This window comes from Carassius carassius, chromosome 21 (assembly GCF_963082965.1).
Source record: "Carassius carassius chromosome 21, fCarCar2.1, whole genome shotgun sequence".
NCBI classification, from domain to species: Eukaryota; Metazoa; Chordata; class Actinopteri; order Cypriniformes; family Cyprinidae; genus Carassius; species Carassius carassius.
Window position 1 is genome coordinate 19,459,330 of NC_081775.1, and position 121,910 is coordinate 19,581,239.

The 121,910-nt window shown below is 38.1% G+C and overlaps 4 protein-coding genes across 7 annotated transcripts; 3 read left to right on the forward strand and 1 right to left on the reverse strand.

The window, feature by feature from the left end:
* Positions 1 to 9,962: 9,962 nt before the first annotated feature.
* On the forward strand, positions 9,963 to 43,552 carry ahcyl1 (adenosylhomocysteinase-like 1). 4 transcript variants are annotated; one of them, XM_059503665.1, is made up of 17 exons: positions 9,963 to 10,150; positions 28,190 to 28,307; positions 29,318 to 29,461; positions 36,102 to 36,202; positions 37,314 to 37,416; positions 37,517 to 37,611; positions 37,999 to 38,105; positions 38,418 to 38,534; positions 38,706 to 38,769; positions 38,917 to 39,005; positions 39,569 to 39,639; positions 39,994 to 40,088; positions 40,418 to 40,516; positions 41,580 to 41,648; positions 41,825 to 41,903; positions 41,985 to 42,105; positions 42,531 to 43,552. In XM_059503665.1, the coding sequence occupies exons 1-17, from the start codon at positions 9,980 to 9,982 to the stop codon at positions 42,535 to 42,537; spliced, it is 1,650 nt and encodes a 549-aa protein (XP_059359648.1). In that variant the 5' UTR covers positions 9,963 to 9,979; the 3' UTR covers positions 42,538 to 43,552. The 4 variants fall into 4 exon arrangements, with proteins under 4 accessions (XP_059359648.1, XP_059359649.1, XP_059359650.1 ...); XM_059503666.1 differs by having other exon boundaries at positions 28,193 to 28,307; XM_059503667.1 differs by lacking the exon at positions 9,963 to 10,150 and adding an exon at positions 24,214 to 24,363.
* A 547-nt stretch (positions 43,553 to 44,099) lies between these two features.
* LOC132097755 (heat shock 70 kDa protein 1-like) lies at positions 44,100 to 46,795 on the forward strand. Its single transcript, XM_059503669.1, has 2 exons — positions 44,100 to 44,322; positions 44,601 to 46,795. Exon 2 carries the CDS (start codon positions 44,626 to 44,628, stop codon positions 46,540 to 46,542), a length of 1,917 nt encoding a protein of 638 aa, XP_059359652.1. The 5' UTR covers positions 44,100 to 44,322; positions 44,601 to 44,625; the 3' UTR covers positions 46,543 to 46,795.
* Positions 46,796 to 47,429: 634 nt separating this feature from the next.
* LOC132097756 (potassium voltage-gated channel subfamily C member 4-like) lies at positions 47,430 to 73,820 on the forward strand. The gene is made up of 4 exons (XM_059503670.1): positions 47,430 to 48,787; positions 68,967 to 69,909; positions 70,272 to 70,466; positions 73,146 to 73,820. The coding sequence occupies exons 1-4, from the start codon at positions 48,170 to 48,172 to the stop codon at positions 73,211 to 73,213; spliced, it is 1,824 nt and encodes a 607-aa protein (XP_059359653.1). The 5' UTR covers positions 47,430 to 48,169; the 3' UTR covers positions 73,214 to 73,820.
* Positions 73,821 to 89,515: 15,695 nt separating this feature from the next.
* Positions 89,516 to 110,158, reverse strand: LOC132097757 (sodium-dependent neutral amino acid transporter SLC6A17-like). The gene is made up of 12 exons (XM_059503671.1): positions 109,801 to 110,158; positions 105,881 to 106,297; positions 98,755 to 98,912; positions 96,728 to 96,854; positions 95,070 to 95,251; positions 94,281 to 94,391; positions 93,704 to 93,945; positions 93,338 to 93,530; positions 92,506 to 92,698; positions 92,233 to 92,392; positions 91,872 to 92,034; positions 89,516 to 91,060 (listed from the first exon to the last, which is right to left on the reverse strand). The coding sequence occupies exons 2-12, from the start codon at positions 106,173 to 106,175 to the stop codon at positions 90,692 to 90,694; spliced, it is 2,193 nt and encodes a 730-aa protein (XP_059359654.1). The 5' UTR covers positions 106,176 to 106,297; positions 109,801 to 110,158; the 3' UTR covers positions 89,516 to 90,691.
* Between the last annotated feature and the right edge of the window lie 11,752 nt (positions 110,159 to 121,910).

The following is a 121,910-nucleotide window of genomic DNA, read 5'->3' on the forward strand; positions in this document are numbered from 1 at the left end:
AGTAGAAATCTAATTCCTGATATCAAGAATCAACATTTTAACTAGTGAAAATTATGGAAAGCCGTTTTAACATTTAAAAGCTAGACTGGATGTGTGTTGCAGATATCTGTATTTCAGTTTTGCCTCGTCAAAAAGAACATTTCAGATATCCGCAACTACATTCTTCCTATCCACAATTGTAATTTCAGATATCCACAAAGACATTCTTCCTAGGACAAATGACATCACTTTTGCCATTCATTTGTATGGGGTTTATCATTACAGATATCTACAATTCAGTTGAAGATATCCACTTTGTGAATTACGGATATCTGTAACTGAATTGTAGATATCTGTAATTCCAGTTTGAGATATCTACAATTTGATTCTGACTAGTCATAACTCCAGTTCAAGATATCTTTAATTCAACTCAATTCAAGATATCTACATGTTCCTTTTCAGATATCTTAAATTAAGTTCTGACTAGGCAAAATGACGTTGTAGATATCTGTAACTGGATTTATGACTAGTCAAAATGGCATTGTAGATATCTCAAACTGGAGTTAGGGATAGTCATAATGTAATTGTAGATATCTATTATCAAGTTATAGATATCTTGAAATGAATTTTGATTAGAGATATCTGAAATTATAGATATCTGTAATTTTCATTCAGCCTAGTCGAAATGTAATTACAGATATCCTGAATTAGAGTTTTGACTAGGCGAAATGATGTTGCAGATATCTTTATGCAAATTAGGCCCGCATCGCACTTTAGGCGGGAGCAGTGCGTGTTGTTCTAATCTAGTCATAATGACGTTTGAGATATCTTTAACTTTCATTCTGCCTAGGCAAAACTGAATTGCAGATATCTGCAATTGTCATTTAAGATGTGTGACAAGTTGAATGTCGTTTTCAATGACGTCATTGCAGATATCTGTAATTCAGTTTTGCCTAGTCATGTCAGGATAGTCTAGTCAGGATAGTCAAACTTAACTTTTAAATGTTAAAATGGCTTGCGATAGTAAATCGAATTGTTGATATCAAGAATTAACATTGTTACTAGTGACAATTAAATTGTTGATATCAAGAATTAAATTGTTGACATCAAGAATCGATGTCTGTACTAGTAACCACGTGATTACTGATATCAAATATAAAAGAGATCATGATTTTCCGACACCCCTCGTTCAAGCGTCAGCATTGGCCAAAGATGGCAGAAGAACGTCCACGTGCAGAAACGGCTCCTAGGTAGGTGGACTTGAATAGCTTGTGCCAAAATAAAAAAATAAAATAATTATTAAAAATAGCCTACAGGAGCGTTTTATTTTCACGAGAGGGCAATCGAATGTGCCCATTCTCTGTTGGACTCTTTATTTTGTCATCTATCCTCCATAAACATTCATAAAGGGTTGGACTCGTCATTAAATTATGAACATATCCAAAAAGGGGTTCATTGATATGCACATATCCAAAAAGGAATTAATGATATCTTAAATTACAATTTTTACTAGTGAAAATGCTATTTTAACATGTAAGAATTAAGTTACTGATATCAAGAATTATGTGTATTACTAGTTGTAATTTCATTGTTGATATGATAAACTTATTTCTGCGAGTGATGACGTCATTGTTGATATCAAGAATATGCGTCGTTACTAGTGGAAATGTAATTGTTGATATCAAGAATTCAATTGTTGATATCAACAATTCATATGTTTAAATGTTAAAACGGCGCCAGAACTATTACAGATATCAAAATGCATTTGTTACTAGTTACAATTCCAAATGCACATATCAGCTTTGTATTTCTTACTAGTAGAAATATAATTTTTGATATCAACAATGACATTTTTACTAGTAAAAATGTCAATTCTTGATATCAACAATTTAGTTGTTACTAGTTAAAATGTTAATTCTTGATATCAAAAATGTAATTGTTACTAGGGACAATGTTCATTTCTGATCTCTGAAAATGTATTTCTGATATCAACAATTGGGAGGGTAATTTCTGATATCTAAAATGGCTTTCTTACTAGTAACTATTACATTCATGATATCAGAAATGAACATTGTCACTAGCAGAGCTGGGTAGATTACTTATGAATTGTAATCAGTTACTGATTACAGATTACATGAAAAAATTTGTAGTCAGTAATATAATCTCTTAGATTACACATTTTTGGTAACGTAATCTGATTACTTTTGGATTACATTTAGATTACATTTGTGCTAACCCTTATTTGATATCACATATATTCAGTTTGCCTAATCTTGTACTTTTTAAAAAATATATATAAAAAAAAAATTATATATATATATATAACCAAAAAAAGCCACAATATTTTTCCAAGTGCAATGTATGGACAGTTAATACTTACAAAACACTAACACTAATGTACCTTGCTGTTAGTGTTTGCTAGTAACACTGAATAAAACAAAATCACATCTTATGATTTTAAAGCATATTTACTCATTATAAAGTTAATTTAGAAAACCAATATTAAAAAACATGAAATTCACAGCAATATTACTACTACGTAGAATATTTAATCTAAAAAAAACACTAGAAGTGTATATGACTGTATCAATGAAAAACATCAAACAATAGCTACATTGCAAACATGAATTTTGAAAAAGACTAAACTCACACAGCGGTGACATTTCTATCCATCCCAAACCATTTTAAGTGCATAGTAACAATGAGGAAAAGACAATCAATAACAACATTACAAAAATGAATATTAAAGAGGATGAAACTCACAACAATAAAATTGCTAATACAGGGCTCGACAGTAAGCTTTTGCATGAACTTGTTTTTTTTGTTTTTCGTTTTTTGGCACAAATGTAATTTATTCTGAAACATTCTCATCAGTGCTCTGTTACACTTTTTAACTTTATGAAGGAACATATTTTTCTAAACTGATTAAATGTAGATGTCTACATTTACGTTGAATTCTTACATGTGATCAATACATTAAATTAGAATATTAAGATATTATGGTTGTTATTATTAAAAGGAAATCAGTATCAACAAACTCCATCTGTCCAAATGCATAAATAATGTTATTAGATTAATGTTTTACTTTTTTGACATACAAAATATGAAATGTTGGGAAACATCTCGGTTCCGTATGTAACCTTGGTTCCCTGAATAGGGAACGAGATGCTGCAGTGACGTCACCACGTATGGGAACACCTTCGGTGTGACGAATGTCTGAAGCCCTATACCATCCCGCCAATCCTATTGGCCAAATAGCGCGTGGCACCGCCCAGCATGCGTAGGCATATATATACCTGGTGCCGCGCGCCATTTACCTCAGATTTCATGACGAGAAGAGAAGAAAGCTATCAAGGTACGGCACGGCCAGAACCGCAGCATCTCGTTCCCTATTCAGGGAACCAAGGTTACATACGTAACCGAGATGTTCCCTTTCATAGGTCACTTCGATGCTGCGGTGACGTCACCACGTATGGGAACGCTATACCATCACGCCTGACGTACCTGATAGCTTGGATCCAAGGAAGCATCTGCTCAAGCGGAGAGAACCCGGGAGCCAGGAGCCATCCTCACATCCAGACTGTAAGACCTGATAAAAGTGCTCGGTGAGGACCAGCCTGCCGCAGCACAGATATCATCCATAGAAGATCCACTGAGAAGTGGCTTGAGAAGAAGCCACTGCTCTCGTGGAATGACCTTTTACTCCTAAGGGCGAAGCGAGCCCGCGCGCCTCATAGGCCAAGGAAATAGCCTCCACCAGCCAATGGGACATGCGCTGTTTCGTAACTGCATGGCCCTTATTCTTATGTCCAAAACAGACAAACAGCTGGTCAGACTCACGCCATGGGGCAGTGCGATCCACATAAGTCTTCAACGCCCTCACAGGGCAAAGACTTAGATCTCCAGACTCTGTCGCAGCAGGAGAAAAGGCCTCCAGGACCACCTGCTGAAAATGAAAAGGATTAGACGCGACCTTAGGAACATAATTAGGCCTAGGTCGCAACAACACTTTCACAGAGCCTGGTGCAAACTCCATGCACGAGGGTGAGACAGAGAGAGCCTGTAAATCCCCAACTCTTTTAAGGGAGGATAAAGCCATGAGAAGAAGTGTCTTCAGAGACAGGAGCTTATCCGATACAGTTTCCAGGGGCTCAAACGGATGCCCTGACAAACCCAGTAACACAATGGATAAATCCCATGAAGGAACTCACACAGGGCGGAAAGGCCTCAACCGTCGCGCACCCTGTATAAAGCGAGAAACCAGTGGATGACGACCCACTGAAACACCACCTATATGCTCATGGTGAGCTGAGATAGCTGCCACATAAACCTTCAGGGTGGCTGGTGTCAATCCCTCCGAAAAACGGTCTTGAAGAAACTCCAGTACTGAAGCCACAGGGCAGTAAACTGGATCCACATCATGAGTTTCACACCATGTCATAAACAGTTTCCACTTGAAAGCATATAAGCGTCTCGTAGAAACTGCTCTAGAGTTCAGTATAGTCTCGGTAGTTTCAGCAGAAAGACCGGGACATATCAACTCACTCCGCTCAGATGCCACGCCCACAGGTTCCACAGATCTGGCCTCGGATGCCAGATCCGTCCCTGTGCTTGCGATAATAAATCCCGTCTGAGGGGAATCTCCACCGGAGAGCCCGCTAACAGATTGATGAGATCCGCAAACCACGGCTGTGTGTGCCATCGCGGAGCCACCAGCAACAGCTGTCCCACTCTGTCCCGCCGTATTCTGCATAATACCGCTGGGACCAGCCGAATCGGAGGAAACGCATACAAGCTGGTCCTGGGCCAGCTGTGAGCTAGCGCATCCAGACCCAGGGGTGATGGAGGGCTTAGGGAGAACCATAGCGGGCAATGCGTAGTCGTGCTCGACGCGAATAAATCCACTTCTGCTTCCCCGAAAATATGCCATAGGTGATTCACCGTTTGGGGTTGTAATCTCCATTCCCCTTGTTCCAGAGTCTGCCTGGATAATAAATCCGCTCCGAAGTTCAGTCGTCCGGGGATGTGAACAGCCCGGATCGACAGAAATTTGTCGTGAGACCAAAGAAGAATCCGCCTCGCCAGTCTGCACAGAGGGCGAGAACGTAATCCTCCCTGATGGTTCAGATAAGCCACGACCGCAGTGTTGTCCGTTCTGAGAAGCACATGACGGCCGGTCAGTAGACTCGAAAAATACTGGAGAGCCAGAAAAACCGCCAGTAATTCCAATTTGTTTATGTGCCAGCTGCGTTGTGCCGCTGTCCACACTCCGTGGGCTGGGCGCCCCTGACAAACAGCTCCCCACCCGGTCAAAGACGCGTCTGTCGTGACAGTCTCTCGGGAAGCACAAATTCCCAGCCGAACCCCGGTGAGGAGAAATTCGGCTGATGTCCATTGTTTTAACGACATCACACACCTCCGCGTCACCGAGATCGTTCGATGCGGAGAACAACGGGGTGAAATATTCTGTCGTTTCGTCCACCACTGAAACGGGCGCATGTAAAGCAAACCCAGATGAATCACGGGAAGCGCCGCCATTAGACCTAGTAGTCTGAGGCACAGTCTCACTGTCACTGTGTGACCCGCCCTGAAGTGCTGAACGCATGACGTAATCGACTGAGCGCGCGGGACAGAAAGCTTTGCTGTCATCGCGCGAGAGTCCAAATCTACTCCCAGAAAGGTAATCCGTTGAGAGGGGATTAATACACTTTTCTGGAAGTTTGTGCGTAAACCCAGGCTGTGTAAATGATTTAGCACAATATCTCGATGAGAGTGTGCTTGAGTCTGAGATTGCGCTAACACCAGCCAGTCGTCCAGATAGTTTAACACACGGACGCCCCGGAGCCGCAACGGGGCCAGAGCTGCGTCCATGCATTTTGAGAATGTACGGGGAGCTAGCGCTAAGCCAAAGGGAAGAACGCGGTACTGATACGCTTTGCCCTCCAAAGCGAATCTGAGGAACTTCCGGTGTCTCTCGATGATCTGAATATGAAAATAAGCATCCTTCAGATCGATCGTGACAAACCAGTCGTTTGGTTGAATCTGAGACAAAATAGATTTTACCGTCAACATCTTGAATTTGCTCGACCTGAGTGCAAGATTTAGACGGCGTAAATCCAGAATGGGTCGTAATCCGCCGTCCTTTTTTGGTACCACAAAATAACGGCTGTAAAACCCTGACTCCATCTGAGAGGGTTGTACTTCTTCTATAGCCCCTTTGCTCAGTAGAGCTAACATTTCCTGTCTCAGCACCGCCATGTCCATCGGTTTCATCACCGTGGAGAGAATTCCGCGGAAAGGGGGCGGGCCTTTCCGAAACTGAATGGTGTATCCGTGACAAATTGTGCGTAACACCCATTGAGAAATGCCGGGCAAGCGTTCCCACGCGGCCCGAAACAATATTAGCGGTTTCAACATGTTCGTTTCCTGCAACGCTGTTGCACACATAGAAATGTCCGGGCACGAAAGACTCACGGTGTTCGTGCACAGGGGAAGTATATGCAGAGCAGGCGTTGTATCTCGTTGTACGTAATCCTGAAACGTGTCCACGGCAGGAATTAGGCCAACAGATTGAGCATCGGGCTCTGCCGCTAGCGAAACAGCGGCGGCTGAGCGAGCCGTCATGACGGGCCGTTCGATGAAGACCCTTTGAAGCGCTCCTCGAGCTCTGAAAACTGGATCGTGCATAGTGTCTGAGGAAGCGATTGGTGTTACAGTTCGCTCCAATGCTGTTCGAGGCGCTGTTTGCGGCGAAACAGTCAGGGTTTGAGCGTGGGGACTGCAATGAGAGTGTTGGATGCGCGAAAGCGGTCCAACAGCGCTCTCTAGCGGAGGGCACAGTCCCTGGCAGGCAGCGAAAAAATCAGGAGCTGCTGTTATGTGCCCGAGAACGAGAGGCCTTGGCCGTCGAACTCAGGTTCAACCTTTTTCGCTGGCGTTGTTGAGCCGGTGGAACAACCCTAGGGCCCCAGTCCTTGCGAGGGGGCGCCATAGGTGAAGGCTCTTCCCGAGAGGGCACTCGCTGGCGGTGAGAGGAGGTTGAGCGAGAACGCGCGGGCGCCTGACGGCGTTCAACCTCTCTGGGTCTGCGGGGAATCAGCTGGCGGAAAGCGGCTGATTGTTGTTTCGCTGCTGTGAACTTCTCCACCACTGAAGTGACCGCCTCTCCAAATAAACCGTCCTTAGACACAGGGGCATCCATGAGGAAAGATTTATCCTTTTCCTTTATATCGGTGAGATTAAGCCAGAGGTGGCGCTCAACCGTAATTAATCCAGCCATGGAACGGCCCACTGCTCGAGCAGTATGTTTGGTAGCACAAAGCGCCAAATCAGTTGCTCGCCGTAGTTCCTTGACCGCCTCAGGTGTAATGCCGTCCCCCTCGTCCAATCCTTTTAACAGCTCCGCTTGGTAGGCCTGAAGGACCGCCATGGAATGAAGCGAAGCAGCCGCTTGACCAGCGGCCATATAGGATTTTCCCACTAAACTAGACGTGACTCGACACGCCTTCGAGGGGAGGAGGGGGCGGGACTTCCACGCCGCGGCCGAATTAGGCGCAAGATGTTCGGCGAGAGTCTCCTCCATCGGCGGTATCGCTGTATAGCCGTGACTCGCCATGCCCGAAATGGTGGCGAAATCCGCGGCCGCAGCGTTCGTGATGCGCGCCGCAAACGGCTGTTTCCAGGACCTCGAAACCTCCTGGTGGAGGTCCGGAAAAAAGGGTAAAGGCCTCCGGGGCTGCGCAGGTGTCCGACTAGTTAGAAAACGGTCGTCCAGCTTCGAAGAAGGCTGGGCCTCGGCCTTCTCAACCTCCCATTCCAGCCCCAATGTACCCACTGCACGGGAAACCACATCCAACAGCTCACTGTAGGAGGGGGAAACACGCCTCTCCTGTCCACTAGGAGGGAGAGGGCTCGTGTCGGCCGCGAAGTCCTCGGACCCCGAGGCCGCAGTGGAAAGAACGTCGTCATCATGGCGGTCACAACCGAAGGAGATGGCACTACATGCCCCCGGTGTGGGCCGTAAATCCTCACAGGAAAAGACGACAGGTTCAAAAGTTTTCCTGTGTATTAGGGTAGGGGAGAGCGAGCGATGTGGAGAGTAATTTTCCATCGCTGAACTGTCCTCGAGCTCCATGTCACACGTGTCACCCCAAGCTATCACCTCGTGCGGTGCCTCGGCAGTCGCAGAAGTGGTGTGGCGGGGGTTAGACACGGCGACATCGGAGAACACATCTACCCTCGAGCGAAGGACCCTGAGTCGCAGGCCATCGCAATGGGGGCATGAAGAAAGGCCGCTAAGCGCCTCCTGTGCGTGGTGTAAGCCTAGGCAGACTACGCACCTGTCATGAGTGTCCCCCTGAACGATGTACCTGGTACACGGGTCCTTGCACTTCTTGAAACTCATCGCGTCCGCGGAGAGGAGTATACTGCTCGTGACGATCGCTGAGAACGCGAGACAATAGGGCACAGAAGATTCGCTTCGTACTGAAGGAATGAAAATCTGAGGTAAAATGGCGCGCGGCACCAGGTATATATATGCCTACGCATGCTGGGCGGTGCCACGCGCTATTTGGCCAATAGGATTGGCGGGATGGTATAGGGCTTCAGACATTCGTCACACCGAAGGTGTTCCCATACGTGGTGACGTCACCGCAGCATCGAAGTGACCTATGAAAGGGAAATGCAATGATACTTTTAAATATGACATTAAACCACCAGTAGGTGGTGGCAAGTCACTGTCTTAATGAGTGAATCATTGAGTCAACCGATTCGTTCAAACGGCTGATTCAGTCAATAAATGAAGCAAGTAACCGTTTTTTTAAATGGCTCACTGAATCATTAAATTCAATTCAAGTTTAAAATCATTGACTCGTTCAAAAAAGAATCATTTAGTAACGAAAGGCTTGTGTGTTGCTCTGAGATGCGCGACTGTTCTGCTGCAGTTTTGCTTAGAACTATTTTTTGTTTGAAATGGAGCAAAAACAATCCACAATGTCTCTAAAATGTAAGTCAGTTAACATTACTTGTATATTTAACTGAAGATGTATAAAATCAGTATCGCATTTGCAATTGAGCTGAAAGTCGGGAAAACATCACTCCTGGTCGTGTGATGTTGCACATATTATACAAAATATGTAGATTTTTTTTTTTTACAAAAATTTATTTAAGAACATGAAATTCCCAGCAATTACTTTGCTAAATCAAAGATTTCCTTGGACAGCAAATTAATCCGTGGTAGGCAGAGTTTACACTGAACAGTGACATTTTCCCATGTTTTTCTTTAAAAACTTAAATCACTGTACATCCAGTAATTAAAGGCTGTGTTCCCCTCCATTGTCAATTACCTTGTTGCTGATTTCTTCTGAGTATGTTTCTGGCAATTGTATTTCTGATATGTGAAATCGGAATTTGAACTAGTAAGAAAGTAATTCTTGATATCAACAATTAAATTTGAATGGAAGCCTATGGTGACATTTAACTAGTGAAAATACAATTCCTGATATCAAGAATTAACATTGTTACTAGTGGAAATTGAATTGTCGATATCAAAAATAGCAATTGTTACTAGTAGAAATATAATTCCTGATATCAAGAATTAACATTGTTACTAGTTGAAATATAATTCCTGATATCAAGAATTAACATTGTTATAGTGAAAATTGAATTGTTGATATCAAGAATACATATCCTGCGAATGAATAAAAGTTAATTCGGCTTGCCATACCTCTGCGTGCAGGTGCTTGCCTTTAAGCCCCGCCCACCGCTGATGCTGCTGCTGGCAGTTAACCGGACAGTCAAATATAATAATCTGCGCTCCACTGAGGCTTGAGTGATATTACATTCTAATAAACTAGCATCTGTTTTCTGTCCGCATTCGACAGTTTGTTCCTCTCCTGCAGACGTTTTTGCGCAATCACCCCTTCCGCCTTTGAGCTTTTGAAGCGCTCCAGCAACATAAGGACGAATCGAAAGGTTACAGTAAACTTAGATATAGATTGCCATGACAGACTGTGGCGGGGATTTGAAGCTGGAGGTGAAACAGGCCAGCAAAGAGTTTAAAGAGAGCGAAAACGTTGCCGAGAAATACTCCGCGATGACGGGCACGAACATGAACGTCGGCGAGCTGTCCGCCGCATTCACTGCGGTCCCGACACACAAATCCATGAAAAAGGTAAGAGAGACGTGTCTTTTCTCCAGCTAGCTGTTTATGGGTCAAACACACATTATGTGTGTCCCGAAAACATCGCACTTGGGACATGTTGCCCAGTTTACCGTGATCATTAGGAAAGATTATCCCCGGCGAGAGTTGACCTAGAGGTGTGCTGGAGCCTATTAGAGTCACGTGACGCATTTTCCAAGCGTTTCTTTAGTTCTTTTCTCGCCGTATCCAGTTATTTAATCTGAGCTGCTCTGACTGTCATCGACCTTTGTCCACTGCAGTTCACAAACTGTCAAACGCTGGAATCTAACATATAACCTAAAAGAAAAGCGAAATATCTTTTCAGCCTATAAATGTCTTTAGATTGCCTAGAAAGGGGAAAAATGACCTAGAATTGCATGTAGGACAACTGACAGTGACAGAGCACTTCATTGCGAAGACCAGAGTGAAGATGCAGGATAGATAGATAGATAGATAGATAGATAGATAGATAGATAGATAGATAGATAGATAGATATATGATTTACTCTGGAAAGGAAAGATGACCCAGTCCAGATTGTGAAAATGTATTCAGTCTGGCCCTCTGAATTGTGTGTGTATGTGTGTGTGTGTGTGTGTGTGTGTGTGTGTGTGTGAGTGGGTGGGTGGTAAAAGAGGCACACTACTCTGCCCACTTGCTCATCAAGTTGTCAGCTGGTTATACAACAGAGCCAAGGGGTGTTCTTCTGCTTCTCTTCAGCTGCATTACACTCAGCGCCAAATCTAATTTAGTGTTGACATTCACATTTACTCTTTAATATTTAAGAAATTGGATTTTTGGAAAGTGTGTAATTAAGTATTCATATAAATCTATCAATAGCAACATTTTGCACTTGTGCACGTTTTTTGAAAAAAAAAAAAAAAAGTACTGAATGCAGTACTGAAAAAAATGGGTGTAGGACTTAGGCTACTTTAAAACAATTCTCCCTAGTATATACACAGATGCTTATAAAGAACTGTCAAGAAACATATACAGTCAAACATCAATTTTTTTAAGTAGAAAGACTGAAATGGTATTTTCTTGTAAAACCTTCTCCAATAAAATGTGAAATAATTTTTAATCATTTAATCATTCTTTGTGTTTATCTGGTATAACCAGCCTAACATAATGTGTTCACCTCACAAATTGCCTCATAAGAGCTGGAGTCTCTTGAGACATGTTTAGTGGTTGAGTACAGCATGCATTCATCTATTTCCCCCTCTGATCTTGTATATTCCCTCTTTTGAATGTGCTGGCAGTGCTTCTCCCTAGTAATCACAGTTTTTGTGTAATCGTATCCTTTTCTCATCACAGTTTTAGGGTGTGAGAAAGTTTCTCCTTCTACCTCTTCTAGCTTTGTCCCTCTGTGAGCAGGAGGCTCTGATAACATTGTGAAAGTAAGTTGCATTGAGCTGAGAAATATGACACATGTACTGAGTCACTCAGTAAACATTTTCTCCTTTTTCTCGGGCCAAAATTGGCATGGGGCCGCGATCCAGCCCTACCTGCTGAGAGCCCTCACTGACCTTGAGCTCTCCTTATTGTGATTGTTCTGTGTTTTCTCATCAAACATTCAGCCTGTCATTTAGTTTTAGTAGGAGATTAGTTTCTTAGATCTTAGATCTATTCCTCTTATGTGTACTTTGACTCACAACGTCTCTTTATGGTACATCCGTCATAATGAAATGACTCCTTTTGTTTCTGATTTCTTGCTTGTTATGCATAATGGACATAGTTATGGAGATAAGATCCAATTTCTGGAAATGTTCAGGGAAGTCATTGGTTGCAGGTCCAGTTCTACTGAATGGATGCTTTGAGAGTTTGAACCGATGTTCCTGCTTCAGTGCTTGAGTTGCCATTAGGGTCTCTTTACCCTGAGCAGTCATTCGAGAGAGCTTAGATCACGTTTCATTTATTCACTTCAGATCCCAGTTATTTAATTCTCTCAAGTGGTCTGAGCAGAGCGATTATTTTTGACTTGGTTGAATAGATTTCTGTTATGTCTTTAAACAGTTTTTCAGAAGTTTCACATTCTCAGCCAAATCATGTTAGGCCAATTGTTAATAATCAGCCTTGTTAATAATAAAACTCTGTCACAGTCTGGTCATCATTAGACTATGACACTGTGAGTTGTGAATAATATCAGGACTTTTTGGTACACGGTTTTGTAGGGTTGTTCATTAAGTGTTTTTTTTTTTTTTTTATCACATTTTAAAAATTTAATGATTAATGGTAATTTATCATGCAGCCTGTGTAAAATTCTTCAAAAAGTATATATTTTTTTGCCATCAGAGTAATGGTCAAATCTTTAGTATGCTGCTGTATATATAGTAGGGCTGTCAGTCGATAAATTTTTTTATTAAGCACAAAATAAATTTGGCTGTGAAAATACCCAAGAATATTTTAAAAAATGTTGTGTTAAATGAAAAAGTATCAAGCAGACATTACAAATCGTAGCTTTAAAAATAAATATTTGATTTGATTTAACCAAATTGATTATACATATACTTTTAGGCTACGGCGAAACATAAACTATGGAACATGAAAGAAGATCATCTGAGAAACGTCTCAGTATTTTTTATTCATTCAATAAAAGTCTTTGATTGGTATTTTTTTATGAAATTATACTTTAAATATGAAACTAAATCTGCCAGCAGGTGGCAGTACATGTCTTCATGTACTTTTGTTCAAACGGCTGATTATTTAAGGAATAAAGTAAATGGCTGTCTTTATGAATCTGGCTTTGAATCATTGGTTCACATGATTCATTCAAAACGCAGATTCATTCAGAAACTAAACATCGCTGTGTTGCTCGGAGACATGCAACTATTCTGCTATGGCTTTAAAGGTAATATGTTCTCTGCAAAATTGAGCAAAAACATCATATTTTATTTAAAATATAACAATATCAACTTCTTATTTTCTGTTTAACTGTTGTATAAAATCACATTTAAACACGTTAAAGAAACAGCACTTGTGTGATTTTGCTTTGTTTTTATATTCATAGCAAAAGCATTACTTGGCTCTTTAGATACAGTTTACTACAGTTTTGCTATATCCCATGTAGAGCTGAAACAACGAATCGATTTAATCGATTAAAATCGATTATTAAAATAGTTGTCAACTAATTTAGTCATCGATTCGTTGCTAAATAAATTTTATTTGCCGTAAGCGGCTCATTTCGTGCATATTTCAAATCTGCGGTGACCAAAGTGTGGCAGTAAAGAGCCACCGGAGGTTTTACTCAGCCAGTACAGCAGGAGAAGTAGCGAATAGCCAATAGCTGGCCTTGTTTTATGTCACGTGCTTCCCGAACAGCGTCTCTGCAGCCATAGACATCATATGATGGAAAAAAGGAGAAAGCGGCGCGCCTAGCGTTTTCCACGCGTTTTTAGGCGCGATTTGTGAACGGCCCCTAAGACTTTCATTTGTGCAGATTCTCCAGTACAATGTTGTTTGCAAATGTTTAGTCGTAAAAGCTGATAACATTGCTTTTTAACAGTTAACATTTAAAGCTTTACAAACATGTTCTGTGATCAGTTTGTCGTTTACCAGTTCAAAATTCAGTCGTGCAGCCTAATTATGACTGAATGAGAGAGATAAATGTAGATATTTGAAATGCACTTTTTTTTCTAAGTATTATTCACTGCTCTTTTTCACACAGCAGGTTTTTTGTGTGTGTCCTATTTTTTTTTCTGGACAACCTTCTGATGGATTTTACTTTCAATTGTGAGTTCCATTCAGGTTTCATGCCATTGGCACTTTTTTTGAAGGATTGTTTACAATTTCACAGCAAAAGCTATAAAGCTTTTTCCAAGTATATAATAAAATACAATGCACTGCAATTTTATTCTGTTTTTTCCTTATTCTTCGTGAAAATATGTTCTGAAAGATTCCTTAATAAGCTTTGTTTCGGGATGTTAAACTACTTTAGGAGCTCTAAGGACTGCCATGGTGAAAACATTATTTGAAATCTCCTTGTGAAATTTCATAGAGTATGGGTCAGTGTTCTGATTGCAGAAGAGTTCGACAAAGGATTACTAACACAATAAAACAACTCCAGGTATATTTTTGATGAGGATATGACAGTGCAAAATGGTTAAAATCTCTTAAATCTATGCTGAATGATAAAGACCATTTATTAATAATTTACTTGGGGAAAAAATGGAAAAAACTAAAATATAAGTACATAAACCGATTAATCGATTAATCGTAAAAATAATCGACAGATTAATCGATTATCAAAATAATCGTTAGTTGCAGCCCTAATCCCATGCACTGCTCATTAAATTTGAATGATAGTAGAATACTGTCAAGTCATAAAATTTTAACATTTTGTTCTCCTATTAATATTTTGTTAAATAAAAGATTACTCAATTTGACTGTATTGATTATTTGGTAATTAAAACAATATTTTTATTTAATAAAAAAGAAGAGTTTGTCCATGTCCCTTGAATGGTTGTTCACCCTGTCATATTGGTGAATCCGCCCCTTTAAGAAAAGGCCATCCCCTTTAGTGACATCAAGACAACAGATTTTTTTGTTTTTTTTGTTTGCTTACTTGCTTTGGCAAAGCTTAAAGGGTTAGTTCACCCAGATAACAAAATAATGTAATTAATAACTTACCCTCATGTTGTTCCAAACAAGAAAAACATCATCAAAGTAGTCCATGTGACATCAGAGGGTCGGTTAGAATTTTTTGAAGCATCGAAAATACATTTTGGTCCAAAAATAGCAAAAACTACGACTTTATTCAGCATTGTCTTCTCTTCCGTGTCTGTTGTGAGAGAGAGTTCAAAACAAAGCAGTCTGGATATCCGGTTCGTGGACGAATCATTCGATGTAACCGGATCTTTTTGAACCAGTTCACCAAATCGAACTGAATCATTTTAAACAGTTCGCGTCTCCAATATGCATTAATCCACAAATAACTTAAGCTGTTAACTTTTTTAATGTGGCCGACAATCCCTCTGAGTTCAAATAAACCAATATCCCGGAGTAATTCATTTAATCAAACAGTACACTGAGTGAACTGCTGTGTAGAGAGAACTGAAGATGAACGCCGAGCCGAGCCAGATAACGAACAACAGACTGACTCGTTCTCGAGTCAAGCAATGTCCGATCTGCCCCAAACTTCACATGTTTGATAGGTGTTCTGTCCTGAACAAACACCCCTGCCCAATTTCAGTTATAGTCATAACGCCACCTGTTGGCAACATGAAGTGACATGTTTATCATTGTTATGGACTCCTAGGAACATATTACAACCTGAATTCCGGAAAAGTTGGGACGTTTTTTACATTTTAATAAAATGAAAACTAAAAGACTTTCAAATCACATGAGCCAATATTTTATTCACAATAGAACATAGATAACATAGCAAATGTTTAAACTGAGAAAGTTTACAATTTTATGCACAAAATGAGCTCATTTCAATTTTGATTTCTGCTACAGGTCTCAAAATAGTTGGGACGGGGCATGTTTACCATGGTGTAGCATCTCCTTTTCTTTTCAAAACAGTTTGAAGACGTCTGGGCATTGAGGCTATGAGTTGCTGGAGTTTTGCTGTTGGAATTTGGTCCCATTCTTGCCTTATATAGATTTCCAGCTGCTGAAGAGTTCGTGGTCGTCTTTGACGTATTTTTCGTTTAATGATGCGCCAAATGTTCTCTATAGGTGAAAGATCTGGACTGCAGGCAGGCCAGGTTAGCACCCGGACTCTTCTACGACGAAGCCATGCTGTTGTTATAGCTGCAGTATGTGGTTTTGCATTGTCCTGCTGAAATAAACAAGGCCTTCCCTGAAATAGACGTTGTTTGGAGGGAAGCATATGTTGCTCTAAAACCTTTATATACCTTTCAGCATTCACAGAGCCTTCCAAAACATGCAAGCTGCCCATACCGTATGCACTTATGCACCCCCATACCATCAGAGATGCTGGCTTTTGAACTGAACGCTGATAACATGCTGGAAGGTCTCCCTCCTCTTTAGCCCGGAGGACACTGCGTCCGTAATTTCCAACAAGAATGTCAAATTTGGACTCGTCTGACCATAAAACACTATTCCACTTTGAAATAGTCCATTTTAAATGACCCTTGGCCCACAGGACACGACGGCGCTTCTGGACCATGTTCACATATGGCTTCCTTTTTGCATGATAGAGCTTTAGTTGGCATCTGCTGATGGCACGGCGGATTGTGTTTACCGACAGTGGTTTCTGAAAGTATTCCTGGGCCCATTTAGTAATGTCATTGACACAATCATGCCGATGAGTGATGCAGTGTCGTCTGAGAGCCCGAAGACCACGGGCATCCAATAAAGGTCTCCGGCCTTGTCCCTTACGCACAGAGATTTCTCCAGTTTCTCTGAATCTTTTGATGATGTTATGCACTGTAGATGATGAGATTTGCAAAGCCTTTGCAATTTGACGTTGAGGAACATTGTTTTTAAAGTTTTCCACAATTTTTTTACGCAGTCTTTCACAGATTGGAGAGCCTCTGCCCATCTTTACTTCTGAGAGACTCTGCTTCTCTAAGACAAAGCTTTTATAGCTAATCATGTTACAGACCTGATATCAATTAACTTAATTAATCACTAGATGTTCTCCCAGCTGAATCTTTTCAAAACTGCTTGCTTTTTTAGCCATTTGTTGCCCCCGTGCCAACTTTTTTGAGACCTGTAGCAGGCATTAAATTTTAAATGAGCTAATTAAGTGGATAAAAGTGTAAAATTTCTCAGTTTAAACATTTGCTACGTTATCTATGTTCTAATGTGAATAAAATATTGGCTCATGTGATTTGAAATTCCTTTAGTTTTCATTTTATTAAAATTTAAAAAACGTCCCAACTTTTCCGGAATTCGGGTTGTAAAAAGCTTCAACAAGTGTTAAATAGGCTGGCAACATTCTAGAAGGATGCTAAAACATGCTTGCAACACTTAGCTAATTGTTAAAGCATGCTATTAATGCAGTGAAACAGAACATTACTGTAACTAGGGATGGGCGTTTTCCGCAAATATCACATTCGAATATTTGAGCTCACAAAAAACGAATATTCGTTTATTTAAATTAAGTTTAATGAGACGGGCATTATTTTTCCACAACATTTATTGTTTCCGTCATTTTGAACAAGCTTACACACAATAAGCTTGAACATTACACATCGTGTTTTGTAGCTGAAAACCTTTAACAATGTGTGCAAACAAACAAAAGTACAGATTAAAAGCAAAAAAGAAAGTGAACAAAGAAAAAAAAAAGTAAACAAAGAAAAAACCTAAAGCAGCCTGCAGCAATTAGGCTAGAAAGTAGCCTACACTTAACTTTTAAACTGTCAGCAAATCTTTTTTGCTTTTTTTCTACTGTTTTACATGTTCTTGTTAAGAATTACGGGCATGTAAACATGATCGGGGGAAAGTCTGCTCCTTAGTCTGTTAACAATAAGGCCGGCCGCAGAGAAAATGCGCTCTGGCGGCACATACGTTATCGGGACTCACAAATAACGGTGTGCTAAGCGAATAAGTTATGTGAAGCGCTTCGTGTTTTCGTTTCACCACTGAATGGGATCCTCATCTGGTGGAATACATGGCTCCAGCAAGAACTGTTCCCACTCGTCTCGGCTGGACTCTCTGTAATCATCGCTGAAGAACTGGCTCAGCCTTTTCCGATGAGTGGGCATTGCATCCTCTTCATCGTTGGTGACGGCGGCTGCATCCGCTCCACTCACATCAAGGAAAATGTTCTGATAATGTTCAAAAAGTTTTTGTTTCTTACTTCTCTCATGTTTTCATCGAGAAACCTGAGATGTTTGTGCCGAGGGTCTAGGGCGGACGCGAGAAGAGGGAGTTTTCACTGCATTCTCAGAAGTTAGCGGTGTTTATTAGTTGCTTGAGAGATGCAACAATGTTCTTGAATTCGGTCACTTTCTGTGATTCTCCACGGCATATTTGAAGTACTGTAGAAGACCGCAGTTCTTAGGGGCCGTTCACATATCGCGTCTTTTGCACGCTCAAGTTTGTTATTTCCAATGTAGGAGTGCGGTATGCGCGCTCATAATGGAAGCGATCGAGATGTGCACGGGGTGCGACGCTCCCGTTTTTTCCAGGCAAGTCTGCACCGCTTTCCGCGTCTTCATGGAGAGAGTGTGTCATTGTTGCTTAGCAACGGCAGATGCCTCAGGAGCGCTTATGCCCGAGCGATTTGGAAAGAAGGAGAAAGCGGCGCGCCTAACGTTTTCCACCCGTTTTTAGGCGCGATATGTGAATGGCCCCTTATTCCTTCATTAACTATTTTTTGCTTGCATACATTTTCAAATATGCTGTGGAGAATCACAGAAAGTGACCAAATTATGTTTTATTGTGAACTTTTTTTTTTTTGCGAAATTCAAATATCATTTTTATTTATCGAATAATTAGAGCAGAAAAAATATTCGAATGTTCGACTATCCGTGTTCACAACCCTAACTGTAACTAGTGCATACAATTTCCAGTTAGCTTCAAACTTCACATTTGATTAGATTCCTGGCCTGAATCTACATCTACATGCTCATATTTGGTTATAGTTATAGCGCCACCTACTGGCAACAGGAAGTGACATGTCTCACACTGTTAATCACTAATAGCAACACAGTAAAATATGCCATTGTGTGCTAAACATGCTAGAAATATTCTCAAACATGCTAGCAACACTTACTTAGTGCTAATGCATGCTATTAATACTATGAAACAGGATGTTGTTGTAACTCATGCATACAATGCCCAATCTGCACCAAACACACGTTTTATAAGAGTCCTGGCCTGAACACATCTAAAGGCCAATATTCAATTATAATTATAGCGCCACTGCTGGCAACAGAGAATTACTTGTTTTACACTAACTTAAACATGCAATGTCTGATCTGCCCTGAACTTCACATGTTTTATAAGGGTGCTTTCATATCTCTAATTCGGTTCATTTGGTCCGAACCAAGGGCAAACAATTATACATTGTAGCATTTTTCAGCTTTTTTGGTTCCTTTTCACACCACACTGATTGCTTTGGTCCGAACCAGTTGAAACGAACCAAAATGCAGTCACATGACAACGTCCACATCACTCATTGGCCATGATAGATTCCAAGATGGCGCCGCACATGGCTGCTTCAGTGCTTGGCTCTCCAGTGTTTGTACTGTTTTTGTTCGTTTTTCCTGTTTTTTGTTTAACAAACACGATCAGTTTCACCAGGGATGAACTGCTGAACATTCGGCAGAACACACCACATGATATTTTTCCGGATTTCTATTATACAGACGTTTTACTGAACATTGTTATCGGAGGAGCAGCGGCACTGATCAAGCGCTTCAGGACGCGCAGGCGGGGAAAGCGAGCGGGAGCGCTCGTCAGACTCAGGAAGCGCGGATTTCGAACGCCGTTGCCTAGCATCCATCTCGCAAATCTCCGCTCTCTACCCAACAAAACGGACGAACTCCTTCTGCTCTCTCGGACAAATAAGGATTTCTCTCACTCTGCTGCTCTGTGTTTCACGGAAACCTGGCTGAATGACGCCATACCGGACAGCGCGCTCCATCTGCCGGGCTTTCAGCTGTTCAGAGCGGACCGAAGCAGAATCAACGGGGAAATCGCGCGGCGGCGGGACATGCTTTTACATCAATGAACGGTGGTGTACAGATGTAACTGTATTAAAGAAGATGTGCTGTCCTGATCTAGAAACGCAGTTTATCAACTGCAAGCCGTTCTATTCGCCGCGGGAGTTTCACTCGTTCATTCTGGTTAGTGTTTACATTCCTCCTCAAGCGCATGTGAGCTCAGCTTTACAGAAACTCGCTGATCAGATCACAGACACAGAACAACAACACCCGGACTCTGTTTTAATCATTCTTGGGGACTTTAATAAAGCCAATCTCTCCCGTGAACTGCCAAAATACAGACAGCATGTTACCTGTCCCACCAGAGACAGTAATATACTGGATCACTGTTACACCACAATAAAGGATGCATATCACTCTGTTCCACGAGCAGCTTTGGGATGTTCTGATCACTGTCTGGTTCATCTTATACCGACCTACAAGCAGAAACTTAAATCTGCTAAACCTGTAGTAAAGACTGTGAAGAGATGGACCAGCGAAACAGAGCAGGACTTACAATCTTGTTTTGACATCACAGACTGGAGCGTTTTTGAAGCTGCTACCACTGATCTGGACGAGCTCACAGAGACTGTAACATCCTATATTAGTTTCTGTGAGGATATATGCATTCCTACCAGGACTTATTTAACATTCAACAATGATAAGCCATGGTTTACAGTAAAACTCAGACACCTTCGTCAGGCCAAAGAGGATGCCTACAGAAATGGGGACAGGGTCTTGTACAATCAGTCCAGGAACACACTGAACAAAGAGATTAGAGCGGCTAAAAAGACCTACGCTAAAAAGTTGGTAGACCAGTTTACTTCCAACGACTCTACTTCAGTTTGGAGAGGACTGAGAGCCATCACAAACTACAAGACACCATCCCCTTGCACTGAGGCTAATCAACGACTTGCTAACGACCTGAATGAGTTTTATTGTAGATTTGAAACCCCCAACACCCACTCTGACCATCTCCCTACACAACCATTAACACCTCCTGCAATCCCCTTCTCCATACCTCCTGCTCTTCAAATCTGTGAAGATGATGTGCACCAGGTCTTCAAGAAAAACAAAAAAAGAAAAGCACCAGGCCCAGATGGCGTTACACCAGCCTGTCTGAAAATCTGTGCTGACCAGCTGGCCCCCATCTTTTCACAGATCTTCAACAGATCTCTGGAGTTGTGTGAAGTGCCTTCCTGCTTCAAACGCTCCACCATAATCCCCATTCCAAAGAAACCCAAGATAACAGGACTTAACGACTACAGACCTGTGGCTCTAACGTCTGTCGTCATGAAGTCGTTTGAAAAACTGGTTCTGGCTTATCTGAAGGACATCACTGGACCCTTACTGGACCCCCTGCAGTTTGCGTACCGAGCAAACAGGTCCGTGCCGTGGATGATGCAATCAACATGGGATTGCACTTCATCCTGCAACATCTGGACAAAACAGGGACTTATGTGAGGATCCTGTTTGTGGACTTTAGTTCGGCTTTCAACACCATCATCCCAACAACCCTCCAGACCAAACTGACCCAGCTCTCTGTTCCTAGCTCTATCTGTCAGTGGATCACCAGCTTTCTGACAGATAGGCAACAGTTAGTGAGACTGGGGAAATTCATGTCAAACAGCTGCTCCACCAACACTGGTGCCCCTCAGGGATGTGTTCTCTCCCATCTGCTCTTCTCCCTGTACACCAACGACTGCACCTCTAAAGACCCCTCTGTCAAGCTCCTGAAGTTTGCAGACGACACTACAGTTATCGGCCTCATCCAGGACGGTGACGAGTCTGCTTACAGACAAGAGGTTGAGCAGCTGGCTGTCTGGTGCAGTCTTAACAACCTGGAGCTGAACACGCTCAAAACAGTGGAGATGATTGTGGACTTTAGGAGAAACCCCCCTGCACTTTCCCCACTCACCATCATGAACAGCACTGTGGCTGCAGGGGAGTCATTCAGATTCCTGGGAACCACCATCTCTCAGGACCTGAAGTGGGACAATCACATTGGCTCCATTGTGAAAAAAGCCCAACAAAGGTTGTACTTCCTTCGCCAGCTGAGGAAGTTTAACCTGCCGGTTTGGTTCAGCTACAAAATCCTGAAAGGATTATTGGTGCTCCCCTGCCCACCCTCCAAGAACTGTACACATCCAGAGTGAGGAAAAGGACTCAGAAAATCACTCTGGATCCCTCACATCCAAGTCACCCCATCTTTGAACTTTTGCCATCTGGCCGGCGCCTCAGAGCCGCAAATATAAGAACAGCAAGGCACAAGAATAGTTTCTTCCCCCAGGCAATCTGTGTGTTGTTGTCTCTGTGTACTGGAAGCTTATGTCACTAAAACAAATTCCTTGTTTGTGCAAGCATACTTGGCAATAAAGCTCTTTCTGATTCTGATTTCTGATTCTGATTCTGATGACGTATTTTCTAAACTGCTTTTCGATTGGTCAGAATTTACGTGCGGGAAAATTCCAACATAAGAGGGAAAGCCAGCAAACAACACGGAGACAACACAACTATGGAGAGACGACGGCACGGGCTGGTTTTGTCCCTGGACATAATCTATTACATTGTTTGTATACACCACAATATGCAAACAATACATTTCTATAATGAAGCACGGATATGGCTTGAAAACAACATTCTAATGCACTGCAAACGGCGAGCGGGCATCGCTCGTAACTTCAAGTGGCGGCGTGCATTAATTATTCTTAACTCTGACATGCTCATGGTCATCAGACCAAATTTCTATGAGGCTCCGCACCTCCTCACTACTCCAAGTTTGTCCACGAGCTGCCATGCTAAAGTGCAAACTGTCAACGAACACTTCCTCATCCCATAATGCACAGCGCAGCTGACTACGGCAGCTGGTTTAGTCCAAAAATGATCAGTACTTTTTGCAGTTGGGTCTGTTCGAGGTCGGATAACGTTCTCACCACAAACGGACCGCTCCAGAGTTCGTTTGAAAGTTGTTTGGTCCGCTTTTGGTGCGCACCGAGTGCGATTGCTGCTTTCAAACCTGCCCAAACGAACCGCACCAAAGGGAGAAACAAACTCTGGTACGATTCAACCGGACTAAATGAGGCAGGTGTGAATGCACCCTAAGAGTTCTGGCATTAACAGATCTTAATGATTTATAGTCATAGCTATGATTTATAGTCATAGTGCCACCTGCTGGCAACAGGAAATTACTTGTTTTACACTAACTTAAACATGCAATGTCTGATCTGCCCTAAACTTCACATTTGGACTCGACTGCCTCCCAAACTAGGGTCAGTTCAGCACTGGATTTGCTACTGAAAGAGGGATCGATACCAATGCTTCAGAATGATCGTGAATAGCAATGTGGTAGTTAAAAATTGCATTTGGAAGCAATATGTGAGGTCAGATACATGGTCACCGTAACACGCAAGCATGAGCTCTTGAAGCTCCGTCCTCTTCTTAGATGGGAGCAGGGTTGCCATGTTTTCGCAACAAAACCCTCCTGCAGACATGAAAAGCGACCCTCGGCAACAGTGTTATAGTAGCCCAATTTCGCAAGAAAACCGCAGACTTGTCAAGTGTCAACACTGGAAGGGAGGCAGGAGCACCAGCTCATTTTCATTTAAAGGGGACATGCATATAAAAAGAGCGTTTTGGCTCATACCCTAAAAGTAGCAATTTCAAGAAGCTTTAAAAAAATTATCTGTGGGGTATTTTGAGAAAAAAAACATTATATACACACTCTGGGGACATCAGAGAACAATTTAAAATATTGTATCAACGCATTTAAGGTGCCTTTAAATGAAAAACCCAATCCCTTGTGGAGTGCAGTAGAGTTCTTTGTTTTTGTTGACAAGTATGTGGAGTGTAGTGTATACTGTGTGACCTCGGCCTGGGATTAGAGACTGTGGCTGAAAGCCAGACTGGTTACATTAGGACTACAGCAGGAATTGGCAGAGTCATGGTAAACGGCTCAACAGCATCTGCTGGCCCAGTACTACCTGTCTGTTGCCACCATGATGGATCACTGTGAGCTCAGCTGTAAAGCGGAACAGTCAATGAACTGGATGGATTTCTTTTTCTTCTATTCTTAGTCAGATCTCGGAATAGAGTTAACCGACGTGACCTATAGTGGATTCTTTAGGGGTTTACAGAAACATGGTTTAATTACCTCCAGATCCCTGTTTTATTAGCCGCCCTGAATGAACTCTGCAGGAGAGTCTGTTTCTGAAGGCACTGGGAGAACCAGTTGGATTAAAACACGCCGGGGCAACAAATACACCCTTCCTTTAGTATTCCTGAAACATTTAGTCACCACAAACAGACGGGCTGACGGCCATTATGGTGGTTGCAAGAAACGGTAGATTACAGAAAGAGAGGGAGAGCAAAAGTAGGCTGGCCGGGTTTGTGAGTGGTTGATTTATTGGTTCCATTGTCACCTCCCATACCCTCATGTCCGCTGTAAGAACTCCACGCAGAAACTCCCCTCTACACCCACCCGTGTGTAAAACTACACTGGTGAAACCCCAGTGGTCACAATACACAGGCACACAGGCCAGAGGCAGCCGGCACAGACAGGGACCATGAACCATGGCTATGACTTTCCCAGGGTAAGTGCCACATTACTCTCTCTTCCATCCTCTACAGCAGGCACACAGCAAAAAGAGCTCTGATTTTTGTTGGTGACTTTTGACTGACTGTATATATGTTTATTTACATAAAGTCTATATATTGAGAGACAGAAAGAACTGTACTTGTGAAAAAAAATTTAACTATACTTCTGAAATTAAATATATCAATATAATAATACAAAATGTAAAAAAAAAAAAAAATTAAGAGAAAAGTATAGATTTTTCCCTATGTATACTATATATCAATATAAGTTAAATTATAAATATATATTTGTTTTTAGAAAAAAAATTATGTATAAATATTTTAAAGTTTATAATATTATTCAATATTTATAAATGTTATTTTATAATGTTCTATTATATTATAGATTACATAACATAAATAGAAACAAAAATAATAAAAAATGTTGGGGCGGGGGGCAGCGATGATTATATTTTCATCCTATATAGATCGATTTACATGTATATTCCTTGCCATGTATGTATACATATATTCTACATTTTTGTTTATATTTTGAATTGACCTTAAAAAGGTCATTCTCTGTGATCAAGTCAACTGATCAAAATCATTTACATCTGTGGAGGTAGCGCTCACAATGTGTCAGTGGACTTAAAGAATCTAAGAAATGTTTGAAGTTCTCTGTTCTTCCTCTTGAGTAGGAAGTTTTGAGACATCATGTGCTGGTTTTTCAGGGACTTATAGACTAAAATAGACTTGAGAAATATTACTCAAATAGGAAGGTGAAGTCATAAGTCTGACTCTGTCAAGCAGGGATATATACATCTGCCACAGTCAAACGTATTCAGTTAAAGTCAGTTATGTCTTTTGACACTTACATTGGACTTTCCTGCTAACACTGGCTGGGGCAGTTAAAGCTGTGGTTTAACAAAATCCACAGCCTTCTAGATTATTACAGCACATTGCCAGAGTGTTAAAAAAAATAATATAGTATGATTTAATAATTTAAGCGACAGTGTAATCAGCGAAATGAGCTGGAAGTGATGTTACTGCTTATAAGGCTTCATCACAGTCCATAGCTTTCTTTTTGTCTCTGTCTCTCAACTGAAGAATTATACTCTACTCTCTGATCGAAACTGTCCAGTTCTTTCAAGCACTTTATAAGTTCAAAGCTTTGCCTCGGGGTCACAATACTGCCTCACAATGGCATTTTATTATCACTCCAATTTCCTTGAAACGTCAGCTGTGTGTTTTGTCAACTTCACTGGCATGTCCTGCAGTTTTGTGTGCAAACATACCTAACTCAGGACTTGGATGCTGTCTGGCAAATCACAAGTTAGATAACAGATAAACTGATGGTGTTAAAGCAGTGCTACAGGAGAAGCTGGGCATTTTCTGGGACTGGAAAGTAGATTGTTGACGGTTTTGAGTAAAGCAAGTGTGTCGTGGATCACTGCTTATAAAACTGAAATATGAAGACATGTGAAGTTAAGTATATGGAGCAGTTTTGGAAAACCTCCCCAAATGGAAAGATCTCAACAGAACATTTTATATAATATTTCTATTCAGCCAGGATACGTTAAATTGATTAAACGTAACAGTAAAGACATTGATAATTTGTGATAAATTCATAAATGTTTCTTGAGCAGAAAATCAGCATATTAGAATGATTTCTGAAGGCTAATGTGACTCTGATGACTGAAGTAATAATTGGAGAAAATTCAGCTTTGCCTTCACATGAATAATTTTTTAATATATTAAAATACAAAACAGACTTCTTAAAAAAATTAAATAATAATAATACAATATATTTTCATATTATGACCCCAAACTTAGTAGTGTATTTAAATAATATTATATATATTTTATAATTTAAAACTAAAAGAAATTTCAAATACATCCCCTGAGCTGTGAAAGAGCAGCTAAAAAGTTTCTTCTGTGTCTTTTCACGTTGTCTATATTTCACAGTAGGAATTGTGATGGCAGCTGTGTTTTGTAAGGGTGAGGGATCCGCTGTTTTGCTTGGAAAACGTATCAGATTCATGAGTGCTATTGAAATGTCCAGAATCCTTTCCTAAAGATTGGCAGATTGACTGTCATCAGATGCATTAAAGGAAATCTCCTGTTTTCATATACCACACAGACAGAGGTTCTGTCCTCTCTATCTGTCTGTGGTGCATTTAGACAGTAAATATAATTAGATGATTGGATTATTTGATTGCTTATAACCGCACACAAACACACACACACACACACACACACACACACACACACACACACACACACACACACAAGCATAATCAGATAAATATCACTTGTTAAGGTCACTGGTTAGAGGTTACTTATTTTTCTTTGGTCATGTCGTGCAATAAGATGATGTAGTGATTCTAGAGTGACAGCAAGCATTTTGTTTGCTTGTGCCAGATGAAAATGTGTACATCTTGTGGTTACATATCAAACCAAGTGTTTTGTTTGCTAAAGCACAGTCATATTGCATTTCAGAGTGAATCTGGGTCTGCAGATGCTTTGTAGCTGAGCCGCTGGTGATCTGTGTCTGTAGATGAGAAATCTGTTTATGAAAGAAACATAAATGAGCTCTATAAAAGGAGTTCACTCAGGACCAGAGCTCTGTTTCTGTGATTTACCTGCACATTATTGTGTAAAGCTAATAGTGTACCACAAAACCCATCCCAGAAAAACCTGACCATCCTCCCTTCCTTTTCAGACATATGATCACTCCTATATGAAGTGTTATGTGACACAGTGATGAATCTGTCTTCATTAGGTATTTTTATACTGAGGTTTAAATGTTCATCTTTTATTTCTCTGCTTAATCAATTTAATGACCCCATAAAATTAAAACTGAAATGAATTTAGTCCATGTGCTAGCTTTGAGATTTACTTATATGCTAATGTATTCCCGACTTAATTTATAAATGTCAATTAATTTTCATCGCAGTCAAAAAATATTTGCTTGGTTATATCAAACACTCTGTTTAATTTGTTCTAGATTATTAGTCGTGATGTTCTGGAGCCTTTGAAGTCAGTTTCCTTAAAAGGTGGATTTCTACATTAAACACTGACTGGGCAAAATGCTTTTGGCGAAATATGACAACAACGCAAATAAAATTGCATTTGTTTCAGTGCTAACTCGAGTTTACTGCAGAAAATAACAGTCACAATCCCCCATGTCACTTGTACTTCCATAGTGCCTTTCGCCTTGTGATCTTTGTGCTCAAGCTATACTCAAACTATAATTTAACAGTCAGGTTAATCTGCATTCTCCACAAAACACGATCACACACACAGCACACACATCAAAAGCAGCAGCACACAGTCTTCATCAGCCTGCAAGCATATACCCCATGAATATTTAAAGTTTTGCATTATTAAAATGACTGAAAGGGAACTGAAATCCCCTGATGAGATCCGTTCCCTCATCTGCTATGTAATTGTAAAATATTTCAATACAGCAGTGAGCAGATGCCTTTTGGGCTATGTTAAGACTCTACATGTTTGAAGCTGTGCTGTTCCTTAAGAGTATTTTAGTGTATTTAATCTTCAGTAGTGATGTTTTAAAGCTATATCCACATAGTTTGTTAGATTTAATTTTTAATTATTTGAAATCAAGCCTTAAAGTTCTGAAATGACAAATATAAGGAGATACTGATGCTGTTTGCATTTTTAAGGTATAAATGTATTTTAAATGGAACCTGAGGGGCTTCAATCCACAATTTTTATTTTGGCTGAACTATTCCTTCGACTACATGCAAATGTGCTGCTCACATGTTCATGTCTCTGTCTCTCCCACATCCTCTCTTTTTCCATACCTCCATCTTACTGTAGCAGATTCAGTTTGCCAACCAAGAGGAAAAACAGGAGTTCAGCAAGTTCCCTACAAAAACCGGCCGTCGCTCCCTGTCCCGCTCTATCTCTCAGTCCTCCACGGACAGCTACAGCTCAGGTCAGACCCTCATCCACCCTTACTGCAAGCCAAGCACTGACACGTCAATGAAGTTCTGTAGTTCAGAAGAACAAAAACACAAATGGTGTGAAGCATTAAATGCACAGAACAGATCTAGCAGTACATTACTTGCTCACCAATGGCTCCCCTGCAGTGAATGGGTGCCGTCAGAATGAGAATCTAAACAGCTGATAAAAACATCACAATAATCAACAAGTAATCCCCATGACTCCTGTCCATCAGTTAATATCTTGTGAGGTGAAAAGCTATGTGTTTGTAAGAAATGAGTCCATAATTAAGAATTTAACTTTACATTGTAAATATGAGTGAAAATGTCGAGGAGAGAAATATGCAATCAGGCATCGTTTACAGGTGAAAACAAGCATTATTATGGATTATAGACTCTATTTTGCCCAGAAGTAACAAGTAAAAGCTCTTTTAAAAACAAACATGCAACTTTTCACTTAACAAGACTTTAATTGATGATCTGAAGTTGTGTGCAGTGATTTTAGATTATTGTGATGATTTTATCAGCTGTTTGAACTCTTGACTCTCAATTCTGATGGCACCCATTCACTTCAGTGGATCCATGGATGAGCAAGTGAGTTATTGCATGATTTCCAAATCTGTTCCCATTAAGAAATAAACCCATCTATATCTTGGATTGCCTGAGGGTGAGTACATTTTCATTTTTGGATGAACTTTTCCTGTAAGAATTCAGTGTGGCCCAAAATTGCTTATTTCTTGTTCATGCTAGTGTTGTGTGTTGTGTAATATAATCCTAGGTTATCTTAAAGTGAGAACTATAGACTTTTGGTAGCACTGGCACTGGATCAGACAAATTCACATTCCTAAATCACTCGTAACACCAACAAAAGTGAGGGATAAACATTCCTGAAACAGAATTGCAAAATAAGTTAATTAAGATCAGGTTTTTTTTTTTTTACAAACATGAATTAATGCATGCATTCGTGTTAACTCCACTAAAATGTGCATCTGTGCTCTTGTAGCGGCCTCGTACACTGACAGTTCGGATGATGAGACGTCTCCTCGTGAGAAAAGCCAGGTCAACTCAAAGGGCAGCAGTGACTTCTGCATCAAAAACATCAAGCAGGCTGAGTTTGGACGGCGGGAGATCGAGATCGCTGAGCAAGGTTAGCAGACTCAGCTTTTATGCTTAGTAGTCTGTAACGGGTTATCTTCACACCTGTGCTTAGTGGGAACTTTCTTTTTTCTGTTTGATAGGTAAAGATGGTTTGCGTACATAACAATTACAGCATTGATTCTCAACGGGTTTGTCCTGTTTTGTCAAGTTTTAATAATTAATGTTATTGGTTTAGTAAAGAATTGTTGGCTCAGGATATCTGTTGAACACAATTTTAGGTGTGTGTACAATACAGTAAGTGCTGTCAAATGAACAAGGTTTGGTAACAGCTGCTGCTGTCAGGAACAGTCATCGTTCTCCATTTAATTGAATGGTTTCATCTTTTTAATTATGTTAAGATCTCAATGCCAGCTACACAATACATATATACTTAAAGGAATAGTGCACTCAGTAAGGAAAAGCATATCATCATCATTTAGTTATTTCAAGTCCATATGACTTTCTTCTGCAGAACACAAAACCAGACATTTTAGACAGCTTTTGAATGTAAGTAAAAAGAATGGGAAATAAGTCTCCTGAAGCTTTGTTTTAAAAAGACAGAAATGTCTTGAGCTCAACTCACTGACTCAGTGATCCAGAAATAATCAGTTAATAAGAGCAAAGCTTCTTGGAATATTGTGCGTGATTCATATAGACTATTTTAGTGATGCTTTTGTGTGCATTTTGGAAGCATGAAAACTTAACTTAATTCTACATTAAATACAAAGTTCTGTCTTGAGACATCAAATGGTGCGGACGATAGGTTCTAATTCAGTCTGATATAATCACATCATTATTTACATACCACAGCTGATTGGTTTCTTTTCACATCAGCAGCCAATGAGATTGAAGATTCAGATACTTGGATAGTGCTTGCTGTAGCAGTTGCAGCATGCTTCAGAAACCCTCCACCTTCCCCAGCTCCACCTGTATAGATCTGCTATGGGATAGTTTCGTACATGTTATGCGTGCAGCAGCAGTATTTCCGACATGCTCTCAGCTGCATGTCTTTGGATGTATTGACAGTAGAAAGACTCTGTACTTGCTCTGCCACAGCAGTGTAGCAGATCTAATCCTCCAATACAAAATGCATCCACACTGCCATATTACCCTGCTAAACTCTCTGTGACGCTAACAATGGAGGACAGGAGGCAGATGCAAGTAAATGTAGTTTATTGACAGGAGTAGTGATGGATGAATGCTGGTGAGTGACGCAGGAACCACGATGGCAGCACAGACAGGTGGGTAGGTGATTTGAGTGCGTTGGTAGCGATGGCGGTGATGGTAGATCGGTGATCGGCGGTGATAATCCGTGAGTGACTGTGAATATCCAATGAAGACTGAAGCAGGAAACTGAGCAAGGACAGGAACACAGGAGCATGAACAGACATCGACACGAGGACCTCAAACAACGATCTGACAAACGGGAGACGAAAGACAGGGCGTTAAATAGGCGGTTGGAATGAGATGCACCTGCCGCTGATCAGGCGATCAGTGGCAACACCCACATGAACCAATCAACATGACATAACATGACTACAGCTGGAGACGGTGCATTCACGAACCGTGACAGTACCCCTCCTCCTAAGGACGCCTCCTGGCGTCCCCAGAATCTCTTACCTGTCGATTGTAATCATCGATAAGGGAGTGATCCAGGATGTCCCTAGCAGGTACCCAACTTCTCTCCTCCGGACCGTAGCCCTCCCAGTCCACCAAGTACTGAAATCCACGTCCCCTCCTTCTAGAGTCCTGAATACGATTTACCAAATAGGTGGTCTCCCCATCTACGAGACGCGGCGGGGGAGGGACCAGGGTAGGCGGATTAATGGGAGAATGAAATACGGGCTTGATTTTGGACACATGAAAGGCGGGATGAATTCTCCTGTACGTAGGAGGGAGTTTAAGGCGGACTGCCACCGGACTAATGATCTTGGTGACAGTAAACGGGCCAATAAATTTGGGAGCCAATTTATTAGATACGGACCGGAGAGGAATATTCTTGGTTGAAAGCCACACCTTTTGACCCACGACGTATACGGGAGGCCTAGACCGGTGGCGATCGGTCTTGGCCTTGGTGCGCGCCCCCACTTGGAGTAGAGTCTCACGGGCTCTGGTCCAAGTGCGGTGGCACCTCTGGACGAAGGCGTGAGCGGAGGGGACCGCAACTTCGGATTCCATACTGGGAAAAATAGGTGGCTGGTAACCTACACTACACTCAAAAGGAGATAGGCCCGTAGCTGATACTGGTAAGGTATTGTGGGCGTACTCCACCATAGACAATTGTTGGCTCCAGGAGGAAGGATTCTTGGAGACCAAACATCGCAACACCCTTTCCAAATCTTGGTTGGCTCTCTCGGTTTGACCATTGCTCTGGGGGTGAAACCCTGAGGACAGACTTACAGTCGCTCCCAGTAGTCTACAGAATTCTTGCCAAAATTTAGCCACAAATTGGGGTCCCCTGTCGGAAACCACATCTATCGGGAGGCCATGTAAACGAAAGACGTGGTCTACGACGGTCAACGCTGTCTCCTTGGCTTAGGGTAATTTGGGCAAGGGAATAAAGTGGGCCGCCTTCGAGAACCGGTCCACCACGGTTAAAACTACCGTGTTGCCCTGGGAGGGCGGGAGGGCGGTAATAAAATCTAGAGCGATGTGGGACCAGGGTCTCGAAGGAACCGGCAGCGGTTGGAGTAACCCATCAGGGGGCCGATTGGAAGTCTTACCAGTGGCACAAACCGAGCAAGCCAAAACAAAACTGTGAATGTCGCGAGCCATAAGTGGCCACCAGAATCGTTGCTTGACTAAAAATCTAGTACGGTTAACCCCTGGATGGCAAGCTACATTCGAGCAATGTCCCCACTGGATAACGTTGGACCTTAATCCCTCCGGCACAAATAAACGGTTCGGTGGGCACCCGGGCGGAGGCGTTACCCCTTCTAAGGCCGTTCTGACCTTCGATTCGATCTCCCATGTGAGAGTGGAGACCACTAATGTCTCAGGAAAAATACACTCGGGAGTGGACGGGCGTTCGGAATGGTCAAAAATACGCGACAAAGAATCGGGTTTGATATTCTTGGAACCCGGGCGGTACGAGATAGTAAAGTCAAAACATCCGAAAAAAAGTGCCCACCGAGTCTGCCTGGAGTTCAACCTCTTGGCGGTGCTAATGTACTCTAAATTCTTGTGGTCAGTCCATACTATAAAAGGAACCCCCGATCCCTCTAACCAGTGTCGCCATTCCTCCAATGCCATCTTAACTGCCAACAATTCTCGGTTACCAATATCGTAATTTCGTTCTGCCGGAGATAAACGATATGAAAAATACGCGCAAGGGTGGACCTTGTCGTCTAAGGGAGAACGTTGAGATAACACCGCTCCTACCCCCACCTCTGATGCGTCGACCTCCACCACGAACTGACGTGTAGGGTCAGGGGTAATCAGAATAGGGGCTGAAATGAAACGGCTCTTCAGTTTGGCAAACACAGCCTCAGCTGTGTCCGACCACCTGAACGCAGTCTTGGCGGAGGTCAAGGTGGTCAGAGGTGCGGCTAGTTGGCTGAAGTTGCGAATAAAACGCCGGTAGAAGTTAGCGAACCCCAGAAACCTCTGTAGGGCCTTACGGGAATCTGGGCTTGGCCATTCTACCACAGCCTTAACCTTCTCGGGATCCATGCGTATTCCCTCAGTCGACACGATATACCCCAAAAATGGAATTGACTGTGCATGAAATTCGCATTTCTCCGCCTTGACAAAAAGCCCATTCTCTAGCAACCTCTGAAGCACTCGTTGGACGTGCTGCACATGTTCCTGGAGAGAAGAAGAAAAAATCAATATGTCGTCCACGTAGACATAAATGAACTGATCGATCATATCTCGCAGCACGTCGTTGACGAGTGCCTGGAAGACCGCTGGGGAGTTGGAGAGCCCAAAGGGCATAACCAAGTATTCAAAGTGCCCTCTGGGGGTGTTAAAAGCGGTCTTCCATTCATCCCCCTCCCTGATCCGAACCAAATGATACGCATTGCGTAAGTCCAGTTTTGTGAAAATTGACGCTCCCTGCAACCTCTCGAAGGCCGAAGACATCAACGGCAAAGGATAAGTATTCTTTACCGTGATGTTGTTCAGTCCCCGGTAATCAATACAAGGTCGCAGAGATCCGTCCTTCTTTCCCACAAAAAAGAACCCCTCCCCCGCAGGAGAAGAGGAAGGGCGGATGAATTTAGAAGCTAGAGAATCAGAAATATATTTCTCCATAGCCTCCCTCTCTGGAACAGAAAGTGAATAAAGTTTGCCCTTAGGCGGAGACCTACCTGATAGTAAATCTATGGCACAGTCGTAAGGACGATGCGGAGGAAGAGAAGCAGCCCGAGACTTACTGAACACTTCCTTCAGATGGAGGTACTCAGCGGGCACGTTAGACAAATCCACCGCCTCCTCCTGCAACACAGACACAGACACAGACGGACAGGCAGACACTAGACAAGACTCATGACACCTTTTACACCAAGACAAAACGGAGTTAGAGAGCCAGTCAATGCTAGGGTTGTGGAGGAGGAGCCAAGGGTGTCCGAGGACAATGGGTGCCAGGGGAGAGTCAAGGATGTGAAAAGAGATGGTTTCGGAGTGATTGCCAGAGGTGATGAGTGTAATGTCTTCAGTGATGTATGATATGGTGGGAAGTTGCTGACCAGTGAGGGCGTGGACCGTGATGTGGTGCGGAAGATGTCTGAGGGGAATGTGGAGCTTGTGGGCTAATGTGCTGTCCATGAAGTTACCTTCCGCCCCGGAATCCAGTAGTGCCTGACAGTGATGTGTCTGTGCTGACCACCGCAGCCATACCGGGAGGAGCGTAGAAGATGATGGTGATGATGATGATGATGATGAGGTCTTCTCGGCGGAGATCCCACCCGATAGTAGCCTCATACGTACTACCGGGCCTGGCCTTTTACCGGACAGGCGTGGGCTTGATGTCCGGCTCCCCCGCAATAAAGGCAAAGGCCCAGGGACCTCCGCCTCTCCTTCTCCTCCCGGGAAAGCCGAGCTCACCCTACCTGCATGGGCTCGTGATCGTAGACGGGGCAGGCCACGTCCCCGCCGCTGAACCGCACGTCTGCCGGTCCCCTGGATGGGGTGTTGAGTAGCCCCCTCCTCTCCATCCGTGCCAGACGTGCATCGACCCGAAGGGCCAGCTCAATAAGTCCATTGAACGACGGGGGAAGGTCCAGGGCGTAGATCTCCCTCTGGACGCGGTCAGCCAGCCCATGCAGGAACATGTCCCACTGCGCCTCCTCGTTTCAATGGCACTCCGCCGCCAGGGTCCGGAACTCGATGGAATAGTCCGAGACGGATCTCTCGTGCTGGCATGCTCCGCCAGCCTCATGGCCGCCTCCCGTCCTGCGGCGGCCCGATCAAAGACCCGTCTCATCTCGGTGGAGAGCGCCTGGAACGAGGCGCAGCATGGGTCCTGGTTCTCCCACACCGCTGTTCCCCACAATGCCGCCCTCCCAGAGAGCAGGGTCAGGACGAAGGCCACCTTGGCCCTCTCACTGGCGAACGTTCTAGGCTGGAGGGCAAAATGCATATCACAACGGTTAAGGAAAGCCCTACAATAGTCGGGCTCACCTGAGTACGCTTCCGGAATCGGGAGGCGTGGTTCCGGCTGGGAGGGGGCCTCCGATGGTGCTGGTGGAACAGGCGGTGTGAGTGGCGCAGTGGGAGCTCGTAATAGCTGGAACTGTTGGGTGAGCTCGGACACCTGCGTCACTAAAGCCTGAACCGCGCGACCAGTGTCGTTAAGAGTCCGCTCCTGGGAGTCCATCCTCCGAACACTGGCGCTGAGGAAAGCTTCGAGGGAGGAGGGTTGATTACTCGCTGCCTCCATGTTGGTCAGATCGTTCTGTGACGCTAACAATGGAGGACAGGAGGCAGATGCAAGTAAATGTAGTTTATTGACAGGAGTAGTGATGGATGAATGCTGGTGAGTGACGCAGGAACCACGATGGCAGCACAGACAGGTGGGTAGGTGATTTGAGTGCGTTGGTAGCGATGGCGGTGATGGTAGATCGGTGATCGGCGGTGATAATCCGTGAGTGACTGTGAATATCCAATGAAGACTGAAGCAGGAAACTGAGCAAGGACAGGAACACAGGAGCACGAACAGACATCGACACGAGGACCTCAAACAACGATCTGACAAACAGGAGACGAAAGACAGGGCGTTAAATAGGCGGTTGGAATGAGATGCACCTGCCGCTGATCAGGCGATCAGTGGCAACACCCACATGAACCAATCAACATGACATAACATGACTACAGCTGGAGACGGTGCATTCACGAACCGTGACACTCTCAGGGAGTTGTCATCATGACAGAACTGTATTTGCATTGAGTTTTCGGAATCATAAAGATCTCAAACAACATGAGTGTTAACAAATGCTAACAGAAGTTTAATTTGTGGCTGAACTATTCCTTTATTATTACTATTCCTTCCTTTTTTTCACTTTCACTTTAAATGTTTCCCCATTTTTCATCCAATAAGGTTTGTGACTGTTTTCCAGGACTTGGTTTGATCGTTTCAGACTCTAGACTCTGCCTTCCATAATTAAAGAAGCTGTCTCATCTCCAAACTGTTGTCTCTGTCACATCCACAGATATGTCTGCACTTATTTCCCTGCGGAAGCGAGCTCAGGGGGAGAAACCCCTTGCTGGGGCTAAAGTGGTTGGATGCACTCACATCACTGCACAGACTGCAGTAGGTTCTACTCAGGGCTTCACTAATTCAAACACGCATACTTCTACAGCTAGTCTTTAACTCTAACACAAAATATTTACACATTTCTATGGTTTGTTTGGATGAACAATAAAGTTAGCTTACTTAAATACTAAAATTACGGTCTGTGACGATAGCCTTGTGGTTAGTGCACTTGACGTACTGCACAACTGTGTTAACCATGACCCGCAGAAAAAATACTGAATCTAACAGCTGACAAGACCAGTATATTGACCAGGGCTGCGTTTCCCAAAGCATCATAAGCTAAAGTACATAGAAGACCCACTGAAACCAATGGAGCTACAATCAACTTAGGCTTACGATGCTTTTGGGAAATGCAGCCCAGGGTAATATATTGAATAAGTGAATTTTGAGTAAATATGATTTAAAATCAATGTTAATTTAAATTTAGTGTATATCTTAACTGCTTTTAATAAATTGTGTTCTATATTGTCTATTAATTGGATACCCTACTCCCTATAGGTATGTATTGTTAGGAGTTCAGTGTTGTCACTGTTAACTAAAACTATTCTAAATATTTGTATTAATTTAAAAAGCTGAAAGAAAAAACATAGGTGCGTTATAATTTAAAAATAAGATTAAAACATAACTTAAAAAACCTTAAAGGAAGATGTTGCTTTGTAAAATTAAATTAAATAAGTTAAAGCACTAAAGTTATTGTGCCTAAAACGTAAATAAAATAATGTTAAATAGTAGAAAAATTGTAAAATGTAAAACAAAAATACAAAAAAGGGCATAACAAAATTACTAAAACAAACACTAAACAAAAATTCAAATGAAAACAACTAAATACAAAATATTAAAATAAGAGTTCAAATATTAATAAATGCTATAAAATTATATGAAAAATACTAAAATAGCCTGTACCGGCTTTGTCACCAAAAGACCCAGCTAATTAATTTTTTTTTTATATCAATAACCTTAGTTACTTTTAGTACAACAGAGTTTTTTATTTTCAATGTGTATTTGCTTACGTGTGCTCATATCTTAGTATGAATAAATGTAAATACACACTTTATTACTCTTAGTTTGCTTTCCCAACTTTTTGATATGCTGTGCTGCTTTCTTTCAGGTCCTGATCGAGACACTTGTGGCACTGGGAGCTCAGTGTCGCTGGACTGCCTGTAACATTTACTCCACTCAGAATGAAGTGGCTGCAGCTTTGGCAGAGAGCGGTAAACAGCCCTCTAAACAACTTACTGTTGTCTGAACTACCAATTCCAACCTAGCCTGATATTCTGGACTCACTTTTCATTTATTTTGTGCCCTTTAAAGGTGTTTCGGTTTTTGCCTGGAAAGGTGAATCAGAAGATGACTTCTGGTGGTGCATTGATCGCTGTGTCAACATGGAAGGCTGGCAGGCAAACATGGTATATATAATGTTCTGCACTAAATATCTAGTGATATTAAAGCTGACTCAGTGGGCAGTGTCTGTTTACACTGAGTGCAAATAATCAACATTGCTGGCAAAGATTAATTTCACTAACTGTACCCAACATTTACCCATTATACAAACTGCATATTTCTTGTGTTTACACTTTATGCAAAGAGCATAATTATATTGCTGGTTTGTACTTAGTGTAAGCAAGATGCTAACTGTTGCTGTTTACACTTTGTGAAAAAATATCTACCACTATTTACAGAATTTCTTTTGAACTTCATTTGCCGCTGCCAAATCAGTATTTATTAATCTTCAAAACAATTTTCAGGACCTTTGTATGTTTGCAGACTAGTAATCATCATACATTTTCTCACAGATCCTAGATGATGGGGGCGATCTGACCCACTGGGTGTATAAGAAGTATCCAAGTGTCTTTAAGAAAGTACGTGGGATCGTGGAGGAGAGCGTTACAGGTGTACACAGGTAAGGGACAACTCTAGGACTTTTTTTAATGTGTATCTTGAATGCAGGTTTGCTTTAGAAAAAACATCTGCCAAGTGCATACATTTTATTTGTATCTTATTCCTATATTTTGTTATCCACACCAAAAACCTAACACAATGACACAAATCTTTGTTGTCATGTATATTCTATTATTAAACTGTATATGATTTAAATAATTAGATTAATCAAAACTTTATATTTTAATTAACTGAAAACCCTGTTGATCGACATATCAACATTTGACATATCCACATTTGAACCAAATGTGTCTGTTTTTATTCATTCTGTTAGGCTGTACCAACTCTCTAAAGCTGGCAAGCTTTGCGTCCCCGCTATGAATGTCAATGATTCTGTCACCAAGCAGAAGTTTGATAATCTGTACTGCTGCAGGGAGTCCATCCTGGATGGGTAAGACACCTGCAATGCTGAGATATGCCTTTTTTAATATATGTATATACAGTATATATATATATATATATATACTGTATATAGTATATCTTCCTCTGACCTCTTACCAAGTATAAATAAAGCTCATCTAAGGATGAGTATAATCACGGTTGTCTTCCTCTTTCTTCTTAGTCTGAAGAGGACGACAGATGTGATGTTTGGTGGGAAGCAGGTGGTGGTTTGTGGTTATGGAGAGGTAAATCCACATCTGCGCTTTTGCCATAGATAATCTGCATAATGCAAAAAATAATCTCTAAATTGCCAGACTTTATTTACTACAAGCACAGACATTTTCTGAACATTTCTGTTTTTTATTTTCATTCTTATATTGATTCTGACGTAGGTGGGAAAAGGTTGTTGTTCAGCTCTGAAAGCGCTTGGAGCCATTGTGTGTGTGACAGAGATTGACCCTATATGTGCTCTTCAAGCTTGGTAAGGTAAACACACCCACAAAAATGAGCTCAATTTCAACCAAACACCATGTGCTGTATATTAGTACTATATATATAATATTATAGTATTTAATAATATTTTGAATTGGCTTTAATTTTATATTTTTAGTTTAGGTTTGAGCATTTTTGTTGTGATTTTTGTCATTTTTATTTGTTTTATAAAATGTATTTTAATGTCAGTTAAATGCAAGAGGATGAGCCCATCTGATTGGATAAAATCTTTATAGTGGAAGATAAGTCATCAATATTGTGGCCTAATTTCCTTGAAGAGAGACTGTACTTTTTAAATGTGTTTATTTTATATTTTATTTTAAGTCCATTTATATATATATATATATATATATATATATATAGCTGTAACGTTTCCTTAGTATTAACATGCAGTTTTGTAGCAAACAGTTTGTGTAAACTAGTCTCTCAGAGGTTTCCACAAATAATACAATCTCCCCTTATTAGCCAAACACATGGCCGTGGGAAGTATTTACACAGGACGTCTGTGAACAAGCTGATGTGTTTATTCATTTGTTTCTATCTCCCTCATAGTATGGATGGCTTCAGAGTGGTGAAGCTAAATGAGGTGGTTCGCCAAATGGACATGGTTATCACCTGCACGGGTTCGTCTGTTTACAGTTGGCTCGCTTCCACTTTCAAATCCATTTCCTCTATTCCATGCGGCTCTTAGCAGCACAACACATCCTCCCAGATGCCCTTGCATTGAGTTGCTGTGAAACGGTTCACCCTTTGACAGCTGCAGTAGTCTGTACTCTGTAGTCTGGGAAATATAAGTATTGCTCAGCAAAAGATAAAGTATTTGTTTAAAACACAGTAAAGAGATATTGAGGTTTAGATCAGTTATGCATGGTCTCTGCTAGTCAAAGGCACAGCTTTGTAATAAATATAAGTGTAAGTGTTGTTTTTATTAATATGCACAAATAATGTGTATTGAGGTTTCCTGTCTGTTTCTATAGGGAACAAAAATGTGGTGACCAGGGAGCACTTGGATCGAATGAAGAACGGCTGTATTGTGTGTAACATGGGCCATTCCAACACTGAGATTGATGTGGTGAGTGAGTCTCAATCTTTAACGGGTGAAAATATTTTTGTGTTATTTATGAGGAGGTGCCATTTGCTCCTGCTGTAGTGTACTTTATTGGTGAATGTAGTCCAGGGAAAATTCTTCATAGATTAAGGGACACTTAATTAACCTGAAAGCCTCTTAGCAGCATGCTTCCGATGACAAAGTGAAGTGCGCTGATGGTGTTCTTAGTGAAGGCATTTGCGTGTGTGTGTGTGTGGTGTAACATTGCAGGTTTATCAGTCTGTACTGTACAGAAGTGAAAGCGAGTGTTAGTTTGTGTGCGCTCATGTGTGTCTGTTGTTTCTCTGTTCCAGGCGAGTCTGAGGACTCCAGAGCTCACCTGGGAAAGGGTGCGCTCACAGGTCGACCACGTAATCTGGCCTGACGGGAAACGAGTGATTTTACTGGCAGAGGTCTTTCCTTCTTCTCTTTTTTTCATGAATGAGTGCCAGTTATAGGACGGATGGAGTCTACTTTTTATACAACAGAAGACATATTTGTCACATTTGTATGGCAATCTGAGTTTAAGACTGCTTAATGTTATTATGTTATAATGTTATCTTTAACACAAAGAATCAAAACAGTGCAGGATGTGTCCTGAACAAGTCGAGACGAGCAAGTTGTTAGGCACAATACAATGCCGAATTTAGTTGTTTCACTGTTATCGAGCAATGCCACAAATTGATGCATTAATATACATGATCATATATGTGTGCATAATATATGTATAATTTTTTGTTTTTTATCATGTATATTAAAAAATACACAGTCAAATAATATATAGTTATATTTTATGTAATAACATTTACAAGTTTGGTGTCAGTAAGATTTTTTTTAAAGAAATCTGTATTTATATTCAGCAATTATACATTACATTGATCAAAATTTACTCTAAAGAAGTTTATAATGTTACAATATATATATATTTTTTTGCAAAAATATTAAGCAGCAATACTGTTTTCAACAGTGTTAATAAGAAGTGTTTTTTGAGCGCCGAATCAGCATTAAATGAATAAAATGATTTTTGAATGATCATGTGACAATTAATCCTGGAGTAATGGCTGATAAAAATTCAGCTTTGCCAGTACAGGAATTTTTTAATAATATTCCACAATATTACAGTTTTTACAGTAATTTTGATCAAATAAATGCAGTTTTGCTGAGCTCTAGAGATGTCCTTTTTCAAAAACATAAAAAAATCCTACTGTCCCTAAATTTTGAACAGGAGTATATGTTTTTTAAAAAATATAATATTAGTTTTTTTTTCCCTTTTTTTTTACGCAGCTTATGCAGGTGTTTCCATGTGAATATATAATATCTAAAAGATGTTCTTCTGTCAATCAAACCCATACTTTTATATATATATATATATATATTGTGATTCATGAAATCAAGTTTTTCCTAACAGATGTTTGTCGTTCGTGTGCTCTCCTGGTGGATCACAGTAAATCTCAGTCATTTGTGTGCTGTTTTTAGGGCCGGCTCTTGAACCTGAGCTGCTCAACAGTCCCCTCATTTGTGCTATCAATCACAGCCACAACCCAGGTAATTTAACCTGTCACGATTTGAGTTTTAGCTGAAGTGCGTCTGTACCCTTTGTACAGATGAAATTTTATCCAGTTATGTAAGTAGTTCTGAGTACTGTTGCACAGCTGTATGATTTTTATGCCTGATTTAACATCTCTAATCGCAGGCTGTTGTGCGCTTTATTTTAATGTTAGGCTTTGGCCCTGATAGAGCTGTATAATGCACCAGAAAGTCGCTACAAACAGGATGTCTACCTGCTTCCCAAGAAGATGGGTAAGAACCAATCACTACTGCAACTCAAATAAAGTAGTTATGTGCATTAACTGTGATAAATCATGTTCGTGTGTGTTTCAGATGAATATGTGGCCAGCTTGCACCTACCCAATTTCGATGCACATCTTACAGAGCTGTCAGATGAACAGGCCAAATATATGGGCCTGAATAAGAATGGACCCTTTAAACCAAATTACTACAGGTATGCGAGAGGCTTTAAAGCACCCCATATTAATTATGACTGATAGTTTATGTACAATGTACATATTTGAACTGTTATGTAGGAAAGTCTAGCTTCTCATCAAATACCCAAGAAAAAAATGTTTGGTCACTTACTACCCTCTGCTGGATGTCAATAAAGACTCACAAAACTCATTTTTCAGAAATCTTTGCTTAATAGAAAGTTCAAAATTGAAATCTTTGGTAACATTATGATGTCTTTACTGTCATTTTGATCATTTTAATGGATGCTTACTGAATAAAAAAATCTTAATGACACCAGATTTTTGAATGGTAGTGTAACTCATAACAATCAATGAAAACAAACAATTTCATATTATGAACATTCTTCATACCAGACTGAACAGTTATGACAAAAATAACATTTTTCTGTTGTTCTACTTACAGATATTAGTGTGACTGAATGGATTAAGCCTTCATCAAAGATGGAGAGACCTGCATTAACCAGTGAAGCATAAGATTTATTTTCTATTAATATACATTTCTTAAAACAAAACTTGATTTTACTGAATGTTATTCTTATTTAATAGTGTTACTAATGTTCAGTGACAAAATATACATTCATGTCACTTTTAGACTTATGTGCATTGTTAGAATTCATGTAATATAGCATTTGTTGTAAATCATAATTTAAACTAAAATATGAAAAGGACCACTGTATATGGTTTTAGAAATGTGCCAAATATTGGTTATAGTTACTGATCAAATAAGATAATTGATGATTATTACTATGCTTTGTTTTTACATGGTTATTCTATTCACCCAAGGTTATGCTACACTCAATTGTTCATGACAAAAAAAAAAGTTTTTTGTGGCTTTTTAATATTAAAATGTTAGCCTCAGCATAATATTCCTGATAGCTCTTGCATAAGAAAATATAAAAGCTTTTTTTGACTGAATGTACTGTGTGTATTACTTACTGCTAAAAAGCTAGATTGTTCTGGCAATATGATACACATAACTGTGTGCAGAAACTTCCGTGACCAGGCAGCACATGCTGCTAAATATACCCCGCTTGAGGGATTTTATGGATTCTTTTCCCTTTCACGTTCTCACACTTCCATCATCTCTGTGGCCTTTTACAAATTCTGCTATTAAAATAACGTAGATCATTATATGTTATTTAGGCCAGGCTTTGAAGAAAATAAATGTAACCACAGTTGAAAATAGATGTTGGGATATTCTGTGAGACTTTTGCAGAATATTATTGACCCTCAACATACCCACAAAAAGCACACATATCTATATTACCATCTCTAGGGGACTGCAAATGTCTTAAGCAAATATCACTGTGAATGCGGTCATTTGAATATTTGCCTCATCTGCACTTTGTGATTTACCTTTGCATACATCATTTGTCAGATATGTGATGTCATCGATTCCCTGCATTAAAGATCTTGCTGTCACAATATGCTTTTTGACTCATATTTATGCTATTTATCACAAACGTTTTACTACCATTGTGTAGGAAGCTTATTACATTTTATGTTAACACCAATGCAACAATATTGCTTTTTACGATAAGAGATTAGCCACAAAGGAATCTGGGCGGGAAAATGTAAGAAATTAATGTTTTATACAAGACAAAAAGTGAGCATCTGGTCGCCCAAAAAAAGACAATTCGTTCTCGAGCCTATTCAATTGGCATATTTTAAACTGTAGGCTAAAATGTAAAATCATTCAAATATATAAAAAATAATCCCAAACTACTATGATTAGTCCGTCATGGCCACCTCTGAGAAATGTAACAGAAATCAAACGACAAACAAGGCTTTAACATTAACAGAACGCTTTAAAGAATATACTTCCGATTATAAACACCGTAATGAGCAGTTTTAAAAGCAGTTAAAAAAAATAAAAAGTAAATTATCATTTTAAACATTGTCTAGCCCCACCCACCTGTTGCATAGTAATCATGGTTCTACCAGCTCATTCCGTTTTTATATTTGGAGCGCTGACGTTTCTTAGTGCGCGCCTGGAAACTTCAGGACTCAGTCAGCCTCTAAAGTTACCGCCAGAGTCGAGAGAAGTCTAGTCTTTCTAGAAGCAGCATGGGAGGTATAAAACAGTCTGTGTCGCTCAGGCCGAGGCAGTCGAAACAAGACAACTCGATCAACCTAAAGCAAAGCAGAGCTGAAGACTCCGCTCTCTGAAGCGCTAAAAGAAACTCACAAGACCTGTAAGTGACTCTTTGAGTTAACTTTTACATCTCTTTTTATGTATATTATTATTTATATATGTTGTATATTTTCTATACAAATTAAAAGTATAGCTATCAACTTTAAGTAGACTTTTTGCATTATTCAGCAAGTTGTTTATAATACTTTGAGATGACAGTCAATAATATTTTATATTTATTAATAAATATATTTAATTAATAATTTAAATTGTTGGATTAATACTATTAATTGTTATTATTAAATAGCTCAAGATAGATATGCCCCCTTTGTATTGCAGGTGATATTTACTATTGATAATCAAGATGTCTAAAGGTGTGTCCATTGGCATTGATCTGGGAACCACTTACTCCTGTGTGGGGATGTTCCAGCATGGCAAGGTGGAAATCATTGCTAATGATCAAGGAAACAGAACCACTCCAAGCTACGTTGCCTTCACAGACACAGAAAGACTCATCGGAGATGCTGCCAAGAACCAGGTCGCCATGAACCCCAACAACACAGTATTTGATGCCAAACGACTGATCGGAAGGAAGTTCGATGATCCAGTGGTCCAGTCGGACATGAAGCTTTGGCCCTTCAAGGTCATCTCTGAAGACGACAAACCAAAAGTTGAAGTTGAGTACAAAGGAAAAACCAAGACATTCTACCCTGAGGAGATCTCATCCATGGTCCTAGTCAAAATGAGAGAGATCGCCGAGGCCTACCTGGGTCAGAGGGTCAATAACGCTGTCATCACGGTCCCAGCATACTTTAACGACTCTCAGAGGCAAGCGACCAAAGACGCGGGGGTGATCGCCGGATTGAACGTGCTGCGAATTATCAATGAGCCCACAGCGGCTGCAATCGCCTATGGGCTTGACAAGGGCAGGAGAGGAGAGAGGAACGTCCTGATCTTCGACCTGGGTGGAGGCACCTTTGATGTGTCCATCCTGACGATTGAGGACGGGATCTTTGAAGTGAAAGCCACAGCAGGAGACACTCACCTGGGTGGGGAGGACTTTGACAACCGAATGGTGAAGCACTTTGTTGAAGAGTTTAAGAGAAAGCACAAGAAGGACATCAGTCAGAATAAGAGAGCAGTGAGAAGGCTTCGCACAGCCTGCGAAAGAGCTAAAAGGACCCTCTCCTCTAGCACTCAGGCCAGCATCGAGATCGATTCCCTGTTTGAAGGCATTGATTTCTATACTTCCATCACTAGGGCTCGCTTTGAAGAGCTTAACGCTGAGCTCTTCAGAGGCACGCTGGAACCAGTCGAGAAGGCTTTGAGAGATGCTAAAATGGACAAGTCCCAGATCCATGATATTGTTCTGGTTGGCGGCTCCACCAGGATCCCCAAGATCCAGAAGCTTTTGCAGGATTTCTTCAATGGCAGGGATCTCAACAAGAGCATCAACCCAGATGAGGCGGTGGCATATGGAGCAGCAGTGCAGGCCGCCATCCTGATGGGCGACACCTCGGAAAACGTTCAGGACTTGTTGCTTCTGGACGTGGCTCCTTTATCCTTGGGTATCGAGACAGCAGGAGGAGTCATGACTGCTCTCATCAAACGCAACACCACCATCCCCACCAAGCAGACACAGATCTTCTCCACATATTCTGATAACCAGCCAGGTGTCCTGATCCAGGTGTTTGAAGGTGAGAGGGCCATGACCAAAGATAACAATTTGCTCGGCAAGTTTGAACTCACTGGTATCCCACCAGCGCCACGAGGCGTACCCCAAATTGAGGTGACCTTTGACATCGATGCCAATGGCATACTAAACGTATCAGCAGTGGACAAGAGCACAGGGAAAGAGAACAAAATCACCATAACCAACGACAAAGGGCGACTGAGCAAAGAGGAAATCGAGCGGATGGTGCAGGAGGCGGAAAAGTACAAAGCTGAGGATGAGGTGCAGAGAGAGAAGGTTGCAGCAAAGAATGCCTTGGAGTCTTACGCCTTCAATGTAAAGAATAGCGTTGAGGATGAAAAGCTAAATGGAAAGATTAGTGAAGAGGAAAAGAAGAAGGTCATTGATAAGTGTAAGGAGGTTATTACTTGGTTGGAGAACAATCAGCTGGCTGAAAAGGAAGAGTATGAGCACCATCAAAAGGAACTGGAAAGTGTGTGTAATCCAATCATCACTCGGCTCTATCAAGGAGGAGTTCCTCCTGCAGGTGGCTGTGGATTCCAAGCCCAGCCTGAACCACATGGCCCCACCATTGAAGAGGTGGATTAAAGCGAAGAAACTCACCTTACTACAGTGCAATATTACCTCAAGTATTAAATAAGATATCGGGGCCTTATGATACTCCAGAGCCAAGTTTCTTTATGTCTTGTTTGCCAAATGTGCATGAATTTAAATGTTGTAAGACAACTGTCCTTCAGCTGTGTCAGCTGAGAAATTTATTAATGGAGTGGAATAAATTAATATGCAATGTTTTATTATAATTTATTATATGTATTTATTATTTACAAGAGTAAAATAAACACCCATTTTAAATCAACTAATCCAGTGATTTTGTTTTGTTTTTCTTTATTGAAGAAAGTAAGGTAGAAAATGCATGACGTTACACCTGCTCTACTTTTCTTGTACACTAGGTGACGTTGTTAGACAAACTAAAACTAAAACTTGGAAATTACTTTAAATTCAAAACATCAGATTCTTTATATTTATTTAATTGTAAAAAAAAAAACACGATTGAATAGATAGATACACATTTTTACATTATATAGAAAATTCTAGAACATTTACGGATTTAATGGGTGAACTCCTAATAAGCTAGAATAATATTTTTATTTCACTACATATAATATACATGTTAGGAGAAAATTGTTAGCTTGAATGCAATGTAAGTGCTTTGCATAAAAGCGTCTGCTAAATGCATAAAATACAATTTTAAATGTAATTCTCTTCGTCAGCAGAAAAAAAAACACTTTACAAAGGAGGATATAACAGAACGACAGAAATACAGAAAGATTGATTAAATCTGTCAGATTAGAAATATATCAAGACAGCAGCGGCAGGATAGTAAAACACAAAATATAGCCTATTGTTACAAAAACACATTCAATTCAAGAGATTCACGATGTTTATGCGGAAATGCGTCATCGTGAAAAGGGGTCCATAATTTGATAAACAGAAGCTTTCCCCTGTACTAATCAAATTGAGCTCACGTTCATACGTGATGCAGCGCTGTAAGGGTTACTGAGGCGCTGGAGCATCATCATCATCCTCCTCCCATGGGCTGTGTCGTCTTCCGATTGTCACAAGATGCAACAGATCTTTTCCAACAAACTGATGACATCGTCTCATCCTTCGCTAAAAGAAGATTTGGCCTGATACATGTGTAAAAACGAAGTTATCATTGCATCGCAGACATTATTCGGCAAGATTGAGCTTTTATTTTAAACTCACTCGTTGAGATTAAGGAATAATGCGCGCGCAGGTGACAGCCGGGTGTGATTTACTAATTCAACGTTAAGGTGACGAGAATTTTGAAAGAGATCAAATGGAGAGTCATTTTTAGGGTAGTCTGACTTGTATTGGAACTAATTAGTTTTTCTTTGTAAATACAGTGAGAAATGCCTAAACGCGCGTAAATGATAGGCGGACGGTTTGCTCGTGTTTTGGTGTTTACTAACGTGCCAAAGTGTCCATGAATGAAGAACAACGCAAGCATCCACCCATAGACTGAGAATCTCGAAGAGTTTCTGCGTTAACAGGTTGTTCTTCGCGCCTCTGATGGTCATGTTGACGGCGGAAACTCTCTACAGCTGTTCGACTTTCATAACTGACGACAGCCTCGCAGGTTTAGAAAGCCAAGAGAGTTAGCTACTAGGTAAAAGCCTCTCTATCTAAATCTATGATCAGCTCGGTGTGTGTTTCGTCGTACCGCGGGCGCAAGTCAGGCAACAAACCTCCTTCCAAATCATGTCTGAGGGAAGAGATGGCCAGAGGCGAAAACTCGGACAAAATCATCATCAACGTCGGCGGCACGCGCCACGAAACCTACAGGAGCACCCTTAGGACCATACCGGGCACGAGACTCGCCTGGCTCGCCGACACGGACCCCCAGGTGAACCCGGCTTCAGACACGGGACAAACGCCCAGCGGCAGCGAATTCTTTTTTGACCGACACCCGGGCATATTCGGCTATGTGCTGAACTACTACAGGACCGGCAAGCTGCACTGCCCGGCGGATGTGTGCGGCCCTCTGTTCGAAGAGGAGTTGGCGTTTTGGGGCATCGATGAGACTGACGTGGAGCCCTGTTGCTGGATGACCTACCGCCAGCACAGGGACGCAGAAGAGGCGCTGGAGATCTTCGAACCGCCAGATCCGGAGGACGCGGAGGATGACCAGGACATGCCCAGACGCTTCGGCATTGAGGACAGCCCTGACCGCTCCAGGGGATGCTGCGAAGTTTGGCAACCAAAAATATGGGCGCTCTTTGAAGATCCATATTCATCGCGTGCAGCCCGGGTAAGAGATTAGAATGCATATTGCACATTTTTGTGTAATATGCATTCATTGTCTTTTCCTTTTCAACAAATAGTGAAGGAGGAGATTCATAACCTTTATCAGAGGTCAAAATAAAAATCACATGAGTTTTTTTTCTTTTTCTGTTCATTGTAACAATATAGGATATACGCACATAAACCCCCCTTTGAACCTTTATTTAAAAGTTTACCTATACTTGACAGATTAGTTTGGTTTAAGATAGTTTTATTTAACATATCAGTTCCCCCAACCTGTATACACTCTTATAAAAAAAACTGGGGCAGTACCCTTTCAAAAGGTACACATTTGTACATTTTTACCGCTATAAGGTGCACATAAGTATGTTAAAGGTACATATTAGTACCTAAAGTGTACATATTTTTGACTTTTTCTACTTTTCTGAGAGATATGAGATTAATAATGCTTTTAAAAAAGTAATAATGGAACACCAATATGTAACATATTCATGGAATGAGCCATAAACTGATCATGATATGCTTCCCTAAATTAGAAACCATTTTAATGTGACTGACAAAAATTAAATTGCATCTTGCAGTACTTAGTTTCAGTTACGCACTTCTAGGTGATGCATGCCAACAGGTGTTGCATTATGGCCATTACATCTCTAAGTATTTACTCTCAATCTGTAAGTCAGCTTTAAAGGAATGTCAAGATCATATCATCATCCTTACTCTGTAGTTACCAGTGGAAACACAACTAGCTCCGACTGTCTGTTGAACTGCACCTGTCTCACAAACATGCACTCACCCAGATGCCACCTGCTCTAGTGTTAATGTCACACTCTGATGTCAGATGTGTGAAATCCTCTCTTGCTGTGATGGATGAATGTCACTCAGAGAACTTTCTGAGAGACAGAATGATTTATGATTAATTAAAACTCCTTCTGTGCCATATGCTCACTTATCAGAAGTGTTCAAAGCTTTAAAGCATTCAAATACATGTCTAAGTGACTCCTTTATTAGGGCCAGAGCACTGCAGTGCGAGGACCCTATCGGAATTGCTCCCTTTATTATTATAGGTTGGTGCTCTACTAGCAGATAAATGCACTAGAATAGCCTTTAAACCAGCCCTAGACCAGAGGATGTTTATGGAGGCCTGGCTCAGTTTTAGGCAAGATTCAATCTGTTTGTGTGTAAAAGAGAAAACAAGAGTAAGAGAGCATAGTATAGTGCTTTTAAAATGTCTAATTGTCAGTTTGAAGTCCATCAAATGATGATGGGATGATGGACAGGAGTGATTCTCAGCAGGTGATATTGTGAAGCTATTAGAATAAAGTGTTTTATCCCCACTCACAGTCCTTTTAGCTGGTTGGTTTGATTTATTTGTGTTATAATGTGCTCTGTCCTTTCTCACATTAGTCAGTCATGAATTGCTCGTCAGTGCATTTACTTGATAAAAAATACAGTAAAACTGTAGTGTTGTGAAATACTAGAATTTAACTGTTTTCTATTTTAATATATGTTAAATGTAATTTATTCCTGTTATGACAAACCTGAATTTTCAGGAGCCATTACTCCAGTCTTCAGTGTCACATGATCATTCAGAAATCATTGTTATATGATTTCGCGCTCAAGATATCATGATAAACATTGAAAACAGTTGTGCTGCTCAATAACTTTGTGATAACCATGATCAATTTTTTTCCCAGTATGCTTTGAACAAGAAAGTTCAAAAGAACATAATTTATTTTAGTTTCGTCTGGTCAGAGGAGAACTGGCCCCCCAACTGAGCCTGGTTTCTCCCAAGGTTTTTTTCTCCATTCTGTCACCGATGGAGTTTCGGTTCCTTGCCGCTGTCGCCTCTGGCTTGCTTAGTTGGGGACACTTCATCTACAGCGATATCGTTGATTTGATTGCAAATAAATGCACAGACACTATTTAACTGAACAGAGATGACATAACTGAATCCAATGATGAACTGCCTTTAACTATCATTTTGCATTATTGACACTGTTTTCCTAATGAATGTTGTTCAGTTGCTTTGACGCAATGTATTTTGTTTAAAGCTCTATATAAATAAAGGTGACATTGACATTGACATTGACATTTGTAACATACAGTAATAATTGAATGTGTCTTTGCAGAATAACAGTACAACAAAAGCACAAAATAAAATTATAAAAAATATTAATTTCTTACTCATTTTATATGTGCATTTTATAGCTAATCATATCATTGATATCTGTGTTTCGAGGCAGATTTCAAGGTTTGATTCAGTTGTAATTACATCACAAACAAGAGCACCCTTGGCAGAGCATACAGTCTCAGCCGTAATAAGCTGTTTAAATCGGTAATGTGAAAGCTTTTTATTGAAGGGCTTAATCTATGTTACAGTATTGAACCCTGGACATTTGGCTACTTAATTTTGACACAGAAATCAATTTCTTTCCTTAGAGAAATTTGGAGGTGATTAATTGCTTTAGTTTTTTTGGTTGCTTGTCAAAGAGGTCACAAACACATCAACAACAACAAAAAACACCAATGCTGTCATACAATGTGTTTCTTTTCTTCAGGGTGTAACAGACATTGGGTTTCATTGATATGCAGTGTGTTTGTCACAGCTGAGCTGCTTTGATTGTTAACATCTACACAGCTGAGCCATTGCTGTGAGGTCCATCATTTCTTCATCATTATTAAGCTAGCTGCTTGTTTTCCTAATTAATTTAGATGATTTGTAGCATACAGGCCTGACAGATTAAACAGGAATGAAAGAAAACAAGTAATCAGGAGAAAGAGGTGAGACAGAACAGCCTTCTAAAGAATAAACCTCTCAGAGCAAACAAGATGTCATTATATTCCAATTGTTCAGAAATGACTGAGCAAATGGTTGGGCTTCTTGGACCCTGCTATTCTTTGGCTCTCTCAATTATCTCTGCCTAGAGAGCATTATGGGCTGCATGGCTAATGTTACCATGTACTGACGACTGCTCAGGCCAGCTAATACAGTTAGCAGGGAGGAAAAGCCATCGGGGCTTTTATTAATCACAGGATCCAAATGAGATTGAAACATGGAAAAATATCACTTTCCTAAACCGTATTTTCTCCTTGTTTTCCAATAGAAATATCAACAATTACTTTAATTGTTAAAATTAATAATTCATCCCATATGTAGGCTAGTCTAAGAATTAAGTAAATTAAAGGGATAGTCAACACAAATATGAAAATGTCATTATTTACTCGCCTTATTTTTTTCTGCTGAAAACAAAAGATGTTTTGAAGAATATTGGTAACCAGACAGCCATTGTATTTTTTTTTGTCCATACAGTGAAAGTCAACGGCAACCAAAATGATATATTTCTTTCAAAATATCTGTTTTTGTGTTGCACATAAAAAAGTCTTAGTAAAGTAAAGATTTGGAACGTCCCTTTAAGCTGTTCTATAGCAGTTGACATTTGCTAGAGGTGTCTCAGTTGTTTTTGTTGGTTTGGTGAGTGTTTGCATGTGATGTGAAAGCCCTACCTCATAATTACAGCATTACATTCTCTCCGTCATGGTAATTAATCACTCACCGGGTAATTGGCCTAGGGCAGACACTGTCTGGATGTGTCGTACTAGGCATTCTGGTGGCATGATTTTGAATGGTTGTGTGATAATAAAAACTCTAGTGGAGAAATTATGGACTGAACTACAGTACAGACCAAAAGTTTGGACACACCTCATTCAAAGAGTTTTCTTTATTTTCATGACTATGAAAATTGTAGATTCACACTGAAGGCATCAAAACTATGAATTAACACATGTGGAATTATATATGGAATTATATACATGGCAAAAAAGTGTGAAACAACTGAAAATATGTCATATTCTAGGTTCTTCAAAGTAGCCACCTTTTGCTTTGATTACTGCTTTGCACACTCTTGGCATTCTCTTCATGAGCTTCAAGAGGTAGTCACCTGAAATGGTCTTCCAACAGTCTTGAAGGAGTTCCCCGAGAGATGCTTAGCACTTGTTGGCCCTTTTGCCTTCCGTCTGCGCTCCAGCTCACCCCTAAACCATCTCGATTGGGTTCAGGTCCGGTGACTGTGGAGGCCAGGCCATCTGGCGCAGCACCCCATCACTCTCCTTCTTGGTCAAATAGCCCTTGATGCCTTCAGTGTGACTCTACAATTTTCATAGTCATGAAAATAAAGACAACTCTTTGAATGAGAAGGTGTATCCAAACTTTTGGTCTGTACTGTAGGTCTGCATGATTCAGGAGAAAGATTTGGCCAACAGTGTGGTGCGTATATATCAAAATGACTAATAATTCTTATATGATTATTATTAATATAAATACTACTAAAATATATGAAACAAAAAAGTAAATATAATTGTAATAACATTATTTTATTATTAATATAAAAAGAGTGTTTATTATAATTATTAATAATAATAATAATAATAATATTTATTTTACATAAAATATTTATTTTGCATAAAATATTTATTTTACGGGAGACCTGTTAAAATGCTGATAAAATGCTGATAAAAATCTGGGACTGCAATTTCTTAATTTTCATACAAACTGAGATACCCAAAACTGAGTCCATGTCTTTAATATGAAGTGGAGATCATGGAGCAGGATTTACTGCAAACTTATGCAAGGTGCTCTGATCACAGTGCTGTTCTTCACTATGAAAACATGCTTCATATATGTGTCCTTGTAGGCTATGTGAAGTAGCATGGGTATATTTGCAGCAATAACCAACAATACATTGTATGGGTCAAAATTAGCTTTTTTTTCCCCAAAAATCATTAAAACAAAGATTGTGTTCCATAAAGATATTTTGTATATTTCCTACCGTAAATATCAAAACCAAATTGCTAAGGACTTCACTTGGACAACTTTAAAGGAGATTTCCTCAATATTTAGATTTTACATATTTTAAGCTTCAGTCTGGATCCAGAACACCTGAGAAAAGATGATGCCAAACCCTCAGAGGACCTCAGATGTTGCCAACCGTGAAACAACATACAGAATTACCAAATTTTGCTATAAGTTTGATTGCATGATATAATAATTGCTGTTAGTGTTCATCGTCTATTTGATTACGCCTTTAATTGATTTTTCCGTACATTTCTGCCATATGCAAATGAACTGACAGTCATCACATAAGCTACTACTAAATATTGTAGAAACTTAATTTTCTGTAAAGAATAGAATTTTGTGTGCTGTTAAGAAAAATGTAAAATATGCAACTGCGTAAGTATTGATGCCCTCATGCTGTCGAAGATCTGAATTTATACAGGTGTAAATAATTGCTTCTAACTAAATGTGATTCATTGCAATAACTGTTTTATTTTCTATATAACAGCACAGTAGATATGATTGAATTGCTCTAGATTATGAACACTTCACTGAACTTAAGAAAAGACTAGGAATGAAATGTGTGCAAATGAAGCTCTTGCTGCTTAAATTGCCAGTTATTCTATTGTGGTTTGGTTGATTTTACATCCTTTTCTCTCTGTCTCTCCCTCTCTCTCTCTCATTCACTCTCTCTCTCTCTCACACACACACACACACACACACACACACACACACACACACACACACACACTGTGAGAGTGAAAAGGTATTTTTTGTTCTTGACCATTGTTGTATTGGCTTTTTGGGTGGGTGTTATGGCCTACAATGATAACAAATTGTTTTGTTTAAGGAGTTAGTTTTTCAAGATATGACATAGTTTGGTGAAAGTAATGTATAATATATAACCCTAAAAACCAGGTAATTATTCAATATTTTTATTTTATGATGTATTTCCTTTAATGTAATTAACAAGGAATGAGATGCAAATAGTGTAGGAAAAATAATATGTACATAATGGTCATCTTTTGGACAACTGTCAAGTCAGCAGTCTTCCCTATGATTGTGTATCCTACAGAACTAGACTGAGAGACCATTTAAAGGCCTTTGCAGTTGTTTTATGTTAATTAGCTGATTAGAGTGTGGCACCAGGTGTCTTCAGTATTGAACCTTTTCACAATATTCTAATTTTATGAGATACTGAATTTGGGATTTTCCTTAGTTGTCAGTTATAATCATCAAAATTAAAAGAAATAAACATTTGAAATATATCAGTCTGTGTGTAATGAATGAATATAATATACAAGTTAACTTTTTGAATGAAATTAGTGAAATAAATCAACTTTTTGATGATATTCTAATTATATGACCAGTACCTGTACACTATTCCATTCAAAAGCTTAGAGTCAGTATGATTTCTTTCTTTCCTTTTTTTTAAGAGATTTGACATTTGACCCTTTAAACAGTGACTTACACACTGAAATGTCACTGCAGTTTTTGGCAAGGTGCTGGATTTAAAGAACCCCCCATTTATTGTAATTATGTAATGTCGAAATCATGTAAACTGTGTTCGAAAAAAATAAATCATGTCATAAGAGACCGTAAATATTAACGTTTAAACAGTAGACTCGAGCGCATATTCATTGCTGTACGTATCTTTCTAATAAAATTCACAACAAATTTATACCTGCACAAGTTGGTCCAGGAATGCAGTGTGCAGTCCTCTGCAGTCTGAGCCTTATATGAGCACAATGACAGTGTGTAAATAAAGGACTTGTGTCTCCAGCACTTTTGTTGTTCTGTGCCACAGTGTATGAACAGGATGGCTTTGTCTGTTTAGAAGTGGGGTAAACCATTTGGCATTTAGATAAACCAAAATGTAGATATCCTTTCTAGGCTAAACTTGCTCACAGACCTATACTCACAGCCTGCTGCCGTGAGACATTCACTGCAATGTTTTGTAATGTTGGGGCCGATTGTGTTAGAGAAAAACACTTATGTGTTTGATGTGAACTTGACCACAAAAAGTATTGTTTATTATTTATAACAATGAAGAATAAAGATGAAAAAAATCTTTTAAAGTAACTTTGAAATTTAACATTAACTTTGCAGCCCATTTTATTTACATAATGTTGTATTTCTGAGGGAAACAGGATATTAAATGAGAAAAGGGTTGGTGACATCAGTTTAAAAAGGGAAATAATAATATTAGTGGAGCAAGTGATTACATTTTGATGAAAGATTATGAATGTAAACCTTATTTGTTGTTTGTAATAATGTGCACTGATGAATCATTCACAACAGTGGCATGGCTAAGGGCCAGGGTGGCACTCACTTACTCAGATTGAAGGCCGGTCCACCCAGTCAAATCAGAAATTTTTAATTACATTTTTTTTGTGGGAAAGAAAAAAATAACCCCCATACATGACAATAAGAAGAAGAACATAAGAACTACTTGCTTGTGTAAACATTAGGGGTGTCAAAATTAATGGTCGATGATGGACGATTGCATCGATTGCATTGTGTCGACGTGGACGATTCTGCATCGATGCAGTAATAGACCATAATCATTATAGCCTATGATGTCATTCTTATACGCAATGGTCATGCGAGTTCTAAATATGCACTCTCTATTTTTAAATCGGAGCTTGGCTTTTTCTGCATGTGGCACGTGTGTGCACTAGAGTCAAATGCGGAGGCCTTTATTGCACAGAATATGCGCTGTGAGACACGTGCTCATTGCTTGACAGTGCTTCCATTCGCTGTTGTTTTATTCTTTTACTTTAGATATGCTTTAATTTCTGCCGTTTGGAATGCAGTATATATTAGATGCACGAAACTCACGTACTGACAGACTTTCATGTGCGCCTTGTGTTTGTTTGTTCTGAAGCTCACGGCTGTGGATAAATGCACTTGCATTTACTTTTTTGATACGAAATTGATTTAAACACAGTCAATTATGTTTTCAGAACAGGACAAAACATCTGATATGTAGAAGTAGATATGTGCATTAGTGTAAATGCAGTCTATTAAAGCTGCCAGTGTCTATGATCTCATCTGTAATAATCAAAAGGCAATAATGCTGAGAAAAAAGAAAAAGCATAACTATGATTATGTGTAAACTTTAGGTACTTAAAGCACTCCCAAATACTGAGCAAAGTACTTTTTGTTTATCACTTTGTCTTTCCCCCCTTATTACTTTATATTTGCTTATATCTTTTGAAGCTATATGTATTGTTAATTCTTAATGATAATTAATTGTATAATAATTAACATAATAATTTAAAAAGTAGCCTGCTTATATAATTTTATAAAAATGCATAAAATAAATTTGATATAATAGTGATTCATTATGATGCATCGTGATATCGAATTCAATCGAATCGAATCGTTGACATGGTAATCATAATCGAATTGAATTTAATCGTGATACTAGTGCCGATTCACAGCCCAGTAAACATAATGAGAAGTAATATCCTGGTGGATGAGCACTGTTCTTCTTGTTGTGCAGTTCATTTCTATTGTGAATGGTAAAGGCTAGAGCCTGACTAGCGCAATCCATCCAATCGGAATTTCCAAATTCTATGAATTTTCAAATGATGTTGGAAAAACGCTGCATCATCATCATGACATGATCGGATCCCGGATGTCCTATAGCTTTTGCAAATATGTGTGATCCACTATGGTTTACTAATGTTTTGTGAAGCTACAAACCAAAACATGGCCAAAAAGACATACGTGTCGTGTACTGTTTACTTTACTTTGTATTGTTTGGTCTCTACCCGAAAAATTATGCTTGTTCTGTTTATCAGAGAATACTGAAAAAAAATCTGCTTACAAATCAGCATGTGCAACATCACAGGAATAAATTTCATAAAAAAAAAGTAATAATATTTTACTGTATTAATGTTTTTACTGTATTTTTTTTAAAATCGGAAACACATAATTGATGATACACTGGTATCACGATTAAATTCATCAAGAAGATCAAGCCCTTTCTTTCGGATCATGCTGCACAACTCCTTGTTCAAGCTCTTGTTCTGTCCAGGCTGGACTATTGCAATGCCCTCTTGGCAGGTCTTCCAGCCAATTCTATCAAACCTTTACAATTAATTCAGAACGCAGCAGCAAGATTAATTTTTAATGAGCCAAAAAGAATACACGTCACACCTCTGTTTATCAATTTGCACTGGCTTCCAATAGCTGCTCGCATAAAATGCAAGGCATTGATGTTTTTCCTACAAAACTACCACTGGCTCTGCACCCATTTACCTAAATTTGTTACTTCAGACTTATGTGCCCTCTAGAAGCTTGCGTTCTGGAAGTGAACGTCGCTTGATTGTGCCATCCCAAAGAAGCACAGTCACTTTTACGGACTTTTAAATTAAATGTTCCCTCCTGGTGGAATGAACTCCCCAACTCAATCAGAGCAGCTGAGTCCTTAGCCATCTTCAAGAATCGGCTTAAAACACATCTCTTCCATCTTTATTTGACCCTCTAACTTTAACACTCACTATTCTTATTCTATTCTTAAAAAAATCTAACTACCTTTCTAATCTTTTTATATTCTATTTTCTTATCATTCATTATGCAATTGTGTGTGTGTGTGTATGTGCAAAGACCTCTAACTAGCTTGCTCTATTCTTTTTTTATTTTTATTTTTTATTCTATCTGTTTTCTTTTTATTTATTATATTATTTAAAATCCTATTTATTATATTATTTAAAATCCCATGCTAGGTGTACTGTGTTAACCTAACTGAGACTTGTTATAGCACTTATATATCATTGCTCTTTTTGTTGTTTTTGATTGCTTCCACTGTCTTCATCTGTAAGTCGCTTTGGATAAAAGCGTCTGCTAAATGAATAAATATAAATGTAATGTACATAATTACCGACCCCATATTTTTGATAGTTATTTGTTTAGATAAATACTGTCGGGTTACTTTTTTTTTTTTTTGATTGGTAACATTGTTTATTTAAAATATTATCATATAGAAAACTGAAAATATAACAAAAAAATTTGTTGACCCTAGATGGGACAAATATAATACATTTTTTGCTTGTTGAATTGTTTTCACAGTTTTCTTGCACAGTGACAGGCTTTTATGCACTGGAGAAATTCAAGCTCGAGGTCAAGGAGGCCAAGTGCAGAACAGCTTGATTAACAATTTTAATTATTCACCACTTTCATTCCTGGCCCATGGTTTATCTGACCCTGACCCAAGTGCATTTTGCACTTGCATGTTGCTGCTGTGACACATTGTGCTGTTAAAAAACCTGCCTTGACTTTCATCTTCCAACGTTCTTGCTCTCAGAAATGAGCATTCGTAAATGTACACACAAAGCCAGTGCAGTGTAAAGCATCAAATGCACAAACACTGTTGTTCATGCAGAGAAAAGACTATCAAGTCTCTCTGGAGTAATGCTTGGCGCAACAACTCATGGGCTTCTGGCTCTGGACTTGGAGTAATATCACAGACAAAATAATAGTGACTCAATTTTTCCCTGGTGTATGCGATTGCTTTCGTTCCTTACAGCCTGGAACATAAAAAACGAAAGAAGGAATTTGTTCTTGTCAGTCAAAGCTCATGTCATGGTTCGCTTTGCATATGAAGTTCTGATAAGTATTGTTGTGTATTTTTAAAGATATATATTCATTGAAAAACCATTTATATGCAATTTGCAGACACTTTTATCCAAAGCAACCTACAATGTATTCAAGGTACTGTACAGTCGTGGCCAAAAGTTTTGAGAATTACATAAATATTGGAAATTGGAAAAGTTGCTGCTTAAGTTTTTATAATAGCAATTTGCATATACTCCAGAATGTTATGAAGAGTGATCAGATGAATTGCATAGTCCTTCTTTGCCATGAAAATTAACTTAATCCCAAAAAAACCTTTCCACTGTATTTCATTGCTGTCATTAAAGGACCTGCTGAGATCATTTCAGTAATCGTCTTGTTAACTCAGGTGAGAATGTTGACGAGCACAAGGCTGGAGATCATTATATCAGGCTGATTGGGTTAGAATGGCAGACTTGACATGTTAAAAGGAGGGTGATGCTTGAAATCATTGTTCTTCCATTGTTAACCATGGTGACCTGCAAAGAAACGCGTGCAGCCATCATTGCGTTGCATAAAAATGGCTTCACAGGCAAGGATATTGTGGCTACTAAGATTGCACCTAAATCAACAATTTATAGGATCATCAAGAACTTCAAGGAAAGAGGTTCAATTCTTGTAAAGAAGGCTTCAGGGCGTCCAAGGAATTCCAGCAAGCGCCAGGATTGTCTCCTAAAGAGGATTCAGCTGCGGGATCGGAGTGCCACCAGTGCAGAGCTTGCTCAGGAATGGCAGCAGGCAGGTGTGAGCGCATCTGCACACACAGTGAGCCCAAGACTTTTGGAAGATGGTCTGGTGTCAAGAACGGCAGCAAAGAAGCCACTGCTCTCCAAAAAAAAAACATCAGGGACAGATTGATCTTCTGCAGAAAGTATAGTGAATGGACTGCTGAGGACTGGGGCAAAGTCATATTCTCCGATGAAGCCCCTTTCCGATTGTTTGGGGCATCTGGAAAAAGGCTTGTCCGGAGAAGAAAAGGTGAGCGCTACCATCAGTCCTGTGTCATGCCAACAGTAAAGCATCCTGACACCATTCATGTGTGGGGTTGCTTCTCATCCAAGGGAGTGGGCTCACTCACAATTCTGCCCAAAAACACAGCCATCAATAAAGAATGGTACCAAAACACCCTCCAACAGCAACTTCTTCCAACAATCCAACAACAGTTTGGTGAAGAACAATGCATTTTCCAGCACGATGGAGCACCGTGCCATAAGGCAAAAGTGATAACTAAGTGGCTCGGGGACCAGAATGTTGAAATTTTGGGTCCATGGCCTGGAAACTCCCCAGATCTTAATCCCATTGAGAACTTGTGGTCAATCCTCAAGAGGTGGGTGGACAAACAAAAACCCACTAATTCTGACAAACTCCAAGAAGTGATTATGAAAGAATGGGTTGTTATCAGTCAGGATTTGGCCCAGAAGTTGATTGAGAGCATGCCCAGTCGAATTGCAGAGGTCCTGAAAAAGAAGGGCCAACACTGCAAATACTGACTCTTTGCATAAATGTCATGTAATTGTCGATAAAAGCCTTTGAAACGTATGAAGTGCTTGTAATTATATTTCAGTGCATCACAGAAACAACTGAAACAAAGATCTAAAAGCAGTTTAGCAGCAAACTTTTTGAAAACTAATATTTATGTAATTATCAAAACTTTTGGCCACGACTGTATACATTGCATTAATGCATTCTTTGAGAATCAAACTCTTGATATTGGTGTTGCTACAGTAGTTCCCTACTACAGGATGGCAATTTCAGTGTTATGCTTTTGTAAAAGATGTTTATGTTTAAGTTCAAGCCATGGAAAAAGTGATCATTTATCAAGTCCTTGGGAGTTAGGTTCAGGGACTTGCATTAACACCCCGCCCCTAAGGACTTGCATGACAGAGAGTTTATATTTATCCTTTATTCTATGATTTGAGTCTTCCTGCTTTACTGTATGTTGGCAATATTTTTTCTTGTTTGACAGTTATGGGAGGCTTGAATTATTTTCCATGGAAACTTAATGGTGAAACAATAGGGTTTGCACATATAGGTGGTCTGGAATGTGACAGCTGCACTATGGGTAAATGTCTTTGTGAGGTGTGACTAAATGAGCTGGAGGCTTCTGTAGTGAACAGCTGGTACAGGAGACGATCTAAGTGAACACTCACAGACATGAGCGACACGTTCTCTCTTTTTAACCTGCATATTTAATAAAATGCATATATATACATATATACATACAAGGGTATATATATATATATATATATATATATATATATAGTCGTGGTCAGAATTATTGGCACCTTTGGTAGATATGATCAAAGAAGGCTGTAAAGATAAATCTGCATGGTTAATCAATGGTTTCTTTTTTTAAAATCACAAATATCTAATCTTTCATTGAACTAAAACAATTGATCTGCGAAAATGGAGGAAAATTATGAAATATTTCACTCAAATACACGTTGAACACAATTATTGGTACTTCTAGAAATTCTTGTGAGTAAAATATCTGTGAAGTATATTCCCATTTATATTTACAATTTTGTGCATACAAGGGTGATTGTGAACATGAAATTCTCCAGCCATGGCTTTCTGTTTCACAGGAATATAAATAGGAGGGGAAACAAAGGCCAAATTCCCTTAATCATCCATCACAATGAGAAAAAAACAAAGAATATATTTCTGATGTGCAGCAAAAGATAATTGAGCTTCACAAATTAGTGAAGTGGCTTTAAGAAAAGAGCTAGAGCAGTTCTGACGCCTCGGTCATATAGGCTACTGTACAATGCCACATGCATTCACAGCAGTGTTAATTCAGCGGTAGAGTTTCTCTCTCATTATTTGCATGTGTTTTTAAATGTTTTATTTGCGTGCTGGTCTGACCTGTGCATTTCAGTCAAACTGTACCTGATTATTGTCAAATACTGTCTTAATACTGTCAAAACACACAAGGTTTACATTAGGGTTGTCACTTTTGAGAAAAATCTAATTCGAACGGATATCGAATATCATGCGATGTATTCGAATATATTCGAATATCCCCTCCCCGCGCATAAAAAAAACACCGTAGCCTAATGGAGATTCAATCGCAAATGTATTTACAGTGACAGTCATAAACAGTACTGTCTGGATTATTATTTTTTTTACTTAATGTTTGAAACAGCAGGTAATCAACTTGTATGAATATCAACTTATATGAAGTGCCACTATGCATATCCCACAACATAAAATATGTAAATGAAAAAAAAAAAAAAAAAGATCCAGTACAGGCACAAACAATAACGTGACAACTTAAACAGCAGTAGGAGTAAGGCATATAGCCTAGCCTAATTCATTTCTTAATATTGTTTGCAAGTAACACCAGTCTATCAACTTGATCTGGATCAAGTGCGGCTCTCTTCTTATTTACAATGTTCCCTGCGGTGGAAAACACACGTTCGGAGCGCACAGACGTGCCTGGCTACTAGCTATTATTCGCTTGATTTGGTCAGGGGCCTACGCTACAATACGTCTAGAGTGCCCTCTACTGGATAAGATGGCAAAGAATAAAATAAAAAACAAACGGTCTAATCCTAGACTGTAAAAAATGCGCTACACATGGCCTTTTAAAAACCGGATATTTTATTTATAGTTTGATTACGGATATTTCACGTCGTGTTCGAATGCATAATCGAATATCGAATAAAAAGTGACAGCCCTAGTTTACATGTAGACTCAATTTGGTTATGTCTAAATTGAAAGTAAACAGTTGAGAAAAAAAATGTTTACCTGCCTGTATATTAGATGCGTGCAGGTCTTAAAGGGACAGTTGGCCTATTAAACATGCAGCCTACTGTCAGTACTGTAAAGGGGTAGATCACCCTAAAATTTAATTTCTTTCATTATTTACTTACTGTCACGTTGTCCCAAACCTGTGAAAGGCTTTATCTTTATAATAGGAAAAATTGTAATTGCTGTAATGCAATGTAATTACTGTAATGCTCAGACAACTTGCAAAATGGTAAAACCAACATGACAAAGAATTGCTGAAAACGTGATATGATATTTTTTTCATATCGCCAACTCCTAGTTAGTAAAAAATATGTTTTTTAGTAACAAACACTCAATGAAATATACGACCAACAATCAAGAATCTCACACACACACAAACACTATAATTTGCTGTTATACTCCATATAACTCCATATACAAGCAAGAAACTAAGCCTTTTTTTGCACAGGCCTATCTAAAGGGTTAATGGTCCCACCTAGTGATCAATAGTAAAAATAACAAATTTTACCTCTTCCCAAAAGGGAAAACCACAAACAATCAAGAATGCATGATTATATGGTGTCATGGCTTTGCACGCAAAAAATGTCGTCATAATGGAAGTCAATGGGGCAAAAACAGCCACCAACAATAAATGAGGGAGAAAAAATTTAAATCTAATGCTGCACAAAAACTAACAATGCATCAAAGACAATCTTGTTACTAATCTTTGACATGCCCAAGACTGTGATAAAAGGTAAAACAATATCCAGTCCACAATCACTTTTTATATTTAAAATATGTCATTTTGTGTTTTCTTTCCCAAATCAGTGACATCATTTATGAACTTGGTAATTAAAGAGTTAAAATCTTTTTTTTTTTTTAAACATTTGGTAGTTTTGATCAGGACTGAGGTTGATTAATATATTTATGCCAAAAAAATAGAAAAAAATATTTATCTGATACATTTTTACAGCAGTTTAATTTAGTGGATGTTTTCATCCATGAACATAACGAAAGGGTAGTGAATTTGCCCACAGTGTGTTGTTAAGTTTTTGAAAATTTTCAAAGCATTTTCCCAAAATATGTCAAAATAAGATTTGTCACCCAAAATCATTCCATTAGCTGAAACACAGAGAAAGTTGTGGCCAAATTAAGACTCAACACCACCTCCTAGTGGACGAAAACGTCCCCAACAATGCATAAGGGTTAATTACAAAATATAACTTAAACTTTTGAAGAATATATATTATTCATATTTGTCATAGATAAAATACTAAATCCGAAACATCTGGAAGTGTTGTCACAGATGTTTATGGAAAAGTGTGCCATTACAAAGCATGTATCACCATTACATTTTTCATGATGTACCCTGAAGATTTCACTATATGTTATAGTGAAAACAGAGCTCAAGTGTTAATTCTGCCAGATTGATTTCAGTAAATCACTCATTAAAAATAGCTATTTCCTCATCACAATGAACTAAGTAGATCCCACATAACAATCAATGTTTATTTTTATGATTAATACTAAATGCCATCTGGCCTTCATGTTAATACATTTTTAGCACAGTGTAGCAACCGGCACATAAATTGTCTGTTCTTACTACTGTTACTGTAAAAGATCTTAGCTCATATTTTCATATTCTTGCTTTTATGCATAATTCACATTTGGAAAATGCTGTCAGCGTACAAAACATGCACTGAATACATGTGAGCAGATTTTGTTTAATGAAGTAATCTCAATAATAGGATGTCTTTATGATGCGTGTTCTGTCATATGATATAGTGCTGGATAAATGTGTGTAATGACCCATCTGTCCAGCAATTTACAACTCCACTTAAACTGTTTGTATTCAGCACTCTGAAAGGTTTTGTTAATGTTGTAACAACAGCACTCTGCAGGGTGCAAGGGCACCTCGACTCAATTATTTCCCCATTTGCTCATTAGAACACATATATAAGAGTCCCTTCCTATGGAACAATGCCTAACACATTAAGGAAAATATGGTGTTTGTTCAGAATTATGATCATGAAGAGTCGGTATGAATGAAGGTCCAAAGTAAAGGCCAAAGACAGTCATTTATTAGAGTTTTAATAATTGTTATAATTTAGTGTGAATATAGTAGTGTCCACACCACAACTATAACAACAACATGGAGGAACAATATTGTTAGTATCACTTTCAGATTGTTTTTTTTATTTATTTATTTTATAAACAGAGGGTAAACAGGTGTGGATGCTAATATAGTTATCGTTATAGCTATATTTTAACAGTCGTCTTATTGTTAATGGGCCATTAAATCAGAGAATGCTGCAGAACCATTGGTTTTTTTTGGTGGAAATTTTCAAAAAAATAAAGAAAAAATAAATGTGTTTGGAGTTTGGGAACTTTTACTTTACTGTGTTAATTAAAACATTGGTAGCACTTCATAGAGACAAATTCTCACTAGTTGCTTATTTGCATGCCTGTTATTAACATATTGGTTGTTTATTAGTACTTATAAAGCACATATTCTGCGTGACCATATTATACATCCCTTATTCTACCCAATACCTAAACTTAACTACCTAACTAACAATTAATAAGCATTTATTATGAGTTTATTGAATCAAAATTTGTAGTTAACGGTTTGTAAATAAAGGGAATTGTACCTTAAAATAAAGTGTGACCAAACATTGTAGACTTTAATTGTATAACTAATATCATGGCCCCAAATATCAATTTTAGCTTTAAAATGAATAAAAATTTTACACTGAACAGGCTCAACATCAGTAAATAGTAAATGATTTTAAAAGTTAAAAGGATTAGATTCGGGCTTGTTATTACTGCTAGAAAGTTCTCCTAAAGAAATGCCTTTTAACACAGATGCCCTCGCTCACTCTGCCCACATACAGTACGTGCTCTCATATAATTACCACATTTTAGCTGCTGAAAAAAGATTCATGTGTTCCTGAATAGGAGTGAAATTGTTGCTGGTTTGAAACAGAGGGCTCTTCTCTTGTTGTGACCACTTTGCCATTGATTAAAGCTGATTCAAGTACTCCATACAGCACTTTAATCAAGGGTGAAATGAAAGGACTGCTGAAAAAGTTCCCAGTTCCCATCGCTATGTTTTTTTTAAGGTCATATTGAGTTCTCTATTTTTTTGCACAAGTGCATTGTATAAGTTAATCTAGGCTCATTGACGGTTTGAATAATGTCTCTCTACCTAGATTCTTGCAAAACTCGTTATTCCTTTATGATTGCAGTGGCAGATAATCAATTAATAGACTTATTTTCATGCCTTGCACAATACTATCTTATGACATCATGACACTTTTGCTGTGGTGCATGATTTGTAAACAGCACACATGAGCGCAAAGACTTGTAGACACAAGCTAAAATGGCCTGATTGCTTCAGCCAATGTGTTTTCATCTTAAAATGCAGTGCTTTTAACATTGTAAGGGTATGTTTTAGTGAAGGTTGTACCTTTCAAAACACGAAAGGGCATTAACCTTTTAGTGCCATTAAGCAGAAATTCGACTTTGAAAGTGTCACATGCAAGAAGTACTGAAATGTAATCTTGCAAAATGCTGCTTTTAACCATGTAACCATTGGTTGCTGTAAGTAATGTTGTCTTTGCATAATTCTGCTGTTATCTAACAAGGGAAGAGTGTGTGCACAGATATGCTTTATTACATAAAGGAAATGTGTGCCTTTTCATTCCCCACAACAGGAGGAAGTGTTCTATATGTAGGGCCCTATGAAATCCAGTTAATTTTTTCCCAAATTCAGTTTTTTCCCATTTAAATTTTTGTAGACTTAAAGTCAAAGCCATGTCTGTTTATTCACCAAAGGGTTCTTGACCTGAAAAAGATTGAAGATAGATGCTCTTAATGCTCTATGATGGTTTATTAATCCCACCAAATCTTGAATTGGCAGCCTGCAGTAATACTATAGATTAATGAATAGTTAAACCGATTAAAAGTGATTCTATCACAGTCTTCATTTACAGTTTACTGCTCCTGTGAGGATGTGTGTAAACATACCCATGGGCTTGTATCTCCCCCAGCATGACAACAAGTATCCAACTGTGTGGTGCTGGTGTGATGCGGTTGTTATGGTGATCCCCCCCCATCCCCGCTCTTGTCCTTTATCTAAATCTTCACATCAACCTTTATCTTTCAGTTACTAAAAATAACAAAATCTTTAATGACTGTCTAACAGATTTGCCACCTTCCACATATTCATCTAGGCTGCTGCTTTCAGATGACAGCTGACAATTTCCAAGGAATTTAATTTGAGCTAATTGAATTGTTTGCTCCTAATGAAGGAAAAAGAAATGGCCTCTATTTGTTGTAAATTTTAAGATAATACTGTATGTTAACAAGGAAGTGGACTTGTATGACTTATCAGATAAGAATGAGCAATGTAAGAGAGTTTTGGCTCAGTGTTTTTATGCCTTGTAACAACATCAACAGCCTAGTAATGTATTAAGCAGCTCATTTAAAAAAAAGAACATTAATATCTATTAAATAAAACAAGTTAATTTGACTCAAATATGAATTAAAGTTAACTTAATGAAAAAAGTTATGTGAAACAGTATAATCATGCTTTAGAGTGTGTAAGGAGATATGTTTTTGAAATTACATGTTATAAAATGTGTTTTTGCATATGGGTGATCTGTTAGTGTTTTTTGTTATGTTGGGTTAAAGGGGGTTTCTGTTTTGTTGGAGGTTTGGGGATTACCTTTTTGCCAAGGAGAGCCTGTGATTAGGTCTAATGATATGATTATGTTTTGCTAACATAAAAAAAATAAATATGTATTATGTAAACATTCATATTTTTAAACATATTTGGTTTAAGACAGTCAGTTCAAAATGAAAGGTTTAATTTGTTTGATTTTACCGCGGGTTAAAGCAAAATTTGGTTGAAAGCTATAAATATGAATCCAAGCTAAGAAAACAACTTGTTTCAGATTTTGTCACATTATGATGTCATGTTGTGACAATAGTCCCCCTATGCAGAATCATGGCCTACTCCTTCATCTTCGCATCTTTGGCCCCGCCCATTGTTACACATTATTGCAATGAAAATAGAGAGTGAAGAGCAATACAGGATCACTGGACTAAAAATAATCCTAGGAAAGAGCCTATTTATTTTCAACTATGTGGATGTCTCAGTAGAGCATTATTTGTTTGTTTGATACATTACACTGTGGATTCTTTGGTAAATCAGTCACAGTTTCGCTGCAGGTGTGTTGAGACAAGTTGAACCTAAACTCTGCAGGACGCAGGTCCTCCTGGACTGAGTTTAGTGACCCTTTGGCTTCTGATATTTAATGATTCATGTACAGTTAGCTGTTCATTGTCTCAAAATAATTTATTGCTGTTTATGCATCAGTAAATCAAGCCATTGACTAAACATGGTCAACTATAAATTTTTTCTTTTAGTAGCGTGAAGAAAATTTGTTATTTAAATTGTGATTAAATTATAAATATGAATGCTGGAGCTATCAATCACACAGTACGAGTTAACCCAGTCTACACTGTATCGTGGATCTCTTATTTACATAATTTTACATAATTACATAATTATTTACATAATCGAGATGAAATTATGAGATTGCTGCATTCATGTGCTCAACTGTCTTATCATCAGCTACAATACTCAATGCTGCAACCTTTCATTGACGGGAGTACAGTAGATTTTAATATAATCAACATTTTTCATGATTAGTTTATCTCAACAGCTGTGATAGTAAAAATGCAGTAAACGTTTCTGAAAGAGCTCCACATGTAATACTTATTTCATATGCAAAGCCAAATCAAAGGGCTAAAATCAGGATAGGAAATGTCTCTTTATTTCTAAATTCAGATAATTTTTGAAGTGTAAATTATACAATCATACGTGCATCTCAGGATACATTATGAAATAATTAAAAAATGCAGTTCATGACCAGTTTAATGGAATTTGTGATTTTTAATTGAGACGTGTTTAATTTGTGGTCTTATCTTTCAGGTAATTGCCTTTGTCTCTCTGTTTTTCATCCTGGTGTCCATCACTAACTTCTGCCTGGAGACCCATGAGGTCTTTAATGAACTTCGTAATGTCACATCTACAAATACTGAAAGCAACTCCACCATGACCTCCGTCATCTCGAAGATGGAGATGGAGCCCAAACCAGTGCTGACGTTGGTGGAGGGAATCTGCGTGGTGTGGTTTACCTTCGAGTTCCTGGTCCGTATCATATGTTGCCCAAACAAACTTCTCTTCATCAAGAACCAACTAAACATCATTGACTTTGTTGCCATCCTGCCCTACTATCTGGAGCTGAGTTTGGCCGGCGTCAAATCCGAAGCTGCCAAGGACGTCCTTGGCTTTCTGCGAGTGGTCCGTTTTGTGCGCATCCTACGGATCTTTAAGCTGACTCGACACTTTGTGGGTCTCAGGGTTCTCGGCCACACCTTGCGGGCGAGTGTGAATGAGTTCTGTCTGCTCATCATCTTTCTGGCACTCGGGGTGCTCATCTTCGCCACCATGATCTACTACGCCGAACGTATTAGTGCAGATCCCCAAGACCCTAGTGGCTGCAACCACACACATTTCAAGAGCATTCCCATTGGCTTCTGGTGGGCTGTGATAACAATGACAACAGTAGGCTATGGGGATATGTACCCTAAGACGTGGCTGGGCATGATGGTCGGTGCATTATGTGCGTTAGCAGGTGTGCTTACCATTGCAATGCCAGTGCCCATTATCGTTAACAATTTTGGGATGTACTACTCATTGGCGATGGCCAAGCAGAAGTTGCCCAAGAAGAAGAAGAAGCACAACCCAAACCCACACATGGTGATGAACTCTGCCTCGTTTGGGAAGTCTGAAAGCAACTCACCAAGGAACAGCACACAAAGTGACACTTGCCCCCTTGCCGCGGAGGAGAACCTTGGAAGAAACCGCTCAGGTAGAACATGAGGATTTCAATGACAATCGTGTTTTCTGAGAGACAACAGTGAGATGAATTCAGTTGCTTGATAAAATGAAGCTAAAGACCCATATGTATATATATATATGATATATGGCCCATTTAAATGTAGAATTATACTGGGAATAAACTTTGTGAATATCACAGTATATAATATCTGAATGTGGATCATATTTTAATCATATTAAAACAAGCTTAAAAAAGAATCAAAAGTTCAAAGGCAAATTTACCATTGATATTGACTTTGTTTTCAGTTTCAAGCATAAATCTAACAAAGGTTAATGCCAATTCATGTTTATTTGCTGCAAGTGAATTGTCATGAACACTTGTCTTGTTGTCAGATTCAAAGCAGAATGGTGATGCTACTGTAACTCTTTCTGAAGAGGAGAGCTGCAGTCTGACCCAGCCGCTCTCTCCGGGCGAGAGGTGGACGCTTCGATGTTCACGCAGTAGAGACAAGCCCATGAAAGAGGCAACTTGTTTCCTGCTAAATTCTGGAGACTTTTCTTGTGGAGCTGAACCCACCATCCACACAGGTAAACAGGACTGCTTGCTATAAAGTTAGAATCTCACTGATAAATTCAGAAATGTAAAAATATATTGTATTTTTTATATTAAAATCCATTTGGTTGCCAAATGTTGCTTCCTATGCCACCTCCACACAATTTTTTAAGTTAAAAACATTATTTTGGTACACTTCAAAGAGAGTTCCAAGAAAAGTGATCCAAGTCATTTTTCAGTGTCCAAATTAATCTGGCAAGGCGCCACAGTCTATGAAATTTAAATGGAAACACTATATATATTTATATATTGCAAAATGATCAGTAATTTAGGTCTTGTGTCATTTATTTGGATCTCTCTCACAAAAAAATAACCAAATTATCCTGCTTATTTTCTTGATAATTGGATATGAAGTATTGATTTCCATCAATGTTATTTTATTACATGAAAAACAAGAGCCAGTAGAGTGGACATGAGGAACATGAAACTGACAAAGCTATACAGGAAATCATTCCGTTGTACAGTTTAAGAGTCTTTATAAAAACATTTGACCACAGAATGCCACAATTGACTTATCAGAAAAAAGTATCCGGAGCACAGTAAAATAAATTTATTTTTTTGTCAGACATGTTATTCTGTAGCTGACACTTCAAAACGTGGAAAAATAGGCTGATAACGTCACACAAAACAAACGTCACACGACAGACAAAGCATTCTGCAAACCCAGCATCCTGCATTACTGGATGCTGTCAAGTCAGACTTCGACTCGGCCTGATTGACTTGCGCCTCGGCCCCCAAATTCCATAAAGGTCTGACAGGTTGCCTGCAGTCTATTTCTGGAGATAATCACTTGATCACGAGCTTCTTAAGCAAACATTCCACCTTTTACATCCTAGAAGCCCCTCTCCGTTTGAAGGAGCAGAAGTGCTGCTAATGTAAAACAGGAGCTTATTATCACCTGTGACTGAAACAAGACAGCTTATAAGTGGGAATAATCATCTGAAATCCGGTTCACTAATGAGTAAATTAATTAATATTTCCATAAATGAATAACTAAGTCCTGTGATCTCATCTTTGTTTTGATTTCCCCCTATTTTTGGAAAATTCAAACAGAGGTCGTCTAAGCCCTTCAGACATTCTGTGACGGTTGATTTGTCATTTGTGTAAAAAAACCGTGCAATTTTCCTCGCTGAGGTGGAGACTGAGATGCACTCTGGGAATCAATGAGGGGCAGAGCGACAGCAGCTGTGGTCCTGTCAAACAAACCGTGATTACAGGCAATAATTCCTTCACCAGACATAGCAAAGATGCTCCATCTTTGGAAATGTCATCGCTGATGTTAAAAATAAATATGTGCGAATGATCCATAGATCAAAAACCCGTGGCATTTCCTCTGTGTGTTTATTTGCTGTGTGAAACAACAATGATGCCAAACACAGATAATACAGATAATAATATATAATTGAAGGTTGTTTTTTTGTACCACACTGGTAAAATTAAACTTAAAGGGTTAGTTCACCCAAAAATGAAAACTATGTCATTAATGACTCATGAGACCTCCGTTCATCTTCCGAACACAGTTTAAGATATTTTAGATTTAGTCCGAGAGCTTTCTGTCCCTCCATTGAAAACCTATGTACGGTATACTGTCCATGTCCAGAAAGGTAAGAAAAACATCATCAAAGTAGTCCATGTGACATCAGAGGGTCAGTTAGAATTTTTTGAAGCATCGAAAATACATTTTGGTCCAAAAATAGCAAAAACGACGACTTTATTCAGCATTGTCTTCTCTTCTCTTATTCAGCATTTTCTGGCTCGGCTCGGTGTTCATCTTCAGTTCTCTCTTCACAGGAGTTCAGTCAGTGTACTGTCATTGGTTTGTTTGAACTCAGAGGGAGTGTCAGCCACATTAAAAAAGTTAACAGCTTAAGTCATTTGTGGATTAATGCTTATTGGAGACACGAACCGTTTCAAACGATTCAGTTCGATTTGGTGAACTGGTTCAAGAAGAACCGGTTAAATCGAATGATTCGTTCGTGAACCGGATATCATTGAAATGTTGTGTTTTGAACTCTCTAACAACAGACACGGAAGAGAAGACAATGCTGAATAAAGTCGTTGTTTTTGCTATTTTTGGACCAAAATGTATTTTTGATGCTTCAGAAAATTCTAACGGAATTTTTTTGCAGTAAGGCAGAGTCTCCTTGGTTACTGTCTTCTCTCATACATTCTTTTTTAAGCCGACTTCTTTCTTGATTTGTGTGTAATTATGTGGCGAGCCAGTCATCCAGCACTGAAAGGCATCATCTGCAGCACTCCTGAACTGAGTTACGGATCTGCTTCTGGTCCCGAAAGGCAATTCAACTTAATTGCTGCTAATAGGTTTCCATTAGCAACATGGACAGACCCCAAGGCTTTCCCATTCTCTGGGTTCACTGCTAGGCCTCTGAAAGGCCAAAAGTCTTCTCGTTTTAATAGGCAGAAATCTTTCTCTGTAGATAAATGTGCAATGCTGGGGTCTAATGTTTTGATTGATTCAGTGATCCAAATCCCACTACATGTCATTGTAACATTGTCTTTACATTTCAAAGTTTAAAATAAAATAGTATACAAGTCTTAAAAAGACTTCAATTTTGTTCCATATATTTACTAATGCCCTTCCTTGAAATAGTAAGTTTGATTCCACTTGTTTTCTCTCGGTGTCTTTGTTTCAGAGAGCTGTAAAGATGCGCTCGCATCCCCAGCAAACTACACTCAAGCAGAAGTCACTACACTGACCTGAGGGGGGTTTGTCCTGATGGGACGGGTGGGTCACTCATTCGGGATGCTCAACAATCTCTCGTCTTCTCATCAGTCATGCATTGTCTTTCTCAGTCAAGAATATGGAACATTTCTAGTCATATCATCATGTATTTCTGTCCATTTTAAATGCTGCCAGGCATGTTTTTGCATGAGAGAGCATAAGTACTTTTGGTCAAAATGTAACTTTAATATATTTTTGGTAACACTTTCCAAAAAGGTGTAATTTGTTAACATTAGTTAATGTATTAACTAACATAAACGAACATTGAACAATTAATTATACTATATATAAAGCTTTGTTAATGATAGCTAATAAAAATACAGTTTTTCATTGTTTGCTCATGGTAGTTCATACTGCATTAACTATTGTTAACAAACAATTTATTAGATTTTAATAATGCATTTGTGAATGCTGAAATTAACATTAACTATGATTAATAAATGCAGTAGAAGTATCGTTCATTCGTAGTTCATGTTAACTAATGTAGTTTATTAATAAACCTTATTGTAAAGTGTTACCACTTTTTTATTTGGACCACAAAAGTCTTAAAGTAATGATGTCGTTTAAGTCCTCATTAGATCAAATTAGAATCTAGAATAGAATTTAAATGCTAGTTTAATCCTAAAAGTTGACAAAATAATTCTTAATATTATTTTGAGACTTTTTTTTTAAGAGGTCAAACCCTTTAATATGTCCTTCTACAACTTCATATTTCATTGAGGAAATACGTTTAAAGTCTTCTCTCCTCATCAAATCTGCCTTTATTTGATCAAAAGTACAGTAAACATAAATATACAGAAATACTATCCCTAGTCAAACAAGTAATTTTTATTAAGTACATAAATATGTGTATTTGTAGTATACTTAGAATGAAATAAAAAAAAAATTGTATTTTTTTTTTCACTAGGGATGACAATTAAATTTTTTTTTTCTATTTTAATATACACCAAATATATCTAACATTTCCTTTACTGTCCCTTTTGATCGATTAAATGTGCCCTTAAAGCGTAAAAGTATTTAAAATAAACCCTCCAAACTTATGAAACAACAGTGCATATGAAGATCTATAAATCAATTCTCCCCGCATGATTCTCAGCTTGTCTTTATTTGGACAAAAGCAGAAAGCAGCTTGTGTCTGTACAGTATCGTTCCAGAGATCAGGCCAGCTAACATGATGCTAACGCTTATATAAGAAAGGCCCATTTATCACTGTACAAAAAACTGCTGAACAAGGATCTTCAAGAACAGTTTTCCAAAAGTATTTTAATTCAAAACGCCAGAGGGAAATACATAAAGGTTCAGTTTTTCCTATAAAGAAAATAGATTTTCAACAGTGGCAGCTGTATGCTTTCGTAACCATCGTTTTCTGTAACCAAACAACATGAAGTCCTGCATCTGAAATCATCAGCCCTTTATATTCATAACATCTCTGGTTGAGATGGAACCAAACTCAGAAATCTTTGTTCTGCAACATTAGTTCACTGTAATCGAACCTTCTTTTGCAAGTACACGCTGTATTACCTGTCCAAGTTGTGCCTACTGTCCTGTAATACTACTAATAATTCTAATAATAATAATAATTAAAAAAAACAACAACTTTAAAATATTTTGTTGTTAAGAGGCTCATATTGTTGAGATGTCAATCATGTTTGCACACACACACACACACACACACTGATAAACTTATACAAGATTTTTTCCAGCTTGCTGTCTGCCATAGTTGCCTTATGTTTCATAACAACAGAGTTGAAGTGCAACACCATGCTATTTAGATCAGAAAATGTAAATATCAGTACTACTGTATGTAGCAGAGTATCAGTATCTAGCAAGAAGATGCATTCACTGTCTAGTTATACAGATTGTTTTCATAATGGTCCAGCAGTATCTGCCTTTAGCCAGTAAACGTGAGTATGTTTGTGTGTTTCAGGGATGATGTAACATGCTAACAATGAGGCTCTTATCATAATAGATGATATGGTATACTGAAAAAAAGGTACAAAAGCACTGGGGCAGTACTTAAAAAAAAGAAAAAAAAGGTATACCTTTGTACCCTATTTACCACTAAAGAGCTCGTTTTAATATCTTAAAAGTACATATTAGTACCTGAAGTGTACATGGTAGTGCCTAAATTGTACATTTTAGTACCTTTTAAAAAGGTACCACCCCAGTGACAACTTTTGTGCCTTTTTTTCTGAGCATGTACAGCATTGTAACTTTTGGATGAACATGTACAATGTTATATGTCTAAAGCAGCTCATATCTTGTATTTTGTAGGCATGTGTGTCCATGCATTTCTGCAGGAATACAAATAAAATCAAATTATTGAACTGAGATTTGCGCTGCTTTGTCTCAAGCGCTGTCACATCCATAAGGCTTATGTCTGAGATGCAGCTGTATGTTTTGGAATGCAGTCATTGTTGTGTATTTGATTTGAGAAGGCGAGCCAAAGCCTCAGCGCTTCTGTCTGATTGCAGACCTGAGCTTGTACAGTTTTAAACAGAGCAGAATACACATCCATCTCCATGGCGACGGTTAATTACTGTTTAGCTCCTTCCTTCTCTAAATGCATCATTCTCTCTTTCTCTCACTCTCTTTTTCGTTCCTGAGTTCTCCATACATAAGTTTCTTTCCATACCACACCACTTTAAAAGTGGAAAAATCCAATTAAGGGGCTACTTCTACATGATCTGACCCTTAAAATTACTTTTTAAAGTCAAGTATAGTCCTATATTATGTTATATTTTATATTATATTACATTATATTATGTTATATTATGTTTTTGTATCAAATAAAAAAGTATATTTAGATGTTATGACATGAAGCACATTTTTGCGTTACCTAACAACTACAACAGCTCATATCTTTCATTGTAGTTGCAAAAGTGCTATATATTCTTCTAAAAACCAGTTTTAGATCTTATGCTAAAAAGCAAACTTTTAAGTTAAAGAACAACTTATAATTCTTTGGCAATTAATATACTGCATTCTTAATTTGTATTTATGTTTTTATGTATTTTTTTATTTGCAGTGATGACAATAGTAATATATGTGCTTTTTTTAAACAAAAGACAACATTTAGCCTCATGTTAAGATTGCAGGATGAATGAAAGAAACAGCCACCAGGATCTGTTTCACAACTGCCTGATACATGTTAAAGATGAAAAGCTTGACTTTCTTATGCACTTGTTGATTTCTACCCACAGTAAATATGTTGCAGGTACTGTAATCCCACACAGCTGTTATAATCACATTCTTTTGTAGAATCCATCGGCTGAAAGGAGTATCAGAAGCACAGGAAGTGTGCCGCAGTGAATGATTTAATAGTCTAACATGCACTGAATAATCTCACTGTGTCTAAGGCTTGGATTGAGTGACACACAGAAGCTTTCACGCAGGGAAAGGGGAGGCAGCATTTCATTTGTTCTTTCATCCACTCTCACTCCAATTAATTCCATTGTATTTCCCTCTCCTTTGTTGTCTTTTTTTTTTTTGCCCCATAAAATGAGTTGTCATGGCAATGTAGAGCGCAGTTACCATGGAGAGCTGCTCATCTGCCACTTCAGCCGGGTCGCAGAAGTGGCCAGTTAGAAAAATAAAAAGCAGAAAGGGAACATGCATAAGAGGCCTGTTGGTTTCTGGCTTGGCCTGATTGAGCATTTGGGTTCCCTGGTAACAAATATTTGTTATTGAGAGTAACAGCTGTGACAGACATTCTGTTCTGAGGGCTTGTGACCCATAGAAATGTTCAGTCTACATAAAACAGAATGTCATAGTGATGTAGACATTTCATATCATGCTGTAAAAGGTAAACATGAGCCTGTTTTTACTTACTAAGTAAAGTTAAATCAGAGGTAAAATAATGTAGTAAATTATATTTATGAATGTCCTTATCAGATACATAAAAAGATGACATCTTAATGGTGCAGTGGCTGAAATTATACATTAGGGACAAAGAAAATGACCAAATAACCTTTAAGAATGAGGCTGCTGTTCTAAATATCAGTCAATCAATAACATCAGAAAATAGGAAAAACAAAAGCTTATGACCTGGAAAAGCCATATTGTTTCATCTTGAATCCATTATGTTCTTAATATCTCCAGTGCGCTCTGACAGACTGATATCGCTCACCCACTTTGTTTTACCCCCAGCTCTGCTGATAAAAGAGGTGCCATGATGGAGTTGTCATGGTTACGGTGCTCTCGGGTGTCTACCCCACCCCCCACCCCCTTCCTGTTCATCATCTTCTCAACACTGGAAACGGCGAGACGGGTTTTAGGTCATTATCCCTAAGATTCATGCTGTCTATGGACAGGTCCCGCTATTTCTTCCAACGGTCCATTTGTCTTCTCTTAGCCGAGAAGTCATTTTTGGAGACTGAGAGGTCGCTCTGATTGTGTCTAATTTAAGCGTAGGGGAGACTGGAAAATGTGTTTGATTATATTTACTTCTAATGTACTAGGATGTCTTACTGAGTTTGAACATTTCAATTAAAGGAATAGTTCACCTAGTTCCATAACATTGCATCACCTGCTCAATAAACAATCCTCATCAGTAGTAAATGGGTGAAAGATTTGGTAATCCTTCCTTGAAAACACACTGTTCTTGAAAGTCTCCTGTTCACCTTCGTGTGTCTTTCCTGTCAGAGCTCTGTTTGAGGCCTGGTGGACCCATGTGATCAACCTTCGGCTTGACAGAGCCATGATATCCAAGTTTAGCATGATGCTATCAGACATGTTCACAATTTCTATTATGAGACACAAGACAAGCAAACAAATGTTTACATATCTTAATCAACAGTCAACAAAAAAACAATAATAAACCACCAAAATGCTGTTGATCCAGTCAGATTAAATCTGTCAATACTACATTAATAATGCATCATGACTGCAGAGGTATTTCATTTATTTTGCTAGTAACACTTTTTTTTCTGCAAAGATAACTTTCTGAGAAAATGATACGAAACAGGAAAGTGCTATACTGTTTAGTCTTTTTCCTCCCGCAGGCTTTAGTCCTGTCAGATGGTCAGATTGAATCTTTGCTAATAAGGACTTTCAAGCTAGTTTTATTTATTTATTTACATATTGAACCCATATCCAAGGACACCAAATACCTGCAGGCAAGAACTTTTCTATAACAGATCAACAGTCAACAGAAGGAACATTTCTAAAGTTTCATTCTGTGTAAACACTTTTTCTCAAGCATTAATCACAGTCTATAGAAAGGTACACATGAGGTTGTAGGACCATCTGATAACCAGTTGACTTGTTTCTTTGAATGAAGATAAATGCTATAAGAGGAATGGCCATTTATCTGTTGAAGCTTCTGCATTTAAGAGGCTTTTATCACCATGAAGTGGACAGATATGAAGCCATTAGTACGGACACATTCGACATCCACCATCACTTACAAACGTTCAATCTGGATGGAGTTTTACTGGCAGTAAACCAATAGAAACAAAGAAGCCATTACTATGCATTTTAAATGTCCACTCTCATAAATGTGTGGTCCCAAAGCATTAATATTAATCTTGTTTGCAGTAATGCAAACATTAACCCCTCTATTTCTAGCTCTTGTTCTATGAGTGTGCTGAAACGAGTTGCACTGGCTGGGTAAGATAAGATCACTTTTAAAAGTTTGATTCCAAGCATTCAGTTTTTCCTATACTGTATGATTTCTGTTAAAGAGGAGAGGAAAAAGTCACCTCACTTTAAAATCAATGTGAAAGTGGTTAAGACCTTGTTACTGTAATTATCCAATCAGTGGGCGCTTTAATCCACAGCCCATTAGCACAGGCACAAGAGAGTGCTTGCAATGGCTTCACACTGATGAGAATGTGTGCTGTTAAAACTGACACACACACGTAGGCACACACACTTTCAAACAGACTCCTACACATGCACAAAATAAATACATTTTTGAGTTCATATGGAAATCTTTGTTTGACTGCAGAAAGTGCAAATGCCAATATGAGCACTGACATTGCTGGGATCTTTTCAAACTTCCAAGAAGACAAATGTGAGATTATGAGCCTGAAGTGCTGGATATAATGTTTGCATATGGGCTACCCAATTCACCACACTGTGATCAGGTGAGATATTTTTGTATTATTTTCATTAGTTATTTTATATGCCTAATGTGATTGTAAATCTTATGTAGTCTACACATCAAGCCTTAAGGGTGTAAAAACATTAAAAAAAAAAACTATACTAACAGTAACTGTTAACAATTAAAATAAGTTTATTTTTCTTACCTTCTTGATAAAATGAGATTTTGCAGCAGCTTTACAGTACCGATGCAAGTTCTGCTGTAAAGCATCTGTTGCAAGAACATTATTCAGCCTCACTTGGTATTTCAGTTTAGTTCACTATGTGAAGTCTATAAAGTGTTATAAAACAAGTTCAGTGTTTAGTAGCTGCAGCTTTGAAGAGAATATTGTTGTCAATCAGCTCAAGTTCAGAGTTGATTCATTTCAATAATAGTATTGATGTTGTAAAATTCATAAATTCATTCATAAAATATTTGATATAATTTGATCATCTATAAAGCAGAAGGCATTGTTCGGCTCAATTCAAGTTTTGTTCTCATGTAGTTTCATTGCATCAAAATGACGGTATTACTGAATCTCTGAAAACATTTTATGTCCGGGTTTTTTTTTTCACAGCCTCTTCAGCTCAGGTGTGGTTTTCTCCTTTGTCACAGTGAGTTCAGAAAAGCATGATCTGTTTCTGGATGTCTTCTTGCCCTTATTACTCTGGTTTTAAAACACAGGTTTAAAGGGTTCGTGGCACACAGCAGACACTCATTCAGACCACCCTGTCAAGGGAGAGTCGAAGAGAGGTGCTGGATTGTGATGGCCCATGGTCTCATCATCACCTTTAATTAAATGCCTCAATATAGTTTCATGAGCAAATGTGAGGAACAATAATACAAAAAAAAAAAAGTCTTATTGCAAAGCAGGACCCTTGAGGTATGGCAGATTTTGTGTGTGTTAAAGTCAAGTCAAAATGTATTTCTATAGCACATTTAAAAGCAACAGAGTTGTGCCAAAGTGCTGTACAACTAAATTTTGGGGTGTTTTATTTTCTTTAGTTGCATGTAGGCCAACCGTTAAATCATTTTGTGAGCTTTTTGGGTGGTTGTTTCAAATTCTTTTGACCCATAACATTTCTAGTGTGTAAAGAGTGTGGTGAGGACGTTTTCTACAGCGGTAGAAAGGTTCATGATAAATTATGAATATCTGGATCAATATCAGTGTGTGATCAAGCATTATCAAGCTATACCTTTCAAGTGGTCCTTTTCTGATGAAACTCATAGTTACAGACTGCTCAGTGCTGCACAAGTATGAAAGATAAAAGATACCTAACAGGAATATACTGATATATTATTTTTTTTCTTTGCATAAACATTTGAGCAGTCTGCAAGAATGAGTTTCATCAGAAAAGCAGAAATGCAATCAGCACAAAAAGCAGAAAAGGACCACAATAGGATTATATATATATATATATATATATACATATACATATATATATATATATATATATATACATATACATATGCTGGATCAGTATTGTTCTACTTGGACAGAAGTTGAGTCCTGTTTTTGTTTGTCATAGCTAGCACCAGATCTCACAGTCTCTCTCTGTGTCTGACACTGTCTGTGAGAGTGTGAAGAATATGGAGGAGTGTGAGGTGTAAGCGTGCAGGTGCAGGAAACGTGTCGTTTGCACACATTCTTGGCTCAGGCCTCTTTTCCTACAATGACTCAACCCAAGATCATCACTCCCCTGGGCTGAGGAAAACAATGGCCCAGCGGTCTCTTCACTCCTCTTCTAGCTCGCTTACGCTGGAAAACGGAGACAAACAGGGATAAAGCACTCATCTTCCTGATTCACCTGCTGCCTTGTTTCACTTATTCTTTTCCTTTGTTTTTTCCCTTTTTCTACAAACATAAGTCACAGCACAACTGTCTTCAACATTGATGAGAAACAAAAAGAAGTAATTTAAGCACCAGATCAGAATATTAGATTTATTTTTTCTGAAGATTCATTTGACATTGAAGACTTGACTAGTCAGTTTTGCTTAACACAGACAGATGTTTTCAAATGTATTACAAACAAGACAAAACCACAAATAAGGAAGGAGAAATGTAATTTATAATATATTCTCTTGAAACAAGTCGCAGTATCTTATGCAATTTTGCTTCCCAAGAAAATGTTTTGTAATGATTTATTTTTAAAGATATTCAATGTCAGATTCTGACAAACAAGGCAAACATGCTAATTAAGAAGACAAGTGGATAAAGAAACAGTGAGCTCACTCTGTTGTTATTATATATATATATATATATATATATATATATATATATATAAACTTTTAAATGCTTAAAGGATGGACTTATGTTTTCCCATAATATTGACATATTTATATCCTACTGTATAACACAAACTCGACCTTTGAATACTGGAAAAAGGAGGAGGAAACAAAGGAAGCAAAAGTATATATTTTTTTTATTGAGTTTCATTGCTTAGACATTTAAAATATATTTTATTTGTGCACTTAAGGAGCTGATGCTAAATCAGGTAGAATGTGATGGGAAAATAGGAAGCAGCATCTCAGCCAAGTAAACATCTGCTGACGGCCGTCAATGTCCTGTTCTATAATTAAGAACGTCACTCCTAGATTTACCACTGTTTGTGTGAGTGGGTGTGAGAAAAGCTAGAGATAGCAAGTGCGGCTGTGTCTCAGGCCTGTGATGGAGGAAACGTCTGTTTACAGGATATTGATGAAACAAGGGTGAACGAAGTGGAGAGCGAGAGGGGTCGGACATGACGCACTCTCTGCCCCCTAAAACAAAAACACATACTCACATGCTGAATCTGGACTGTCTTCTTATGGCATCTCCTTTCATACCAAAACATCTGGGATATTAAAAACACTACAACTTAACACACAGTACAATCAAAAGTAGACAATACTCTGTGCAACAGTTAAAGGCTACATTGGCCCATGTGACTGTGACGGTAGCCTCTTGAAAGGCGTTTGGGGGAAGTTAAAGCAAATATTCTTTTTTTGCAAATCTACTTAATTTCCTTAATGACTCTAAAAGCCAATTGAGAGACAGATAAAAGATAGATTAGTGACTAATTAGTATTTCAGCCCTCAATAATACAATGAGTGCTTGACTAAGGACCATTGCATGTACAGTACATGGGTGTGCTTTTGTGTATAAACACACAAAGTACCATCCAACTAAACTTGATTTTGTTTTCTTTTCAACTTTGGGTACCGTAAATGAAACGATACATCACATGCACACCAATGGATCCTCTGCAGTCAATGTTCTGTATCTCACAAAGTCTTGTAAAGTGAAAAGCTGCATGTTCGTAAGGAACAAAATGCATCAATATACTTTGACTTCAAACTGTTGCAACATTTTATAATGGTTCCTTCAGGGGAAAAGTCCATCCCCATTTGTTTACAACTGTTTTGGGCTGTTTTCCATTTGTAAACAGTGCTTGATCTGTGCATATTTCTCTCCTGATTCAGACAAGATAATTTTTTTCAACGGAGAAGCAATATTATGGATGGAGGACTCTTATGAAGTTTAAACCATCGTAATGATGGATTTGTTTGTTACAAACAAGCAGCTTTTTCACTTTATAAAATGTTGATTGATGGACTGGATTCGTGTGGAATCATTGTGATGTTTTTATCAGCTGTTTGGACCCATTCTGACGGGACCTGTTCACTGCAGACGATCAATTCATGGGCAAGTGATGTAATGCTAAATTTCTTCAAATCTGTTCCGATGAAGAAACTAATTAATCTACACCTTGGATGGCCTAAGGGTTTTCAGCTAATTTTCACTTTTTCGTTTAAAGGAACTGAATGTAATAAGGTGTTCAATTCACCAAAAACATTTATATTATTTTAACAATTCTTATATTTGTATATTAACTTTTTATGTTTCATAATTTGAACAATGCCTTTAACATCTTTCCATGGGCCTCTTGTTGAGAATCTCTTGGGCTGTAAGATCTATCTTTCATCTAATTGGTCTGTAGACATTCATTGCTTGAATGTCAATTCCATTTTGACTTCCGCATCACTTCCTTCAAGAGGAAGGACCTCTGGCTTCACACGCTCAGCTGGACAGAGATTCACTTAAGAGACAGGATGTGGTGGGACTGCACAGAGGTCTCAGTCCTCGATGCTTCTGTGCTAGTCTCATTCTAAAATGTACACTTATTTTCAAGCCATGGAAAATCACTAAACTCTTCTTAATTTCAGTTATTATCAAATAAAGAGGAAGTAAAATGTTGCATTTATTCCCTTAACACCTGTTTACATTTTTTTATTTAAAATATACGATATTAAAAACTGAAATAAACATGTATATGATTCAGTAAATCAAAAACAAACTAACAACAGTTATATTGTGAAATTCAATTTCAAATAAGTGATTTCTATTTGAATATCTTTTAAAATGTAATTTATTCCTGTGACTCCAGTCATCAGTGTCACGTGATCTTCAGAAATCATTCTAATCTGCTGATTTGGTGTTCAAGTAATATTTCTTATGACCATTATAAAGTTTGTGCTGCCTAATGGTTTTGTGGAAACAAATTTTGAAATGTCTAGAAAAGATTAAAAATGCCTTTCCTGTCCTTGCTGTATAAAAGTATAAAAACATCATTATTAGCTTTATATTATCAGCTTTATTTTAAGCCTTTCATTTTTTTTTTCTTTTAAAACTATATAACTCAAACACAAATAGTGAAATTAGAGCTTTTTGGCACCCTTTCATCCTGAGTGTATCAGGTTTTACTCGTTATGAAAGCTTGAGGTCTCTTTCTTTTACTGGCTTTCACCAAGTTGTGGCCGAAACCTTTTCAGTCTGTTAATAGATCTGGCAACCGCTCAACACAGATGATTCACACAGGGATGCAGCCTTACTAATATCTTGAAAGAAAACAACTTGATTAGTCACAATTCAAAGAACAAATCAGAGACACACATTTCAGCGTGAGAACCAACTTTTTATTGTTCGTTTTTACGATGGTCCATATTTAATATTCATAACTCAGCGTTTTCCAAAGTGAATCGGAAATACTGTACAATATCAATGACACTGAGACATTAAAATAGTCCTTGTATAGCTAATATGTACTGTGGCTAGTGATCTGAATGTGCTATCACCCAACAGAATAGGGTTTGACTAAAGTTTTAAGAGCATTGCTCTTCTTTAGCAGTGAAGCCCTCCAACGCCGCTACTCTCAGAGTAACAGTGCTTCCCGTGGCCTCACAGACCATCCGACCAACATCCAACCAAATGAAATGCCTGAAGAAATATTGCTTATAAATCTAAGACTAGCACAGTACACAAGTGTAGACTGGAGGGTAATAGTACACATTTCATCTGTGTCCTTCTTACTAAACTCACAGTACTTTGGGGAATTAAAAATATGTTTACATTCACATCAACTATAATTCTAATGATTACAGGCGCACTTCCAGAGTGCAAAGTACTCTATTTTTGACTTTCCTCTTTAGTGCTCATATATGTTTGAGACACAAAGTGCGGAAATGTCCCAGCTGGGTGTGCCTTACAATAATCTAACACTACTAATGATGATTGCGCTGAATATAGTCGGACTAAACGTAAAAAGTGCATTTTGACGAAATCTAGAAGCAGCTAACAAAAAATTGCGGATACTAAGGCCAGAGGAGCGTACAGTACAGAAGGTGCTGTCCGTATGATAAGCTGACGTCCACATCAGATTTAAAACAACATTTACATTAAAAGCGGAAAAGAGAATTTCAGTTCAGTGCACTAACCAACAATCTTTGCGGCGTGAACACACAAATGATCGAGTCATGTTCACAGAGGAACCAAAACTCACAGCTGGAGGTGAATTAAGGGAGGTAAGAGACTCACGACATCAAAATAGCAAAAATAAAACGGCTTTTTTTTTTACACACTCACACACACACACACTTGATACAACAGACACTACCCCCATACACAACAGATACACTATTACACAATGTACAAAATAGTTAAATTTTCTACGCTTTAACTGTACAACAATTTCATACACAGCAGTGTTACAAGAATTCACCTGTTTGCCTTTCATAGATTTCTTACCGTTCGTTTAACAAAATGTACACCGATATTTACAGATATAATATTCAGAATCACAATGTACATAAATATACAGTATAGCACTTTGCTCACAAACATTATGGCCTCCAGCACCTCTTGGAAAAGAAAGAGATGCTTGTACATTTCTTCAGTTGTAGTCAACTTAAATATGGCTCAACGTTTACACTAGAGCTAGTTTTGTTTCAAGAGGTCTCAGAGCTGCAAAATAAAGGGCAAAATAAAAGTGCAGTTGTGTCTGTGCTTCTAAAAGATAAGAATGTGCCATGTAATACCAGATCGTCTAAGACATTTAATGGATTAATCTCAGTAGTTGAGTCTGATCAATATCTGTAAAGATTGTAGTGAACACATGCCATTTGAACCGAGAGCATTTGCGATTATGTATTAATGTATTCCTGCTGCATGTCATCACAGCAGGATGTACAACTGTTATCTGTTACCACTATCTGTGACCATTATACAGAGAGAGAGGAATATGCTTACCCTCTCTGCGGAGTATAAATGATATGAGTGATATGATTATTGCTTCCCAACCAAAAACATTAGAGTAAGCATTTTAATGCGTGTACATAATGCACTGTAATGCATGTTCAGATCATGCTATGTAAATCTGCTGTTGCATGTTGTGCTTGGCTTTGTGCTAATGCAGCCTTTTAAAGGTGTACTCGAGTCCCTGAAACAATTAGAAAAAATGAATTGTACTTTTGATAAAAGTGTACTTTTAAGCATGTTTGCTTTTGTTTATGTTTGTGCCTTGATTGGTTATTTGTGCTCTGTTCATTCATTTATATTGTCTTTTCAAATACTGTTGTGTTCAGGGGTATTGTCATAGAAAAAACATTGACTTATGTAATATATCTGACCGTTTCTGAGATATAAAGAGGAAGGTCAGAAGGTTCACTGACCTCAGTCTGGGAGTGCAGATGGTTATGAAAGAGCAATGAATATCAGCTAGAGCCAGTTCGTATGTATTATTATTTTTTTTTTTTTTTGATTCTTTACTAAGACTCATAAAAAAGCGTAACCTTGATATAAAAAAAAAAAACTTTTTTAATTATTATGTGAAATGATGCATAAAATCATAAATACCTCATTTAATTTTAATCCTATAATCTTGGTTAACATACGCTAATGCATTATCTGACAATAAGTATATTTAAAAATTGAAATAAATACATTTGTTATTATTTTGTTTGGGTTAGTTTAGTGTATCAACTATTTTTAACAGATTTGTTTGTTTTTCATCTTGATTTGAAATGCTAACAATGTATGTAATGTGGGTGGGAGAATGGATCATTTATCTGAACTTTAGTTTCTTAGCTTTGACTTTGGTTGAAGTTAACTTAATATTGCATTTTTGTTTAATGCATATTTTTGCCAAAAGATATAATTAGCCTGCTGTTCTGTTGTTGACCTTCTAGGGGTCATAGACCCCCTGTTGTACAATATAATATTCAAGCTGCCCTCAGGAGGAGATTTTAATTGGACAGATCTTTTCTATGTCGGTTTTGTTAGTAACTTGTTGTTATAAAAACTAGGAACAATTTTGGGGTGATTTCAGTTTGAATATGAGCTGTTGTGACTAGATTTTTTAAATATTATTATTTTAGTGTGAGGGGTCACAAATTCAAATTTCACTTGACTGCCAATACACCAACTGAAGTTGCATCTGTTTGTCAGTGTAGTTTAAACAATCCTAGTGTTGTTTTGTGCTTGTGAGATGCAGCTCTGGGGCCTCTTGTCTAGAGAATGTAAAGTGCACAAACCCAAAACTGCCACAAGCAATCAACAACAAAACAAACAATATATGTTTAACACTAACCATTAGAGTACAAGCGATAATGAGATGCACCAGCTGTGCTCAGCGGAGGGGCACATAGACACGCCTTCATCAAACTAATCAACGGCAAACAGCGACACCTTGTGGACAATCTTGTGCTATTGCAGGAGCAACATAAACGTTATTGATTTTTACCACATACACTGGACAACTACACTACAACAAACAAATTGTGCAAGTAAAATTTTAATCTATCTGTCCTGATTTATGAATCAATGTGATATCATCGAAATATCATCTCATCTTGTTAAGGGCAGAATCAATGCATCAGACCAGTTTAGCAATTCTTGTCTAGAGGGCTTCATGTATTTGAGTTTCTTTCAGTTAATAGCGTTCACAATCTATCTTAGTGCAGGCAAAACCCATCCAAAAATGAAAACTCATTAATCATCATTGACTTACTCATTTTGTTTTACACCCATGTGTCTGTTTCGAAATGTGAAACACAAAAGAAGTTTCAAAGAATGTATGGAAATATCAAAATGAACAATGGAAGTGAATGGGGACTGGAGCTGTCAAACTCCAAAACAACACATTTGAATGACGCACTACAATGGAGGGAAAACTGTCTTTGTGAATAATTACATTTCTTTCACAAAGCTATAATATGGCTAAAGAAGCTTTTTTTTAAAGCTTGACAGTCCCAATCCCTGCTCACTTTCATTGGTTACAACCAATATATTATTAAGTAAATGAATATGTTATGCTGCATAGAAGCAAGAGAGTCACATGGGTTTGGAGCAACAATGAGTAAATGATGACAGAGAGAAAGAACCGTTTTTAGGTGAGCTGTCCCTTTAAATTATTTCCCCATTGTTGCTGTGAAATGCAGTGGTTGCTAGGGATACAACAAGGGCATTACAGGAACATCTTGAAACCCCTCCTCAACGCGCGCACACACACACACACACACATCCAAAGAGGACTCATTAACATGCAGCCGTGCTGTTTCTGACACAGGTTCCCCTGGGTAACCAGCCTAGTCCGTGTCTATTTTTACCTCAACAGCCTTTATGAAAAACTCAAAAGCTACAAGCAGCTGAATGATCAAAAGCTTTGCTGCTGTACTCATCAGGGTTTTAATAAGACCAACAACTCCTGTCCCACTCGCCATCACACTTTCCCCTCAACTCTCCAGCCCTCTTCAGCTTCCCGAATCTATTCTTACTGGAATAAATACTGAAAATGAATCCCATTCATTAGAACAAGTGTATCTAATATGAACATACACCAAACTAAAACAGAGAGCATGTTTAGGCTTACAGATTATTAGGCAGTGAGTTTTAAGGGCAGCAGTTCTCAATCACATTAGGCAGTCTTCACAGTACTCACTCCACACTATACAAAGGGACTACACATTACTTTACTACATTACTATACTTTGGTTTCTCAAGAAAACTGGTCCTCTTCTTCCAGCTCAATATGTGTTACCTTATAAAGACACTCAACTGCTTTTCCACATCAAGTTGATTTACAGCAATCTTTTAAAAACATATTTCAAACATATATATATATATATATATATATATATATATATATATATATATATATATATGGCCTGTTTTTGTATACTATATTCTTTAGAGAGAAAAAAAGAAAGAAGACTCCAAAAAATATCACACGAGCTATCATTCAAAAGTTTGGGGTCAGAATTTGTTTTATGTTTTTGAAAGTCTCCAATGCTTACCAATGCTGCATTATTTGACAAATGTAAGAAACAACTGTAATACTGTAAAATATTACATTTTGCAATCTATTTTAATGTATTTACTGACACTTTAGATCTATTCTATTTAATGCATCCTTGTTAAATAAAGGAATTCACTTGTTAAAAAAATAATACTAACCACAAACTTTAGACTGATAGTGTGTTTATATATAACTATTTGTTAATTAAATAATAACTTTTGCAGTGTTTGTTATTTAAGAGGTCATTTGTGTGGCATTTTGTTGAAATGTTTCTCCCTCCCCCAAAAAAGTCTTAAAATATCAGATATACACAAATGACCTCATAATATATTTTATTCAAATTCCAGAGATCAGCTGTATTATACAAAAACCCCAACTCATCATTCTGTTTAGTGACCCTGATGAGAATGTTGTGTGGGTAATATAGCCCCAGAACAGCAAGTTTGAAAACAGGCAGTGTTGAACAAGGGTCAAATGCTTCTCTGTGCACTACAGTAAATAATCTGACATTGGCATTTGTAAAGTATAAACAAATACCACTTACACCATTTACAGATTTCACTACCATTCTCTATTTGGAGCTCACTGTATTCATTATAAATGTAAATTTAAATAATTATATGGGCCTAAAATAGTTTAAGTATGAAAACAGAAGTTAATAACACAGCAAATACAGATTTCTCCACAGCTTTAGATCTGGGCTTTAACGCAAGCCTCACAATGGCAGGAAATGCCACTCTTTCATTATTATTATTGCCACTGCTGAAATGGATATTAAATAATATTTCTTCCATTTAATTAATGTGTAATTTATTCAAATCTAGTTATTGTGCTTGGTGGAGTTAACTTGGCTCAAACGTCACCCCTTGTTGCGTCCTGAAAATGTAATTTCTTGTGCTGTGTGGAAATCACCTCTCATTAGGCAGTCACATTTGTTTTGATTATAAAAAATAAAAACATCTAGGTAAAACTTTCCAAAAATGAAACTCAAATCCAGTAGCAAAGACACCCTGAACCTGACAATTATACTGTATATATTTGATACTGCACTGAGACTTCATGTATATGTGCGTTGTGTATGAATACATATGTCGCCCTCTTGTGCTGAGATGTGGACATGACTGTTGATGTACTGTTGAAGTAACAGAAATCAAGCTATCAATTCACTCTACTCTCAGGTGGTCTGTATTTAACAGTGACACTTACATAATATCCAGTAGAGGGCTCATTATAAGAAGTGAAAGATTTAGTTTCTCTTAGTCGTGTCCCTTTATGAGCTCTAAAGAGGAGTTTAAATGAAATTTCTTGCGCATTTTGTAAGATGTCTAGATTTTAACAGCATTGGTAACACCTTAACCTGAGCAACAACTATCAGCTCAGCTCTCACCATCCCTATGACCCCAAACCAGTCACAGAGACCAGACCTGAAGCTTGAATGCTTCAACCGTCTTAGAGTTGACATATTTACATGTATGCAAAAACAAAACAAAAAAACTTACCAACTCAACAAATAAGCCATCTTACATTTTGATCTGAAAGCTTCAGGCTCTCTTTCACCTTCAGACCAACATCTGTAGTCTGCATGAATAATTGGGCCCAGGGGAACGTGTCTAGGAAGGATCTCTGTCTTTCTGTCTGTTTTCTTGTGGTCCTGCTCCTTTGGATGGCTTGGGTTAAGGTGTGACCAACACTAGGACCTTCTCATCTGTTCAGCATCTTCTTTCTCTTTCCGTCTCAGTCTCTGGTCGGTGGGTTGGAGGATCATGACTCAGATTTGGGAGGGGCGGGGTTGGTCTGGTAACCACTGCCATATCCGCTGATGGAGGTAGAGTTGGTGATGAGCTCCACAGGAGAGGTGCTGCCGGGGCCCAGATAGGCCCTGTGGCTGGGCATGGGAGAAGGGGCTTCGCTGGGGTTCTTCCCAAGGATGAACCTTGTCTCATCTTCCAGGGTGGAAGCCTCCTTTGCCAGGCTCTTGCGGTAGGAGACGGACAGCTTGTTGGAGCCGTCTGGGAGCCAGTTGAAGTGACGGGCAATAAAGACCAATGGAAGAGGAAGCATGGCCACAATGATCAGAGCAAAACACATGACTAGTGCCCAGGTAGGATAACTCTGAAACCTCTCCGTGGCCTGATTATAGAGGAGATAGAATTCACAAAGTGAAATATTACAGTCCTTGAATAATATTTTCATATTTGTCAAAAAAATACATGCTCTGCCATTCAAAAATTTGGGGTCAGATTAAAAAAAAAAGAATACTTTTATTTGAAGATTTCTATTTCAAATAAATGCTGTTCTTTTGAACTTTCAAGGAATCCTGCAAAAATGTATCAGTTTCTACAAAAGTATAATGCATCGCAATTATAAAAAAAGGTTCTTTGGCACCAAATCGTCATATTAAAATGATTTCTGAAGGATCATGTGACACTGAAGACTGGAGTAATGCTTCAGAATTGTCAGGAATAAATGACATTTGTAAATATATAAAAAAGAAAACTGTTATTTTAAATTGTAATAGTATCTCACAACATTACTGTATCTTGATCAAATAAATGTAGCCTTGATGAGTGCAAGAAACTTCTTTCAAAACCATTTAAAAATCTTACCAACCAAACCTTTGTAAAGTAGTGTATCAATTCAGACATTGCCTAGATGTAATTGCATGTGCACATAATAAAGGGAGGGAACTGACCCACATATTTAAACTAGGGCTATTAATATTAACTACCACGAAATATAAAAAATTTAAAACTATATAAAATGTGGTCAAATAACATATGATACTTAATAAAATACTTAATAAAATAGCCAACTAAATATAAAAAAATAATATTAAACAATGGACATCCATATGTTTTTTAATGGTTGAGCAGAGTGTACTTTGGGAACAGGAATCGGATGGGAGAGAGAAAAGGACTAGACAGACTAGTGTGTAACTAACCAGGTCTTGCACCCAAGCATTGTATCCCGGAGGGCTGATGGCCATCTCTACCACACTGGCAGAAATCAGTACGAGCAGACACACCGGAGACACATACTTCCACAGGTAGAAGTAAACAGAGTATGGTCTGAAACCCAGCATGTCTTCCAGATCCTGCATGAACCTGATGAACGCCGCAAAGCATGCAGAATTACAATGTTGATCGATATCAGACACAAGGCAAAAATGAACTGAACTGCAAGGAGACTATATTTGGTGTTAGCAAGAACAGACAAGGAGGAGATCTGATTTCAGAGGTACAGTCCTATTTTCAAACAAAATGATAGAGAACTTTGCAAGCATAGTAAGTGAATTTGCCAACCTCTTGGTGCCATAGATCCAAGCTACAGATATATTCTCCAGGATCACCACAAGGGTGAGGGGCAGACCAGCAGAATAGTCATCAAACATGGTAACGAAGTAGTTCCCTGAACGCTGGACAAACAGCAAGCCGCAAAAAAAAGCCACAATACAGCAGCCCACTGCAGGAAATACAAGATTATGCAGGTTACTTATTGCCACCTAAAAGTGGCCCAGAATCACCACAATTATAATATATTCACAGGAAAAAAAAGAGGAAACCAGGAGCTCTCACCTGTGAGGAACTCTTTCCGAATTTTGAAAGTATCCAGAATGGGTGTGGTGATGCCAGTCATGGTGCCAATCATGCTACCCAGGCCCAGGTTTATCAGCATGAAGAAAAACATGACAGACCAGAAGGGAGAAGCGGGAAAATGGGTCATGGCCTCAGTGAAGGCAATAAAAGCCAGACCGGTGCCTTGAACAGCCTGGTGAGCGACAAAAAGCTGTGTTATTATAGTTTAAATAAAAAAATTAAAGATAGGTTACCACCACACAGCCCTGAGAAATGTAACCCCGGTACCATTTAACACACTAAACACAAAAATATTACAGCTAAAAATAATAAAGTGAAATGATGAAATACTAAAACTAACAGTCAGAGTAAAGATGAAAAATAAGACTAAACTGAAAGCACAAACTGAAAATAAACCAGAAATGAAAAAGCTATACTAAAATAAAATAAAAAAAGCTATACTTTTGCTTCCAATCCGTTTTAATTTTTCATTTAAATTAGAAGTGAACACAACCCAGAAAAATAGACTGATAAATGAATGTCCCGTTTTCTTTTGCCAAAACTTAGCTGATACTGGATACATGAACCCTAAAGCTGTAATCAAATAAAAATTGTGCAAAATTGCTCTAAAGTTCATAAATAGCTTGAAAAGTACAATTCATTCCATAGTATTATGATTAATTAAAATAAATGATCATAATAGACATTTTTGTCTACTGAGCTTGGCAAATAAATAAATAAATCCTAAGTCTAAATGTAAGTTTTATCCATGCAAAATGGCTTAGCTGAAACCTGTGAAAGAAAGCAGACAGCTCATGGGCTGAACACCTGCCTTATTGAGCTCATCCTCCAGCAGACACGGCTCCAGCCCCAGCTGCGCAAAACTGTCCTCTTTCACAATCTTTATTATGCCGTACATCTCGGCATAGTCTGACGTGGAGAGGTGGGAGAAGTTCACATGAGGGGGGATGAGATCCTGACTCAGCACATTTGAGTTCAAGTAGCCCAGAATCTTCTCAGCATTCCTAAAAGAGAACAACACAGACATGAGGCTGCTGGATGACCTCAAAATCCAGCTTCCTCATTTAGATTTAAAGAATGAAGCACAGATATTATTTTACAGTGGAAAGTGTAACTTTCCAATCACAAAAATGATCTCTTTATGAGAGAAATAGACATATTAATAGGTCATACGTACTCCACCACACATTTCTCGTTCATGACGTTGGCTTTGAAACCCAGCACAGCAAACACCACGAGTGTGGCCAGTATAGAGGTCACGAAGTTGATGACAGAGACCAGCACGGCATCAAAATGGCAGTTGTTGTCTCTCTTATTGTAGCTGGAAAAAGCGATGACTCCACCGAAACCCAGACCAAGAGCAAAGAAGACTTGAGTGGCAGCTTCACGCCACACCTGCGGCTCCAGCATGATCTCCAGCTAAAATGAAATACATTTTTTAAAAAAAGTTTGAAATGAACAGTGCCAACATAGCTGAAGGCCTTCAGTTGTTTCTAATGTTTGGTAATAGAAGCATTCTTTGTAATGTGAATTTGATTTGAAGTATCCCAATTATACCACAAGAGGGAGTCCAACTACCCGACAGGGTGCAATTTTTAGATGCAGAAACTTTATTTTTAAATTGCTGAATCTTCTATCTTAAAGCTTTGCTTACATTGCATGAAATTTGTTCTTTAGTTTCAAAAACAACAACCTTAATCTGATTTCCAAAATATTACGTGTTTCAAATCAGCGCACGTGTACACACTCCTTACCTTTGGTGTGAACATGTGAGCAATGCCGTCAACAGCTCCTTTAAGAAACATCCCTCTCACCAGGAAGCAAAAGAGCACCACGTATGGAAATAGAGAGCTGAAGTACATCACCTGTGCAAACATAGTAGAACAACTGTAAATATGTCTTCGTTCAAGTGTTCTACAATGATTTTAAGATGACATTGACATTTCTTAGAAAACAATAACTGTGCGTTAATGATTTTGCTATTATTTATTACAACAGGACTTAACTTTGGCACATTATAAATACTTCTTTGTTCATAACTATAAATCTTGAGTTAAAAATGCATTCTTTTCTCTTCTTTTTGGTTGGTTTCAACCCTGATGTTACCAATAATAAACAAATATCAAATTACTATTAACTAATTAACTAAAAAATGTAATGTAAACCTAAGAACTGCAGAGGTTTACAGAGGTTTTTTTTAGTTACATGATCTGAACAGATGGTGAAGCTCTGGCTTGATGAGATTAACCGAAATGTAGATTTATAGAGAACTATGTGTGTCCTTGTTGTTTAGACACGGTGATGCTGGTAAACAAGTATTTCTCTGTAAAATGTGTGTTTGTTAATGCTGCACCATCACACCTTGAATTTGCATCAAGGAGAAAACAAACGTTCCGCTCTGGGAAAATAATCATGATTGCACATCGTGATTGTGTAATTGTTCAGAAGAGCTTGAGAACTCGACATCTGCAAGATTGTGCCTTCAAGCTATCCAAAAATGTATGCGTTTCTCAACTAAGTCGATTCTCATTTCATTATCTCACCTTCCCAGAAGACTGAATGCCTTTTATTACAGCCAGGCAGACAATTATCCAGGCAGCCAGAAGCGACAGAGTCATCCTCCAGTTCAGACCCCCACTGTCTGCGATTGTGCTGGTGATGTTCAGGGTCTCGCGGTACCAGAAGTACGTGGTTGCTGAGCTCTTCTCACACTCAGGCTCCACAACTAACCAAACAAAGGAAAACCAGAGGGACAAAATTAAGCCCATGTCTATTAATATACCACTGACTATTTGATGACTTTGTGGAAAAGATCAGATTGTTTTTCTAAGGATTTGATTATGATTCATTAGACTGCCATTTTAAATAGATTTTATTCCACTTAATTTCATATTTTGCTTACATTCTGTATGAAATAAATTCTCTTTATTCTAATGCTGTCTATTATACAGGGCAGCACCCATTTCTTTTAACTTTATGTAAAAAAAGAAAAAATAAGAAGAAAAAAACCTCGTGATTAAAAGTGATTTGTAAAGGGAATCTTGCTGTACTGCTTGAGAATCGAGATCATTAATTTGAATACTGATACTTTTCCAAAGGCCGAATCCAAACCTGGTGGAAAACCAGCATCCAAAACACAACACACAAACTGGTGACCTGCCAATATTTTCAGTGGAGAACACTGCCAGTGCTATGGAAATCTCCAAATACTGCTTCTAACAGCATAGTAGAGTATCCTGGAAAGGTAGAAGTAAAACTGTATCCAAGAAACATTGTGTACTAAAAGATTTAAGGCTTTTAATCAATACCATTTAGCATATATAGCAATTCTTTAAAGTTTGTACTACATAAAGACCGCAAATAGAGTTTGAATTTATGCTAGAATATAATAGTTTTGGGTTTTAGTTGGATTTTTGTAGTGTGCTGTGCCCACTTAAGCTGCATGTCTACATGTATCTAGTCTTAGTGAGGTTGAGAGTGAGACTGACTGCAGGTCTCAGCCTCTGTCTAGCTCTTTCTCCACTTATTGACCAGGGGACACTGCCGCAGGGCATGCTGGGAAGTCTAAAACACACAAAATGACCTTGAGTATGAGGCTCATGAAGAGCGGTTTAGGAAATGCGACAAGGTGCATGATGTTTATAGGGTGGAATATCCTTTAAAGGTAGGTTAATAGTTCAACACAAAAATTAAAATTTTGTTATCATTTACTCAACCCCATGCCGTTCCAAACCTGTATGGATTTCTTTCTTATGCTGAACACAAAAGAAGATATTTTGAAAAATGATTGGTCCCCATTGACAATACTATGGAAAGAATTGCGACCATCGACTGTTTGATTATCTGCATTTTTCAAATATCTTCTTTAATGTTTAATCTAAGAAAGAAATTCATTCAGGTTTGGAATGACATGAAGTTGAGTAAATGATGACAGAATTTTCATTTTTGGGTGAACTATCCACTTAAGACTGCAGTGCTAAAAAAGCCACAAATAGTGCTGCATTACAGACTACAACTTTATCAAAGTCATCAAAACGCAATTAATGGATGATACTACATATTTCTACAGCTTTGACTGTGATGGAAGCAAGACGCTTCTTGCTGTGCCACATTTTATTTCATTAGGCAAAGTGTTGTACCAAATAAAACAACACGACGCCAATTTTTCTAGTCATTATGTGAGAAACTGCAGAGCACTCACTGGCTTGGCTGCCATTCCTCCTGATGGGGCACTCACTCCAGGGCAAAGGATACTGAAACGACTGAAAAAAGTAGAAGATGCTCCAGCCGATAATCACATTATAGTACAGACCCACAAAACCACACACCTGTAGAATGAGAGAAAGAAAAAAACAAAGGATATTGTTAAAAACTATAAACATTTTTAGGGGTGATATTGATCATAAACTGTCCCCTGGTACGGTCTCATCTAGTCTAAGGCTTATTTTGCCTGACTTTAAGCCGTTTACTTGCACATCTGAGCCATACTGTGCACTGAAAATAGCAACCTAGGTGGCAAAATCCAATCTAACTGTCTGGCACCTTCTGGGAATCTTCTGGGAATGTTTTCTTGTGTTTCTTGCATGGCTTTGAAATAAATATTTATATTGGACAAACAGAAATCATGACCACAACATGCCAGTTTAGTTTGGTATTGTTGCATCATCTATTTCAGATTTATCCAACCCTATATGCTATGTTGAAAAACAATGTGGTTAGTCATTTTACAGTACATTTCAGTCAGAGTAGCTCTTCCTGGCAGTTGTATAGCACTGATGTGCACCAGACTGAGTCTGATATATGATCAGAAGTGTTTTAGCTCCTAAAACTCAATAGCCTTACTTCATTTATACTGTCCATAAACAGAATTCGAACACAAGCGAATGTGTTCCGTGAGCTGAAATACCGTGTTTGTTCAGGATTTGGCGATGCATGCCTGTCAACAACAAATCTATCCCTGCAGTCTGCAACAGAGCAGTAACGGTTCTTAGCGATGTCACAGGTCGACAGAACGTTGAGTTAGTGAATAATTGAAGCACATTCTTTCTGCTGTAGCTTCACGGGTATTAATAGCAGCGGCTGCAGCAGAACAGCCATATTTAGTCCATGAATGTTTCTCTACAGTCATTTTAACTGTGGGGCTGTTTTAATAAAGGCCTATTGTTTTGAAAATGGCTTTCCTTGCATTTCCTTGCAACACAATTAAGGTCAGTTCCCAATCTGAAGTCAATTAAATCCAATAGACTCATTAAGACTACATACCAAATACTAAATACAATACAAAATATTAATTTTCAATTAAATTCATCTTGATTAACAGGACATTTAATATTCTAATAAGTAACTGTATGTAATTACATATTAATTACATTTCATTAAAAATATAATTTTTTTTTTTTTAATTCATGGACATAATATCAACAATATTTAAAAAATATATATATAATCAAATTATTTAAATTACAATGCTGATAATGTTTTATATATGCCGCATCTGTATATATAATATGTATTCAGCTCATTCTGTTACTAATGACAAAGCCATTCCCAAGAAACTGCTGATTAAACAGCATTTACACAATAACCAGATTTCCACCCCAGTGCTTTTGGATTATGGTATATAACCAACATCTCCTAAAAGGCCTTACATACTTGCTGACTTGCTAAAGTATCTCCAAAGCACAGCAGCTTATACAAGGACAGGAAACCAGAAAGTCCAGGTGCAGCTGGGGCTGAAAATGTATCTATTAAATGTTCAGGCAGAGTGATATTTTCAGATCGAAACCCATCTGATAGGTTGTGTGACTGTGCTCATATTAAACTGATCAGAGCACAGAGTAGTAATGGATGAATCAGCACAGAATGGCTCTTTTAGGCTAGTGACACATCAAAAACAAATGCTTCTGCTAGAGCCTTCAGAACACTGAAATTGGTTATTTGTTTGGAACTTACAGGCTTCTCATTGTATTGAAACATTAGCATACGAACAAGGATCTCAAACTGTATCAATTACCCAATCTGAGCTGACATGAACCACACAATCACAAGTCAATGTCATTAAAACCAATTTAAACGCAACCATATTCACACACATCTGATTTCATCATTTACTCATGAACCAAATGAAGCAACATGATCTCAGTCAAGAAAAGAACATACATCTGAGTGACTGCTCATTTGTGCCTTGTGTTTCAGTCCACTACTTCCACCAGAACATCATTCACTCACCATCAGGCTGGACACTCCAATGCCACCGAGTCGTGGACAAACATAATTCCAGACTCCTATGCTCCCTCGACGGATCCTCTGGCCGACCGCCAGCTCCAAGAAGAAGAGTGGGATGCCAATAAGGATAAGAAGGATGAAGTATGGAACAAGGTAGGCACCTGTAAAAAGAGACAGCAACACTTGTAAATACAGAGAGTCTTAATGACCAACTAATAGCCCAAGATCAATCAAGTTACTGCACACTAAATGCATTTTATTCTTTCAGAATTTTTTTCTTTCAAAATGACTTTTTGCTCATTCGTACATTTACAAATAATAACAAGTCTTTAAATATGTTTCTAGCTAATTAAACAGTATACTCTGTCTGCTGGAATTTAAATGAGTGATCGTATCTAAACTTTTTTGTTGAAAATCAAAATACTTTATATGACTGCCTGGGACACGTTTCCTCATATTTTCATATTTCGTATTTAACTTAATTTAACTAAGGTAAAATATATAAACATGTTTTTAGCAACATAGTCACTTGTTTATATTTTGTTATGTTTTGACTTAATTTAGGACATAGATTGACTGTTATATTACAAGACATTAAAGGTATAGTTCACCCAAAATGAACATTCTGTCAATATTGACGCATTCAAGACTCAGAAAGGTAGTAAAGACATTGTTAAAATAATCCATGTGACATCACTGGTTCAACTGTAATGTTACGAAGCTACGAGAATACTTTTTGTTCACAAAGGAAACAAAAATAATGGCTTAATTCAATGATTTCTTTTCTTGCAGGTCAGCGTCTGCTGCCATTCATAAGAGTACTATGATGCATCCATGATGCATACCATGAGGTGCTGCTGCATTTTGAGCTTTGTGTTCCAAAGATGAAAGAAAACTCACAGGTTTGCGACAACATAAGAGTGAGTAAATGATGACAACATTTTCATTTTTGTGTTAAACTATTCCTTTTAATCATATGGTCAGACAGTCATCAAAAGAGCTTGACGATTGAGTCAAAATACAATATTTACAGATATACAAATCAACACAGGCAGTAATTCATAAACTTCAGTTTTTAAGACCATAATTAATAGTCTTGAGATATTTTCTAGAATAATAGATATTATAAGTATGTCGAGTACTGTGATTGTTTGTTACCAAAGGGAAAAAAGAAAATAAATAGAACAGAACATTAATTCAGGTCAAAATATTGCAAAAGTAGTGCAATTGGCTGGACAGACTTAACAAGATTTCCATAACTGCAATATATTTAGATCATTGGTTATACTTCTTTTTTTTAAATTACATTTTGAGAGAAACATGATTTCACTGATCTAATGATTAGTAATAAATTGGACATTTTCCTTTAGAGAAAATTGTATTTAAACTAAATATATGACCTGTCACACCATATTTTGAAATATTTTACTTATATGACACAATTTGGGTTCAAATAAAAATCAAATACAGTATACTTTCAAGCAGAACAAGAGCAAGTGCAAATCTTTATTATTTTCACACCTTATGTTTTGTCTTTCCTACATTTTCTTGCTAAAGTTCTACCACCCAAATATAGCAGATGGTATCTGCTAAAGGCTAATGACAGTCTGAGCCTCAATAGGCATGACTGAACAGACAGACCACAGAATAAAACAGCAAGTCACGCTTCCGAGCCCTGATGTCAAACTTGCTCCATGGTGACGGAGAGTTTGGTCTTAGCAGAGCAGCCTCTATTTGAAGTCAAAGAACAATCTGAAAATAACCGCTTCTGTAGACGTGAAGTGCACAAACCCATCCTCTTGGGAGGCTCTAAGTGTAATTAGAGCCAGGGATGATCACAGCACAGCCCTCCCTCTGCCTTTATTTATAACGATGGACTGCTTGTTATCATTTTGATTACTGCATTTCTTTTGTGTTCAATGTTGCTTTGTTTTGGCTTTTTGTCTGGGCTTTATTTACGCATACGACTAATGAAAACAAAACAGCAGGTCCTACGTTGGAAACAGGAGACTGGAGGAAAGAGAAAGGGATACAAGGACAGATGGAAGGGAGAAGATGGAGAGAGCAAGGGTGCGTAACGGAAACAAGGCCTTCTGGGAAATTTTCATAATTGCTAGACAAGCAAGGACAAGATATGACGATCTAATTAAGGTGTCAGGTTTCACTTTCAGATAACATTAATGTGTCAAACTATGTATGTTTTTTTTCCATTACAATTTGTCATCGATACCATTAAAATTGTTTTTCAGATCATTCTGCAATAAGAAAAATTCTTTATATATTTGCTTTGTTTTGCAATAACTACTGCATTTCTAAATATACCTAAACATAAATGTACTCATCAATCTTATCAAAAAATAGATTATGAAAAATCTGAAGACAATTGGATATATATTTTGTTTTTATAAAATATAGTATGTTTATATAGTATAGTATGCTTCATGAAGTCATTGATCTCTGAAAAAAATCTGTCATTAATTTCTGTTACCTAAAATCATTTTACATCATATTTCTGACTAGAGACTGTGAAATAGGGTGATAGTACATTTCGCATTAGAGGAGAATATTAACAATGAATAATATTCCATGCAGCCAAGGAGCAATGACAGCAAGAAAATTACGATGACATAAACATTTACAAATGAAGACCGTAAAGGCCTTGACATTACTGTTTTTAAACAGCCCATATAACATTGCCTGCCCTAAATAATGCACACCGGTACCGTCAGCTTAATAAATTTAGAGGGACCACAGCACACAAGGCATTCAGCTGACCAAAAAAAGCCTGTCTCAGTGGAAATTTTACAGAGCTTAAGATAATAATACAGAAGAGAGAAAACGTTAAAGGGATAGATCACACAAAAATGTTAATGAAAAAAAAAAATTATTCACTCTCATGCCATTCCAAACAAGCATGTTTTTGTCTACATGGAATACAAAATGTATTGTAATGAAAGCAAATAAAGACCGGCCTATCCAGCAAAATAGCTTCAGAAGATATGAAATACAGTTGTAAAGAAAACATTTTATGATTTCTGCTACTATTCTGCAACATTGATATGCTAGTAAAATGTGGTGAACGTTATTGCAGATTAGCAATAATTAGAAGACTATCAAACAACAGTGGCAAAAGCATGTTTAATACATATGCAAGTAAAATGAGGAGAAAGTTGCAGAACTGGATTGAGTTCATGGTTTGCATTTGTTGAGCATTTTAATGCAGTTGTGTAACACAAATTATGTGTGGGCACTGCTGCTGAAATCAACCTCTCACTTACATTTATATATGTTAGTGGTCGACCGATATATATTGACAAGGCCAAATGATTTTAATTTTCTTAAAGTGACAAAGTGAAATGACAAAGTGACGTGACATACAGCCAAGTTATTAATTATTAAATATTAATAATATTAATAATAATAATAATAATAATATATCGGCTTTATGTCGGCTATTGGCCACCCTGCTTTCCAAAAAAAAAAAAACAATACCAGTCAACCACTAATATATATATACCGTATTTTCCGGACCATAAGTCGCACTTTTTTTCTTAGTTTGGCTGGTCCAGCAACTTATAGTCAGGTGCGACTTATTTATCAAAATTAATTTGACATGAACCGAGAGAAATGAACTAAGAAACATGAACCAAGAGAAAACATTACCGTCTACAGCGACGAGAGGGCGCTCTATGCTGCTCAGTGCTCCTGTAGTCTACACTGAAGACATAGAGCGCCCTCTCGCGGCTGTAGACGGTAATGCTTTCTCTTGGTTCTTGGTTCTAAATAAATGCGACTTATAGTCCGGTGCGACTTATTGTCCGAAAAATACGGTACTTATATTTTGGATGTGTCATCCAAATGAACTTCAAAACCAAACACAGTATGGTGTTTTATTTCCTTACGAAGGACCTAAATGCATCAGGCTGTTTATTTGTAATCATACCTTCAAGTATGATCACATTAGTGAAATTTTAGCTGAATTTCTGGTCCATTGTCAATACAGTTTAGCAGTGTATGAAGCACTGCTCACACAGAAGTCACTTTCAAACCAAGCAGCTTTCTGTTGGTCAGTGCAACAAATTCATGTGACCAACTTAAAAAATGTTTACATGAAAGCCCTGATTGTTCAGCTTCCTGTTGGAATGACTGGATTTCATCTGCAAAATTAAAGACTTAAAGACTAAATTGTCAACAGCGCATTGGCCGTTGGTTTATTAAATTGGTCATGAAATTGATTTTTTTATTATTATTATAACGAACAAATAAAAATGTGGGAAAATTATTATTTTCAACCCTCATTCTGAACCTCTCTGAGAAACTGGCTGCTTTTAAGGGGCGGGTCCTTTAAGGCTTCGCAGGATTCAGCCACTTTGACTGGCTAAAGTCATTCCATAGGAAACAGTATCAACGGCCCCTCACTATTGCATAGGTGTTTTGAAAACATAATCAAAAATAAAATGGTCATTTCCAGACAAAGCATTATTAAATCATCTACTTATGGTTGATGCAGCTGCAGTCAGGTATAGTACTGCTTCATCTTTCTACAAATGTTTCTTCATGAACTCTCCATGACACTGTACCTTGTATACAAAACAAAATTCTCCAATCAATCCTCTGACATGATCTGGGATGCCATTAAAAATAAACTATTCACTTGTTTTTTACGCTGAGATCCTTGTGATATCTGTACAAAGACACCACTGAGCTGTTTAAACCAAAGTGAGCGTTCTTTCACTTCATTTGTTCTATTGACAGACTCAAGCGTGGACTGTCAGAAAGTGAACACGCATCTGTATACTGTATCCAGTGCAGACAAGATAGCGGCGCTGATTGTAATTTCTATTCACTTTTGACGCAACGTGACACTCGCCTTCAGTGTGATCTTAAATGTCAAGCCATCAGTGGGTGTGGCCTATGGTGAGAAGATGACTTTCAATGAATGTGCTGCTCTGGAGGTGGGGTTTATGCAAACGACTGTGCCCAGCTGACGTCACCCAGTCCCTATGGATGCAAAACAAGCCTTTTTCTGAGGGTTATTACACAAATGTTTTTTAATTGATGATGAGGACATTTTAAGTTATGGTATATTAACCCTATGAGGGTTAATATACTTTAAATATAAAAAATGTAAATATAAAAATATATTTTTTTTGTCATGCCCTAACATTTGTAACACTGTAATCAACACAAATTGGTGTATAAATTGCATAAATTGCTATAATAATATGAGAAAGGCATGTATGTACATGATTGTGTTTTTGAGAAGACAATGTTTATGCATGTTTAGTGAAAAACTAAAAATTGTAATTCACTTGAATAAGGCCATAAAACACATACAGAACATTGGTTCCCGGGACTTTTGAGAACTGGAGCTTGTAGCCTAGAATTTTTCTTTCTAAATTATGTGAAAATCATCTTGTTTACTCACTCACAGAAAACAATATATTGATTTAAATTTTCTAAGACACTTTTTGTGGAGAAAGGGTCTATGCGAGAGGACGTGAACTATCAGCATTATATTGTTATTTACACCTGAGAAGACAAAGGCCTGCATAATGAGCTGCATAATGAGCCGTTCAGTCTGTCACTGAGAGGGAAGAGTTACAAGAAAGAATGTGAGGACAAAATAAATGTGTAGATTTTTATGTTTGTAGTTTATTTAGAACATTTTTAATTATCCCACAAAACATTTTAATATTCACTTGAAAGTGCAGTTAAACAGTTTATTAGGAACAATCAAAGCTGACTTTCGAAGCTGAATTTTTTGCATCATTACTCCAGTCACACAATCCTTCAGAAATCCTTTTAACAATCAGATTTTCTATTATTTTTATTATTATCATTATTATTATTATTAATGTTGAAAAGAGCTGAGAATATTTTTTCAGTTTTTTGGGGATAAATTAAAAGAACAGCATTGTTTGTTATATTTGTTACATTTACATTTATTTGTTACATTTTTATTATTTACATCAAGCTTTTGAATGGTATAGTAGTGTATATTGTTATTGAAACGTCATCATTTTTCACTTGATTATACACTTAGTCAGGAATTATAGTATGGAAAAAGTCTTTGGAAAAAGTCTAACTAGTAAAATGTTTACACGTTATGTGAAAACTACTACAAGTATATAAATAAATAAAAAGAGACTTACTCATGGTTATGATGTCTGCTGAATAAAGCACTTTATTGTTTTTTCGCGGAGCAAACAATAAAAAAAAATGAAGAACAGTCTCGCTGCGTTGTTTTCTGTTGTGTGGGCATATTCAAGCCACGCGCTTCAGTGGAACATTATAATCTCAAAAGCGCGTACAGCGTATAATGAAGGGAGACGTGAAAAACGAACATCGCGTTGTTTTTATATGAATTACTTTATCACAGAATATTTGTTTTTGGCAGCACTTGTTTAGTTTTAAAAGTAGACATGTCAAGCTTTCTATAGATATCTCTCTCATGTCTCTACGTTGAGTATTCACTGAGTTACAGTTCATTTTAATGACGCATTTCTAAATGAAGATCAGTGCAGACAAAGGCTGCAGACAGCACACCTTGTTTGTTATCTTTATTTTATAAATGCACAAAGTTTTGTTGTTATAAAGTCTGTATACAAATAAAAGTAGACCCTTTACAGATTCGATGGATGTATTGCTCTTATCTGTACGATCAAAACTGAAAGTGTAATTTAAGCTCTTTTCGGGGTTGTCAGGAGAAAATGCCTCATAACGTGTATACGCGGATGGACTCCAGAAGGTTAAGCATACAAACACCTCTTCTGTATCAAAAGATCAAGGGAAATTTGGTTTTTCATGTCATGACCCCTTTAAATACTAAACCCATTCAATTTTGGTTTAGAGTTGAACTAACAGAAGAAGTCTGTGCAAAACACTACCTTACAAAAAAATGTTGTGTACAAAACATTTAGGATACTTTTTAGTGCTTTTCTGCCTTTTTCAAGCTTAAAAGGTCTTGTCCCCATTCATTATAATTGCATGGATAAAATGTCTAGTGCATAAACATTTCTACTTTTATGTACTAGAAATATTATATATATAGAAATATAAATTTTTTGGTGAACTCTCCATTTAACCTCATAACAGTTACAAATATACATCAGTAATAAGAACTCACCTCCTCCATTCTTCTGGCAAAGATAAGGGAAACGCCACACGTTACCCAGTCCCACTGAGAAGCCCACCTGGGCCAGGATGTACTGTAGCTTACTGTTCCAAGCAGGGCGTCCGTCTTCTAGGTCAGGGGAGATGTCTGGTTTGCCTATGGGTGGAGGGCCTCCTCCTGCCATGTTCATGCTCATCTGACTGTTCTTGTAGTCCATGGGAGCCTCCAGTGCCAGGAGGTCAGCCACAGACTCCGTGACATGCTCATTACTGTGCTCACGCTGAGTCACTTTACTGCTCTTGGGCATGATTGTGCCGTGTCGTGTTGATCCTGACAATTAAGGGTGTGAAAGGAGAGCAGGGCAGAATGGAGGAAACAAAAACTGTCCCTTTGGCTTGATATAAGTGTGGACAACAAACGTTTGTGCTCCTGTGAAAAGAACAAAAATGACAACATGAGAAACCAGGCCACAAGAGATAAAAATACGACTGAGGGCCATTATACAGACCGAATCATCATCCAAAGACTCCACAATTTGAGTAACATTTGAGATTTTTTTTCTGGTCAGCCTTGTCTTAGTTGTTGAATTTTATAACCCAAATATTATTCTGATTTATAAAAACGTAACATTGTTTTTTGGCTTTTGGACTAGAGAATTCATTGCATGAGAATCTGTTTTTACAATTTTTACAAATTGTACAATTACATTAATGTAAAACACAATAAAGCAGTACTGTTTTAAAATATTAATACAGTTTAAAATAACTCTTTTCTATATTTTAGGATTAGCTACACGTTATCCAAATGAACTTCCAAACTCTTTTAGAGCTTTAGAAATTAACTAAATGAATTTACTTAAAAAAACATTGGTTTGACATTCTAACACTGCACTAAACTAGAGTTTTAAAATTATCAGCAGCCCATTTTAAGGAATGTTTATTTTGTGTTCAAATAATGGATGAAATCTGTGCAGAACAGCCTGAGACTAAAAAAGAGGCAGCCAATGACTAGCCTTTAATCTAGACCATAGGACCGCTTTTTGTGATAAATATGGCAGAGGTGATACATGAGCTGAGATTTTTATCTACTGAATGACTAGGGATTGTGGCAACAGAGCCGCCATCTTTGCTCTTCCCACCTTTGTTTATCTTTGGTAATGAGAAGCAGACTGAGGCGCTGAAAAAAATCTATATACTGTAGCTTATCTCAAATACAAGAGGACACAAAACTGTTGTGGTGTTGCTAGACCAAGCCCACCCTCTGACCATGACAACCAACTAACAGCATTCCAAAAAGGCTCAAATCTCTCCCTGGGAACCATATGAGAAGAAATTCAGCTACTTTTAAGAGCAGACAAAATCACGGTTTGAAATAATAGCATGTGCGCTGTTTTTCTGACATTGTCATTGATAGACCATCAAAGGACCATCACACGCTGCGTTTGAACTTTTGCACCCACTGTGAAATTTTGCTCAGTGTTCAGGTCCAAAACAGTCTGTCCGGGCAGCAGGCCAGTCAGTTCTACGTCATTATTATGAAAGGGATTATATTTCAGTAGGAAGCAAACTAGACCTGCAGAATGCTGCTATAAGAGTGTCTCGTTTTGCTGTGCATTAAAAACACAGGTGCTGATCACTCATAATGCAGTTAATGTGCTTGGTCAGCTGATGCTGAGGAATTCAACAAACACACCCAAACCTAAACCCTCCCTGATGGCGATTTCCTTTTTACTATTTAGTCCAAGAATATAAAACATTGTGCCGATCAGAGCCTACCAACAGCATGGCTTCTCTTAATAATAATGGTTTGTATAGCCAAATATCCTGTTCATTCAACTTCACATTATAATGTGAAATGCACATATTTTATCTGACCGGGTTGCTAGGCAATAGAGCTTGATGAAATTCTCACCCGAATGCTCTTTGTATCAGAACAGTAAGGATACATGAACCAAATTTAGTCGAATCCTTGAAATACACGTAATGGGTCACAAGAATCAGATTTCATATTCAGCAAGCAATCTCTCTATTTCAAAAAAGAAGACACGCTGATATGATACAGGGATGATGGCAAGTGCATGTTGTGACTGCAGCAAATGATTCATGGTAATTGTGAGGACAGCCACGTGTATGACTGCCATGTCAATCTCTCATCTTCTAGAAGAGTAGTACTACAATAATTGTACTGCAAAATTGTAAATATTGTACTACAATAATCCGTTAAATGAACATATAAAGAAGGTTTTGGCTCCTACAATGCCAAAACAAAATGTTAAGGAAAAAACTGGAGGCAGAGATTATGAAGACCAGCAGCCTCTTATTTGGGTAGTTGACAAAAAAAGAAATTTGAGAAATGACCATAATAACTTTGGTGTATTCCATCTAAAGCTATTTAAAACCATTTGATGCTAACTCTTTTATTCATTATACCTTCCACATAATAATAATAAAAAAAAGGTTGTTTAACATATGAATTAATTTTGTATGTACATGTATGTACAGGTATATATTTCAGTCATGTTTTCAAATATTTTCATAACGAGCAATGAATATGAAAAGATCAAATGTGGGACACAAGAGACGTTTTTCCTGACTAGTGCTCTGTTGGCTGTTGAAGTTTATAACTCAAGCTGAAATAGACTAGTATTATGATTTATTAAAACTTATCTCATGATTGCATTTGGTTTTTGGCTGTGCCCTACAGCATTCTTTTCATGAGAAGCTTATATAAGCTTATCTGTTGAAATGGAAGCCAAACTTTTTCTAACCATCTAGCAGTGTTGAACAGTAGTCTATAAGATTATGGCTACATTATTACCAATTTTACAGTTGCATTAATTCATTCAGTAAACGTTCTTATACAAAACGACAAATGGACACCGATAGTTTTTAATCTTGAGAAGTAGCCCAACAATATATACAGTTTAAAAAGCTGTTTGAAAACACTGTAAAAGTAGGCTAGCATAATAAGGGGGAAACTTCCTGACCCCAAACATAGGCGTATATATAAAACGTTTCCGTAATGACAAAGTTGCATTGTTAGTCAGAGTGCGCTAAATAGACGCTCACGAACAGACGTAAACATCAACAGTACGTCGTTCGAGAGCACGGTCACTGGATGTAGGCTATAGGCCTACAACAACAAAACATAACTCCTGCCATTATTAATTATTTGACTGGTTATAAAAGTTTATTAATTATGTCACAATTAAAACGTTTTAAGATGATTACTCACTGACAAAAAGACAATTTGTTTGCGTGAAACAAACCTAAACCTAAATGGTCTGTAAATTATTATTAATCGACCCCCTGAAGGTCAGTGAAGTAGCACGACAAACTGCGTCAACTACCATTTACAGTATAGTCTTGATGCAAACTTCCATACAGTTTTTCTCACAATTGTACCTTCAATTTTCAAGCATAGTTATTTTACTTTATACACAAATGAAAAAAAGTACTGTAATTAAATAAATCACGTGCCAGTCTTCGTCAAGTTTTTTTAATTTGGGAGTAACTCCTCGACAGCTCAAGCATCACCTGAGGATGCGCCCCACTGCAGTCACGGACAGTGACAGCCTTCATTCACGGATCTTTCAACACTAATCGACACGAGCAATACCCTTACAATAGTTTAAAAACACAAACACGTGGACCCAAAACACCCAATGTTGTCATGTATGTAAAGGGGAGCACGCGCCGCGCAGCATCCTCAAGGTCAAATATTTGTGTCAGGTTGACCTAAAACTGACGCGCCTCTGATGACGTGAGAAACCTCGCAATTAACAAAAACTGCAGCCGTGAATTATCGATAAAACGCTTCATACATGATTGGAATACCAAATAATTGGCACAACGCAATCATCGATGAAAAATATATTCGTCTTTTATCACGACGGTTAGACCACTAAATGATGCGAATCCAAGATCACTCACCTAACTGGATGTCGAAGAGTGAGAATCTGATGCGAAGGTGCTCGTGTAGGTCTCAAGGAGTGATGATAATCTGAAGAATCAGTTTGATTCCTCGCTGAGACTCTTGATGTTCCGTTTCCGCGCTCACACTGAACCTGTCCAGAAATGCGCAGAGTGAGCGAGCGCGCCGCCTGACGCAAAGACCACCGCGTACTATTGTGTATTCTCAATCAGCCCAAAATAGAAACTTTAGGGTCACGTTGACACATCCGTGGGCGTTGTCCGCGACCACACCTCTAACCAACCTACTCCTTGATTTGTCCTCCACTGGTTAAAATTCAAAGCGCAACTTATTCCTCCTTACACGATTGGCAGGGAGCAAAGAACTATAGGTGTACATGAGTCACGTATGCGCGAGCTCGTACGTCAGCAGACGCGTAATGTGCGCATCTAATCCCGTCCAAATTCTGATGAAATACCTTTTGATATTACTTATACCTCTCAAATGCACAGTGCTGTCCATACCTGTACAAAGCAGACAAGTTTTGTCTTATTTATTTATAGATAAGGTTATTTCCCACATTTTAATCAATAAACTCCAGTATGAACCAATCAAAGCAGTGAGAGATGACACTGGCTAAAACATGAAGCTCTGTTGATGGTTTTTCTTCTGCCAGAGAAGACAGTGTCTGCTATCAGAAAGGCTATTTCTTCGCACATGTGGATGCGTCTGATTGTGTCTAGCTCATTCTTCTTCCTGACATGAGGATTTATACTGCCCTTGGTTCTGGATAGTCTGGCTCAAATGAGTTTCCTTTCAGTTTTGGAGCTTGAATTGAGATTGATATCACAGATCGCTGATTAATGTCTTCAGCAGATGTTTTTTAAAGTCGTCCCATTAATCACACGTCTGCATTACTGTAAAGTTGAGAAGTGATTTTAAATGCATCCGTTTAAGTCAGGGGTAGGCAAGTTCGGTCCTAGAGAGCCGCCCGCAGTCCTGCAGAGTTCAGCTCCAACCCTGAAAAAAACCTTTACCTACCTGTAGCCTTATTAATCCTGAAGAGGTTGATGAGCTTGTTTAGGTGTGTTTGATTAGGGTTGAAGCTGAACTCTGCAGGACTGCGGCTCTGTAGGACCGAACTTGCCTACCCCTGGTTTAAGTGAATAGAGATTTGCATTCTAATGAATTACAGATGCCTAATGCATGTGATTCAACTAATCACAAATTAATGCAATACTTAGGTTTTATCTCATGGAGGGACGTTCTTTCTCCATGTTTATTAGAGAGTCTCTGAATGTTTAGTCCCCTGGGTGGGAGATCAGTGCCAAGACAGAGCTGATCATCTGCAACTACTGTTTTGAGCCTGGAACAACAAACTGGTAACACATAAGCCGGATATGTGTTTGTTTATTTGTGAGTGTGTGTTTTACTCACATCAGCAGATGTGGCCCAGAGAAGCGAATGTCACAAACCAAAGATACTTTGGCCAGATGAAACACCACCTGTGTTTTCATAGTGCTAAATGTCTACATTTTCTGCACTGATGAGAATTTTCCAGACAACTTTTATTAGAATATCTGTGAAATTGATCATTAAAAAGTACTGTGTGCTTATTGAACGCTGAAAGCGTAATTAATTTACTTTAAATATCATAAACAAATCACTTTGTATCAGAAAGAACTGTAGCAAAATTTATTGTATATAAATGAACAAAGCTTGAAAGATTTGTGTTGTAGAAAATGTTTCAGTTGAGGATATTGAATATTTTGAAATATTTACTGTAGTGTTTAATACATTTATTGAAAATGTATTAGGAATTGTTTTCTGAATACAGTTTTGTTAACTATAATGATAAAAGATATAGTCATGAACAATAAAAGCACTGAAAGCAAATTAGAATCCATCCAGTTTTAAATATATGGTTTTATAGTTTTTTTATAGTTACAGATCTTTTTTTTTTTTAGGTTAATAGTTAAAGTTTTAAGTTATCTTAATAGTTATTATTAATGTGAACGGGCCTTAAAAATCAATTAAAATCACTAAAAAAGAATGGCCTGAATATTATATTGACCACAACAATGGATCTATGTACAGACTATTTCTGTTCTTTTGAACAGATTTTGTTTTGTGTGGATCCTGATAATTATGAAATCTATCTAAAACCTACTAACAAAGTTAAAGGTCTGTTTATTTTTGAAAAAGCTAAATTTACCATTTCATCCTATTGGTAGACAGGCATCTCAACCTTGTGAGTTTCATATCTTCAAGGCAAATTCATACATTTCAAAATATTTTAGGGTTGAATGATAAAGGGTTAATAAACACTTCTGTGGAAATCTACAGATGGGCGTACATTCAGTGTGGGTCTTGTCATAACCCATGTGACTACCGTCAGACGTGTGCATCCTCTAGGTAAACGCTAGTAAGGCACAATGAGTGATTTGAGCATCACACTTTTCACAGATGTCTAAGACATCATGATGCTGCATGCAGACGTGCACAAACACGGCTAAAAACAGGACTGAAGTATCCAGCAGTTCTCTCCCTGCGTTAAATCCTGTAGCTCTGGGCACTCTGGAGCATCCTCAGCCCTGCAGCGAGTGCATGTGTGTGTGTGTGTGTGTGAATCACGAAGCTCTAGCTCTCTGTGCTGGAGCACAGAGAGCTCCGAGTCCTCACCCTTCTCATGTGACTCACCTCGCCAGGCTCACTGCTGGGATCTGTTGCTATGGCAACAGCAGATCATATGATTCTGAGTCATTGGCCGTGTGTATGTGTATGTACATGGAATTATGTTCTGGTGGCATGAATGGGGCATGGTGGCACAAGCACGTTAGATCATTGCAAAAGGGATGCCTTCCTGCTTGACATCTGAAATCACATGCTGCACGTGTCACCTGACCTAAGACTTCTACTTCACACAAACACTGCACACATCATTAACCACAGCACCAGTGTTTTAGTCACCTATAACTATTGATAACTATTCATAAATAACTTGCATTACAAGCTACAATCCCTAATTACGGAAAACACAGATTCTGAACATACAAGCAATGTTAATAAAGAGGACTATGGAAATTATATCAAATATGGGGTATTTTATGGAGTCTTTGTAACAGTGCTATTCTTCATTTAAGTACTTAGTAATATTATTGTACTTCAATTACTTACTGTATGGTTAGGATTAGAGTTTGGTTTAGGGTTAATTGTATATGTAATTATGTACAATATATTGTTATTACCATAGTAAGTACATACTGTATAACAGTACATGGAACATGATTTTTATTTTACCCAAATATGAAAATATGAATGCTTCTGAGTTTCTGCATCTAAAATCTTTTGGATCTGCATAGACCAGAGTTGTGGTTGTTTACTAAAACTACAACTATAAAAGATAATTTTTGTTAACTGAAATAAACTAAATAAATATTAAATAAACATTACAACCTAAACTGAGATAAAGTTAAAGTTTTGCCTAGGCTTCTAACTGAAACAAAATAAGCTGATGTTGAAGTGCTAAAACACTAAAGCAAAACAAGCCAAAAAAAAATAAAACTAGTAAAAATGGCAAAAGCGCATGACAAAATTACTAAAACTAAAATTCAAATAAAGGCAAATTCAAAATATTAGTGAACACTATAATAGTATATACATTTCTTCAAAATAAAATACTGGCATAGACATACTTTTAAAGTCCGAGCTTAACATCAGTAGAATCACAGTTCCTCTGGCATTCTTAGCACATTGTGAGGCTCTTACAGTGGTCCCAGAGAGAGGCTTTAATTATTGAGAACTTGCTTGCGTCACTGTGACCTTGAGTGAAATGCATTTGTGTGAATGCTCTCTGGCGCACACATGCTAGCCTGATGCATTACGCCAGATTTCAACAGTGCAGAAAGCGCCATTTGGTTCTATAAAAACTAAAGGAGGAAAAGGAGGTATTTTTTAATTCTTTTAACGAGTCTCCTTAAAACGGTTACTCAGATGTCCATGAACTCCACATCCAGCCTCGGAGTTGATAATACTTCATATTGTGTTCACAGGCTCATTTGCACTAACACGCTTCAGGAAACTGGTGGAGGGGATATTTATCACCGGCCTAATGGGGCATACAGCAAGGCTTGAATTTACCACATGGCCGCACGGGGCATTTTATCTGGGGAAATTATGACACTTTGGGCATAGCAGAAAAAGAGAGCAAGTGCAGTTATTAAGCAAAACTAGTAGGGTGTGTGCTATCAAATTGATCCTTAAGGAACTATACACCAATTACTGAAAACACTTTTATTCACCCCCGTATTAATTTTTGTTTTTTCCATGAAATGCAGAAGTAGATTCATACTAGGAAAGCAAAAGGATTTGTCATTAGTAGCAGCAAATGGCATTGGTTTTTGTGTGTCATGTGACAGACTACAACACAAAAAGCTTGTAATACACAAAACAAAGCACTGCACATCTAAGAACCATTTTTGGTTCCCAAAGAACCTTTCAGTGAAAAGGTCTTAAAAGAGCCATTTTTTCATAGTGTGAAGAACATCTTAAAAATCTAAAGAACTGATTTCCACTTTAAAGAACCTTTAAAGGTAAGGTCCCATAGATGTTCAAATTTTGCCATCGATGCTAATAAAGTGTGTATTGATATATTCAACCATTAAAATATGGCAAGAACATTTCTAAAGAAAAGCCTCTAAACAGACTCCCACAACTGCAAAAGAAAGCGTCCAAATCCCTAGCCAAATACTCAGCGGTAAGAGTGTGACTTTGCAATGCTGCCAGTCTGTCGTGCATTTGTCAGCACCAGTGTGATCCAAAAAAGAGCTGTCCCTTTTTTGTTGCCGTGTCTGTGCTCACTTGCTTGACTTGTAAACATTACAAAGCATGGATGAATAATGCCTAGAAGAATAAGAAGAAAAGCTTATTACATGCAAGAAACAGCGCATAATATGGTATACTTGGTTATTTATTCAAAACACTCCATGCAATGCAATTCAGGATTTAACTACTCCCAGGACTCCGACTTAATGGGCCATGGTGTCTTATCTCACTTTCTGTGCCTTTTAACTGCCTTCGACATGAACCGTATTTCCTCAAGCCTTGTTCCTGACAGAAGCTACCAGTACCTTTAGCACATTCTGTCAGAGACTCAGAGGCTTGGAAAGGTCATTTGCCCGATTGTGTGTGCACACCACATCCTTTTCTCCTGTAGTGAAGTCAGACTCATAACATGGAACGACTCATTAATGATGTATGATCAATCCCTTCAAGAGCAGAAAACCATTTAATCACTGTGTAACTGACAGCTAATGACCTTAATCACAGTGAAGACGACAGGGGCCATGACTGAGATACAGCAGTAATTCAGGTGTCATGAATCAGGGTTTGTGTTACTCTGACAGGACATATTTCAGGCTGAAGCTGATCTGAGCACTATAAACAGCCTGCTGTTAAAGGCCGGCTTACGTCATAATCTCCTGCTGCAGCATTACGTATCATAAACAGGATGGCGATACAAATACTGTCCGTGCCAAAGGAGAAGCTACAGGGATGCTTTTGGTTTAGGCTTGATTCCAGTTAGATATGTGCTGTGACAGTACGTGTGTTTACAGAATGTTTTGACAATGGGGGCAAGAAAGAAATGATTAAAACTAGTCATAAGGATATTAAGGATAAATCTTATATGTATAGGTCTTATATGTGTGTTTTGGTATCCGTGGAGTTGTCATTTCATTGGAAAGAAATAGAAAATGATAGACATGGGAGGTTGGAATTGCATGATGGTACAACACCATCTGTATCAAAACCTGTCAGTGAGATGCTTGCCTTGCACATAGATGAAGCGAATACTGATCATATATAGTATGAGATAATATATCAAATATATAAAAAGATACAGGGAACAAACACACATACACGTATGTATAACATTAAGTACTATTTATATTAATCTGGATTAAAATTTCTTATGTATGTATTTATTTTGTTTATTTTCCAACCATCTAATGCATATATGCATAGTGCAGCTTATTAAATGCCAGAACTGAAGATGATAGACTGATGATGGAATTCAATCATTTTCAGTGAAAACCCACACACTGCATAATATAAAGCTAGCACTGTGCATTCTAAGTCACAGATAGTCTATAACATGAAAGGATTAGACATTTGTTAAGCAAGATATGAGATTGAGAGATAAAACACTAAATATATCTTTCATTTAAAGGCTGCAGGAAATAGACATTTCCTCCGCACTGTTCACAGAGAAACTGAAATTCCTCTGCTGCCAGGAATTTTAATGCATACTTCAGCACTGCTTAATCCATAAAGACAGAATACAGCAAAACATGACATTTTGATTTCTAACTAAATGGTTTTGATATTTTGCATGTGTTTTGACTCCAACTCACTTCCTGTAAGATTTACAATAAACTGCCAGGATTATAGAATTGGATTAAATGTCTTTCTTTTTCTGGTTATAAAGTCTATAATGTTTTAAATAAATATGTTCTCAGCATTTTGTGTACTATAAATCACACTGACAAAAGGTTAAAATACATGTAATATTAAAGCATAGTTTGAGATTTCTGTGCTACTAGCATCACCAAAAAGAATCCACTCTTTGCTAAGCTCCGCCTCCCATGGTTGCTGTTGCTAAATCAGAGAGCTTTGCAGAACACCCTGAACTGAAGATCCCATGTGCTCTTAAAGTGGAAAAAATGGCCGTGATATTATCCTTACGTGGGTGGGGATGAATTGTGACATTGCAGAACATCTTAATCTGCCATTTCTAGTTAAAATTAATGTTTACATTTCATACTAAGTAGTTCAAATCTATTAACATATTTACTGACATATTGCTCAAGACTTACTGATACTTTATTTGGCGTACTTTGCTTTGTACACAATGCACATTACTTAATATTAAGCCTTAATGTGTTTTAATGTCACTATTAATGAGGATTGTATTATCTTTGAATAATACTAGTCTTTAAATGCAAGATATTTAAAGTGTAACTGAAGTGTACTTGCAATAGTTCCACTTCATCACAATCAAATCCAGTTCAGTATAACTTTAGATGGACTTCAGCACTACTTCTGCACAATTAAAGTGGATCAATTACCTTGAAGCAAATGTAGATATTCTAACTGATGTTCTGCATGTTAATTTGGGAATGATGGCTGACATATTTAATCCACAACATGAACTTTTCAAGATTTATTTAAAGATATGTTTAATACCTCAATTGGAAGGATGAGATTATTAAAATAGGATAGAAAGAAGAATCTTAACATCAGAAAAAATCACATCACCATCCTTTTTGTTTTTTGCATTTAAATCTAATCATGGATATATCTCGGACTCTTGATGATTATAATACTGTGATGATAATAATAGAATTAGACTCTCACAATAACTGATTTGATTAATGACTATGTGTGCACCAACCAGTGCTACGATGCCCTCATAGAGCAAAGTGTCCAGAAAAAGCACACATAATAATCCTAACGCGCATTAATGGTCACCCAGCCATCTCTACTTTAGTCATTTTTTAATATGTCTCTCTGTTATATAAGGCACTATATGGGCAGAGATGGGAGAGGGTTAAGCCACTGCTAAGCCCTCATTACAGAGATAGAAGGAGGTGTGAGGACCCAACAGATGGGCAGAGATGTCGCTCAGTGTAGTGATATGAGCCTTTCTCGCTTATATAAGGCTCCAATCTAACGGATGCAGTTATTATTATGAATTGTTCCGTTGGAACCCTTCTGATTTTATTTTGAAAAAGTACATATATAACACAGGTCTATTTTTGTCATGATGCTTTAAATGAACAGTGGACCAGAACATCTCGATGAGTCAGAAGCTGGATTTTATATTGTGTTTGATGACCCATTGTGCAATTAATCAGATGCACATTCTCATGAATAATTTTTCTATGTCACATAGACTATTTGTCTATAAAGCCAAATCCTCATGTTTTTTGCATGTGTCTACTGAGGCCACAGAAATTAGAACAAGACATGGAGACAAAAGCATATTGACTCAGATTCTACATGTGTAAGTGCACATCACAAACGCAATTTCCATTAGAGGGAATACTCTTCAGCACAGCTCACTCATAATCTGCAAGCCCCACGTGGTCCTTCATCATCTGAATGACTAGGAGGTCTTTACACACGGAGAGGCCTTTTTGATAAAGGAATCTAATAGGAAACAACCACTTCCTGCATGTTATATGTGTGTTTTTCTCAAATAGAGACCATGTCAGTCATGTGCATTGTGTTTGGACTTCTGTTTGACATCCTGCAAAAATATCACACATTGTTATAACCCTAACACTTTATAGTACAATAATTATTCTGTATGAATACACCAAGCATTTAGGCTTGTTAAAGGAATCGTTCACCCAAAAAATTTTTACTCACTAAATTTACTTATGAGTTAACATCTTGTAAAGTAAAAAGCTGTGCAAAAAAACAAAAAAACAAACAAACAAAAAACCACAGCAATAAACTACACTGAATAAACAACAAATGTCTGTGTACAGGATTCTTACTGGTTTTGTTCAGGATTGAGTCGGTTTTGTTGCTGATGTTGTTTTATCCCCATGTCCCCCGTTTAACCAGTCGAGAACAAGACATATGCTGCAGATGAGACAGGAATCTCATTTGCATAAAGATAGCAAATGGCAATTTCTTATAATATACCTCACCAATATGAAGCTCCATTATCATTATAAAGGCTCAAAAACCAGCGTTAGAATGAATAGTCTATTGTAGAATTGCATAAGCTTAGAATCAATAAACAATTATTTAAAAAAAAAAATATTGTGGCTTTTTGTGACAGAATCCCATTGTGACGTAATATTTCAGTTTCAGTTTCAAGTAAATGTTTTTTTTCCTTACAAATACAACTTTTATATTTGTGTCTGTAGCCTATTTCTTGTGATTGTGAGACTTTATTTTTTATGTAAATTTACTATACGTAAATTTCACTTTTAATTGTTTATTTATTGTTTGTTTGTTTAAAGGCAGACACATGCTTTCATAAACAGAAGGCATTCTTAAATTTAGTGTGTTGGTTCTTGGATAAAGCAGCTAAACGTCTCTTACCCATCATGCATCAGTACAGTGAAACGAGCTCAGTCCGTGTGGACTTTCAGCACACTCTTGTGGCTAAAATTTCAGCCAAAATAAGTTTCATTGACTTGTTGTCTTTGCAGGGCAAAGCTTACTGGAAACATTCAGTAGTTAAAAAAATGATGTATCTACACACAAAGTTACAGCCAATAACAAATATGCATGAGACAGCATCACTCCAAGGTCCTACTTTGACAATTGCTCTTCTTTCTAAACTCTTATGTATTTATGGCTGTTGTAATAATAATAATAAATCTTTATTTTTAGCGTTATACTTTTGCATTTTAATCTAGATTTTCTTTACATAATAAAATGGTATCATCTATATAAATGACATAATAAATTATATAACATGGGTGTTCTTTCATTAACATTAATGTATTAGGATAAAATAAGAAATCCATCCGAATCTTTCAAAAAGTAATATTTTATTACCCCATACATCACACATACAATGTGTGTGTGCTGGTGAGATGTGTGTTGGAGATTTACTCCGGCTCTTTCAGCACTGTAAAGGTCACCTTTTGAAGTTGAACACACTGCAGACTAAAAAACTCCCATCCTCCTCTGGGTCCAGAGATGATCACACACCGATGAAAATTAGGTTTCAGGATGATGGCTTACCTCATGACGGATGAACACCAGACTTATGGAAAATAAATGCACCACGATTGTGATTATTTCTACAAAAAAGGAAAATTAAAACACTAAATATTAGTTCAAATAATTTTAAAATGCTATTTTTAGTCTAATCTGCTATACTCAAATATAACAACATACAGATTGTGTGTTTTACAATCAATATATTGTCCCATACTGTGTGATAGTTGCCTCGTTCTGTCTTGCTATCTCTCCTTCCACACATACAAATACAGAGGTGACAAATGAGTGTGCCATAGCTGCTCTGGTGTGGGCAGTATTATGTCTCTCTCTCTGCCTGCCTGTCTTCATGCTCCATTGCTTTATTGATTTTTATCACATAAAGACATGAATACTGTCTACATGAACAAGTCCGCCACACACAGCCATACTGTAGGGCTCTTTTCTAGTATGAAGCCAAAGAAAAGCCATGCTCATTTCATGCTACCTAAAATGATCAGTGTTAATATAACCTCTGGTTTTCAAAGCTACAAATTACTTTATACCCAGTCAGGCCTCTACATGGTTCAGTGCTTATCAGTGCATTTAATTGTGTGAAAAGTTGAATTTATTGTAATGAAAAGGAGTGTTTTGGAGAAGATGGTTTTACAGCAGATGTAGAACAGGAGATTGTGGTCATCTTTTTTACATTAGACTTTGCCAGCTGCCGTATGTATGAAAACAGGCAATATTGCACCGTTATAGCCATAAACAACCTTGGCTTCAGCACCGAAAGTGCTGGAAGGGGCTGTAACTCTGCAGTCTGCACAGTTGATATACAGTTGTGGGCTTCTTAAACTCTCGGTCAGGTCTCAAACTTCAAGCAGCATGGTCGTTACAGGGAATGATTATGGCTGTATTTCTCAGGTCCAGTGCTCTTTTCTTGCTGTTTGAAGTTGCATATTAAGGTCAGTTCTGCGCTTTGGCCCAATGGATGCAAAAAAAATTGAATGATTACCGCAAAGGAGTCCAAGGTAATGGGCCATATATCATAAATAGGCCTGGCGGTGCATTTTGTGTGATTTTCCTGGCTCTTAAGACATCATGCTGGATGACAAGCTATACATCAGGGGTGCCAAAAGCAAATAATGATGAAAGTTACTTCAGAGACCTGGGAACGTTTTAGTTTGTTTAATGAGCTATTTAGTGCAAAACTAAGTAGCCTCTCAGAAGGACACTCTCAGAAATTGTTATTTTGGTCTAAATGTGAAGTTTGTGTGAATTTTAACTGAATAAATAATCATGTAGAATGTATAAACTACTATTCAAACATTTGGTGTCTGTAAGATTTGTAAAAATGTTTTGATCTATACAGTAAAACAGTATTATTATGAAATTTTAGTACAATTTAAAATAAATGTTTTTATTTTATTTCACCAAAATTTGATGGATTTCTGTCTTCAGTGTCACATGATCCTTCAGAAATCATTGTAATATACTTATTTGATGCTCAAGTAACATTTATTATTATTATTATCAGAACAGCTTAATATATTTGTGGAAACCAGACAATCTTTTTTCAGGATTCTTTCATAAAAAGAAGGTTCAATGTAACTATGTAAAAGTCTTTACTGTCACTTCTGATCAATTTAATGCATGCTTGCTGAAAAAAGTAATCCTTTTTTTTTTTTTTTTTTTTTTTACAAAACTCTTACTGATAGCAAACCTTTAAATGGAAATGTGTACTATGTGTGTGTGTGTGTGTGTGTGTGTGTGTGTGTGTGTGTGTGTGTGTGTGTGTGTGTTGAGAGAGAGAGAGAGAGAGAGAGAGAGAGAGAGAGTCAATAAGGTGAAGAGAGCAGGATAAATCAATGAGATAAAGGTGTAATAATGCATTAAACAGGAGTTAAGTGAATTTTGTTGTCTGTGACTCAGTGTTTTAATACCATCTGCCAGACAGCAGAATACTGCTTGTGTGCAGTGTGGGCACACAGTCCTTGATGCTTCTGTGAGCTTCTTTTGGACAATTACACATGTATGATTTAAGGTGAAATATGAAGAGTCAAGAGGGGTTTTATATTCCTCTTACAATCCAGTAAATACATTTAGATTAGCTTTAAAGTCTTAGCACTCTGTTCTTATAAGAACAACCAAGCTCATTAAAAGATTCCAGGTCTACAATACAGCTGAATGGTGACTAAATGAATATATGCAACTCAAACACATCAGAAGATATCTAAATACTTTTGAAAAAAGAATCTAGCTAGACGGTCTGCAGTATAGGAAATGACATCACTTATAATGAGACATCAGTATGTCATCCACTAGATGGTGCTAAAAACGTCATGCTCGATTTCCATTGAAAGATTCATCACCATAGTCCTGATTTGTGTTCTAATGAACT

Coding starts and splice junctions, on each gene's coding strand:
- ahcyl1 (XM_059503665.1), top strand. CDS start 9,980: ATGACAGACTGTGGCGGGGATTTGAAGCTGGAGGTGAAACAGGCCAGC. Junction 10,151..28,189: donor CACACAAATCCATGAAAAAG/GTAAGAGAGACG, acceptor ATCTTACTGTAG/CAGATTCAGTTTGCCAACCA. Junction 38,770..38,916: donor TGGTTTGTGGTTATGGAGAG/GTAAATCCACAT, acceptor ATTCTGACGTAG/GTGGGAAAAGGTTGTTGTTC.
- LOC132097755 (XM_059503669.1), top strand. CDS start 44,626: ATGTCTAAAGGTGTGTCCATTGGCATTGATCTGGGAACCACTTACTCC.
- LOC132097756 (XM_059503670.1), top strand. CDS start 48,170: ATGATCAGCTCGGTGTGTGTTTCGTCGTACCGCGGGCGCAAGTCAGGC. Junction 48,788..68,966: donor ATTCATCGCGTGCAGCCCGG/GTAAGAGATTAG, acceptor CTTATCTTTCAG/GTAATTGCCTTTGTCTCTCT. Junction 70,467..73,145: donor TGAACCCACCATCCACACAG/GTAAACAGGACT, acceptor TCTTTGTTTCAG/AGAGCTGTAAAGATGCGCTC.
- LOC132097757 (XM_059503671.1), bottom strand. CDS start 106,175: ATGCCCAAGAGCAGTAAAGTGACTCAGCGTGAGCACAGTAATGAGCAT. Junction 98,913..105,880: donor TTGCCAGAAGAATGGAGGAG/GTGAGTTCTTAT, acceptor CTCTTTTTACAG/GTGCCTACCTTGTTCCATAC. Junction 93,946..94,280: donor CTCACATGTTCACACCAAAG/GTAAGGAGTGTG, acceptor ATTTCATTTTAG/CTGGAGATCATGCTGGAGCC.